Genomic DNA, 144,179 nt, shown 5'->3' with positions numbered 1-144,179 from the left:
GAATTTTCCCCCTCTCTGCTGAGCGCCCCTTCAGCGAAGCAGCAGGAGAAATGGAGCTCCTTCCATTTCTCCTCCCGCTTCGCTGAACGGGCGCTGCGCAGCTCTCCCTCTCTGCTGAAGCCGGGAGAGTCTTCGGAGCCCAGCGCGAGGTCCCACTGCGCTCCAAAGGCTTCAGGCAGCTATCCCTGAAGCCTGGAGAGCGAGAGGGGTCAGTGTGCACTGACCCCTCTCGCTCTTCAGGCTTCAGCGGAAGCAACGCATAGCCTCCGGAGCGCGGAGGGAGCGCTCCCTCTGCGCTTTGGAGGCTTCGCGTTGCTATCGCTGAAACCAAGGAGCCTGCATTCGCACCATAGGACGCACACACATTTCCCATTAATTTTTGGAGGGGGGAAGTGCGTCCTATAGAGCGAAAAATACGGTAAGAACTTAAGAAGAGCTTCCTGGATCAGGCCAGTGCCCCATCTAGGGCAGATGTCTGTTCTTATCAGTGGATAAACAGGTGCCTTTGGCAAGGTTGCAAGTGGGATTGAAACTTCACTCTGTGGGAAGCCGTAAAATTAATAATTACAATTCAGAAGATAATTCAACCTTTTTTATTTTAGTTTTTTATTTTTATTGGATTATGATTATTATCTTATGATTTGGTATGTTAATTGGATGTCTTTTATTGGAAAATTAATAAAAACTGCACTCTGTCTACCTGCAATTCCCAGCAGCTGGCATTCAGAGGCAGAACATAGCCATCGAGGCAAGTAGCCACCCATTGCTTACATCCAGTTCATGAGTGGAAAGTACTGCTTTCAGACAGATATTATTATTATTAATAATAATAATAATACCTCACCCATCTGGCTGGGTTTCCCCAGTCACTCTGGGCAGTTTCCAACAAAACATTAAAAATACATTAAAATATCAGTCATTAAAAACTTCCCTAAACAGGGCTGCCTTCAGGTGTCTTCTAAACGTCTGGTAGTTGTTTATTTCTTTAACATCTGATGGGAGGGTGTTCCACAGTGCAGGCGCCACTACCAAGAAGGCCCTCTGCCTGGTTCCCTGCAACCTCACTTCTCGCAGTGAGGGAACCGCCAGAAAACCCTCGGTGCTGGACCTCAGTATCCAGGCAGAATGATGGGGGTGGAGACGCTCCTTCAGGTATACATTGGTACCTCGGGTTAAGTACTTAATTCGTTCCGGAGGTCCGTTCTTAACCTGAAACTGTTCTTAACCTGAAGCACCACTTTAGCTAATGGGGCCTCCTGCTGCTGCCATACCGCGCCGGCAGAGCACAATTTCTGTTCTCATCCTGAAGCAAAGTTCTTAACCTGAAGCACTATTTCTGGGTTAGCCGAGTCTGTAACCTGAAGCGTATGTAACCCGAGGTACCACTGTATTGGGCTGAGGCCATTTAGGGCTTTAAAAGTCAGCACCAACACTTTAAATTGTGCTCGGAAACGTACTGGGAGCCAATGTAGGTTTTTAAGGACCGGTTTTATAGGGACTTGGCAGCCGCTCCCAGTCACCAGTCTAGCTGCTACATTCTGGATTAGTTGTAGTTTCTGGGTCACCTTCAAAGGTAGCCCCACATAGAGCGCATTGCAGTAGTCCAAGCGGGAGATAACCAGAGCATGCACCACTCTGGCGAGACAGTCCGCAGGCAGGTAGGGTCTCAGCCTGCATACCAGATGGGGCACACATTCCAGTGATTTATAAGTAATCACCAACCACCAAATTCCATGCTAGCCACAGGACCTGGAAGCTGTATGCCAGCTCCCTCGGCCAATAAACCCAGATGAGCGCCGCAACCCCAGAGTTGGTCACAACTGGACCTAATGGTCAGGGGTCCCTTTACCTTTTTATGACTTCCCTTGATCTCGCTGACAATGCCGGGCTGTGGAGTAATGCTGGCCTATAGAATAGTCTAGAGGCATGGTCTCATTTTGCATAACAAAAGAGCACAAAAAATTACAATGCTTGTTTGGGCTGCATGCCGAGTGGGAAAATTCATGCCAAGGGCCGGTCACATGACCCATCTCATGCGATGAAACATATGCTGCGTGAGTCCCAGCTGCAGCTGACAAGGGTGGCCAAATGGCACCCACTTGCTCAGCTCACCCAAACCATGTGCTGCAATTTGCAAACTTTTTCGCGTACCTTTAGAAAAGAATCAAACAACATCTTTGCGCCACGTGACAGCTTCCATATGGATTTCTGCAACCCATGTGGCAAGCGTAGTGCGGGATCACAGAGTGAATAAGGGTCAGGAATGATATTGCTATCCATGGCTACTAACCCTGATAATAACAACAACAACAACAACAACAACAACAACAACAACAACAACAACAACAACATTTCATTTATATCCCGCCCTCCCCAACTGAAGCCAGGCTCAGAGCGGCTAACAACAGTAAAAATAACACAATTTACATAAAATCACAATCAATTAATTGAAATACATTCTAAAATCAATTCATTCTAAAATCAATTCAGAGTCAAATTAACGGCAACCATTGGGCTAGAGTTCTATCCAAAGGCCTGGTGGAACAGCTCTGTCTTGCAGGCCCTGTGGAAAGATGTCAAGTTCCGCAGGGCCCTAGTCTCTTGTGACAGAGCGTTCCTCCAGATCAGGGCCATGGCCGCAAAAGCCCTGGCTCTGGTTGAGGCCAGCCTAACCTTCCTGTGGCCCGGGACCTCCAAGATGTTTTTATTTGAAGACCATAAGGTCCTCCGTGGGACATACCAGGAGAGGCGGTCCTGTAGGTATGAGGGTCCTAAGCCGTATAGGGCTTTAAAGGTTAAAACCAGCACCTTAAACCTGATCCTGTACTCCACCGGGAGCCAGTGCAGCTGGTATAGCACCGGGTGAATGTGATCCCGCAGTGAGGACCCCGTAAGGAGTCTCGCCGCGGCATTCTGCACCCGCTGGAGTTTCTGGGTCAGTCTCAAGGGCAGCCCCCTCCACAGTCAGAGGTAGTGGCTGGAGACAAGACAGTCAGGCTGTGCATCCACAGCAGTGGCCAGAGAAGGAATGACTTCTGGAAGGAGCGCAGAGAGAAAAAATGCCATGTTGCATCTGCAGCAGCCCAACCGGATGCCTTCATTTGCCCCAGCTGCAACAAAACATCTCTCTCCCAGATCAGTCTCTACTGCCACAGTCCCGCCTAACTCACAGGATTGTTGTGAGGATAAAATGGAAAGGAAATACCCATGTACACCAACTCCTGGGAGAAAAGGTGAGAAATAAATGCTGTGATAATAATTATAATTATAATAATACTCTCTCCTCATTAGGGGATAGGTAAAGGTAAAGGTACCCCTGCCCGTACGGGCCAGTCTTGACAGACTCTAGGGTTGTGCGCTCATCTCACTCTATAGGCCGGGAGCCAGCGCTGTCTGCAGACACTTCTGGGTCACGTGGCCAGCATGACAAGCTGCATCTGGTGAGCCAGCGCAGCAGACAGAACGCCGTTTACCTTCCCGCTAGTAAGCGGTCCCTATTTATCTACTTGCACCCAGGGGTGCTTTCGAACTGCTCGGTTGGCAGGCGCTGGGACCAAGCGACAGGAGCGCACCCGCTGCGGGGATTCGAACCGCCGACCTTTCGATCGGCAAGTCCTAGGCGCTGAGGCTTTAACCCACTGCGCCACCCGCATCCCCATTAGGGGATGAGTACTATTAAAAACTGCTTTGGACATTGCTACCATTTGCAGGAAGTGTCAAATGGAATAACAACACACTTGGAAGACCTACGGTAATTAAATTTAGAATTCTGTTTTTATGATTCACCAAATATTGATACTTTTGCTGAAATAAGCTAATAAGATCTTTGTTTGTTTGTTTGTTTGGCCTGCTCATTTGCTAGAATACAAAGCAGTCATTGTAGCACATGACAGAGGGAAGGGATTGCCAACTCAGGGCTGATTTCATTCTGCCAGTGCCCGGCAGTAACAAAAGACTCTTTTTAACATTTGATTCCTCCCAATATCCGCCTAAAAGACAAACCACTTTATGTTTAAGCCTGATTAAAACAAAAGCAAAAAAAAAAAAAAAAAAAGGATAGCAAATACCAGAACTATAAACATCATATGATTCCTCATCCTGTGAGCAATGATATCCAACAAACTTGTTCCCCATCAGTACAAGGATTTCTGGTGGAAAGAATCCCTGGAACCGATATAAGGCCAAGTTTAGGGGGTGGAGAGAGAGGAAGTTCCATTGTACAAGCAGAAATGCTTGCGCTGATGGAACAAATTATTCAGATTCTGCCTTGTATTTTTAAAATGTGGTTCCTCTTTTGAGCTACACAATTACAAATCATGCACAGTGTAGTTTATGGTAATACAGTGGTACCTCTGGTTACTAACTTAATTCGTTCCGGAGGTCCGTTCTTAACCTGAAACCGTTCTTATCCTGAGGTACCACTTTAGCTAATGGGGCCTCCCGCTGCCGCTGCACCGCCAGCACGTGATTTCTGTTTCATCCTGAGGTAAAGTTCTTAACCCGAGGTACTACTTCTGGGTTAGCGGAGTCTGTAACCCTAAGTGTTTGTAACCCGAGGTATCACTGTAATACGCAGCCCTGGTCTCCTGAAGATCTGGCTCTGCTTCTCGGAAGGAATATTTTGGCGAAAAATGGCAAAAAAATAAATAAATGACAGATTAGGGATAGAAATTTGATTCAGCTTGCATTTAAAGACGGACCTGCCGAATTCACCCTTTCCAAACCATTGTTTGAACTGAAACACAAATCGTCCTTTGACATTTCCACTCCTCTGAATTTTGCAATGCACTTCTCCAGGCAAGTAATGTGTAAAAAATATATATACATGAGGGTAAAGTGTGCCTTAAATATGCACATGATTTTTTTAAAAAAAAACAGCATCCCAAAATGCATTATATGTGGGGAAATTGCTATGCAAAAATGTGTATGTCAGGCAAGGCTGGCCCTACCATTACAACAATACAAACACAACACGTAGGCTAATAGTTAGTAGAAAATATATAATGGAATAATGATATCATTCAAATTATAGGAGTAAACCAATCATCTCAAAAGTTTCAAAAGTAAAGTCTCTCAATAATCTTCTATTGAAACTTTTGAAAGACTGTTGAGAGACTGTCCTTAGACATCTGTTTTGAACACATGGCTTGACGGTCCTGGCTACCACTCTTTTATTGTACATATAAACTTTGATTGGCTTACTCCTATAATCTGAATGATATCATTATTCTATTACAGTCGTACCTTGTTTTGTGTCTGGGATCCATTCCGGAGCCCTGGCCGCTAGCCGAAAAGGATGCAGGGCAAAGTGCTGCCTCTGCGCACACGCGCGAAGTGGTTTGTGCTTCTGCGCATGTGCAAAGTGCGATTTAGAGCTTCTGCGCATGCATGAGCGGTAAACCCGGAAGTAACCTGTTCTGGTACTTCCGGGTTTGCCGCAGACGTTCACCGGAATGGATACTAGACAAGGTGGATGTTCACGGAGGTATTACTGTATATATTTTCTACTAACTATTAGTAGTTGTGATTGGTTCTTACTGAAACACAGGGGTTTGTTTTTGGCCCTACCATTAGACAAAGTGAGGCTGCTGCCTCAGGCGGCAGGTGCTGGGGGGTGGCAACAGCCTCCTCACCATTTCCCCCCAGCAGAGGCAGCTCCATTTGAAGAAATGAGGCAGTGCCCTTCCAACCCCAGCCTGCCCTGAAGCAGCTCCACCTGCCTACCTTCTTACACACAACCAGTCAGGGGACAGCTCTGCCTGTCATGGGCTCTGGCTTCATCTCCTACTGTCAGGCTTCCTGTCTTCTGCCATACCAATCACAATAGGCACCAGTTACCACCATTCTCCCTCAGTCCCCTAAGCCAGACTGCTCTGCCATACCTAGCCTGCTGTCCTTAGGCCCGCCGAAAGACATAGCCCCTTCAACAGTGTTGAAGTAAGGTTCAGCTGCCTGTCAGAATTGGGGGGGGGGGCACCATTTTGTCCTTTGCCACAGGCAGCAAAGCAACTCGAGCCGGCCCTGATATTGGGCAAATGGCATACAAAAAGGTGTCTATCAGGAGAAATTCTCACAAAAATGTGGGCGATTTTTTATGAGGGCTTTGAAAAACAACAACCCACCAGCTGATATGGAAATGTGGGGAACTGACCTTAACAGCTGAGGAATAGGAAGCTGAGAGGAAGGGAATTCCACAATTTAGGGGCTGCCACCAAGAAAGCCCTGTCGCTGACCACCATTTCCAGCACTTCTAAGTCTGGTGGAACTACTAGGAGAGACCCCACCCCTTCCACAAATCTTTCCCCAAAATGAAAACATCCAAACAAAACTTATTTTCCATTATTGTGCCTCATTTTAGTCCCACACATGGAGCAAAGTACATACACATTGACAATCTGAATTGAGGCTTCGTGTAGTGTGAATGAATTAAATATTTTTGGCTGTGGCTGCATTTTTTCCATTCTTCCTGGAAATGAATGAACTGTTTTTTCTGCTCATTTGGAAAAACCCAATTAACCTTAATAACAACTCTTTAAAAAAAAAAAAGGCTTCCACTGACATCCATTGAGTTGGTAGCTCCTTCAACAGTCCCATTCACAGGAAAAGTTGCGCGCAATGAATTGGGTGTCAAATTTGTGAGCTGATAATATCCAAAACCTTTTTAAAAAGAAAGGGAAAGGAGGGGAGGGAAATAACCTCTCTGGGCTGCTGGAGGCTTGTACCTTTTGTTCAATGAACACTTGAGTTATTTTTATGAACAGCTGACCTAGATTCTCCGCCTGAATTAAAACGTCCCCCTGCAGCTCAGTAAAGACAGAAATCCGCAAGTTGCCCAAAAGCTTTCAAGCATGGAGTTAAAAATGAGCCTCAGCTTTGCAAGGGGAAAAGCAGTGCCCATTAGTCATAGAAGAGATTTTGAAATTATGCCCATGGAGCAAAAAACAAGTTACTTCAGTGTCTAAGGCTGGCACTGATATTAGGGAATGTGAGGTTGGTCACCTCAGGAATCTGGTGTTGAGGGCAAGTGCCCCATGGCTGTTCCTCCTGGGCTTCCTGCTGTCCACCTGAGCTATTGCACCAGAAGAAAACTTGCTTGCTTGCTACTACATAGGCCAGCTGGTTCATCTAACCATATAACACCAGTCCTGAAAAACCTACATTGGCTCCCAGTATGTTTCCGAGCACAATTCAAAGTGTTGGTGCTGACCTTTAAAGCCCTAAACAGCCTCTGCCCAGTATACCTAAAGGAGCGCATCCATCCCCATCGTTCAGTCCGGACACTAAAGTCCAGTTCCGAGGGCCTTCTGGTGGTTCCCTCGCTACGAGAAGTGAGGTTACAGAGAACCAGGTAGAGGGCCTTCTCAGTTGTGCCGCCTGCCCTGTGGAACGCCCTCCCATCAGATGTCAAGGAAATAAACAACTATCTGACTTTTGGAAGACATCTGAAGGCAGCCCTGTTTAGGGAAGTTTTTAATGTTTGATGTTTTATTGTGTTTTCAATATTTTGTTGGAAGCCGCCCAGAGTCGCTGGGGAAACCCAGCCAGATGGGCGGGGTATAAATATTATTAATATTATTATTATTATTATTATTATTATTATTATTACTATTATTAATCTAGTGGTCTTCTCCCAATACATCTCAGTGTCCATGGGGAGGGCCCTGACTGAGTGAGCTGGCAGAGAGGCAGCCAGCCCAGGTCACACCCTCCAGCAGATATAATGCATATCCATATGTTTCTCTGGTCCAGGCACCCCCAAACTCAGCCTTCCAGCTGTTTTGGGACTACAACTCCCATCATCCCTAGGTAATAGGACCAGTGGTCAGGGATGATGGGAATTGTAGTCGCAAAACAACTGGAGGGCCGAGTTTGGGGGTGCCTGGTCCATAGGAGCCAAATCCTAGGGACCAAGGGGGTCTTCGCCCCCCCATAAAATATTTGAGAGCGCTGCCCCCCCCAAGTTTATAGGTGTGTGTGCAACGTGTCATGTGATTGATTATGTGGGGCAGGGCTCTGGTCACATAACTCACGGTGGTGCTAGCACAGCTGCATTGCAGCACATGTTTGAATGACCAGGCCTAGATCTTATTAGTTTTATTTTTTATTTATTAAATTTGTTTGCCGCCCTTCACCCGCAGGTCTCTGTGTGGCTGTTCACAATTTAAAATTGCAATACAAAACCCACAAAATACATAGTAAAAATAAGAACAACAACAAACCAATAACCCCCAGTCTCACAACACATTTAAAAGGGCATCGAATGTCAGTCAGCCAAAGGCTTGGTTGAAGAGGGATGTTTTCACCGGGCACCTAAAGGTGTATAATGAAGGTCCCATCCAAACCTAACTGGGGGGAACTTTCCACAAATGGGGAGCCAATGCAGAAAAGGCCCTTTCAGATTCAGCAAGCTGGTAGCCTGACTGGATAACCCAATTGGTTCTAGAGGGAGGAAAATTTACATTTCTATCTGCTTTCTTTACAACATGCAAACTTTTATGAACCTTGATTCTCTCTTCCTTTACTCTCCTTCTTTCTACATTAAAATTCCCAGTTGCATATGGGCTTGCCCCAAGGAAGGTGGTATTAAGGTAAAGGTGAAGGGACCCCTGACCATATAGGTCCAGTCGTGACCGACTCTGGGGTTGCGACGCTCATCTCACTTTATTGGCCGAGGGAGCCAGCGAACAGCTTCTGGGTCATGTGGCCAGCATGACTAAGCCGCTTCTGGCAAACAAGAGCAGCGCATGGAAATGCCGTTTACCTTCCTGCCGGAGTGGTACCTATTTATCTACTTGCACTTTGACGTGCTTTCGAACTGCTAGGTTGGCAGGAGCACGGACCGAGCAACGGGAGCTCAGCCTGTCGCGGGGATTCGAACCGCCGACCTTCCGATTGGCAAGTCCTAGGCTCTGTGGTTTAACCCACAGCGCCACCCGCGTCCCTGAAGGTGGTATTAGGCTCTTCTAATAAATAAGTACATTTGCTATGCTATATGCTTCTGGTGGGTTGTTTTGTTTGCAGCTGAATTCTGCATTTTGTTCTATGCTGTTCAATTTTATTGAATAATTCTGTTTTGGACCATGTGTATTTCCACCCTGGGATGGTGGAATGCTGTTCATAAACAGATAAATGAAACTAATTGGGAGTAATTTTTAAAACGGTCTTTTCTCAAAAGCCTTTCATTCTATAAACATCTGGGCAACAAACTGCAAAGTAGGGCACGCTCCTTTCTCTGGGAGAATTTGCCAGAGAGCTGTTTATTTTTAGAGACCTGTTTAATGCTATGGTTTATTTATACGAGTAAAAAAGAAATGCGGCAATTGCTTTATTCTCTTTGCGCCCCCTCCCCCTTCCCTTAAATTTCACACTGAGATCAGGTGTTTGCCTCTTCGGAAATAAAATTAGACTTGAATCTAGAAGCTCAGAAACCCCAAAGACCTGATCTTTTGTAATGCACTCCTGCAAAAGAAACAGTACCCGGCGAATTCTTGGCAGCCAGGAATCCAAAGACAGGAAGGAGAGGGAAGGAGGTGAAAGACCAAGAATCAGCTTATCAGAGAAGGACAAATACACACACCTACGCAAATTGCCTAGGGACACAACATGGGCAGGAGAATCTGCCCACTCATCATCTGGAGAGAGAGACATGGTGTTGAAAGGTAATTTTGAAAGATTGCAGAGAACACACAGCAGAGATGAAGGATCTTTTTCAGACCAGGGGCCGCATTCCCTTCCGAATTTCCCTTCCAGCGGCTTCGTGCCGGTGGGCGGGGCCAGAGGCAAAATGGGCGTCGTAAGAAATGTAAATTTCTTTCTCGTAATATTCAATAAAACCGAAAGTTCAGATAAAACCGAAAGTTCAGAGATTGCACCCCTTTGCCACTTAAGACTGAGCTAGGTAAAGGTAAAGGGTAAAGGGACCCCTGACCATTAGGTCCAGTCGTGGCCGACTCTGGGGTTGCGGCGCTCATCTCGCTTTATTGGCTGAGGGAGCCAGCATACAGCTTCCGGGTCATATGGCCAGCATGACTAAGCCGCTTCTGGAGAACCAGAGCAGCGCACGGAAATGCCGTTTACCTTCCCGCCGGAGTGGTACCTATTTATCTACTTGCACTTTGACGTGCTTTCGAACTGCTAGGTTGGCAGGAGCAGGGACTGAGCAACGGGAGCTCACCCCATTGCGGGGATTCGAACCGCCGACCTTCTGATTGGCAAGTCCTAGGCTCTGTAGTTTAACCCACAGCGCCACCCACGTCCCATGACTGAGCTATATAGCTGCAAATAAGATGTTTTAAATGTGTTGTAAAGTGCAATATACAAATGGGACACTAGATGGCAACTGTGAGCTAGGGCAATTTCAATGCATTTTTCAAAACTTTTTTTTAAAAAAAAGAATTTTCACAGCCTTTTTTAATATGTCCACCTGAGCTCCTCTAAGTAATCATATTTCAGAGACTGTTTTTAAGAGTTCATTTTTTAACTTTTTATATTAAAAACAACAACAACAACAACAACAACAACAACAACAACAGTGTTGTTCGCCATAAGCGAACTGAAACTGAAAGGTTTTTTGGGGGGGTTGCAAAGGAAGGATTTTTTCAAAGGACTGCCAGTTCCATGTTCTACATAGAGTGGCCACCAATATAGACAGGTTTACAATGAGGGATTAAACAAATTCATATGGGGGGGGGGGGGTTTGAGGTTTAACCACAAAGGCTACTGGCTCAGATTGAGGATCAAAAGGGAGTATGCACCTGAATTAGAGGTGGGCAGAAGGTACATCTGAATTCTGCTGCTAGATCTCTGGCTATTATGTAGTACATTGTCAGTAGGACTTGCAACAGATTCTGACTCCCAGCTGAGCCTGGTAAAGAGAGATCCTTACCAGTATCAGCCTCACGGGTCAAAGTTGGCAAGTGGGCAGGGCCGACGAAGCTGCCAGAGGCTGACATCATTATGATGTCACATAGATTGACAAGCAGGTTGTCCCGCCCACCCGTCAAAATCCCTGGCACACAGTTCCCATGCGTCTTGCTGCTACTACGGGCGGCAAAGGGGGAGGAGAGATTTTTCTCTCCTTCCCACAGCAGTAGAAGGGTGGTTATTGTTTTTAAATGACTTTTGTCCAATTTTGTGGCTTTCACTAGTAAATTGGTATGTGTTACACCACATTGAGTGGCTTATGGGTAGGTAATCTATGAAATGCAATAACTAAATTAAAAATACGCACACGACAGCGAGTGTGAATACACAACTGATTACGATGCTGAGGCAACCCCTCCACCCTAGCACATTCTTAAATAAATCCTATTTTTAGATCTCCTTGTTCTGCAGGTTTGTCCACGCTCCATCTAATTGTACTCCAAGACAAAGTCCAGCATCTATTATGTATTTTCCAGTGACTTCTTGATAGCAGTGGATTGGTTACCATGGCAAATACAACCCTGTTTGCATATATAGAGGAACAGAGCAGCGGAAATGGATAGATAATGCCATGCCTGAAACTACATAGAAAGCTTTTAAAGCATTTATTTATATATATATATTTTTAATGTTCTGTAGAGCAGAAATCAGCGCTTCAGAACATCATACATAATTCACTGCATTTGGAAACCTACAAAAGAGGGTCAGAGCAACGTAGTGAATTTGGTTGGTAAGGATGGGTCTAAATCCTGGGTAGGCAATCTAAGGCCCGGGGGCTGGATCCCCGGTCTGGGATCGGTCTGGGAATCACTGTGTTTTTACATGAGTAGAATGTGTCCTTTTATTTAAAATGCATCTCTGGGTTATTTGTGGGGCCTGCCTGGTGTTTTTACATGAGTAGAATGTGTGCTTTTATTTAAAATGCATCTCTGGGTTATTTGTGGGGCATAGGAATTCGTTCATTTCCCCCCCCCCCAAAAAAAAAAAAAAAGTCCAGCCCCCCACAAGGTCTGAAGGACAGTGGACCGGCCCTCCTGAAAATGTTTGCTGGCCCCTGGTCTAAATCCTTCCAGAGCCATGAAATTCACTGACCGACTTTCAGCTGGTCACTTCTCTCAGCCTAACCCACCTCACAGGGTTTTTGTGAAGTTTTTAAAAAGAGCCTCAGGCCAAAATGGAGTTCCTTGGATGAAGATCGAGCCACAAAGATGACAACAGGAACTTGGTGTGTGATAGCACAGCCTGTAAAGTAAAATTCTTAGCCGAGCAAAGGGGGGGGGGATTTTACAGACATCAGTGGAATGGTGCTTCCAGGCGGACCTTTCAAAGTGCTTTCCCTACAGGGAAACCTTACAGGGGTTTTATGGGGCATGCAGTTATCCCAGGATTTCTCTTCCTTTTGTCTGTTCTTTTTCCAAAACAGAAGATCCGACTGGAATGTGTGCAGAGGAGGGCGGACAAGATGATCGAAGGTCTGGAAAGCCAAGCCTTATGAGGAACGGTTGAAGGAGCTGGGTATGTTTGGCCTAGAAAAGAGAAGGCTGAGAGGAGATATGACGGCCATCTTGGAGGGTGGTAGTTTCTCCTCCCTTGGAGGGTTTCAAGCAGAGGTTGGATGACCAGCTGTGACAGATGATTTAGTTGAGTTTCCTGCATTGGAGGGGGGTTGGACTAGATGACCATTGGTGTCCCTTCCCACTCTATAACTTTTGGGAAAGATCTGAAATGGCAGCACACACAAACACACACACACACACACACACACACAAGTGTGGGTGCTTCTTTGTGCTTCCTTGCACTTTTACTATTGAGCTTCTGTTTGGTATAGTTTAGCCATACGCAGTGATGTTTTCCAACACCACACAACCACTCTTCCAATTGCTCCTCACCTGATCATACCTGGGCTACTTTGTCCACCATTCCTGCCACGGCAACACCATGTTTGCTATAGCACAAGATTGGGGAAACTTTATCAGCCCAGCGGGTGCATCTGGGCAAACATCCAGAGGTCACATACCAGTCCTGGGCAGGGCCAGAAGCAAAGGTCGAGGGAGAAATTAATATAAATGTTATCTTTGTTCAGCTGGCTACTTTCTCAACACGCTCCTCTGTCCTCTGTCAAGATAAACAAGAGGCATTACAGTCGTACCTTGGAAGTCAAACAGAATCCGTTCCGGAGGTACATTCATCTTCCAAAACGTTCAAAAACTAGTTACAGATAGGTAGCCGTGTTGGTCTGCCATAGTCAAAACAAAATAAAAAAATTCCTTCCAGTAGCACCTTAAAGACCACCTAAGTTAGTTCTTGGTATGAGCTTTCGTGTGCATGCACACTTCTTCAGATACACTTCAGATACACTTCAGATGTGTATCTGAAGAAGTGTGCATGCACACGAAAGCTCATACCAAGAACTAACTTAGTTGGTCTTTAAGGTGCTACTGGAAGGAATTTTTTTATTTTGTTCAAAAACTAAATTGTGGCTTCTGATTGGATGCAGAAAGCTCAAGAACTTCAACCCTAAAAAAAGTTCAACAACACTTTGGTTGGCCCTTCACTTCATCAAATCTGGCCCTCTTTGAAAAAAGTTTGGACACCACTGCTCTAGAGGCATCTGTACTGCAGCTGTTAGAAACCATGCTAGACAAGTTGGAACTTAAATCTACTGGGTGCTTGTTTATTTACATTTCTGTATTGCCCATAAGCTAAACCCCCTGGAAGGTTTGCAAATACAAGATGCAATTGAAAAACCAAAGAACAGTAAAAAAAAAAAAAAGTGTACAATACAAATCAGTGACCATGTGTACCCACGAACCTAAAAGCCAACATAAACAGAGGCATCATGATGTTTATTAAAACCAGCAAAAAACAAAACAAAACAGCACGGGGAAAAAGAAACCGGTGCAAAAAATTAAATATCAAGAAAAATATATGTGCATAGAAAGATAAAAGGCTTGGGAGAAGAAAAGGGTATTTTCTCAAGATCGATAACATAGCTTGACAGGTCAGCCTCTCTGGGGATGCTGTTCCATGAATGGAGTGCCACCACCGATAAGGCCCTTTTCCTAGAAGACATCTGCCCACCCAAGTTCTTTAGGCAAATGAACCTGATGAAGGGCCCTATGGCATCTGCCTGCATACAGATGATAGCTTATCAGAGACTTGAGACTGGTAAAGTGGAGCTGTCATTCGAGAGACACGTTCACTTTGGCCTGCATGTTAATGAAAAAGCTACCTGGTTCACACTTCCTGAAAAATACAGGAACTGAAACCCATCCAACCTTTGAAATTCACGCCTCTCCAAATTTTGCAATGCTGTTCTGCAACCTCCAAATGTCATTACAGCAAAAAAAAAAAAGGCATATATTCTTGAAATAACAAGGACAGAAATGCATTATATATGGAGAAATTGCTTGGAAAAAATTGTATATTAGGCAAGATTGCACTAAAAATTGTGTGTATTAGGAGGAAGCAAAAATGGTGATGAATGTTCACGAGGACTTATAACATTAATTAAAAACTGTGTAGGAATGCGGCAAACTGAACTTCGGATGGGAAATATAAGAGCGAGAGAAACCTAAATTGATAGATTCACCCATCCCTGGCTGTCCTTGCTCAGGATAGACACATTTTTGTTAAACAAAGAAATTGCATTCCACAGGGGTCTCTAGTCAAACCTGTTTTGCAGGATTTAAAGGCTGAAACAGGGGACACTAAAGGCTGCATTTCGTATTGTGGTCGTATGAGTCTTGCCAGCTCACAGCTAATGATGCTCCTGCAGATGATCTCAGTGATCAATATTGACTCACTGTCAGGGGCGCAATTTTGAGGCAGGGGGCTGAGCCCCCCAATATTGAGTTGGACGCCATACCCTGACCCCCCCCCAGGCGAGCGCTGGCATGTCAGGCAGGAGAGGAGGCTTGGAGGGTGATTTTCACCCCCTGTGCCCTCTGCTGTGATCGCCAGAGCATCCCAGTAGCAGCGGCATAGGAAGTGGGGGTGAGGGTGGTCCGCCCCAGGTTCCATCATGGAGGGGGTGATAAATTATCAATTGCTGCCCTACTAGGGCAGTTCATTAAAAACATTTTTTTTGAAAATGCGGCTCCAAGGGTCTTATCTTACTACACTAGGGATTATATAGCTATATATGAAATTTCATGCATATCAGTTAATATCTTGACCCTTCTCCACAAAAATAGCTGTTTACTTGGCCGTTTCCCTGTGTTGTGAAGGCTGAAATTTCAAGTCAGTGGAGCACTTACTGCTCCCAACCCTAACCCTGCAGAAAGCCATCTAATTAGACTTTAATTTGATTTTGACATGTTTTTAGGAGGTAATTTAATTATTGTTTGATTTTATACCAGTGTTATATATCTGATGTTAGCCCCCCTGAGCTCTACTTCGGCCGGGGAGGGTGAGATGTAAATAAAAGTTTGTTATTATTATTACTTATTATTATTCCTTTGTAAGAAAATATGAAATAACGTAAAACCATTTTTGCAGGCAAAAATAAAATAAAAATCAATGTGTGGGGGGGGGGGAGAGACAAGAAATTTAAGCACCGGGTCTCACCTGACCTTCCTACACCTCTGCCCATCAAGGGCCTGCACGTCCCAGCAGATGTGGCCAGATGGGCTGGGGCATCGCATGTGTGACGACATGCATGTGCGACAGCCCCCCAAAAAAATGTTGGGCCCAACTCAGCACGCCTGCTTGCAGTACAACCCTACACATGACCCCCATTCTCTTCCAAACCTTCCAGAAAGCACACGAGTCCTTTCGATGCTATGTGGGCCTGGTTTGGTCTAGCTTCAAAGCTGGTTCGGCCGTCTGTATGGCAGGAGTTAGGAACTTCGGACATACAGTGGTGCCTCGCAAGACGAAAAGAATCTGTTCTGCAAGTCTCTTCGTCCTGCGGTTTTTTCATCTTGCGAAGCATCCCTATTAGTGGCTTAGCGGATTAGCGCTATTAGCGGCTTAGCGGCTGTTAGCGGCAAAGCGGCTAAGCGGCTAAGCGGCTATTAGCGGCTTAGAAAAAGGGGGGAAAGCGAAAAAAATCACAAGACTCATAGGGAAAATCGCAAGCCCATAGGGAAATTCGTCTTGCGAAGCGCCTCGAAAAACGGAAAACCCTTTCGTCTAGCGGGTTTTTCGTCTTGCGAGGCATTCGTCTTGCGGGGCACCACTGTACCTGCTCTGAAGGTTCACCAGCAGGGCATGAGAGCAATATGTAATATTTGTCTCTAGCAATGGATCACTAAGATATACTGTTCCTGAACATGGAAGCTCTGTATATAATAATCAATCTCGCTTAGCACCCATTTTCCAACTATGGTCAGATGGCTGCTCCAAAGATGCTCCGGAACAGGATACCATGGAGAGAGACATTTCCTGTTGTTTTTCCAGCATCTGCTAATTAGATATATAAGCAACCTCTGTACACGAAGGATTCATTTTAAGTGTTTGTGGTTAACTGTCAGCAGTTATTAGCTATGATCACAACACAATGGCATGGGGCACACCAGGAGTGTCCCTGGAAAACAGAGACACTTGGAGGGTATGGCAAGGCAGGGCCTGGTTTGTCTACTAGCAGATTGCAATTGCTTTAGCTCCAGGTTGTTGAGCACTTTTTAAAATCTTGGCAGGCCAGATTAGGCTTGTGGGTCAATGGTTCCCACACTTGCTCTTTCATTTCTCCAATCCTTTTAAATATTAAAATACACAGTTTTTAAAATACAGTGGTACCTCGGGTTAAGTACCGTATTTTTTGCTCGATAAGACACACTTCTTTCCTCCTAAAAAGTAAGGGGAAATGTGTGTGTGTGTGTTATGGAGCGAATGCAGGCTGCACAGCTATCCCAGAAGCCAGAACAGCAAGAGGGGTCGCTACTTTTGCTATGCAGCGATCCCTCTTGCTGTTCTGGCTTCTGAGATTCAGAATTTTTCTTGTTTTCCTCCTCCCAAAACTAGGTGCGTCTTATGGAGCGAAAAGTACGGTACTTGATTCATTCCGGAGGTCTGTTGTTAACCTGAAACTGTTCTTAACCTGAAGCACCACTTTACCTAATGGGGCCTCCCGCTGCCACCGTGCCGCCGCCGCTGTTCTGTTCTCATCCTGAAGCAAAGTTCTTAACCCGAGGTACTATTTCTGGGTTAGCAGAGTCTGTAACCTGAAGAGTCTGTAACCTGAGGTACCACTGTATTACACATTGGTAGTTATTTTACAGCATGTGTTTTCACGGAAAGCAAAGACCAATAGCCAAACCTTATTCTTTCATTTGGAAGAACCATTCAGATGGGGAATTTTCTCTTCTCGTTTTGGAACATGATTTCCTGTGGCCGGGGGGGGGGGAGCTACATGGGAGCTACAAACCGCTAAAGCATTCAAAAAATGTGACCGGCTGTTCCAATCACATGACCTTGGGCTCATTATGAAATAGTCCTGCGTTTCCACTCTGCCCCTGCAGCAGCTAAGCTCACACAGGGCAAACCTCCTCTGCCGCCTCCTCCATCTGCTTTTCAGAATTCATGGGGAAAAGAAGGGTGTGAGGCAGCAAGGAAAACATCGAGCATTTTTCAAATAATTGCGCTGACTGCATCAGGAGAAATAATACAAAAACAGGAAGAAGAAAAGGGTGTCAAATGCAGTGGCGTAGCGTGGGGGGTGCAGGGGGGGCCGGCCGCACCGGGCGCAACATCTGGGGGTTAGGGTTAGGGGGCGCAAATCCACGGGTTAGGGGGCGCAAATCCACGGGTTAGGGGGCGCAAATCCACGGGTTAGGGGGCGCAAATCCATGGGTTAGGGGGTGCAAATTACTTGCCTTGCCCCGGGTGCTGACAACCCACGCTACGCCACTGGTCAAATGGTATTTTAATCAGGGGGGAAAGCAACACTCGTTAACACTCTTCTCATTAAGAGAAGAGAAATGCTGTGGGGCAGGGAAGGGGAAATCTCATGCCTAGGGGTCGTCTCTCCCCAAGCTTTGCACCCTCCTTAAGTGTTTTTGCCTGACTGAAACTCTTGAGAAAGTTTCTGTCTTGTCTGGTTGGACAATAAAAAGGGATGTGCAAGAGGGAAGGAACTAACCTACCGGTCAAAGGTAAAATTCGCATTGTCAACTTTTGCCTGTGGCCCTCAGAAAGTTGCTCCAAAGGCAATGTGGCTCTCAGGCTGGAAAAAGTTTCCCACCCCTATGGTAGGGAACCCATACCAGGCAAACCAGAGGCCCAAACAGCACCATACATGGAACATTAGCATCCTGTTTTATTTCTTAAGGCATTTCTTTTCACCGTCATCCAGTTCAGTATGGCACCCTTTCCCTTCTTTGCTTTGACGCTTGGGGAAAAAGTGTGTGGATGTTTATTTGCTGCACTCACGTTTAACCTTCTAATCGGGTAGTATTCCAGTACAGTGGTACCTCAGGTTACATACGCTTCAGGTTACATACGCTTCAGGTTACAGACTCTGCTAACCCAAAAATAGTGCTTCAGGTTAAGAACTTTGCTTCAGGATGAGAACAGAAATCGTGCTCTGGCGGAGCAGCGGCAGCAGGAAACCCCATTAGCTAAAGTGGTGCTTCAGGTTAAGAACAGTTTCAGGTTAGGAACAGACCTCCAGAACGAATTAAGTACTTAACCCGAGGTACCACTGTATTATGATCTGTGGAGTGTGTGGGCAGAGATGACTTATACAGTGGACCCTCTAGTTACTTACCACTCTGGATACGTAACTTTCAGGTTATATTCAGTGTATATTTCTGGGTTTTGCTCTGTGCACATGCGCAGAAGCACTCAATCGCATCACGCTTGCACAGAAGCAGCACCTCTGCCTACGGACTTTTCGGGTTGTGGACGGACCCCCGGAATGAATTTAATTCGTATCCACTGTACACCGCAAAGATCCATGGCAGAGGAATCCACTGGACACACTGCAACCTACTGTGGGATCTCTCTCAGAAAAAAAAGGCTGTGATGGTGGAGGTGAGTTTTTTATTGTTAGCACAACACCGTACACTCAGACATGTCACATATGAAAATACGGACATTCTTGAAAGACAGAGGTGATGAACATTTTTGGCACGGCAGGCCAGATTGCTATCTGTCCCCACCCTTGAGGGCCAGCTTTGACAGGTGGATGGGACAACTCACCTGTCAATCACTTGGAATCATTATGACATCAGACAACAGACAGGTCCGTTGTCCCACCCACCTAAGTTCTTTGCGCTGTAATTCCCAAGCGCCTGACAGACAGGTGGTGGTTGTGTTCGTTATATTGTAATTTTATGTTGTGAACCGCCCTGAGATCCACGGATTAAGGGTGGTATACAAATTTAATTAATCATAATAATAAAAATAATACAACCATGCATACCACCTTGAGCTCCTTAGGGGGAAAGGTGTGGTATAAATGTAATAACTAAATACTCTATCTGTATTGGATCTGTGTCTATATCAGTGTTGGATTTGACATTGTTTTTAGAGATGTTTTTACTTTCAAACGGCTTCAGGGTATTCCATAGGAAATGATTCATCAATGAAATCAAATGAAATAGTGAAGAAAGAGTGCAACAATTTGCAATGTGCTTTGGGACATAAGCTGTATCAGTTTTTTGTGTTTTCAGTGTGGTTTTGATCAAGCTGGGGCTGGCATCAAGAGTTGGCATAATAATAACTATTATTATTATTATTATTACCCCGTCCATCTGGCTGGATTTCACTAGCCACTCTGGGTGGCTCCCAGTCGAATATTAAAAACACAATACAGCATTAAACATTAAAAACTTCCCTAAACAGGGCTGCCTTCAACTGTCTTTTAAAAGTAGGATAGTTGCTTATTTCCTTGACATCTGATGGGAGGGTGTTCCACAGAGCGGGCGCCACTACTGAGAAGGCCCTCTGCCTGGTTCCCTGCAACCTCACTTCTCACAGTGAGGGAACCACCAGAAGGCCCTCGGTGCTGGACCTCAGTGAATGATGGGGCTGAATGATGGGGGTGGAGATGCTCCTTCAGGTATACTGGGCCGAGGCTGTTTGGGCTCCCGCCAAGGGTCCAGGTGACTCCCCTCCCAGCAAGGTCGCTGACAAGAGCCATCAGGACCTGCTCGCTCTCTTCACTGCTGCAGCCTGATCGCTCATCTGCCTCTCACTCTGGCCCAGAGGAGATGGGGAACTGAACAACTGCCACGGTGAGAAGGAAGAAGTCACGGCCATTGCCTGCTTGCTCACTGGCTCTGCCTGGCAAGCAAACGGGTGGTAGTAATGATAGAGGCAGAGGAGTAGCAACAGCTGGGAATTAGTGGGTGGAAGGATCTGTCAATCTCAGCTCTCTCTGGCTGCCCTTTCCCCAATTTTAAATCGAGTTCTCCGCATTTGGCAACAATAGGCAATTTTTTATTTTAAAAAATCCTCATGAAAAGTTCTCCTAACAAACACATTTTTACTAATTTTTGCAATATGGTGCATTTTTGTATATTATTTTCACCAATTTCTTCGTTTTCATGCACACTTTCCCTAACGTGCATTTTTCGTAAACATAGCAGGGTTGCAAAACCGCATTGCAAATCTCGCGTGAATTCCGAAAAATAGCAATATTTTGGTTTGCCTACTGCCTGAGAAAGCACACATACAATAGATTTGGCTTTAAACGCGTTACTGTATTTCTCCTCCACTCTTTGAGGCAATATCAGCTGGGAGGGGTGCCCCCCCCAAAAAAAAAGGAAAACCTGGAGCCAGCACTGCTAGTATCCTACAACCAGAATTACTTGTGTAATTGTCTGCTTTGCATGCATGTCCCGGGGTCAGGGGTGAGGTTTTGCAAAGTTCACTGACTCAGCGCCTGCAGTATTCGGCAGGGGCAAGCTTTCCAAAGGCCTCTTTTAAGTTAATACCCATTTATTATGCTGTGGAAGAATGAAGCCTGACTGTATGTTCCAGCACAGCTAAATCCTGTTTTGAAATGCTTGCTCATTGTGTCAAGCAGAGGCAAATGTAGGGTAGCTTCCCCCGCCCCCCGCCCCGCCCCCCAGCGTTGCATACAATGAAGCGGACACTGGCAGGACTGCATTTTTTCGCGGCTGTAATTGATTAACCAGAAATGTTGCCTTACGAAACCGAGGGAGACATTCGGCAAATGGCACGCTGCCTGTATAGCAACTTCCCTTAGCAGAGAGGTTCCTTGATGCACTTTTCTGGACGAATGGGTGTTTTGGCTTGCGATATCGCCCAGGTCTTTGCTTATTTTTAGGCGGAATTGTTCAGGAGCTTGATATAAGTGATCGCATATCAGTCTCTACCTATGTCGTGTAGGATCTCATGCATTTCAAGGGTGCGTTTCGGAGCTCCCTTAGGATAATTCATTCTCTCTCTCACATACACACATGCACATGCACACTTTATTCCTTTTTGATCCTGATTGAAACAGCATCACGTGCATATTTGATAGGTTGGTGATCTGCTGCCTCAAGCACTGGGCTGAAAAGAGATGTGTATCTAGGGCAGCAGCCATGGCGAAGGAGGGTCTCTTGCCTGTAAGCTGCACTGAGAGAGAAAACACATATGCATTCTTTAGCCGCGGCAAAGGCTTCTTCAAGTTGTTTTTTCCCCATCAGGGAGTCCTATTTCATAGTCAGTGCATTGCCACAGACAGCAATGTTCATAACCTGGTTTTCTACTTGCCTTCAAGAACACAGCAGAAAAGCCTTTCAATCTTCTTAAACCTATGCCTCATGGGTTGTTGTTATTCTTTCAAACTAAAAAGAGGCAGACCAGCAAAAACCTACAGGTGAGAATTTCCCCCTCAATAGGAACTTTAATGGCCTGATTTTAAGAGGCAACAAGAGCCTCCCTTAGACCAAGAAGGCCCAAATTTTGGTTTATGGACCATTTTACAGTTAAGGCTGACCCGTGGCATTTTGGGGTCTGGAGCAGAAAACCCAAATGCACATGTGCAGGCATGCACACACTTCTCCCCAGTTCACAAGTGGGAACAGTCCACAGGGAATTTCCTTAGCCCAAGTAAACAACCGGGGCCTTCAGAAGCACCCTATTCCGGATCTCCCAGAGGCATTTGCCCAGGACCTTGCCTTACTGTAGGACCACCTCCATTTACACCTCCTGAACCACCAACTCAATCTAAAATACAGACCAGAAAGTCATAGGGTCACAGGAAGTTGCCTTATTGGTCCATCTAGCTCCATCTTGTCTCCACCAGCTGGTAGCAGCTCTCCAGGGACCTTCTGCCGTATTTATTTAGGGTGACCATGCAAAAGGAACAGGTAAAATGCCTGTGTAGTAATTTATGCATTTTGCATAATATACCTAAACAGTTCAACTCATACTCTGGACAAATTTCAGGTAGCTGATGTTTGGGCCCACCTCAGCCAGCGAAAAAGGCTGGATTCCTGTTTTACCACAAAAACATGTTTTTGATTGGGCAGGGAGCAAATAAGAACCATTAAGACTTGTGTTATCCAAAGACTTCTCGTCACATTATCAGTCTGCCATTTTATAAGCAGGAAGGGCTCAAGGCCATGGGGAACCCAGGAAAGTAACTATGGGCTTCACGTTGGCAGGCGAAGTAGCAGGCAAAGAACACCGTGCCAAAGGTCTCTCTGATTCAATAAGTTACTGGTGAGGAAGTTGAGTGAGAAAACAATGGGATGGTGAACAGAGAAGGACAAGCAAAAGACGATTTAGAGCAGATATATGGGGAACCCTGTATCGTTCGAGAGCTGAATTCCCTCATAGCCAACCTCCCAGAGGTCAATGGCAGCAGTGGCCAGGGGCAGGGGCAACCAGTATTCAGAGGCCTCTAATACATGAGGCAGTTGCCACTGATAACTTCATCCTCCACGATAACATCTGCTGTGACATCTGATGCCACCCTGATTAAACTCAAGAGCGGAGATGCAGCAAAAGGGGCAAAGAGGAGTTGCAGCAATCTAAAGACAGGATTACGGGGGTGTTTGCTCAGCAATCTCCCGTCCTCTAGCCATTCCAGTTTCGGTTCCTTTGAAAGGGAGCAAGGCGCAGCAGAGATCACTTCTCCGGGAGAGCAGAGTACTCTGCAGTTGCAGCTAGGAAAGTTTGCTGATTAGTGGGTGGCCTTGAACAACATGGTGTAATCTATTCACAGCACATGGGTGAGAGTATGGCCTTATAGTATGTCTAAAGCAGAACCAGGCAATATGAGTTTGGTCTGATAATAAGTGTGATTCCTGTGCAAAGGGCACAGAAACCACACAGAAATTAGTCCCTTGCATTAGTACATCTTGAAGGTATTTACAGCTGAAAAAACCTTCTCATCTCAGTGCATTTCACCTGTATGTATAGTACATTTCCACTCACAGCTCTCTAGACCTTCAGTAGGTACCAACATGGTGTGTAATAGAACTCCTGAGATGTTGGTATGTGCAAGAAGCTGATCGAGTTTGGTCCCACGAGCCAAGAGGACTGGCAAATGTGCCATGAAAACACAACAGATGCAGGTCCTCCTATCCAAGCATAATGTGTTCTCATAAAACAGTTTGTTAAGCAAGTGTTTGCATAATAGGTTGGTGATTTCCATCGATTCCTATGAGAAAATTTCTAATGTGCTCCCAACCACAGAATTTTTACCCCAAAATGATGTTAAAAACCAGGGGAACCTTCTGAAACCTTGCAGAAGGCAAACATGGAAGGAAAAATGCTCTAATTTGTCTAATCTCTCCCCCCTTTCTCCATGGTTTTCAGTGGAACGGCTGCTGAGGACCAGCAAAATACAAAAAGCAAGGCTTGTTAAAGGCGGCTTATTTGTTTACAGTACTACAGGCAGGTCCAGCTCTTCGGAAATCTGAATCTGTGGTGTGTATAGCAAGGTTTGTGTACTAGTTCCTCGTGTTTGGATAATTGAATTTACGTACAAGAAGTGTTTGTATAGGAGGATCTACATCTATGTTCCTGTCATGTGTATATATATACCACAGTCCTCAGGCTTTCCTCAGCAGAAGCGTCAATCTGAGCAGTGCTCACTGATATACATGGGATAAATGCTGTGAGGCCCTTTATCATAATCTCTGGTTGTATTTATGATGGCCATCTTCAAATATCTGAAGGGCTGTCACATGGAAGATGGAGCAAGCTTGTTTTCTCCTGCTCTGGAGGGTAGGACTTGAACCAATGGCTTCAAGTTACAAGAAAGGAGATTCCGACTAAACTTTAGGGAAGCTTTTAATGTTTAATAGGTTATTATCAGGCCTGGAAGAAGCGGACCATTTGGATCCCTTCCAGTCGGGATTCAGGCCTCATCATGGGACTGAAACTGCCTTGGTCGCACTGGTTGATGATCTCCGGCGGGCTAGGGACAAAGGTGAGAGCTGTTTCCTAGTTCTGCTGGATCTCTCAGCGGCGTTTGATACCATCGACCATAACATCCTTCTGGACCGTCTTGAGGGGCTGGGAGCTGGGGGCACTGTCCTACAGTGGTTCCGCTCCTTCCTCCTGGGCCGTGTTCAGAAAGTGGTGGTGGGGGATGAGTGTTCAGACCCCTGGGCTCTCATTTGTGGGGTGCCTCAGGGTTCTGTCCTCTCCCCCATGCTTTTCAACATCTACATGCAGCCGCTGGGAGAGATCATCAGGAGGTTTGGGCTGGGTGCTCATCAGTATGCAGATGATACCCAGCTCTACCTCTCTTTTAAATCAGAACCAGTGAGGGCAGTGAAGGTCCTGTGTGAGTGTCTGGAGGCGGTTGGAGGATGGATGGCGGCTAACAGATTGAGGTTGAATCCTGACAAGACAGAAGTACTGTTTCTGGGGGACAGGAGGCGGGCAGGTGTGGAGGATTCCCTGGTCCTGAATGGGGTAACTGTGCCCCTGAAGGACCAGGTGCGCAGCCTGGGAGTCATTTTGGACTCACAGCTGTCCATGGAGGCACAGGTCAAATCTGTGACCAGGGCAGCTGTTTACCAGCTCCATCTGGTACGTAGGCTGAGACCCTATCTGCCTGCGGACTGTCTCGCCAGAGTGGTGCATGCTCTGGTTATCTCCCGCAAGGACTACTGCAATGCGCTCTACGTGGGGCTACCTTTGAAGGTGACTCGGAAACTACAACTAATCCAGAATGCGGCAGCTAGACTGGTGACTGGGAGCGGCCGCCGAGACCATATAACACCGGTCTTGAAAGACCTACATTGGCTCCCAGTATGTTTCCGAGCACAATTCAAAGTGTTGGTGCTGACCTTTAAAGCCCTAAACGGCCTCGGTCCAGTATACCTGAAGCAGCGTCTCCACCCCCATCATTCTGCCCGGACGCTGAGGTCCAGCGCCGAGGGCCTTCTAGCGGTTCCCTCATTGCGAGAAGCAAAGCTACAGGGAACCAGGCAGAGGGCCTTCTCGGTAGTGGCCCCTGCCCTGTGGAATGCCCTTCCAGCAGATGTCAAAGCGATAAACAACTACCTGACATTCAGAAGACATCTGAAGGCAGCCCTGTTCAGGGAAGTTTTTAACGTGTGATTTTACTGTATTTTTGGTTTTTATGGAAGCCGCCCAGAGTGGCTGGGAAGGCCCAGCCAGATGGGCAGGATATAAATAATAAATTATTATTATTATTATTATTATTGTATCTTAAGTGTTTTCTTGGAAGCTCCCCAGAGTGGCTGGGGAAACCAAGACAGATGGGCGGGGTATAAATAATAAATTATTATTATTATTATTACTTCAGGAATAACTTTCTGACGACAAAAGCTCTTCAGCGTGGAATGGTCTCCCTTGGGAGGTGGTGAACTCTCCTTCCTTGTAGGTTTTTAAGCAGAGGTTGGATGGCCATCATGGATGCTTTAGTTGAGATTCCTCAAAATTCAAGAGAACAGAATCGGCGCGACCTTTAAAAGGATTTAGAGAGGTGCATTTTACGTTCTTGCTCCTTAACATAACTCCCGACCCTCTTATCGCGTCTTCACGTTACGAAGCGAGGCGACCAAGAACCGCACTCCCTCCCCTCCCCCATGTGCCAGGCACTGACTCATTCTTCCCCCTCAGCTTGAACTCTCGCGAGACTCTGGCCCCGTCTTGTAAACGCGATGTCCTTTCGGGCGCTGGTAGTTCTTCGATCGTAGCGGCCGGCCGGGGAGGTGGCGCGTGGGGGGGGGGCGGAATGTTGAGAGAGAGGGAAGAGACGTGGGGAGGGGGAGGTCACCAAGCGCCATGACAGACAGGAGCCCGGAACCAATGAGACCGGCCGAAGTCAAAGCGCGCAGCCAATACCGCGGCGGGGTGGGCGCGTCCTCGCCGGCGGCTGATTGATCTCAGCCTTGGCGACGGCGTTGTTCAGTCGGAGCGAGAACATTCTAGAGGTAAGTGCTCGGCGGCCATTATGGCCTTCCCCTACCCCTCCTTTCCCCCCCCCCCACCGCCCTACGATCGCGCGCGAGCTCCCAGTTTAAAAAAAAGAAAGAAAGAAAAAAGCGCCTCGGTTGCCTCTACGGCAGGTTTTGCCGAGCCTTGAGGTGCGCGCGCGCGCCGTTCCTCCGCCCCCCCCTCCGCGGCTTCGCGCGCCACCCGCACGCGCGCGCGCCCCCGCCGCCGCCGCCAACCCCCTCTAACAATGCTGCCTCAGCTGACTGTATTTCCCTCCCGGCAGAGCAACCGGCACGGCCGCTCCCGCTGATCCCGCCCGCCTCAGGACGCTCGGACCCCCCCTCCCCTCTTCCTGGCGGTTGCGGCGCCGGCCTCCTCCGCCCTCGACCACCGGACACAGAAGAGAGCGGAGATCAATATCTATATATATATATCTATATTTAAGTAATATACGTCTACTTTGAAAGGACTGCAGGAGGAAGGGGAGCAGGAGGAAGACGAAGAAGAAGAAACACCACACCGCCCCCTTCCAGCGTCCGGGTGCTCGGTGGCTACACCTCTCTCTTCCCCCCCTTCAACCCCCCGACGTCGCTCATCGTTTCTCCTCAACACCGATTCGGCCTTCGTCACAGCCCCGGGCGAGCAGCGTTGGGTTTATGTCTGTATTGGACGAAAACGGTGAGTCGCGAGGGAGGCGGCGGCCGTTTGAACAGGCGTGGGGGGGGCGCTTGAAGGGGCTCCCTCTCCTGAGGGGACGCGGCGGTGGGAAATCCGGGTCGGGGGTGGTTTTGTGGAAAGGCGAAGCGGGGCCTCAAGAGGGAAAGAAACGGAGGTGGGGTGGGGGATAGCGAGGGCGGTGGGGGCGGCCATGGGGCAGAGGCCTCTGGGGCCCCTTTTCGTAAGGTTTTTTTCACTTAAATGCGTCGCTGTGATAACAATAAGCCCCTCTTCTAGTTCTCTCGTGGGGGGGGGACGTCTGAGAGCTATGCCGCGGCCCCCGTCCCTCATTCCGCGGTAGGAAAGTGGGGCGGTAAGATGGGGCGAAAGTGTGTATAATAATAAAGACGGTGGTCGCCGCTGCGCTTTTTATCCAGGCTTCTTCTCTTCTCTCCCCCCCCCCCTCTCCGCGGTCGCGGGTTTCTCCACAAGATGGCGGCTGCCAGGTCTTCCGCGCCTCCCTCCCTCGTGATGCTGGGCGGAGGGAGGGGCGGCGAGGGAGACGCGGGGGTTGGGGAGAGTGCGCGCTCTGTGGCGCAGTTCCTAAACCCGCAGCGCCGGGAGGGTGGAGGAGGGCGAGGGCTCCTTTCTTTCTTTCTCTCGGTCGGTCGGTCGGTCTCTTTCTCTCGCCATGCCTCTCTTTTTCCCGGGTTCAGAGAGCGACGCGGGGCGGGGGAGAGGAGATCGGAGGGAGGGGAAGAGAGGAGAAGCGCCTGCGCGGCACGCTGCCGCCCCTCGTATATAAGGCTGACTCAGTGCTTAATTGCTGCATTTCTGAGTCATTCCGACGCCTGGGTGAAGGGGAGGTGGGGTTTTGGGGGCTTTTGCTTTTTTATTAAACCGAAGGGAGGGAGGGAGCGGAAGTGCTCTTTATACGCGGAGGCCTCGTGGCGTGTGAATGGCTTTTCTCCCCTGCAGGTAAAAGCATCACGTTTTCTTTTTCCTCCAGGTTCCAAAGTATTTAGTGTAAAGGTTTTGCGCCCCCCCCCCGTATTTTTGTTTCTTTTTTTACTTCGGATCTTTTTTGGGGGGGGGTTCATGCTGCTGCAGGCACGTGTTTAGGTCATGTGGTGGAAAGGGTGGGAGAGCAAAGTTCCATGCTTGAAACCTTATCTGCTGTGTTACTGGTTGTTTTGGCGTAAACAGCTTTGATTCGCTTAAATAAGTACAGGCAATTGTTCTTTATGGCAAGGGACTTGTGTAATGAGGTGGTTCAGATAAATTTTAGTGGTGCTGATTAAGTAGGTATGGCCCCACTCCAACATTCGCTTACTAGCACAGTATACCCTTGAGGATACAAGAGACTTAAAATATGTAGGAGGTGCCTTTCATATGAACTCCCACTGAAAGCAAGTGCTGGTTCAACATTAACTGGTAAAGGTTTAATGAAAATATCCACCTGCTAAATAGGTGCAGAGTGACTGTGCAGTGGAATGTGACAAGTTATTACTGAGTCAACATGCAACATAAAAGGCTTATAATTGTACCAAGTTCACTGTTCTTGGCACAAGCAGGCATAATTCACTCGTGTTACTTTTACAGTTGTTTGGTTTTAATATTCTATCTGCCCATTTTTGTCAAGCAGCTTAACAACCAAGTAGACTATTTATATATATAACTTATATAGTGTTTAATATTATAAAAAGTTGTTCTTCGCATATGATTGTTTAAAGATACAAAAGGTTCAGTGGGCTATTTAGACTTGGCAATGCTGTGTTTTAAGAAAATAAAAAAACAATGTAGCCTTTGCTCACACATACTTTAATTCTGTCTTGGGTGGTAAATGGAAAAAGTTAACAAATGAAATTTTGCTAAAGTTGACCTAGCCCCTAAAATGGTTTCCAAGCGCTATCTCTTGACATTGGCTGAGTCTTGCATGAATGTTATCCTCAGTGCTACAGAAACTAAATCTTGCTTTCTTAATTTGCAGAGCTGTTGCGCAGCCATTGGTACCTGTATTGGGGAAATATAGCATACAAGCAAGAACCTCACAGCCTCGGTGGCGAAAAATTTTTCATGTCAGAGACCGAGAACTCTTGCAGTCGTTTATGTCATCACGTCTTCTCCAGACAGAAGATACCAAAAAGTTGCAATCAAAGATCTCTCCATCTTATTGATAAAGCTACTAATAAGCCAAAATGTCTGTCAATGTCAACCGCAGTGTTTCAGATCAGTTCTATCGCTACAAAATGCCCCGTCTGATTGCCAAGGTAGTAGCTGCAATATTTAAATTTCTTAAGGCCTAGCTTGAATTTCACCTGTTTAAAACTCCTGAAACAAAAGAATTATTTCTTGAATTGAGCTGGGTTGAATAAGCATGTTTAACAAATCTTCTCTTCCTAGGTTGAGGGCAAAGGAAATGGGATAAAGACAGTTATAGTCAACATGGTTGACGTTGCAAAGGCGCTTAATCGGCCTCCTACGTGTAAGTTGGTGCATAGACATTTTACTCTGCCATCCCTTCTTTTTGTACAAGACACTAAAAACTTGCATATGTCATTTGTTCTAACACTGCACAAATTTAACTTGCACAGAAAAATCAGGCCCTGCTCAGATTGCTCCTGTATCAAATTTGAACATTCCAAGTGTACTAGCAATCGCCATGCAGCTGCTTCTGCATCAGTCAACATACACAACCTTGTCATTTTGTCTCATGAAGTCAGTAGAAAGCCCCTAAGGCGAGAAGGAAACTGTAAGGAAACAGTGTAGCCTGACATGACTAACAGTACTTTTAAGATGACACAATGTTTAGTTTTGTACTGCCTTATATTTAACAAATAGCAGTACTGAGCTGGTTATAACCAGCGCTCCTAAATGATGCTGTTGTGGGCAGGGAATTTTGACACTGGTCTTCAGATTTATAGTGAAACATGCTGTGGTTAAAAAAAGAGTTCCAACTTCTTTTTTACTGTTATTAATGTAGCAAGAGCCTGCTAATGTTTTGAACATAAATTGGGGTGGGAGAAAAGCCATTGCAGAGTCGTAATAATTTTTTTTCTTTTATTAGATCCCACCAAATTTTTTGGTTGTGAGCTGGGAGCGCAGACCCAGTTTGATGTTAAGAATGACCGTTACATTGTCAATGGATCTCATGAGGCGAATAAGCTACAAGACATGTTGGATGGGTTCATTAAAAAATTTGTTCTCTGTCCTGAGTGTGAGAATCCCGAAACTGATCTGGTAGGTACTACTTTCAGAATATTCGCAGGTGTCTTTTAAAGACTGACAATATAATTTGCAATGCATTGTCTGAAAGTGGCTAATGCTGGAGTGCCACACATTTGTCTAGTAAGTGCCAGGAGAGGAGGCTGCCTGTAAATCCTATCTGCAGTGCCATAAGTTATTTAATTAAAAATAAGAAATGAAGTAAATATACAGCTGAGCTTTCACTTTAACTGGAGGTTTCCTTTCCTTGCATAGCTTATGCTTCAGCATTTGTATCAGGGGAAACAGTAATGTGAAGTCATTGAATGTATGACATTGCAATCCTATAGTTGCATATATAGAAGTCTTGCTGAACTCATTGGGCCTTTTGAATAGACATGTATTAGGATTGTACTGTCCTGAATTTTGAGTATGCTAGTTAAATTTTGTCAGATTTCTCCTCCTTAAGAATAGAAATCAGGCAAACATAGCAAATTACAGTGGTGCCCCGCAAGACTGAAAACCCGCTAGACGAAAGGGTTTTCCGTTTTGGAGGCGCTTCGCAAAACGAATTTCCCTATGGGCTTGCTTCGCAAGACGAAAATGTCTTGCGAGTTCCTGCGGGGTTTTCCCCCTTTTTCTCCCCTTTTCCTAAGCCCTAAGCCGCTTATCAGCTGATCCGCTAGAAGCCGCTAAACTGCTAATAGCGCTAATCCGCTAAGCTGTCAATGGGCTTGCTTCACAAGACGAAAAAACCGCTATACAAAGAGCCTCACGGAACGGATTAATTTCGTCTTGCGAGGCACCACTGTATAAGTTAACTGGATTCCTTTGCATAGAACAGTTGGTTTTAGATTGCTGTGCAAGGAGCCAGTCCACTTGGAGTAGGGGTATGGGGGCTTGTTTGCGTGCCTCATTCATTTCTTGTCCTGGACCATTGGGTGCTTGAAAAGTGAAATGCAGCACCTTGAACTGAATCTAAAACTGCATTGCCTTCCCCAACTTGAAGTTCTGCTGAGATGCCTCCTTCTTGGGGGGCAGGGGAGTACCAGCACTCCCAAAACTGTATCTCCATTGACTACTGTGCAAAGGAGGTTTTTTTGGTGTGTCACCATTTCAAGAAGGTCTCGGAAACTTCCTGTTTCCTGAACCTCAAGACCTTGCTGTGGTTACCACACAAGAGGGAGAAGGGGATCTTTTGCAAGGTAATAAGACCTTTGAACGTTGAGTTTTCCTTCCCCTCCAGGCTTTTAGAGTAGCAATGAAAAATTATTACTTTGCATTTAGTGCCAAGGTAATTGGGAAGATGGCAGGCATTAAAACTACTACTTTTTTTTGACAGCATGTCAATCCTAAGAAACAAACCATTGGTAACTCTTGCAAAGCCTGTGGCTATCGAGGCATGCTTGACACAAACCATAAACTCTGCACATTCATCCTCAAAAACCCACCTGGTAAGTGAATAAATTCCTCTGGTTTTGGTGCACCAAAGGACAGATCATAAATTAGGCTGGCAGGGTACCATTCTTTGAAACTATTTTATGCAAGCAACACTCTGTGGCAGATAACTACTTGTCTGCTTCAATTTAAGCTTGCTATAGTAAGCATAGTCTGACCTATTCCAGTGGCCTCTGTAGGTGAGGCCATCTGTTATATAGACTCTTAACATCCTAGCCATTGCTGTTATTCTCCATGAGCAAATTCTGTACATCCTGGTCTACATGAGGTGAGAGTACTGCCTTCTAGTTTTCTATATTGTCACACAGAGTACTTTTTCTGTAACTGCAAGTAGCTGGTCAACTATTGTCAACACTTTGGGTTATGCTGGATCTAGAAAAGTTTAGTTCTGTAACACACGCAATTAGTAGCACTCTGAATGTTCACTTAGAGGTGATTGGTTTTGGTATTTCTTTTGGTGTCTGACTCAGAGTCAGGTGTTTTCCATGTGTCTTTTCTAAAAGGCAACCGCACAGTGTTGGCTTGAGAAAAAGCTATCACCCCAAAAGACATATTAAGCAGTCTTGCCAGCCCCTGGTTCAGGTGAAACTAAGATTATGCTCATCTGAAAACAGTAAAGTAAAATTTCATAAGCTATATTTAGAGGTGTTGGGACAGCTGTGACTGAAACTGAAACATCAGATGAAACTGTTTGAAAGCAGCTATTGAATAAAGACTTGTTAATGTTTGCAGAGAGCAGTGAGACTGGTACAGGCAAGAAAGAGAAAGAAAAGAAGAATAGAAAAGGCAAGGATAAAGAGAATGGTTCTGTGTCTAATACTGAGACACCATCCCCACAGTCAGCAGCACCAGAAGAGCTTAGTCCTCCACATGTGGTAAGTACACATGGTCAAATTGAATGAGAGAGAAATGTCTTGATCAGAATGTATTCCAGGTCATTGCTTACCTATATATGAGAGGTGTGTGTCAAAGTGGTTCTTTGTGTTACATTTATGTTCTCACTTGTTACATTAACCACTTTTACTTTTCAGGATGATGATGACGACGACTGGGGTGAAGACACAACCGAAGAAGCCCAGAGACGCAGAATGGATGAAATCAGCGATCATGCAAAAGTTCTCACCCTGACTGATGACCTAGAAAGGACTATTGAAGAAAGAGTTAATATACTATTTGACTTTGTTAAGGTAAAAAAGGATATTAGTGTGCTCCTGTTGTGCTGAAATGACATAACCTTTTAACTAGAGTAGCTGGCTCATCCATTAAGTGAACTAACTATTAAGGAATTTAGGTATAGCCAGCATGGTTGCAAGTATAGTAGCATGTTTTTTATATTTTCAGAAAAAGAAGGAAGAAGGTGTCATAGAAACATCTGATAAAGATATAGTGGCAGAAGCAGAAAGACTGGATGTCAAAGCTATGGGACCCCTGGTATTGACTGAAGTCCTCTTTGATGAAAAGGTCAGAGAGCAGATAAAGAAGTACAGGCGACATTTCTTGCGTGTAAGTTCTACCAGTGATTTATCATACACCTAAAACATGGTGAAGCGACAGCATTTAGAACTCAAAATTAGAGTGACATACAATCAAGCTGCAAGTTGTATTCTGTTTCAACAATTGATTTATTTGCAATGCTTTTCCTGCATTTGTTTACACTGCTCTGGTAAATTAACTCCAGAAAGTTAGTTACACACTCCTTCCCTCATTAGCCGTCTCTTGGTTTCTGTGCTGGGTGATAGGGCGATGGCCTGTGTCTGGTATGGAAATACTGTGAGTGGTTCAAATTGGATGGAGTATTCCATGCCTCTGCAGGCAGCCCACTGAGTTTCATCACTGGATGCGGAGAAGGCAAAGCATCCTGCAGCCCCAAAGTAAAATTCAAGTGTTCTCTTGCGACAGCTTGCTCATTGGTTTGGGTAAACCCCGAGTTGCCTATTGCAGTCTGGGAAGTGGCTAATAAGGCTCGTGTATGCAAATGGATTTCTGTTCCCTGATCATCCCAATTCATTTCACAGTTCTGCCACAACAACAAGAAGGCTCAAAGATACCTTCTTCATGGCCTGGAGTGTGTGGTAGCCATGCATCAGTCTCAGCTGATTTCTAAAATTCCACATATCCTGAAGGAAATGTATGATGCAGATCTTCTGGAAGAGGAGGTCATTCTGAGCTGGGCGGAAAAGGTCTGTATTAATTACATAGCAAGATAAATCTCACAAATAATCAAACTTGTAAATGTACACCTGTTTGAATGGCAGTGATGGCATTTATGAATTGTGTGATTGTGCTGCAGGATTTTGCTCTTTGATAGAACTTAATATCCAAGAGTACAGAGGGAGGGAAGGAGATGGTAGCCTGGGAAGGGGGATGAGACAACTTGTACATCGGTACATAGGATCCTCCCCCAAAAGTTTGGGGTTAAAAATTCAAACATTGATTTCTCATGCCTGTGGAATTGTATGCACTGACTGACCCACTCCTCTGTCACATTTCCAGCCCAACTGCCCTCCATAATGTGGGAAGAGGCAAACCTCAGCAACATGTACTCATAGATATTAAGTTCCAAGTTGTTCATTAAATGTTGAGGTAAGGAAACAATGCAGTGCATAGAATTGACATCAGTCTTCTTTTGTAGGCCTCGAAGAAATATGTCTCTAAAGAGCTTGCCAAAGAAATTCGTGTCAAAGCAGAACCCTTCATTAAATGGCTGAAAGAAGCTGAAGAGGAGTCATCTGGCAATGAAGAGGAAGAGGATGAAGATGAAAATATTGAAGTATGTGTTAAGCTCAGCTTTGAAAAGTTGGTTAAATCTATCTTTAAAAATATCTGTAGCAATAACCTAACGGCAACTAAGTCTTTGATTTGAAACAGGATTTTGTACTCCCATGCAGGCATATTTACTGTAGTAGCCATCTACATTTAGAAAACCTCAAGCTTGTTGACTTCATTGCACTAATGAAACCTACCTCTTTGTGCAGGTGGTGTACTCCAAGACGGCCAGTGTACCTAAGGTTGAAACTGTGAAGCCTGCAAACAACAAGGAAGAGGACATTGATATTGATGCTATTTAAAGTGAATCAATCTAGTTTCCAGTGTTACAGTGCATATCTCTCTGCATCTCTTACCAGAAGTGCAACATGTGTGCACAAGCTGTAATAGCTAAACATCGTGCTACACTTCTTGAACTCAAAATGTATCTTACCATGACTGGTATTGTAACTAAGTTTAACAGATGAGAGGAGTTAATACACCAGCAAACTGATCAAAGTTTGCTGTACAGCATGTTTCTTTTAAACTTTGTCTTGGACATAAATACTTGGAGCACATTTATACAGTTGTGAAAAATAAAGGATTTGGTTTTGGAATCTTCAGTTATGACACATTCCTGTTAGTTATTCATGGACAACATTCAGTTAATGTGGCAAAGAAACACATCTAGAATGGGACTCAGTGGGGTGGGCTTGATCTTGCTTGTTGTATCATTGGATGAGGTGTCTGGTCTGCCTATACAACTCTTTACTTACATTTGCTGCCAAACATGCTGTGGAAGAGGAGAACTACTGTTGTGGGTGGAACAAAATTTTCACCACCATCCTGACACTTGAGCAACCTTCCTCTCATGTCATCCTAATTTCAGTTATTGGGTCCATTCAAAATGAATACTTCCAAACTCTTGGAACATTATGTGAAAACTGATTGAAGATAAAAAGGATCAGTGGAAAGGATCACAATTTACATGTAGAAAATAAATAGTCTTAAGTTTTGGTCCAAGAGATGTCACTTGAAATGTCTGTCATGTAGCCTATAAGTAGCTATTGATTTCTCAGACAGATTAAGCAAACTCTAAATCAGGCCTACTACTGTTCCCTTTTTATTTAAGAATTGGAACAGGTCCCTTTTTGAAATTATTTTCCCCCAAAACATTGAAATGTTCACTAAATAGGGACTCATTCTATGTTACCAAAACAATGTAATCAAGGGTACTTTTTTAAATGAGAAGAACATGAGTTTCTTGAAAAAAACGAATGGAAAGCATAAACTACTTTGCAGCTGCTACACTCCTAAGGATAGTATTTTGCCCTCTCGGGGAGTGCAAACTTGAGTGCCAGACCTCTTCCAAACATGCAGGATTAAAACTGGCTTCTGGGGAAATTCCTTGTTCTTGAAACAAGTCTGCACATGTCCATAAAACAACACTTCATCTTGAAGTTTTGGTTGTCTCCATTTGTGGGATGGATGATAGTATTCAGTCAGAAAGAAGTTTGTCTTTACTTCCTCCTGTTCACTTCATACACAACTATTTGTTGTACAGGTGCTACTTTAAACCCAAATAGGTAACTACACTATGTCCACTAAGGAACACATTTTATGTACTAAAAGTATCAGGTACTAAAAGTATCAGATACTTAAACTAATGTCAATAGATTTATTTAGCATTGCACTGTTAAAAAACATTTGGAGATCCAGCAACTCCTTTACTAAATGTTCTTGCAATTTTATATATTTGCTCACAAGTTTTGAGGAAACACTTCATTTAACAAATTGGCCAAAGAGCAATCGTAGAATTGTCCAGTTGGAAGGTACCTGAGGGTCATCTAGTCCAACCTTCTGCAACGTAGGAATCTCAACTAAAGCATCCATGACAAATGGCCAGCCAACCTGCTTAAAAATCTCCAAGGAAGGAGAGTCCACCATCTCTTAAGGGAGCTTTTACAAGCCTGAGCTCATTCTGACCTCCGAAACTTGGCTACTCGTGTATACCCTTTGTGATCTCTCAATTCTTCCATTTCTTATAATGCCTTTAAATCTCGGCTTGTTTGTAAGCTGCTGATGGAACCACACCAGTTTCTTTAGATGCCTCCCACTTTTCTTACTGGAATTGTCTGCATTTGTGCATTCAGTATTTCACCTTTAAGAAACTAACTCCCTTCTCCTGAGTATTACCATGGAATCTTGCCCAGTAGTTTCTTAAGCTTTTTGAAAGCAGCCTAAAAGTCCTGAGTGCATGTTTGACTATACTCTGCCTTCCCTTGCCTGTGTATGATGAAAACGCATGACATGATCACTTCCTCCCAAGGTTCCCACTACTTTGTTGATCACTTCCTCCCCTTGGTGTTTTTTCCAGTTTTTTGGGATATTGACTAGCTCAGCCATACAAAATTTCATCAACATCAATAAAACAGACAACTAAAAATGCCTCAAATGAAAATTTTGCTGTTCAGGGACTGTAGAACAGCGGCAGGATTCAGCATACTGTTTATTTCTATTTTTTGCTAAAAAGGGGAAAAAAGATCTTCATGAAATGTGCATGTGCCTATTAATATGGATACATGCAGATTATTGGGGGGGGGGGGTTTAAAATAGCACCATAGCACAGGAGTGCCCAAACTTCAAAGAGGGTCAGATTTGATGAAGTGAACGTGCATGAGGGCCAACCAAAATTGTTGACCTTTTTTTAGGATTGAAGTTGTTGAGCTTTCGGGGAATTTTACCCCAGGAAATAAACTGCCACAGGGGCCGGATTAAACCGATCAGCTGGCCGGATTAGGCCCCCAAAACGGACTTTGGACATGCCTGCCATAGCAAGAAAAGCTGTGGCCGGGTGAGCTGTGTACCTGCTCAATTTGCTCTCCATATGCTCACTGTTGACGGGGAACTTTTTAATTTCTTTTTTTTACCAACACCCAAAACAAACAGTGAAACCGCCCAGGCGGCTGATACATTGGGTATACATAATCAATGATAACATATTCAAATCAACTATATGTACAGTTCTATATACCTTAACACTCCCACCTCCACAAGGTTTATTTAACTTTTAACATTTTAATTGCCCCAAATTGTTCAAACCTGCCCAAATAATTCAATATCTTCTCAAACCAATCCTCCTCCTCCTCACTGACCTTAAACCCTTCCATTTTATGCATCTTCACAGTTATAGTCTAAGATTATAATATTTTTTGATTTTTCCCTCCATTGGTTCACACCTAGCTCTTCTGCATTTTCCCAATTACTCGCTATAACCTGTCAGACAGGTTGATGGGGAACTTAAAGACCCATTTTCTCTCCCTTTTCAGGGTCCTTCAAACAGAGGACTGTCTCCCATAAAGCTGGATACATGGCTACTCCAGAGAAACTGTCAAACTAAGCTGCTATTTTTGCATCCTGAAAGAAGACAGGAAACTTCTACTTGACACAGATACACATTTCAAGACCCTCTTACAGCTTTTTGAAGTTCACTTCGGCTGCAAGATAGAATCTTCAGGCAGCAGAACAGCTTCAGATCCTATAAGTGACTGAAGCTTCAAAGAGACCTGGAAGGGGGGAAATCCAGCTGAGCAGATCTCTCTCCTGATTTTTTTTCCCCAGCTAAGCAGGTAACACATCTATATTTAAATATGCTGCACAGAATTATTTAGACAGGTCTGCCTGAAGCACTAATTAGAACTGGATTTATAAAGAACTGAGCTCCAGAGAGGCTGGAATAAGGATCTTACTGACCACAGTGAACAGTGGTATGGAGAGAGACTGTGTTGTCCAGTGGATAAAGCAGCCACCCTCAAACTGATGCTCTCCCATGTTTTGGATTACAACTCTCACTCCAAAACACCAGGAGAGATTGAAGTAGGAGAAGATGAAGCAGAGTATCAGTCAAACTAGTCTAAGAAGACCAGGAGGATTCATGTTCAGTTCCTAAGACATGAAGTTAACTGCTGGCTTTTGGCTAATCACTCTATTTCAGTCTAATCTACTTCACAGGGTTGTTGTGATGATGAAATCCACAGGGTGTGGGTAGAGAGAGACACAAGATGTGCCAGCTTGAGCTTCTTAGAGGCAAGGTGGGACGTAGAAATAATAAAAATCATGCTGCCTGCTATCCAGCAAAGATGGAAATGCAATGCAAATAGAGTTTGTGATCAATCAAAGTGCATAATATTGTTTTGAGTGTCGATGGAATACATGTCTACTCAGAAGTAAGTGTCCAGTCAAGGGATATCATAGTACTGCTCTATTCTGCATTGGTTAGACCAAACCTGGGGTACTGTGTCCAGTTCTGGGCGCCACAATTTAAGAAGGATATTGACAAGCTAGAACAGGGGTCAGCAACCTTTTTCATGCCCCACAAATAACTCAGAGATGCATTTTAAATAAAAGCACACATTCTACTCATGTAAAAACACCAGGCAGGCCCCACAAATAACCCAGAGATGCATTTTAAATAAAATGACACATTCTACTCATGTAAAAACATGCTGATTCCAGGACCATCTGTGGGCCAGATTTAGAAGGCGATTGGGCCGGATCCTGCCCCAGGGCTTTAGGTTGCCTACCCCTGAGCTGGAACGTGTGCAAAGGAGGGCAACCAAGTTGGCCAAGGCTCTGGAAACCAAGCCTTATGAGGGAGCTTGTTTATAGCCTGGAGAAGAGGAGATTGAGAAGAGAGATGAATATGATAAAGGTAAAGGGACCCCTGACCATTAGGTCCAGTAGTGGCCGACTCTGGGGTTGCAGCACTCATCTCGCTTTATTGGCCGAGGGAGCCAGCGTACAGCTTCCGGGTCAAGTGGCCAGCATGGCCACTTGGCGAACCAGAGCAGCGCACGGAAATGCCATTTACCTTCCCACTGGAGCGGTACCCATTTATCTACTTGCACTTTGACGTGCTTTCGAATTGCTAGGTGGGCAGGAGCTGGGACTGAACAACAGGAGCTCACCCCATCGCGGGGATTTGAACTGCCGACCTTCTGATCGGCAAGTCCTAGGCTCTGTGGTTTAGACCACAGCGCCACCCGCATCCCTATGAATATGATAGCTATCTTCAAATATCTAAAAGGTTGTCACATGAGAGATGCAGCAAGATTTTTTCTGCTGCTCTGAATTCAAGGCAGTGGCTTCAAGTTACAAGAAAGGAGACTCCCACTAAACGTTCAGAAAAGCTTTCTGACAGTAGGAGCTGTTCAGTAGTGGAACAGACTCCCACGAGAGGTGGTGGACTCTCCTTCGTTGGAGGTTTTTAAACAGAAGTTGGGTGGCTATCTGTCATGGATGCTTTAGCTGACATTTGGGTTAGACTAGATGACCCTCGGGGTCCCTTTCCACTCTTACAATTCAATGCTTCTATGAGTCCAAAAGTGCTTACTCCTAGGGAAATGGATTTAGGATTATTGAACGGTGATCATGTCTTTTGCCTGTCAGGATGGTGAGATACGTGTGTGGTGCATTTATGTTTGCGCAAAAATCTCTTGGTTTTGCTTTGCTCCATTATAGAGCACTGTCAAAAGGTCACAGCCATTGCTCTTCCCCCTTTCGGCCTTTGGCCCTCCCCGCTTTGCTGCTGCCCCTTCCAACTCTGGCCTGCAGCTCCCAGAAGTTGCCCCCACTAGCGAGAACCTTCAGGCTGAAAATGATTTCCGTATCCTGCTTTGACCACCAGCTGCCAGAATTTAAAAACCTGGAGAAAATGCCAGCCCAGATTTCCTTCCCACAGATGAATCACACCAAAGCTGTTAGAAATATAAGCTGACAGGATGGAGAATTTTCATTTTGTACATCACTGCTTGTAAGCTCCACTATGAGGATGCTGGAAAGACTGAGAATAATCGCGCCTGAGCTACAGGGGAAAATAGTTGCACCTGGTGACTATCTCTTAAAGGCAGTGCTATTTTTATAGAAAAAGAGGTACTGGAACTCACCATGAACACCTCCCCTGTTCTCTTATAATGACAATGGCACCCACCTGAGAGATGCCGGAACTGAGTTGTGGTGAATTATGGCTAAAAAAAGAGGACTTCTTAAATGTATACAAGGAGGAGGATGAGAAATTAGCAATACAAAAGCCAGAAGACAGAGAAGGAAGAGTTGGTAAACATGTCAGTAAGAAGAAAAGTCCTAATTAATATTCTTGATAAATAATAATAATAATTGGTTTGTTTCCTTTGACTACTTTCCATAATAAACTGCTATAAGCCAAGAAGGCACTAGGGGGCGTGCGTATGGCAAGAGACTTTTATTTGAGTTCGGAAGATGCATTGGAAGCAAATTTGGGCTAGGGAGATGGGTTTTAAGGCTTCACGCTCTAGTCTGCTGTTTGTTTTTAAACAATTGTTTAATTCATTGTTTGAACTGCACTTTCAAACTGCACTTTTCTCTGTACTCACCCTGCTTTCCCTCTCTTTCTTACACATACATAAAAATAATTCCAAGCCACCTTTCATCCAAAAGAATGGATTCCAGGGCAATGTGCTAAAAAATTTAAAATGAAAGAATTGCAATAAGATTAAGAGGGATAAAAAGTATCCAGCCAGCTAAAAATACAGCAATATGAAACGCACAAGGGATGGGAAGGCATTTTATCCCGGTGTTGAAAAGAATGCAGGGTCAGAACCAAGCAAACCTCCCTTGAGAAGGCATTCCAGAGATGGGGTGCCACCACAAACAAGGCCCTCCATTTTATATATGCACATTGTCCTTCTGCTAGAGAAGAGACATGGAGAAAGGCCTCCTGGCAATCTTAGTATGCAGGCAGATTAGTGCACAAGGTGTTGTGTTCTAGTCCAATGCTGGATGCCATAGAAACAGGGTTCTTAGTTTCTTTTCCTTTTGTTTGCTTTTCTTTAATACAGTCATACCTCATGTTACGTCTGCTTCATGTTACGTTCTTTCAGGTTCCATCCCGTGGCAACCTGGAAGTACCGGAAAGGGTTACTTCCGGGTTTTGCCGCTTGCGCATGCACAGAAGCGCAAAAATGACGTCACGCACATGCGCAGAAGCAGCGAATTGCAACCCGTGCGTGCGCAGACGTGTCGCTGCGGGTTGTGTTCTTTTCATGTTGCGAACAGGCCTCCAGAACAGATTCTGTTCGCAACCGGAGGTACCACTTTAAAATAGCCTGCAGATTTATCCATCTTCATCTTTTGTAACAACTTTGTATTCTGTGGGACAACCGGCCTCATATAACCAACATGCTTAAGCCTCATTAATGCATTAAGGGGTTAATGCCATAGAGTAAGCTGTCCTGTCAGGCTTATCTCACCTTGGGAGGAACTAGGTAACCAAGCCTTTGTTCACAGTCTATCTGTGTAACTCAACGTGGCTCTCATCGGCCATTCTTGAGTTCATATACCAATAATTTAGGAACTTTCACCACATTGGAACTAGACTAAATTTTATTCCCTGTGCAACCTTTCTGACTGATGTGTGGGAAAGCACATGTCTCTGAGCTTTAGAGAGTTTGTAAGGAAACTATTTTTAACTTACTAAATGTGTGGTCTTTTCCTATCCTGGGGGAAGAAAGGAATATTTTGGAATGATATAATTTAAAGGTTTAACAGCCTAGATTTCCATACTTTGCTTTGCTGCATATTTTGTGATGATAAATCTCTGGTAAGGTTCTCTTGCCCCTTGGATCTTTGCATCCAGGGAATTTGCCTTTCTATATTTTTTCTATGAACCAACACATTATCTGATTCTTTAAAAAACAGCTTCCCTGTGACAGCCTATGACGTTTGCCCTCCTATGTGTGTGACATCGTACTGGGTTCATAGCGAAAGGGTTAACTAATTGTAAAATGACTAACCAATGGGAACCCCCAGGGGGCAGAGTTAACTGTGTATAAGGTTTAAGCACAGAGGGGTTTTTTTAGAGAGTTAGAGTTGTTAAGAAGACAGTCTGGAGTTAGAAGAGACAGATAAGAAATGTCTGTGGGTTGGGCTAGTCTGGTGGGAGAGAGTGAGAGAATTTGTTAAGAGGAGTCAGTCAAACAGTTGAAATAATCAGTCAGAAGGTATTAGGAAGGTATAGGCCGGTAAAGAAACTAAAGTTAAGATACTGACAGGAATATTATCTGAGAAACCATAAACTTGTTAATGTTTGTAAAATAAACTTTTTTTTTGGTTCACTCTTAACAACTGACTGGACTCAGTGTTTTACCAGAGAGTAACTAAAAGCAGAGACATCACCTTGCCAACAAAGGTCCATATAGTTAAAGCTATGGTTTTCCCAGTAGTGATGTATGGAAGTGAGAGCTAGACCATAAAGAATGCTGATTGCCGAAGAATTGATGCTTTTGAATTCTGGTGCTGGAGGAGACTCTTGAGAGTCCCATGGACTGCAAGAAGATCAAACCTCTCCATTCTGAAGGAAATCAGCCCTGAGTGGTCACTGGAAGGACAGATCCTGAAGCTGAGGCTCCAATACTTTGGCCACCTCATGACAAGAGAAGACTCCCTGATGTTGGGAAAGATGGAGGGCACAAGGAGAAGGGGACAACAGAGGACGAGATGGTTGGACAGTGTTCTCGAAGCTACAAACATGAGTCTGACCAAACTGCGATAGGCAGTGGAAGACAGGAGTGCCTGGTGTGCTCTGGTCCATGGGGTCATGGAGAGTCGGACACGATGAAACAATTAAACAACAATAACAACAACTGGTTGGTGGCAGCAGGGAAGCGAGCACAGTGGTGGCACAGGGATCAATAGACCATTAAATGTCCGGGGACCCTGTATGATTGCCACACAGCCCTTCAGATATTTGAAGATGGCCTATCTCCTCTCATCTCCTCTATTCCAGGTTAAACATACCCAGTTCCCTCAACCACTCTTCATAAGGCTTGGTTTCCAGATCCTTGATCATCTTGGTTGCCCTCCTCTGCACACGTTCCAGCTTGTCAACATCCTTATTAAATTGTGGTGCCCAGAATTGGAAACAGTATTCCAAGTGTGGTCTGGTGGGTGTGAATAGCTTCTGGGATCTTCAAAGTCTTTGTTCGGCAGCTAAAGCAGGCATTACCACCAAAATGTGTACACCTTTGTAAAACTGTGAATCCCAGTCTATACTAGACTTGGCGCCGAAGCTCGATTTCCCTGCATCTTGTCTCATTTAACATCTAGATTATAGTATGGCTCATCACAGGCAACTAAAACAGATTGCTTCTCTGCACTATAAAACTGGAAATGAAAGACGATGCCTCCGTTGTTTTGAAGTTCAGCTCTTGGCCTTCCGAATGGCGCCAAGTGTTAGTCATGTTTGAAGCGATTGCTTTTATGTGTCGATAATTCTGGAAGAACGGTGAATCGTCTGCTTCTTGGAAAGCAAGTCTGATATCTGCCAGAGGCTTTGATGATTTACGGCACACTAGGAAAGGGGTGAATCTCTCTGAGACGCTTTCTCCAGACCCCAGTGCCCTGGTTTTTCTGCTCCTGCTATGCAGTTTGCAAACCAGCAGTTTCCTTGCTGCCAGAGGTGGGGGCCCAGCAGAAAACCTTTTGCTCAGAGCCCCCTCAGACCTCAAACTTCCCCTGTAGACTTAAATGTCTGGTTGAATTTTTTTAATTTTTATTTTAAACATGGTCAGTGTCTGTATGAAAGGCAACAGGGAATCTCCACAAGGGGAACACCCAAAAGCCTACGCGCCCTGCCTACTCTGGACCTCCCTTCTTCTTCCAACAGGGTTTTGGGAATTGACTGTTTTTCATGAAAGAGCTGGTGCCATGCTGATTTTATTGTAATCAGTTGTATGTTTTAAACAGGCTTTATAGATGTACAGTCGTACCTTAGAAGTCGAACACTTAGTTGCTGAATGTTACAAACCCAGAAGTGACTGCAAGGAAGTGACTTCCAAGGTGCGACTGTATATAGTTTTAATTCTATTAATTTTTGGTTGTTTTTCTAATGATTGCGGTTTTTTTCTATGTTTTTAGAGATTTGTGTTTTTATCCATAGGCTGTCTTGAGTCCCATAAAGGAAAAAGGTGCGGCATAAATTATTATTATTATTATTATTATTATTATTATTATTATTATTATTATTATTTTAATAAGAATTAATAATTAATAATAATAATAATAATAATACCCATATAACCATCCCTATCTACATTTTAGGTTATGAACCGCACTGAGATCTGCAGATGAAAGGAAGTATACTACTACTACTACTACTACTAATAATAATAATAATAATAATACATGACATATGGGCTCCATGATCACTGCAGATGGTGACAGCAATCACGACAGCCTGCTTCTTGGGAGAAAAGCAATGACAAACCTAGACAGCATCTTAAAAAGCAGAGACATCGCCTTGCTAACAAAGGCCCGTATGGTTAAAGCTATGGTTTTCCCAGTAGTGATGTATGGAAGTGAGAGCTGGACCAGAAAGAAGGCTGATCGCCGAAGAATTGATGCTTTTGAATTATGGTGCTGGAGGAGACTCCCAAGAGTTCCATGGACTGCAAGAAGATCAAACCTATCCATTCTTAAGGAAATCAGCCCTGAGTGGTCACTGGAAGGACAGATCCTGAAGCTGAGGCTCCAATACTTTGGCCACCTCATGAGAAGAGAAGACTCCCTGGAAAAGACCCTGATGCTGGGAAAGATGGAGGGCACAAGGAGAAGGGGACGACAGAGGACGAGATGGTTGGACAGTGTTCTTGAAGCTACCAGCATGAGTTTGACCAAACTGTGGGAGGCAGTAGAAGACAGGAGTGCCTGGTGTGCTCTGGTCCAGGGGGTCACGAAGAGTCGGACACGACTAAACGACTAAACAACAACAACATCAGGGGTAGGAAACCTGTGGGCCTTCGAGAAGTTGCTGGACTCCAGCTCCAATCAGCCCTAGCCACAGCTTCCCCAGGAAGTGAATATAAAAGGAGGGATTGAAGAAACAGGTATGTTTTTTGTGGTGGTGGCAGACAAAAGTTGGAAGTTAAGTGTGAAGGGGAGAAGAAATTACAGAAGATGAGTAAAATCTCCAGGTAGGGCTAGCAGCCTTACAACCTTGGGATCTGTTGCTTAGCTTACCCATTCCCTGTGGGATAAGATGTCATCAAATATTTTGAGAAGTTGGAAGTTTCCATTTTGGAGGATCCAATGCATGGAGAGCTGAGGTAAACGCAAACCCACGTTTTACATGTTCCCCAGTGGTGCAGTGGGTCTGGCTGTTAACCAGATGGTTGCTGGTTCAAGCCCACCCAGGAACAGCTGTGGGCAGGATTCTGGCATCGCAGGGGGGTGGACTAGATGATTCTCAGGGTCCCTTTCAATTCTATGATCCTACGATCAAGCTTTTCCATCAAGACTCCTCCATGACCGGCCCTGTCATTAGGCAAACTGAAGCAGGCACCTCCAGCTACTGGCTTTGGGTGCCTTGAAAGGGCAGAAAAGTATGAGTTCTTTAATTTGTTATTGTTTAGTTATACTGTTAGTTCATTAGTTCTTTAGATTATTATGATTATTTTTATTGCCAGGGAGGAAGAGATGTATTTTCTGCATTTGGTGAAAATAAATTGGGCAGCTTTATGCAGTACAGCGCGTCTTGGCTTTATGCAAGGGGTGTGTTTGTGGGGGCGGGTGCACTGCCCTTTGCTCTTCCGCCTCAGGCAGCAACATGTCTTGGACCAGTTCTGCAGCCTTAGTGAGCTAGCAGATGAAAGAAGAAGAAGAAATCAAGTTATTCAGGTTCATGCTGAGCTCCATCGTCTCTCCAATATGAGGGCAGCAGAGGGGGATCACTGACTGAAGTTTCAGCAAATTAACTCCCTAAAGAAATTACCACAAAATATATAATCATCTTTTGATCGGGGCTGATTTTTTTATATATACTGTATAAAGAAAACAAACTTGCACTCTGCAGGGATAAGTGCCATGTTGGTCCAGGTGCAATGCAAGTTTCTTCCATTCAAAAGTAGTAATAATGATTTATATGGCCTGGAAGCTGGTCTTAAATCACAAGCAATTTCCAATTTCATTGCGGAAAATGGGTTTCGTAGGTGGGAGGGGAGGGAACAGAGGACTGATGGCAACACTGCAAAATCGCGAAGCTACTGAACTCTAACTTGTTCATTTTTATTTCTTTAAGAAAATCACCCTTCTCTCTCTCTCTCTCTCTCTTTTTCTCCCCACCCAAGGGAATAATGACTGTGATTCGCTTCTGCTTTTAGAAAGAATCTTAACAGTCCAGAATAATTGCAGCAAACCTGCTTATTATCATCCTTAACTGTGTTTAGCAGCCTTGCAATTAGATTGGACAAGTGGGACCTGCTGCAGCAAAATGTTGCAGTGTATCATCGCTTCCTAGCTGGAGTGTGCCTACTTGGGTTCCAGCCAGTCAGCTCTGCCCTCCTTCAGGATATTATAAATTATACGGAGCTCAAACCCTCTACAGTATTCCCCTCCTTGCACATTTTCCGCTCCCTGCTTCCAAAGTTACATTCAGCATTCCCGGGCCACAAAGTATACTCAGGGTGGATCCACACACAGGAAAAAATGCTATAAATAAGTCGTAAATTAAATCATTAGAAGGAAAGGGGGGGGAATTGCTATGTAAAATTGCATATAAAAGTTCTGTGCTCTACAGCGCCATCTAGTAAATAAATAAAAATACTGAACTAAAAGTAGAAATAACCAGAATAATTGACAGGGGAGCTATGAATGTGTACAGAAAAACTGCATTTGGAAAAAGGAGGAACTTGAGAAGAAAGCGCTGAAAAGGTTTCCAGCAAATTCAAGAAAATTTGTTTGAGTTTAGATTTTTTTAAAATAAGATGAAAAAAGGCATGTTCTTTGTAATTTTGCAAAATAGACTCATTGACTGCTTGAAAGGTACTCCCTGATGTTAATTTTTTATATATATTTAACTTCCTAGTTTTCAAATGACTGGAGATTTGGACAGATTTTTCCGAGGACTTGGGGTCAAAAGAAAGGTCTGTATTTAATTTGAATCTAATGCTCACCTGTTTCGGCTAAATAACATTCCAAAAATTGTGGCGTGCATTAGCTTTGATGGTACATTTACATTTGCCAGTAAATACTTCTTTTGGTTTCAAGGTCCTGAAAATTGAGGTGCGCGTGAGATTTGATGGCACGTTAGACTCGAGTAAATACGGTAAGTTAAAACAACTGTTGTTGAGACATTTCATTCCAAACCTGCTAGGGAGAGCCAAACAGAGGAATATCAAGGATGAATATCCCTGAGTATCCTGGACCCCTCAGTGTGCTAGAGACCTCTGAATATGTGAGCGCAGCTTGGAGACCCCACCCCTAGGGGGTGCTGGAGCCTTGCTTCATCTATTCAGAGGCCTCCAGCATGGCAAAGAGCATGGTGAAGATGATGATGATGATGATGATGATAATAATAATACCCCGCCCATCTGGCTGAGTTTCCAGCCACTCTGGGCGGCTTCCAACAAAGATTAAAAATACATTAAAATGTCACACATTAAAAGCTTCCCTAAACAGGGCTGCCTTCAGATGTCTTCTAAATGTCAGGTAGTTGTTTTTCTCTTTGACATCTGGTGGGAGGGCGTTCCACAGGGTGGGCGCCACCACCGAGAAGGCCCTCTGCCTGGTTCCCTGTAACTTGGCTTCTCGCAGCGAGGGAACCACCAGAAGGCCCTCGGTGCTGGACCTCAGTCTCCGGGCAAACGATGGGGGTGGAGACGCTCCTTCAGGTATACTGGGCTGAGGCCGTTTAGGGCTTTAAAGGTCAGCACCAACACTTTGAATTGTGCTCGGAAACGTACTGGGAGCCAATGTAGGTCTTTCAAGACCGGTGTTATGTGGTCTCAGCGGCCGCCCCCAGTCACCAGTCTAGCTGCCGCATTCTGGATTAGTTGTAGTTTCTGGGTCACCTTCAAAGGTAGCCCCACGTAGAGCGCATTGCAGTTGTCCAAGCGGGAGATAACTAGAGCATGCACCACTCTGGCAAGACAGTCCGCGGGCAGGTAGGGTCTCAGCCTGCCTACCAGATGGTGCTGGTAAACAGCTGCCCTGGACACAGAATTAACCTGTGCCTCCATGGACAGCTGTGAGTCCAAAATAACTCCCAGGCTGTGCACCTGGTCCTTCAGGGGCACAGTTACCCCATTCAGGACCAGGAAGCCCTACACACCTGCCCTCCTCCTGTCCCCCAGAAACAGTACTTCTGTCTTGGCAGGATTCAAACTCGATGCCAAACCTTTGCTATATTGGGGACGGAACCAATGATTCCTATCTTTTGAACAAAATGCTTGTTTAACCTGGAGGTAGGCTGTATGAATTGTACATTGCTTTGTAATGATTTGTTGGGTCTCTGGACCATAATAAAGATTGATTGATTGATTGATTGATTGATTGATTGATTGATTGATTGATTGATATTGTGGACCCGCAAGGAAGCCAGGCATGCTTCATCTACCTAGGCTGTCCCCAGCCTGCACTCATCGCATACTGGGAGCTGCCAGAATGCTTTAGGTCTGAAAAGCATTCCAGAAAGGCTTTCACCCCAACTGAACTTGGCCCCAGGAGCAGAGCTTTGCCACTTTTTAAAGAAATTGCAAGACAGGCATCAAGAGCTGGCATTCCTGGGCACCTGCTGAGGCCCGCAGCCCTATTTTTCTGGAAAGGACTAAGAAAGGAAAGTGAATCGAACTCTACATGAAGGAGCGAGCCTCCTGCATGCACTGCGCAGGTTTTGTTAAGGCACAGAACTGTGGAACTGTAGAGTTGGAGGGGACGCTGAGGACCATCTGGCCCAACCCTCTGCAACACAGGAATCTCAGCTAAAGCATCCTTGACAGATGGCCATCCAACCTCTGCTTAAGAACCTCCAAGGAAGGAGAGTCTCAAAACATGTACAGTGGTGCCTCGCAAGACGAAAAGAATCCGTTCCGCGAGTCTCTTCGTCTAGCGGTTTTTTCGTCTTGTGAAGCAAGCCCATTGACGGCTTAGCGGATTAGCACTATTAGCGGTTTAGCTGCTTTTAGCGGCTTAGCGGATAAGCGGCTTAGTGGCTTAGAAAAAGGGGGGGGAGGGGAAAAAACCCGCAGGAACTCGCAAGACATTTTCGTCTTGCAAAGCAAGCCCATAGGAAATTCGTTTTGCGAAGCACCTCCAAAACGGAAAACCCTTTCGTCTAGCAAGTTTTCCGTCTTGCGAGGCATTCGTCTTGCGAGGCACCACTGTATTATCTAAAAACCGGTCTGTAAGGGGAAACTATCAGTGCTCAAACGTCTTTTAAAGGGGGTGGGTGGGAAACAGCTTGTTTTGGTCATAGTTGCATCTTGAATTGTGGGTAAATTTGAAGTGAAATTGACAGATTCATTTATCCCTAGGGCTGGCATTGGATAGAATACAGAATAGAAGCCACCCAGAGTGGTGGGGGCAATCCCATCTGGCTGGGTACAAATAATAATAATAATAATAATAATAATAATAATAATAATAATAACAACAACAACAACAGCAGGAAGTAAAGGCTATCGCAAGAGGTTTATAGAAGCCAGAAAACATGTTTCACCAAGAACAAAGCCCCCCATTGCTCAAGCTGCATTGAACTAAGTAGCACCCCAGTATTGCAATTAAACTTCGCAACTGTGAGGACCAGATATTTGTTGTTTTTGCTTAAAACTTTTTTTCAGAAGCCAAGTTCTGTTCTGGTACCCATGTCCCAGAGAGTAGCTGAAATATAAGGCATTTTCACTGCCTTGCATTTCGGTTATCCGCATGGAGCAGTCCCATACCCTCCAATAGTTATCCAATGAAAATAGGGACATCCTATTCCATCAGGCGGACACAAGCAGTGCTGTGGTCTAAACCACTGAGCCTTGGGCTTGCCAATCAGAAGGTCGGCAGTTCGAATCCCCGCAACGGGGTGAGTTCCCATTACTCGGTCCCTGCTCCTGCCAACCTAACCCGAGGTACCAGTAGAATTAGAACAAAAAACCGGAATTATGGCAGCAAAGAAGGTGAAATATCTCGGAGTGTGGATTACAGCTAAAAACATAAACTTATATAAAGATAATTATGAAGCTACTTGGAAGAGTATTAAGAAAGATCTAGAAATCTGGGAGAGACTGAAACTTTCTTTTTTGGGGAGGATATCAGTTATCAAAATGAATGTCTTGCCCAGTAATTAAGGGGCTGAAACAGTGCAAAGAGTGGCAAAGGGCTTTGGCGAGATATATTTGGCAGGGTAGAAGACTGCGAATAAAAATGAAAATATTGGTAGATAAAAAAGAGAGAGGAGGTTTCTCACTACCAGATTTGAGTTTATACTATGAAGCGGCCTGTTTAATGTGGGTGAAAGATTTGATAAAACTGGAAAATACTGATATTTTGGATTTAGAGGGCTTCGATAACAGGTACGGGTGGCACTCGTACCTGTGGTACGAGAAGGTGAAAGTTCATAGAGGCTTTCTAAATCATATAATTAGAGGACCAATATTCCAAGTTTGGGAAAGAAATAAAGATTTGCTGGAAAAGAAAACACCCTGGTGGATTTCACCAATAGAAGTGCTGACTGTCAAAAAAACTAATATGGGGGGGGGGGGAGCCACTTATGAAGAACTTACCAGGAAATCCGATCAGGGCATAAAACTTAAACCCTATGAAGAGGTAAAGAACTTATTTACAGGGTGGTTGCAATACCACCAGGTAAACGACTTGCTAAAAGAAGACAAAAAGAAATTAGGATTTGAAGATAAAAAATCTAAATTTAATGTGGAAGTTATAGAAGGTAAAAATAAAACTTTGTCTAGGATGTATGATCTCTTACTGGATTGGTACACAAAAGACAAAGAGGTGAAGGAGGCTATGACCAAATGGGCCATGGATATTGGTCACAATATTGATTTTGTAATGTGGCATGAATTGTGGAATGTTAATATGAAGTTCACGGCGTGTACGGCATTGAGGGAGAACCTTTGGAAAATGATTTATAGGTGGTATCTCACGCCAGTGAAGTTAGCTAAGATTTATAGATTGAAGAATAAGAAATGCTGGAAATGGAGAGAGGTAGAAGGTGACTTCTACCACATGTGGTGGACATGCAGTAAGGTGAAAGGCTTTTGGGAACTGATTTACAATGAGCTTAAAATTTTTTTGAAATATACTTTCCCAAAAAAGCCTGAAGCCTTCCTGCTAGGAATAACTGGCAAAGAAATTAAAAAAGAAGATAAAAATCTATTTTTATATGCCACAATGGCCGCAAGAACCATGTTAGCACAAAACTGGAAAATGGAGGTAATACCTACTATAAGTGACTAGCAAATCAAGATGATAAACTATGCTGAGCTAGCTAAAATAACAGGAAGATTAAGGGATCAGGACGAACAGAAATTTCATGACGATTGGAACAAATATTTGACGTATATAAAAACTAATTGTAGAACTTTGATGACACTGGCGGGACTGGAATAACTCTAACAGCGAACGACTAATAAGTAAAGGAGATAAAATACGTGATTCCAGAATTTATCTGATACTTACCAAAAGAGTGGAGGGAAGTCTAAGGCTTGGTGGAGCTTAAAACAACTATGTAATATATGTATGATTCATGGACTGGATATGACACATGTAATTTATGTATTATACTTTGTATTTGTTTATATGTATATATAATGATAAACCAATAAAAACTCATTTGGAAAAAAAAAAAACCTAACCCGAGGTACCACTGTAGTCAAAAGGAAGTACTTCAACATAGCATAATAGCTTATAGCTACTAAATGGTATAATTTGCTGCCATGGGATGTGAGTGAAGACAACCAACACTAATAGCTGGTTGTGTACTACTTCCAGGATGGAAGGCTTCTGAATAGCCATTGCTAGGCAGAGACATCACCTTGCCAACAAAGGTCCATATAGTTAAAGCTATGGTTTTCCCAGTAGTGATGTATGGAAGTGAGAGCTGGACCAGAAAGAAGGCTGATCGCCAAAGAATTGATGCTTTTGAATTATGGTGCTGGAGGAGACTCTCGAGAGTCCCATGGACTGCAAGAAGATCAAACCGATCCATTCTGAAGGAAATCAGCCCCGAGTACTCACTGGAAGGACAGATCCTGAAGCTGAGGCTCCAATACTTTGGCCACCTCATGAGAAGAAAAGACTCCCTGGGAAAGACCCTGATGTTGGGAAAGATGGAGGGCACAAGGAGAAGGGGACGACAGAGGACGAGATGGTTGGATAGTGTTCTCGAAGCTACCAGCATGAGTTTGACCAAGCTGCGGACTGAATGGGTGCTGGACTGAATGGGACTTTTGCTAGGGTTGCCATATTTCAAAAAGTGAAAATCCGGACACAAAAGTTATTTTTAGTGAAATTTGCCCAAATCTACTCTACTGGCATGGGCTGCCATATGTCCAGATTTTCCCAGACATTTCAGTGATTTCCTCCCGGACGCTGCTTACAAGGGCTGAATACCTGCTATGTCTGGGAAATATGGCAACTCTATTTTTGCCTAATCCAGGGGTCAGCAAACTTTTTCAGCAGGGGGCCGGTCCACTGCCCCTCAGACCATGTGGGGGGCCGGACTACATTTAAAAAAATAATGAATTCCTATGCCCCACAAATAACCCAGAGATGCATTTTAAATAAAAGCACACGTTCTACTCATGTAAAAACACCAGGCAGGCCCCACAAATAACCCAGAGACACATTTTAAATAAAAGGACACATTCTACTCATGTAAAAACATGCTGATTCCCGGACCATCCATGGGCCAGATTTAGAAGGTGAATGGGCCAGATCCGGCCCCTGGGATTTAGTTTGCCTACCCATTACCTAATCCGACAGGGCTCTTCTTATGCGACTCCCCCCCCCCCAAAAAAATAGAGGTGATTCCTGTGAAAGGCTTAAATGCTTGGGGACGTGGCTTCTATGCACTTCCTCTCTTTGTAGAGCTGGAAGGGACCCTGAGGATCATCTAGTCCAACCCCCGACAATGCAGGAAAATGCAGCTGTCCCATACGGGGATTGAACTTGTGACCTCGGTGTGATCAGCACCATGCTCTAACCAACTGAGGCAATCCAGACAAAAAGCCACACAAAAATCCCGCCAGAGTTCTACTATTCAACCCTTCAAGGGATGTGCAATTGCAAAATAAAATAAAATAAAATAAAATAAAATAAAATAAAATAAAATAAAATAAAATAAAATAAAATAAAATAAAATAAAATAAAATAAAATAAAATAAAATAAAATAAAATAAAATAAAATAAAATCCAGAACAATTCTGCATGGATATTATTGCTACTGCAGTTTGTTTAAGAGTCACCCCCTTCATTCTCCTGTCAGCTGCGGGTTGTTGAACTTGGGTTTTCTTCTTCTCATTCTTCAAATAGTGACATTTGCAGCATCCTAGGATAATTGCACGGTTTTAACTATAAGGTTCAGCTCCTGCCTGCCAGAAATAGCATTTTTCTCCTTTCTGAGGGACACTGTTTACAGTGCTGGAGTTGCCCTCATGTGGTTCTAATTAACAGCCTTCCCCGTTAGCAGCTGCTGCTGCTGCACAGCTAATAGCAAACCTCACCCCCCCCCCCCTTATTGCAAGAGGTAGCAGCCTTGTGTTGACTTGCAGTATGGGGGCCAACAGCCTCCCCAAGAAATCCCTTGGCTCAGCAAGCACGTTGGTTTCAAATACATTTATTGCATTTATAAGTCGCACCTTGCCATTCAAGGGCCTCAAAGCGACTTGCACGGTCCAATAAAATACCAAAGGCATTAAGGTTAAATTTTAAAAAATGCTCTTCTGGCAATTTATTTAAAAGGAGCAAGCCCTGCCCACAGCAAAGTTTGTTAGCATATCTAGTTACCTGCCCAATTAAATAAGAATGGATGAAGAAGAATGTTTTAGCCTAAAACCAACCAGCAATGGCACCAGGTGTACTTCCCTGGGGAGAACGTTGAACAAATGAGGAGCCACCACTGAAAAGGCCCTTTATCATGTTTTTATCCTTTGCACCTCTCTTGGAGAGGGCATGCTTAGAAGGACGTCAGATAATGCCTACAGAGTCCAGTTTGGTTCATGTGGGCAGATAATAATAAATAATAAAATAATAATAAAATAATAATAAAATAATAATAAAATAATAATAAAATAATAAAAATAAAAAGTTCGTTTTCAATATTTAAAAAACCTTTCAGGGATACCAGGTGTGCCCTGTTCAAACTCTAAATTAAAATAAATAAATATGAAAGACACACAAATGCAGCTGGAAAGAATAATACCTTAAAGAATTAGAGGCGCAGCAACTGAAACAATATCAGCAGGGTAGAACAATACGCATGCAAAACATGCAACAGAAAACAATTTAATAACCAGCAGCAGTAAAATCCCAGCTTTGCCTAGGGAATACCTAGTGATGCAACAAAAATTAAGAAGTGAAATCAAATCCCGTTATCATATTTCACATATCCTGATATTCCTTATGGAATGTACCTATTTCATTGTATATGGTATTGTATTGTACAGTTTATTGTATTATAAAGGTAAAAGGTAAAGGACCTCTGGAGGTTAAGTCCGGTCAGATTCGACTTCGGAGGGCGGTACTCCTCTTCGCTTTCAGGCTGAGCGAGCCAGGGTTTGTCCACAGACAGTTTTCCGGGTCATGTGACCAGCATGACTAAACCGCTTGTGGTGCAACAGGACACTGTGACGAGTAGCAGAGCGTGGCATTTACCTTCCCACTGCAGTTGTACTTCTTTATCTACCTGCACTGGTATGCTTTCGAACTGCTAGGTTGGCAGAAGCTCATACCCGCCATCATTTCCGATGAAAATAGGGACATCCCATTCCATAAAGATAATTTGACTGTTTATACCCCACACACCTTACTGGGTTGCCCCAGCCACTCTGGGCAGCTTCCAACATATATAAAATCAATAAAACATTAAAACATTAAAAAAAAACCCCATTCCCTATACAGGATTGCTTTCAGACAGCTTGGGGGGTCAGATAGCTCCATACACTTCAACATTTATCCAATGAAAATAGGGACATCCTAAGGAAAATTGGGGACGCGGGTGGCGCTGTGGGTTAAACCACAGAGCCTAGGACTTGCCAATCAGAAGGTCGGCGGTTCGAATCCCCACGACGGGGTGAGCTCCCGTTGCTCCTGCTCCTGCCAACCTAGCAGTTCGAAAGCATGTCAAAGTGCAAGTTGATAAATAGGTACCACTCCGGAGGGAAGGTAAACGGTGTTTCTGTGCGCTGCTCTGGTTCGACAGAAGCGGCTTAGTCATGCTGGCCACATGACTGTACGCCGGCTCCCTCGGCCAATAAAGCGAGATGAGTGCCGCAACTCCAAAGTCGGCCATGACTGGACCTAATGGTCAGAGGTCCCTTTACCTTTAAGGAAAATTTGGACATTCCGGGATCAAATCAGAAACCAGGACATCTTCTCTAAACCAGGGATGTCCTTGGAAAATAGAGACACTGGGAGCAATCGGCAAGACCATGAGGCTCAGTGGTTCAAACTACAGTGCTTTATGGTATGGGATTGTATTGTATATGTATTGTTCCACAAGATGTGTATGTCTTTAATGGCCAGAGCAAATAACGAGACCCAGTTTTACAGCTGTGAAACAGTATAGCAGGTGCTGCTAAATTGTGTTAATTAAGCTGTGTCAGCAATTGGGTATAGTATATAAAGAGCAGCACCTAGCTCTCTCTACCATGGGGGATGGGTTGGTGGTTGGGTTGGTGTTGATATATTTAGTGTAAAAGGAGTTTTTGTTTTTGGTATTAAAACCTTGTTAAAGTTATTTTTGAGTTCTTTGTAATGCATGGTCTCCCCAGCAAGCTTTCTGCAGCGCAACTAAACTGCAAATAGCCAACAGTTTACGGTATTTTTGTTACAATGATTGCTTGAACACTGCCCTGAAATTCAAGAAAAAGGATGGAGGGTGGTATAAACAGGGTTTGGGGAGTGAATTAATTAGGGAAAAGCACAGGACACTTTGCCGAAGGCCTTTTCTAACCTGGAGTTGGCCCTGTTTCTACGTTGCCGTCTTTCATGCGAAACAACAGCTCTTTAAACTCAGTGCACCCTGAGTACAGGCAGCTGGGAGGCCTGATCTTAAAGCATAACCTACAGGGCATCCAGACCGAGTCCTTGATGGGACCCCAAGACACCTGCCCACCAACCCATAAGCCTATTCTGGTGCTGCGAACAGCTGTGTGTGGATGCCAAACAATCCCCAGGGACTCGTACAATAGCCAAAGCCAAGTGTAATTAGATGTTGCTTGTTGCTTAAGATTAAACGGTAAGACTAAGCTGTTTTGGTACAGAGCAGATTCCGACCCAAAACATTCGCGCAGACCTGCAGGTTTAAATGGAAAATGGACAGGCCTGCTAATCCCCATGAGAAAAGCCAAGGGCAGCTCCACGCTAGGAGTCATTGTTGCGAGTGTGCAAGTGTCGCCTGAGCATTTTGCAGAAAGATCTTCGCATATTTCGCCGCACACTGAAAGGAAAACGTTTATTTTTAGCGCACTTTTGTGGTCACAGGAAGATTCCAGGGGAAATCCTCCATCGATATAGAATCGAGAAAAGTGAAGGGGGAGTTTCATGATTGTGTTACATATACAGTGGTACCTCAGGTTAAGTACTTAATTCGTTTCGGAGGTCCGTTCTTAACCTGAAACTGTTCTTAACCTGAAGCACCACTTTAGCTAATGGGGCCTCCTGCTGCTGCTGCGCCGCTGGGGGACAATTTCTGTTCTCATCCTGAAGCAAAGTTCTTAACCTGAAGCACTATTTCTGGGTTAGCGGAGTCTGTAACCTGAAGCGTATGTAACCTGAAGCGTATGTAACCTGAGGTACCACTGTTTTAACAGAGATATGATCTATAAGCTGTTGTTTTTTTAAAAAAATAAAAATACAGCGACTATAAATACTTGCTCCAGCTGTACCAATATCCCCTCATCCCTCTTTCCTTGAAGGCACCTGTTGACGCTAATGCCCTAAGTTAAGATTAGCTCCACAGCAGCGAAGGGGAGGCTCTGAATCTGCAGGCACTTTGCCAGCAAGACAATCTGTGCTGAGACAGACACTTGGCTGCCTCATTTCAGAAGATCATGTAAAAGCTACACATATCAGCTGCTTGGTACTGCGGCGCTCCAGCAAACGCAAGCTTCTGGCATTGCAACTCCCAAGTTGAAGCAAAGTCCTAAACTACTCCTTATGATCTACTCAAACCTGTGCCATTTCAGTCTGTGGAGGGAAGGTCATATATTTGACATTTTTCCTCGTGGGGTTGAGGGTGGGGGGACAAGGCTTTTATATAAGAAACAGCTTGTCACAGACCCTCCCTGTGGAATGCCCTCCTTTCAGATGTCAAGGAGATAAAGGACTACATGACTTTTAGAAGACATCTGAAGGCAGCCCTGTATCAGGAACTTTGAAACGTTTGATGTTTTATAAATGTTGTAAGCCACCCAGAGTAGCTGGGGAAACCCAGCCAGATGGGTGGGGGTTTTAATTAATAATTTTAATAAATAATAATACAATAATATAATTTTATTATTATTCAAGTGTCCCTATTTTCTAGAGATAGTTCTGGATGGACAGAAGCTTTCCCGGTTTCTACTCCCATGTATCATATGTGGTAGACATGTAGAAAGATCAAAGTGTTCTGGGGCTTAATTTACGAGGAGTTGAAAAAAATGTTTGGAATAACTTTTTTAAAAAGACCAGAGGCATTTCTATTAAGCATTGTTGGCAGTGACATCCCGAAGGCCTTTAGGGAGGTATTCTTATGTGCAACGGCCGCAGCTCGGACTTGGGTGGTAAAGGGATGGAAGGAACAAGAAGCCCCGACAATAATGGACTGGCATTACAAGCTACAAGCATTTGCTGAAATGGCTCAGTTAACAAATACCCTGAGAGGCAATTCAAAACAAAAAATTATGGAAAAGTGGGATAGATATAAAACATGTGTTCAAAAATACAGTTAAGATTTGCTATCTATGCTAGCATTTCATTGACGTTGGAGTGAGACTGAGTTGAGAAATAAGACTAAGAACACATATTGATATAGGAATGTATTAGATAATATGTAAAGAAATATACAATAATAAGAGTACATTCATTTGTAAAAAAGGAATATACAACGGGAGAAACAGGAAGTCTAGTGTGTTGGTATGTATAAGATTTTGGGGGGGAATTGTTTTTTTTCTCTCTTTGCTCTTTCTTTCTTTCTTTCTTTCTTTCTTTCTTTCTTTCTTTCTTTCATTTTCTTTCTAGGTACAATGGTACCTCGGGTTAAGTACATAATTTGTTCCAGAGGTCCATTCTTAACCTGAAACTGTTCTTAACCTGAAGCACCACTTTAGCTAATGGGGTCTCCTGCTGCCGCTGCACCGCTGGAGCACGGTTTCTGTTCTCATCCTGAAGCAAAGTTCTTAACCTGAGGTACTATTTCTGGGTTAGTGGAGTCTGTAACCTGAAGCGTGTGTAACCTGAAGCATATGTAACCTGAGGTACCACTGTATATAAAATTTGTATATAATCTTTGTATACATGTTGGAAATTACAGTAAGTCCGGTAATGTAATATGACAACGTTTATCGATGTAATATAAGCATGTTAACAAATAAATAAAATGCAATTTCAAAAAAAAAAGAAAAAGAAAAAAAGAAGCCATCCCGGTTTCTGATTTGATCCCGGAACGTCTCGCTTTTCCCAAGGACGTCCCTATTTTCATCAGACAAATGTTGGAGGGTATGGAATTCTGAGACTCCTGAGCCAAGGAAATAAGTAACTATACAACCTTTAGAAGACATCTGAAAGCAGGCCTTTATAGCGAAGTTTTTAAAAGATTATTATTATTATTATTAAATGGGACATTCCTATTTTCATCAAGTGTACACCTATCTCCTTTCGCGTCCACACGGCACATTTAAAGCACACCAGCACATATTTAAAGCCATGGCTCCCCCCCCCCCCGTAACCCTGAGAATTGTAGTTTGTTAAGGGTGCTGAAAATAGCTCTATGGGGGTATACTACAGTTCCCATAGTTCTTTGGGGGAAGTCGTGCCTTTTAAATGTGCAAGGTGGGTGTGACTGGATGCAAATGCCTCGTGTCTGAGGTCACCGGACACATATGTATGTTTGAAATCGTGTACGTATCTCAAGTCCAAAGGCCCAAATCGCATACTCCATTCCCAGGATATTGACTGCACAGTGTGGACCCACGCCCCATGGATTTTACATATATGCATCCCTTTGAAGATTATTCCAAATATGGGTGGCATCAGAAACAGGACAGGCATACCAGGGGGCCATGGAATGGGACTCGCTTTTCCCACACACCCAAAAGGTTCAGAAGGTTCTACCAACCCTCTGGGGCAGATTTTGAGGGTGTGAAAGAGGCGGCAGAGGTGAGAAAAGGGAAGTTCTGTTGTGCAAGCACAGGGGTAGGAAACCTAAGGCCTGGGGGCCAGATGCGGCCCAATCGCCTTCTAAATCCGGCCCACAGACCGTCCAGGAATCAGCGTGTTTTTACATGAGTAGAATGTGTCCTTTTATTTAAAATGCATCTCTGGGTTATTTGTGGGACCTGATGTTTCTACATGAGTAGAATGTCTGCTTCTATTTAAAATGCATCTCTGGGTTATTTGTGGGGCATAGGAATTCATTCATAATTTTTTTTCAAAATTTAGTCCGGCCCCCCCACATGGTCTGAGGGACTGTGGACCAGCCCACAGCTGAAAAAGGTTGCTGACCCCTGTGCAAGCAGAAGTGTGTTGCGGCAGTGGAACAGCCACACTGAATCCCACCCCCCGCCCCACCCCTGAGTATGGAACCATGAGACTTCTTTGTTCTGGCTGCCACATACATGGTTTGTTAAGTTGTGGGCGAACATATCAGATGACACAGTGATTCTTCCAAAGCAGCTCTTTATTTGTAAGCTGGAACAGAACTAATTGAGGAGCTCAGTCAGCCTGCTTATATAGAGCTCCAGAACAATGTAACTGTTGCCATTTTCTAAAACTATCCAATCACTGAACGTCACTTTCGATCCTTCATTTGCATAACTATCTACAGTATCCCCCTGCTGGCCCAGGGTGAGAACTTCAGTACATAACATGGTTCCCCCTCCACCCCACCCTCCATTGCAATTATGATGATTTGCAATTATTATGATGATTTGCAATACAGTGGTACCTCGGGTTAAGTACTTAGTTCGTTCTGGAGGTCCGTTCTTAACCTGAAACTGTTCTTAACCTGAAGCACCACTTTAGCTAATGGGGCCTCCTGCTGCTGCCGTGCTGCCGGAGCACAATTTCTGTTCTCATCCTGAAACAAAGTTCTTAACTTGAAGTACTATTTCTGGGTTAGCAGAGTCTGTAACCTGAAGCATATGTAACCTGAAGCGTATGTAACCCGAGGTACCACTGAACTGATCTTACTGTTGCTTATTTTAATGGTTTGGGTTGTTTTGAGTTTGCGTCACAAGCACAGGATTTATTTTATAATTCGTAAACTGCCTTACGAACGCCCAGTTGAAGTGCAAATAAAATAAACTGAAAAAAATTCCAAGTTAAGGAGGGGTTAGATGGACCTCTGTCCTGGATGCTTTCGCTGAGATTCCTGCATTGCAAGAGGTTGGACTAGATGACTCTCGAGGTCTCTTCCAACTCTATGATTATATGATTCTTATCACTGGAATTGTGATTGTTTATTTCTTTATTTTGCAGATGGATGACGATAACAGTAACCTCAGGGTTGTTTTAGGACCTCAGGACAAGGAGAGCAGAAAGAACGTTTTATTGTTATTAAATAAAGGCGGCATATTGGAGGGGTGGGAAAGCATTTCCCTACATGTTTTTCCTGTTTGTTCTACAACACCACTTTTATGCATTGACATTCAGCAGATCTGAAACCATAAGAACAATCTCTCCTTTAACCTTTCCTGTCTCAAGATGCTTCGTCTTTCTCTCAAATTCTCTTTTAATGGTACCTATGCAGAACCGACTCTGTTGTTGTTGTTTAGTCGTTTAGTCGTGTCCGACTCTTCGTGACCCATGGACCAGAGCACACCAGGCACTCCGGTCTTCCACTGCCTCCCACAGTTTGGTCAAACCCATGCTGGTAGCTTCGAGAACACTGTCCAACCATCTCGTCCTCTGTCGTCCCCTTCTCCTTGTGCCCTCCATCTTTCCCAACATCAGAGTCTTTTCCAGGGAGTCTTCTCTTCTCATGAGGTGGCCAAAGTATTGGAGCCTCAGCTTCACAATCTGTCCTTCCAGTGAGCATTCACTGCTGATTTCCTTCAGAATGGAGAGGTTTGATCTTCTTGCAGTCCATGGGACTCTCAAGAGTCTCCTCCAGCACCGTAATTCAAAAGCATTAATTCTTCGGCGATCAGCCTTCTTTCTGGTCCAGCTCTCACTTCCATACATCACTACTGGGAAAACCATAGCTTTAACTATACGGACCTTTGTTGGCAAGGTGATGTCTCTGCTTTTTAAGATGCTGTCTAGGTTTGTCATTGCTGCACAATTTGTCAACCGACTCTGTTACATGAACCAAATTAGGGCATCTCTCGCTCTGCTGTTGAGCTTGTTATTTTTTTTCTCCTAAGGTTGCCTTTTCTTGTTAGGACTCCTGTTATCTGTCAGCCAAAATATATGCTAAATAATTATGTTAATTCTATAAGTACACTTTACCTGTGTGAGTCACACACCTTGTTACTGCAAGCCATTCCTTGCCGCAGTTGTGCAACCAAGTTGAGGAAAAGACAGGCAGAATTGATACAGAGGCATCTATTTTCAAGCCAAAGAGAAAATGATTTTATTTTAGAACCTCGGATCATGGAACAGAAGAGGTAGCATGAGAAGTGTGAGGAGGGCCACATACAACTCAGGGTTTTATGTAACCGTAAAGAGATGTGGGCAGACAATTGCCAGAGTTTTTTTGAAAGAGCCAGGCAGAGAGGTGTGAACAGCAAAGAAACTCCTCAGAGCTCTGCAAAGCCTTTCTGTTTTAAAGATTTTGCCAGGGAAGCTAAAATTGCTCACCCATGTGGTGTTCCCCATGGCTGCCTTCACGTTTAAATTGGGTCCTCAGCTGCTATGCCTTCACTAAGGTCATGTAAGAGCTGTGGCCCTGGCAGGTGACACTCTGACAGTGGTATATTTTGGATTTGGCAAAGGGAAACCTAAATGACCAGATGGGTGGAGCACCACTCTTACAACATTTGCAGCTTTTTAATATAGAGAAAGGAAAGGGGACTGAGGAAGGACACAATCAAGGTTTATAAAATTATGCTTTTAATGTTCGAGGTTTTATTGTGTTTTTAATATTTTATTGGGGCAACCAAGGCAGATGGGCAGCATAGAATCATCCACATCATCATTACACAGGACGTCCCTATTTTCATCAGAGTAATATTGAAGGGAATATTGTTATTCAGATTTTTCTCAATTTTTCATAGCACAGCTGTCCAGGGACAGATTCAAACACATACAGTACTGGAAATTTGGGTTTGTGCTGTAGATTAAAGTGCTCAGTTGCCCTAGTGAAACAAACATCCTTTTAAAAAAAATTTAAAAAATGAAGATTGGCTTTTGCAGTTAGGAAAGTTACAGGGGAATTCACTGAAAAGTATGATGCACAGAAAAACATATAAATGCTATGCAAACAAATAAAAGTCAACTTTTAATTGCATTCTGACAATAGAATATTATGGTAGAGCAGGAAAGCTGTCTTCTACATGCTTAAGCAATTAGAAAATCAATACCATAATGATCCAAAGCTGCATGAATATTCCCTCATTTTAACCACACATACCTTCAAGCATGTGGGCACATTATGTCTTCCATCGGTCTGTCTGGTATAAATAGTACTTAATATTCTATTCCTTTTTTGTGTCTTTGAAAAACACAGCTATTCTTCCCTGCATTATTTTCCATTTTCCTTGTTTTGACAGATGCACCAGTCTTTCTTCTCATTTTTCCTTTGCTGCTATAACTTGCTGCCATAAAATATTTAAAGACCAAATATGTCAGACGACAGTCGATGAAGCATAATAAACTATAACATTTCCAGAAAACATTACCTGTTCCTTTTTAGGGAACACAGCGACCTGACCATTCGGTTTCTGGAGGCTCGTTTGATTTAACAATACTTTCATGTTTTCACTCTTCTTTTTCTTTGTCCATCCATAACAGGTAGGGCTGCCAAAAAAAAACAAAAAAAAAACACCTCAACAACTTTCAGGGTGTCCTGGTTTTTACTTTTAGAAATATGGCAACTCTAACAGGGCTTCTCGGTCTTGGGAGGCCTGGGGAGACATTTTGAAATCTAAAACATGGCTAAAAATACTGTTGCGCACCAATCTCTGAGCAGTGAGAGGTTCCAGGGGTTCCATGAGCTTATGCAGGCTCCATGTTTCCTTTTGGAAATGAGGCACAGCAGGGACTGTGGTGCCTTTATATGGTTTATTTACACATATAGAATCATAGGATTATTTACACATATAGAATCATAGGATTGTAGTTGGAATGGTCATCTGGTCCAGCCCCCCTGCAATGCAGTAATCTCAACTAAAGCATCCATGAGAGGATGCTTTTAACCTCTGCTTAAAAACCTCCAAGGAAGGAGAGTCCACTTTAAATAGTCACGGCTTCTTGGGAACTCTAGTTTATTAAGGGTGCTGAGAGTTGTTAGGAGATCCCTGTTCCCCTCACAGAGCTACAATTCCCTGATTGGTTTTTCAATCAATTCTTCTTCCCAGGAAAATCTGGAAAATGTAGCTCTGCGTGGGGAAAAGGCATCTCTCAACAACTCTCAGCGACCGGAGCAAGCTAGTTATTATTTATTTTATGGCAGTGGTAGGAAATTTTAGCCTGTGAGACAGAGGCCAACTGCGACTGCAGCATAGAAGCTTTATTGATTGCTGGAGGTTATCCTTCTCCAACCTTGTGCACTCCAGATCACAGAATTGTAGAGCTGGAAGGAATCACTGGGGGTCATCTAGTCCAACTCCCTGAAATGCAGGAATCTCAGCTAAAGCATCCACAACAGATGGCCATCCAACCTCTGCTTAAAAAACTCCAAGGAAGGAGAATCCAGCACCTCCTGAGAGAGACCATTCCACTGTTGAACAACCTTTACTGTCAGAAAGTTCTTCCTGATGTTTAGTCGGAATCTCCTTTCTTGAACTTGAAGCCATTGGTTCGAGTCCTACCCTTCAGGAGCAGGAGAAAACAAGCTTGCTCCATCTTCCATGTGACAGCCCTTCCAATATTTGAAGATGGCTATCATAAATACAGGGGACGCGGGTGGCGCTGTGGGTAAAAGCCTCAGCGCCTAGGGCTTGCCGATCGAAAGGTCGGCGGTTCGAATCCCCGCGGCGGGGTGCGCTCCCGCTGCTCGGTCCCAGCGCCTGCCAACCTAGCAGTTCGAAAGCACCCCCGGGTGCAAGTAGATAAATAGGGACCGCTTACCAGCGGGAAGGTAAACGGCGTTTCCGTGTGCGGCTCTGGCTCGCCAGAGCAGCGATGTCACGCTGGCCACGTGACCCGGAAGTGTCTCCGGACAGCGCTGGCCCCTGGCCTCTTAAGTGAGATGGGCACACAACCCCAGAGTCTGTCAAGACTGGCCCGTATGGGCAGGGGTACCTTTACCTTTACCTTTATCATAAATACAACCAGAGCCTATGATAAAGGGCTTCACATCATTTAACCCCAAGAGATCTTGATTCTCCCACAGTCACAGCCATAGTCCCATAATCAAATCCCATAGTCCCATAATCAAGGAGAAATCAGGTACGGTTTTCCCACACTGTCTTCTGCCTGCTTCTAGCCCAGCTCTCACATACTCAACTGCCTTGGCATTTGCCTACCTCACTAAAGACAAAGGATCCAAGATCTATAAGTGAACTTCAGAGCTGTCATCTAATTAAAGTAATCTCAGCTAATAGATAAATGAGTTATAATCTGTGCTCACATTATTTGGGAGTAAACTCAGTTGAGCTCAATGGGATTCATTTCATTCAGAAGAGCATGCAAATGGTTGATTTTGATGGTCTAGTTTATTACTTGTGTTATGCACTGGGTTCCGAGTATATTTCAACTTGTATGGGGTCTCTAAGAGATATTTTATAGTTTGTTTGTTTTTAATGTTTTAATGTTTTTTTTTAATGTTAATACTATGGTGATAGCCAATGATAGGCTTAGTTACTCAACTCCTTTAAGTGAATCTACCCCAATGACGACTAACACTGGAGATTATCCTCTAAGTATTAGACCACTGTTCTGTTACTACACCCAGAGCTTCAGACAAAGATGTGCTTTTCCAAGCCGACATGTCTGCACTCCTGGCTCAGCGACATCTATGTTGGCTTGGTCATGTCCACAGAACAGAAGATGGAAGGATCCCAAGGATGTGCTCTATGGGGAGCTGGCTTCAGGCACCAGGCCAGTTAGCAGACCAACTAAGTGCTACAAATAAGTCTGCAAGCATGACATGAAGGCTGGCAATATCAGTCCTGCTGTGTGGGAATCCCTTGCAAACGACTGCAGTGCCTGGAGACAGACAGTCAGGTTGTGCATCCGCAGCAGTGACCAGAGGAGGAATGACCACTGGGAGGAGCCCAGAGAGAAGAAACGCCATGGTGCATCTGAAGCAGCCCAACAGGATGCCTTCATCTGCCCCAGCTGCAACAAAACATGTCTCTCCCGCATCTGTCTCTACAGCCCCAGCAGGTGCTGTAACTCTCCAACGCTTTGACTTCACCTCTAAAGGCGCATTCCTCCATTGTCTCCCAAGACAGATGGGTGCCAACACCTGCTACTACTATAGCAACATGCAGAACAGCTCAGGTCGTCTCTCTTGCTGCCGCAGAATTGGTTCCTTCCTGCTAATGTTCAGGTCCATCCATTATTAATTTGCACTTGAAAACATCACACGGACTGGAGTCATCTATTTTCCTTTCCCATCCCTGTGAATGGAGTCTTTGATTCAATATTAACCGCACAGGAAATACAGTGTAGGTGGAACAGTTACATGCCTGACTCAGAAGGCAAAGCATCCTAAAGGAGATGAATCTCCACGGGGGACGTGCTGAGATATGAATAGAAGGCTTCTATAAAACAAGCTTGTTGGTTTTAAAACATGTTGGGCAAAATTTAATTATTAGCATCACTGCACCGGCTTCAAAGAAAGAATACTGGGGGAAGTTTGATCTTCTGCCCTTAGCAGCTTTTGCTTCACAAATTACAAGTGTTTGCAGATTTATAGTACACTAAACGTAAAGCATGTTAAACTTATAGCCCAGCACATTCAGCTGGAAATATGACCCCTTCCTTTCCTACCATAAATGTGCTTACGGCTGTCAGCTGAGACTGCTAGCAACAAAAAAACACAGCACAGTCCTCTATGCATGTTTGCTCTAAAGCAGATCCGTTCAAATAATTCCAATGCAGATGTACACTGGGGAAGTTCTTAAAAGGTTTTGAAAGGCTTGTTGGAGGCTAGATGATGTCATTTATCCCATTTGTTTTCATACAAGTTAGACAATGTTGCCTCAATCAAATGTTATCCCAGCTTTCCAGTGAATCTGCCCATCACCTTCCTTATCACAAGAAGTCCTATTTGGGGAAAAGTCAATTCAAGCAGAATCAGAATGGTAGAGTTGGAAGGTACCACTAGGGGTCATCTAGTCCAACCCCCTGATTTGTTGTGCAAAAGTTCCAAGTCAACTTTAACTGGACATCATGAATTTGCCAGGATGTGATGGTAAAAGGTAAAGGTAAAGGACCCCTGACTGTTAAGTCCAGTCGCAAACGACTCTGGGGTTGTGGCGCTCATCTCACTTTACTGGCCAAGGGAGCCGACGTTTGTCCGCAGACAGTTTTTTCGGCTCATGTGGCCAGCATGACTAAGCCGCTTCTGGCGAAACCAGAGCAGCGCATGGAAACGCCGTTTACCTTCCCGCTGGAGCGGTACCTATTTATCACTTGCACTTTGACGGGCTTTCGAACTAATAGCCATAATCTGGAGACACCCTCAGTGTTATATCTGTGAAGCTTTTAGAGGTTCTAGGTTACTTCTTTCCACTTTTCTATCTCACCCTCATTCCAGACATGCTTGTCTCATTTTATCTTTGCAATAATGCTTTAAACCAGGTATGGCTGAGAGATCATTGGAAATTTAACTTAAGCAACTGGAAACAAGTGTACAAACCCAGCATAATATTCGGCTAAAAATACAAGAAAAAAACACAAAATGCACAATAAAAGCAAGAACAAAAGAAACCAATAACACCGCTTCCCCTACCCACTCACAAAAACTCAAAAGCCTAGTTCAAGAGGAATGTTTTTGCCTGTAAAGGTAAAGGTAAAGGTACCCCTGCCCGTACGGGCCAGTCTTGACAGACTCTGGGGTTGTGCGCCCATCTCACTTAAGAGGCCAGGGGCCAGCGCTGTCCGGAGACACTTCCGGGTCACGTGGCCAGCGTGACATCGCTGCTCTGGCGAGCCAGAGCCGCACACGGAAACGCCGTTTACCTTCCCGCTGGTAAGCGGTCCCTATTTATCTACTTGCACCTGGAGGTGCTTTCGAACTGCTAGGTTGGCAGGCGCTGGGACCGAGCAGCGGGAGCGCACCCCGCCGCAGGGATTCGAACCGCCGACCTTTCGATCGGCAAGCCCTAGGCGCTGAGGCTTTAACCCACAGCACCACCTGCGTCCCTGTTTTTGCCTGTAGCTGTTGCTAAAGCTTCTTTTTTAAGAACAGAAGAAGAGAGAAATGGAGAAAAGAGAAGGAGAAACACAAAGGATGATAGTCAACTAAGTTTTACTCATAGCAGACCCACTGAAATTAACATTGCAAAGGGTTCAACGTTCAGTAGGTGTATTATGAGTAAAACTGAGTTGAATACCACCCAAAAACTCCATCCTAAAGAATTTTACTTCTCCTAGATGGGCTACCTTCCCAGTTTGATGAGCTCCATCTGTCTTTCACTTCCCTCTACGGTAGGAGCAGAAACTATCTTCTTGACCTTTGGACCCATGATTGGTCTCATCAGCTCAAGCGACTGGAGCCCATCTTTATATGCAGGGGAAGTCCCTCACTCACCAATGGTTTGAGACCCATCGGCTATCCTCACCTGGTTTAGCCAGCCAGTTGAAGCCATTTCTTGGGGTAGGGCCGCTGTTGCATGTTGGCAACTTCTAGGAGCTTCAAGTAAGAACTGAGTGCAGGGTGGAGACCAAAGGTGGACAACCTACCACAGAAGGAGCATGACATGTCCCCCAGCTGAAGTGTCAAAGAGATAAACAACTACCTGACATTCAGAAGACATCTTAAGGCAGCCCTGTTGAGGGAAGTTTTTAATATGTAATGCTGTACTGTTTTTAACACTTGATTGGGAGCCGCCCAGAGTGGCTGGGGAAACTCAGCCAGATGGGAGGGGTATAAATAAATTATTATTATTATTATTATTATTATTATTATTATTACCTGTCCCAAAACACCCCATAGACCCCCCAAATAAGTAAATAAATGGTGGGATAAAAGTATTCAAGATAAGCAAGCAAGTAATATATTCTTCCTGATATAAGATGAAGGAGATGAAACCTCCCAGTAACACATATTGCTCTGGTTGTTGAATAGGGCCCAATGTCCTTCCCTTTGCATCTACAGGCACAAGGCAACTCGGCAGATATCAAAAGCAATTAACAAAGGGTGCCATACTGCTGGTGGAGGTTAAAAGTGAACACTAGCTTTGAAAAAGCTGAAGACAAATTAATTAGATTGTGTATTCCATTTTCAAATGCCTGTTTTGCACCCTTTAACAATATTCATGTGTTCATACAAACAACAGGTTCAAAGAAAAGGTGTTTTCAGTTTCCCAAGAAAGCACCAGATACAGTGAGGATAAAGATAGAGTAGAATTGCAAAATTATTTGCATAATAAAGGGCTGTTTTGTGGAGTTGAAGAACAATATATCTAGACAGGGCAGTGCTCATATGCTATATGTTAGAGTCTCATGGTGAGGAAAGAAAGTCAAATGGAAATTATTCCCTACAGATCATTTTCATTTGTCTTTCTTTCCCTCACCATGTGAGCCTAGAAGCCAAAGAACACTGCCAGATTTTGAACATGCAGCAAAACTAGATGACAAATGCATAGCGTGCAGGTTTTTCCAGATTTTTTTCTGGGAACAAAATCACTTGCCCTGCCTGTTTGTTATCTACACTTGCCAGGTTTTCCCAGGTCCCAAACTTTCAAGTAGTCTGCCACATGAAAAACCGGTATGACATTTGGGTTGTATCCAATGTAAGTCATACTTAGTGTAGACCCGTTGAAATTAATGGGTGTAACTAAAATAGGTCCATTAATTTCAAGAGGTCTGCTATGACTTGAACTTTCCTTCATATGGGTAAAATCATAACTGGCATCAGAAGCCTTATACCAAGTCAAACCATTGGTTCATTTTTCCCAATATGGGCCACACTGGCTGGGAATGGCTTTCCAGGGTTTCAGGTGGGTATCTCTCCCAGTTCTAGCCTTATCTGAGACCGAACCTGTGACCTTCTGTAGCTAAAACAGATGCTCTACCACTGACCTACCTCCAGGAAGCCCAGTCGCTGCAGCTAAAGGCAACTGACCACTCCCACTGCTGACCTCCAGCAGCTCATACCTGTGGCTGAACCCACCATGGTCAAACAGCCTTATTGTGCGTTAATTTGTTTAATCCTCTCTTAAAGCCACCTAGGCTAGTATACATCACCATAGCTTGTGGCAGTGAATTCTATAAAGTAATTGTGCATGATGTGAAATCCTTACTTTTTTGTTCTAAATCTACTGCCAACAAATTTTTTGAGATGACCCCTGAGATCTAGTATTATGACAGAGGAAGGAATATTCTATTCACTTCATCCACACCATGCAGAAATTTAAAAATCTCTGTCATGCCCACCTCCACTATTGATTTGTTAATCATATAGTATGACTTTTGTTTTAGTTGTGATGTTTAGCTTATTTTTTAGCTGTTGCTTTGTCAACAGTGTTCTATGGATTGTAGTTGTTTTTACTGATGATCTGTTAATTATGATTTACGCTGTATTTGTGATGCTCTATCATGTTATTGTTATTTATTGTTTTCAAGCTGCTTTAGGATTCATTTGAATGAAAAGCAGCACAGAAGTATAATGAAGCAAATCAAATCAAATCCTGCAAATCGTGCTATGGTGGGGCAACCTAACAGCACAGTAAGCTGCTTTAATGATTATTAAAGGTAAAGGTAAAGGTACCCCTGCCCATACGGGCCAGTCTTGACAGACTCTGGGGTTGTGCGCCCATCTCACTCAAGAGGCCAGGGGCCAGCGCTGTCCGGAGACACTTCCGGGTCACGTGGCCAGCGTGACATCGCTGCTCTGGCGAGCCAGAGCTGCACACGGAAACGCCGTTTACCTTCCCGCTGGTAAGCGGTCCCTATTTATCTACTTGCACCCGGAGGTGCTTTCGAACTGCTAGGTTGGCAGGCGCTGGGACCGAGCAGCGGGAGCGCACCCCGCCGCAGGGATTCGAACCGCCGACCTTTCGATCGGCAAGTCCTAGGCGCTGAGGCTTTAACCCACAGCGCCACCTGCGTCCCTTTATTAGATCATTGATTATGATTATGATTATTAGACCATCTAAATCAGTACTGCCTTCACCAGTCTTCCCAAACCTTCAGATGTTTTCGACTACACATCCCATCAGGCTCCACAGGTATGGCTGGCTGAGGCTAATGGGACAAGTAGTCCACAGCCAGTGGAGGGCACCAGGTTGGGGAAGAGTAGTGCACACCGATTTGCAGTGACTCTCCAGAATTTCAGACAAAAGGCTCTCTCAGACCTTAAATCCTAACCTTCATGTTCCCCGCTTCCCCAAGCAGTAGGAACTTCCAAGGACAGCCTTTCCCTGTGTAAATTTCATTATGATAAAAAAAATAGTGGAGGAGCACTCGCCCATCTGATAGACACATAGTGCTAGTGTTTACCAAAAAGAACATATTACTGAAGCCCAGTTCTCCCAGTTGTTGCTTTCTTGCCAGGTAGCTGAAAAATGCAGTATTATTTCTCATTCACTGGCTACCTTCCAGCTGATAAATTGCTCCTTTAAAGCCCACCTCAAGCAGGTGGGGTGGCTCAATAGCTCATAGCCCTGAAAGGCTTTCTTCATTAAGGAAGATGCTCATATAGCAAACTGTACAAAAACCATGACATAGTGATTTGGAAAATTCAGACAGGATGCTTTCAAAAAATACTTCCATGGTGTGTTAAGACAAATGCCAATATCAGCTTTGCAACTGTCACGGTTAAATGAAAGGGGGAAGTGAAAGTACACTCAAGTTCCCTAAGGGCTAATTTAGACACCACTTTTAGCAGGTACTTCAGTTCCTAGAATCACTCACATATTTGCATAGTGGCATGTGTGTGTGTGTGTGTGTGTGTGTGTGTGTGTGTGTATGCGTGTCTTTGTGTCTTTATATACCACATTTTTATATACATGCAGGACCTTCTTGCCCATGGACATATCTGTAGACTTAAAGGTAAAGGTAAAGGTACCCCTGCCCGTACGGGCCAGTCTTGACAGACTCTGGGGTTGTGCGCCCATCTCACTTAAGAGGCCAGGGGCCAGCGCTGTCCGGAGACCCTTCCGGGTCACGTGGCCAGCGTGACATCGCTGCTCTGGCAAGCCAGAGCCGCACACGGAAACGCCGTTTACCTTCCCGCTGGTAAGCGGTCCCTATTTATCTACTTGCACCCGGAGGTGCTTTCGAACTGCTAGGTTGGCAGGCGCTGGGACCGAGCAGCGGGAGCGCACCCCGCTGCAGGGATTCGAACCGCCGACCTTTCGATCGGCAAGTCCTAGGCGCTGAGGCTTTAACCCACAGCGCCACCTGCGTCCCATCTGTAGACTTAGATTCATAGAATTGTAGAGCAGAAAGAGACCCCAAGGGTCATCTAGCCCAACCCCCTACAATTCAGGAACCATAGCTAAAAAATCACTAGAAGGTGGTCATCCAACCTCTGTTTAAAAACTTCCAGTGAAGGAGAGTTCACCAGCTTCTGAGGTAGTCAGAAACTTCTTCCTTATGTTTGGTTGGAATCTCCTGTCTTGTAATTTGAACCCATTGGTTCAGGTACTACTCTCTGGAGCAGCAGAAAAACAATCTTGCTCTGTATTTCATGTGACATCCAAGTCATTTATATAAATATTGAACACCACTGGTTCGGGAGGTGCCACAGCTTCTTAAACATCAGCCAACTTCTTACCACAGCCGTCAACTTTCAGATTTGAAAATAAGGGATCAGCAGCCTAAAAAGTAAGGGATCAGCAACCTCACCTGTCCCGGGGACAGTCTATGGGATATCTAACAATCCGGGAATTTCCCGCAAAAAAGGGGAAGGTTGGCAGCTATGCTTCTTACACACATTGGAACATAAGAGAATCTGCCTTGCACCAGGTCAGACCATTTGTCTATCTAGCTCAGTATTGCCTACACTGACTGGCAGCAGCTCTCCAGGATTTCACACAGGGGTTTCTCCCAGCCTCTACCTGGAGATACCAGGGGGGAATAAACATTTTGCATGCCAGGCAGAGGCTCTGCTCCAGACCACAAAAGCTTTTGCCAGAATAAATCTGATATAGGGAATTTGGTTTTGAGGTGCCACAAGCAAGCCTTTCTTTTTCTTGACTGCGACAACCCCATACTTTAAGCATGCCCTACTCTGAGAGGACATTGATTTCTTTTATTATTATCATCAATATGTATGACTACTGCTGGGAGGTAGAATACTGTATATTATTAGCAGTGTGTGAAAGGAGGGCAGACTCTTTAATATTAGTGTCATCTATTACATTTCCATACTGAGGATCACAGGGCGGTTCAAATATGAAAATACAAAAATAGATGCTCTTCTTCAGCAGCCTATCAGAAACATTTCCCTATAACCAGGCCTTTGGCTGATTATCATTCTGTGGCCTTTTAAACGTGTTTGTTGGAGGAGGATTATGGGTTTGTTTTTGTTTTCTTATGTATTTTGTGTTCTCATTTTGTATTTTTATGTTGTCAACCGCCCTGTGGTCTTTGGATGGAAGGTGGTATACAAATTTAATAAATAATAATAATAATCTTCTGAGGTGCTTACCCAGCTTCCAGCCCTTTGATCTTCGGATGAAGGGTGGTATGTGTGTTTAATAAATAAGATTATTAATAATCTTGTGAGGCGATAACCCAGCTTCCAGCCCTATGATCTTTGGATGAAGGGCGGTATACAAATTTAATAAATATTATTATTATTATTAATAATAATAATAATAATAATAATGACAATCTTCTAAGGCGAGAACAGATCCTCCAAGTGTCCCTATTTTCCAGGGACATCCCTGATTTACAGAAGACGTCCTAGTTTCTGATTTGACCCCAGAATATCCTGTTTTTCCTTAGGATGTCCCTGTTTTCTCCCTATTGGAGAAATGTTGGAGGGTATGGAGTTATCTGACCTACAAGCGATCTGAAGGAAACTCTGTATAGGGAAGTTTTTGTTTTTTTAATGCTTAATGTTTTAGTATGTTTTTATATATGTTGGAAGCTGCTCAGATGTGTGTGGTATGAATAGTCAAATTATCCTTATGGAATGGGATGTCCCTATTTTCATCAGAGAAATGTTGGAGTGTGTGTAATAATAATATAATAGCAATCTTCTGAGGCACTAACCCAGCTTCCAGCCCTGTGGTCTTTGAATAAAGCGTGGTATACAAATTTAATAAACAATAATATTAATAATCCTCTGAGGCGCTAACCCAGCTTCCACCCCTGTGATGTTCGGATAAAAAGTGGTATACAATTTTAATAAATAATAATATTAATAATCTTCTGAGGCGATAACCCAGCTTCCAGGATAAAAAGTGATATACAATTTTAATTAAATAATAATAATAATAATAATAATAATAATAATAATAATAATAATAATAATCTTCTGAGGCGAGAATACCCCTCCCCCCACCTCACGACGTCCGCCCCCCCTCCCCGAGAGAAACCCAGAGCGCGCGCCCAAATCAAAGCTCCTCCCCCTCCCTTCCTTCCAGGGGACCTTAGCAACAAGGGAGGAGGGGAGGGCTGGGAAACGCAGCACGCGCGCCTGCGCCTGCGCCCTCTTCCACAGCCTCCCTGCCTCTCTCCCCGCAGCCCCAGCATTAGGAGCCGCGGCCTCTCTCCGTGCAGGGGGTGGTCTCTTCCGGTTCACGCCGGAGCAGAGGAAGCCGGTCGGCCATCTTGGATCATCCGGGAGCGGCGGCGCTGCTGCTGCTGCTGCTGTTGCTTGTGGCTGAAGCGGGCTGGGTGGTGGGGAGGAAGGAGGAAGCCCGCTCGGTGGCGGCGGCGGCGGCGGCGGGTCTCCTCCGCGCTCGGTGTTGTCGGAGAAGGGAAGGCTCGGCGCCAGACCCCTCAGGCTGAGGAAGGAGGGCCCGCTCTTGTTAGCATAGCGGCGGCAGGAGGAACCGGGACTTTCTCTGGAGGAGGAGTCGGGGCGGGGGGCGAAAGGCATGAGCGCCGAGGGCCGGTGAAGCGGGGCTTGGGGTCCTTTGAGGCGGACAGAAGCCTCCCCTGGGCAGCTCTGAGAGGGGGTTCATCCTCCCCGACTCCGGTTTATCCCCCCCCCCTCACTTGGACTCCGTCTCTGCAGCGCCCCGAAACACCCCCCGCCCTTGCTCGCCCGCAGCCCCGTCCCCTCCCTCCTCAGAAGCGGCTCTGGTCTCTCCTCGTCTCCCTCCCTGTCCCCCTTCTCTAACCCAGGCACACACTTCTCTTTCTCCCCCACCCCTCTTTTTTTGTGCTCCGTGAGAATCCCCGTCTTCTTTAATCCGCCGCCGCCGCCGCCTTCGAAGGATCCTAATCTGGTCTGTAGGATGATCCCTGAAGACTCCCGGGAGGATACAATGCTCCATTATCAGACTGGAATATAGATGAGAAACGGGGGTCGTGGTGGAGAAGGGGGAAGCAAGCCGGATTTCCCTCCCCACACTCCCCTTCTTTTCCCACCCACCCCCACCCTTGATGGTGGTACTTCGTAACCACTATCATGCAGTAAAAATGCGATTTTTTTGGTAAATATATATATATATACATACATATATATATATATATATATAAAACTATTCGGAGGGGGGAGAGTGTTAGTATTTTCTATATCTGTATACACCATAGTTAGCTGGATTTTGCCATTGCAAACGGTGCTTCAGCGCAAGTGGATGAAAATGTCCACTAGAACTCCGCTGCCCACAGTGAATGAACTGCCCACCGTGAATGAAAACGTGAGTGTACTTCAGGATTGTCCATTGTTGTAATGAGAATTTTATAGTAAGCTGAATGCCTTTTTTTTTTAAACGCCTGGTGTTAAATTTCACAGAATGCAGCACAGTATATTTTGCCTCCATCTTAAAAGATGTATCATGACATGGGTTATTAAATAGTGGGTGGAAATGTGCTGTTTTCTATGAAAATATGGATGAAATTGAGAATAGGTGGTCAAATTGTGATAATTGAAATCCTTTCAGAGGATATCTTGACACCACCTAGGGCATCCATTGCTCTACTGTTATGACATTCATTGTCTGGCAGCTGGACATCTGGTGGCAGATGTTGTACAGGTTGTTGTGAAGAATGTTATCAGTAGGGAAGCTCTTATCAAGGCCTGCCTGCAATAACCTTCTCTTTAAACTTGGGATCCCTGTCACTTCTACTTCTCTTTCTAAGTCCCTCACATTTTAGTCTTATGTCTTTCGAATGTAACATAATCAGAACAGATGTTCTTGGGCATAAAATATGGTAATCATTACAAGTGGATCATGTATAAAGTTAGAATGGTAAAGAATGGTTCTTTTCCTCTGAAAAAGATTGGATTGAGTGACCTAGATAACATATATTTCAAATCTGATTTGTATATCTCATAAGTGACCGAGTAAGCCCTTGCGTTGGCAGTCACTTAGGTGATTTTAAAGGACCCCCATCTTTTTGATCTAGATGTTATATTTATCTTCATATATAGCATTTGAGTTTGGTTGCATAAATGCTAAAGAAAATTGAATTATATTCAAATGAAATATGTGAATTGAGAGGTATTTATGCAGTATTACAATAAAGGTTTGGACTTTTGGTGTCTAAGGAATTTGGAGAGAAAAAGTTGAATATTTTCTTTAACTTTCGGAATACCAGGTTTGCTATCAATATGATTTCAAATGCAAATTCCTTCTGTCAAAGAAATTGGCAGCATGTCCATTGATACAGGACTGAAGACACAAGTGACAAATCTTTGTGTGCTGCTTATCTGATAGCCAGTTTTACTGTAAAGTTAAGAATCTCTGATAGGCTCCAAGAAAGAAGGCGTTTTATTTATCTCATTTATGAATTGCCTCCCATAAAAGATCCCAAAGCAGTTAAACAATGAAAAATATATAAAAACAATTTCAAGTTCAGTACACCTATCTAGATGGGAATAAAAATCTCCATTTAAAAGGCTTGTTGGAAAAGAAGATCTTCAATAGGCTCCATCCACTGTTGAGAAAAATATACTTAGATGCATATTTTTTGTTGTATGTGTTAGCTGGCCTATTCATTGTGATTGACTGAGGATACTTGCAACAAGCTTAGATACAGAGGTGGAAAATATGCTTAGCGGAACAATTGTTGCATTGTCAAGTCTCTGGATTTATTGACATAGTAGATAAAACTTCTCTATTCTTTGTTTACTTTAGTTTACAGATTATAAAAAGAACTAAAGACTATATTCAGCCAGAGTTAATTAAGTAATTCAATTATAGAATCCTTGTGGACTTCATTCCAGGCCTCCAGAGTTGTCTTTTAGGGAAAATTGTCCTGTGTTTGACACTTCTGTAGTTCATTGTCAGTCTTGAGGTTTATTCAGTAGGTTTGATCACTTAACTCTTTTACTAACTAGATAACTCTAGTATCAGCAAGTACATCAGGCTTAGAAGTATTTGGTGGGAAACTGTCTTAATACCATTCTCCAGGGTGCATATTCAAGTTCTAGATTAGATAAATTCTTAAACTTATTGTGGATAGCCCATTTGTTAAAAATATAAAATTAAAACCGTATGCTGTTAGATTTTTTGCTTAGTTGCATTGCCTCTTTGATCATGTCCCAGCTTGCAGACTAAGCTGAATTGGGTTGGTTGGTTTCAGAGGATACACGTGGGTAGTAGTGAGTTTTAAAGTATCATTTATATTGAGGCCTGCATTTGACCATGCAAGTACTAGATTGCAGGAGGATCCTTAGCATTAGATTACACAGCTCCGTGCTTCCTGATTGCATTTTAAATTTGATAATTTAAATTTTACACCTGTAATTTCTTCAGGTTGAAAGAGTCTTCCATTACAAGTGTGGTGACAGTGCTTAGTGGGGGAACAGGTAGGTCATTGGTTCTCAAAGGATGTGGTGCACCACACTGGTGTGGCAGGAGAGGATAGCAAGTGTGGCAGGAAGATTCAGTGACAATCATGAGTGATTCATGTTCTAATGTAGCTGCATTGTTTTATACATTCTGGATGTTCCATGGTCATATTATAACAGTGTTTATCAAACTTGGGTCCTTAGCTGTTGTTGGACTACCACTCCCATCATCCCTGATCACTGGTCCTGCTAGTAAGGGATGATGGTAGCTGCAGTCCAACAACAGATGAGGACCCAGGTTTGAGAAACACTGCATTACAAAGTAGTTGTGCACTTTGTTGTGAATCAATCACTGCTAGGAGTTGTGTCTTCTTTTATTTCCAATGTATTTTTTACCAATAAAAAATTAGGTGTGGCGTGAGCAAATTTTCATTCAGAAAGTGTGTCATAAAGAAAGAAAGAATGAAAACTGGGGCTTAGGACCCAAGTATTGGTTAGACTGCCTGCTCCCCTATATGTTTACTCCCACCAATCTTTGAGGTCAGGTAGGACAACAGAGCTGTACTTGCTGATGGTGTGTTATGTAGCAACTTGTGAGAAGGTGTCTTTTATAGTAGCACTCTGATGGTGGAAAGCCCTCGTCTTGCAGATTTGGGTCGTAAGTATTAGACACCATGTAAATACATTTTTCATTACTCAGGCATTTGTTTTGTTGACTGCAAGAGATTTTTGTTGCTCCCAAAGTGCTATAATAGAATTTGATCTATTTTTGTGCTTTACTTTTTTCTATTGCTTTGTTTTTGTATCTAGGATTGATTTTAATGAAGGACAGATTATAAATCACCTAAATAAGTCACCTAAATAAATTACGAAATTGCTCTTTGGTTTAGTCATGCGACTGCCATCTTAATTTCTTTATACTAAATTTTTAAAGCTTATTTCTGTTACCTGGGAGGGATGTAATTGAGCCAATGCTGAACTTTCCAAGGTAGCAATCTACAACATTTATTGGCAAAGACAGATAATGTTTACTACAGTTTCGTATTAGTTTCTAGAAAAATGCTGAATGAGCATTGTTCTTGCCTGTGCTTGAAGTTGAACTATATTTAATTTTGAAGACATATCCTACAAGTCAGTGCAGAAGCCCATTTTTCTTTTGTAAAACCATTAGGCACAATGACATGCTCCAAAATCAATTTAAGCTTTACAGATACATATGAATGTCCAAAGACAGCCTTTGTGTTCTGAACTCAGATAGCTGATTCTGAATCTCGTCTTGATTCTTGAATTCTGACATTTATGGCTACTTCATGTGAACTTAAGCCCTCAGTTTCTGCTTAGAGTTTATCTAGCTCAGATGTTGGGAACATTTGGCCCTCCAGATGTTGCTGAATGATAACTCCCATAAGCCCCAGCAAATATGAGTAGTAGCCAGAGATCATGGGACTTATGGTTCAGTAACAACTGGAGGCCCAAAGGTTCCCCACATCTGATAAAGTTGCAGCTCTGAGATGTTGTATGCTCCACTGTTACGCTTCTTCACATACCAGCAACAGCCTGTCCCACATGTCCCTTCCTGTCAGAGATGTGGCCTCTTGGGAATGTTCACACTTGGAGCTGGTTCACACATCACATTATCCCATAGTTGCATGCTGGTGCATGCTGCTCAGAATCCCTGAGTTGCTCTTCCCCTGCTTCTTTATTTTTTTTTTTAATTATTATTTATACCCCACCCATCTGGCTGGGCCTCCCCAGCCACTCTGGGCGGCTTCCATAGAAACCAAAAATACAGTAAAATATCACACGTTAAAAACTTCCCTGAACAGGGCTGCCTTAAGATGTCTTCTGAATGTCAGGTAGTTGTTTATCGCTTTGACATCTGCTGGAAGAAGGCCCTCTGCCTGGTTCCCTGTAGCTTTGCTTCTCGCAATGAGGGAACCGCCAGAAAACCCTCGGCGCTGGACCTCAGCGTCCGGGCAGAATGATGGGGGTGGAGACGCTCCTTCAGGTATACTGGACCGAGGCCATTTAGGGCTTTAAAGGTCAGCACCAACACTTTGAATTGTGCTCGGAAACGTACTGGGAGCCAATGTAGGTCTTTCAAGACCGGTGTTATATGGTCTCGGTGGCCGCCCGCAGTCACCAGTCTAGCCGCCGCATTCTGGATTAGTTGTAGTTTCCGAGTCACCTTCAAAGGTAGCCCCACGTAGAGTGCATTGCAGTAGTCCAAGCGGGAGATAACCAGAGCATGCACCACTCTGGTGAGACAGTCCGTAGGCAGATAGGGTCTCAGCCTACATACCAGATGGAGCTGGTAAACAGCTGCCCTGGACACAGATTTGACCTGTGCCTCCATGGACAACTGTGAGTCCAAAATGACTCCCAGGCTGCGCACCTGGTCCTTCAGGGGCACAGTTACCCCATTCAGGACCAGGGAATCCTCCACACCTGCCCGCCTCCTGTCCCCCAAAAACAGTACTTCTGTCTTGTCAGGATTCAACCTCAATCTGTTAGCCGCCATCCATCCTCCAACCGCCTCCAGACACTCACACAGGACCTTCACCGCTTCTTCTTCCATGTTAGGCAGGCAACACCCCAGAGGCTACCTTTGTTATGTGTGAACTAGCACTTGTAGTTTGCTTCTGTTGAAGGATTGAGAGGCCAACATTTATTCTTGGTTTAATGTAATCTTTGAGCCAGGCCTTCCTACAAGCAGTAACTTTGAGACAAGGAAATGGGCATCTTCATGGTTTTTACACGTGATGTAGTGCATGGGTGTATGTAACTTGTGTGAAGTGATTATTGAGTTTTGTAGGTTAGATAATGTTCAGTTTGCGAGCAGTGTTAGAAACTCAGATATATAATCTAATCACCAAATGGCACCTTAAGCCTAGTTTATAATCATCGCCACAATGGAATCTCTAGGTACACCCCTCCCTGTGAAGTTTGTTGTTGTTGTTCCTCATTTCATTTTTATATCACTCTATATGTGTTTATCACTCTAAATGTGTTTACAACACATTCAAACATAAAATAAAACAATCCAGAATAAAATAAGTTCAAGCTTCAAGGAAAATATTTCAGATCCTTTCTAAGTGCTTTCCTCAGTCACCAACCTGGCATCCAGAGATCTCTGTGTGGTCGCTATTGGACCTGCACCAGTCGCAAAATGTGCATGGCACCTAGCTGATTTCTGACACTTTTTGCAAGGCTGGCTGTATTTAATGCTGAAAATTAACACTCAAAGGCATGTGAAGCAGTCTTTACACTGCTTCTCCAGCCAAAAATTGGATTACTTTAATTTTTTTAAAAAATATATTGAGGTAGTTCAGGAGTGGCTCAGTAAGCTGACTTGGAAAGCATTGTTCTAAGGGGGAGGAATTCCTAATGCTTTCTGTTTGAATTGCATTTTTCTGGGTGCTATTTATTTAGGAACACAGGAAACAGCCGTAGCAAGTCAGAGCACTGGTCCATGTAGCTCAGACTAATCTCTGCTTCCTGGTAGTGTCTCTCTAGGATTTCAAGTGGGGTCCTCTCTCAGCATTACTCAGAGATGCCAGGGATTGATCTTGGGAACTTCTTCACACAAAGCAGATTCTTTAGCCAGAGCTACAGTCCATCCTTTGTTTGTATTTCTAGACTACCCTTCATCCCATAGGAAGTACTATCAAGGTTCCTGGAAGCTATTACACATTTTGTTCAGTCATTTTGAAGGCATATTTATGACGTGAAAAGAAACCCATTTCTGTACAGTCTGCCTGTACAGTGGCCTTGTGGATGTCATAGTGAATTCTGCTAAAATAGCTGATCAGTGAAAAGATACTGCATTGCCTTTGCTAATAGGTCTTTAATATAGCCTGTTCCGTTCTGTAGTAACACTTTTGACATCAGCAGTGGGCATTGCTATGAAGTCTGGTCCACATTATATCTGCTGCTGGGCTGTGCATCGCTGCTCTTTTCACAGTATGGTCTTATGCATTTTTAAGTAGAGGTAAATTCCACTGGTTGATTATTCCCTGGTTAGTTTGCATAGGATTGTGCTATCAGTCAGAGACATATACCTGGGACTGCACTGTGGAATCAGAGATATCTACTGCATCAAAAAAGGCCTTTTGTGGCCCTTCTTATCTTACAAAATATGCATGCTTTGATAATCTGAATATGGATCTGCACATTTTAGATCACTTGGTATGTATATCATTGGTTATTTCAAGGCAATGGAATAATTGAGGTGCTATCATGTATCCCTCTTAGATTTGGAGTTTGACCTTTACGATACTGAACTCCCAAAGCTCCTATTATAGCTAGCCTTGGGGATCAAATCTGTAAGTGAACTTTTTGGCCAAAAATTGACTATTTAAAAATAGCACGACACTGAATCACAGGATAAAAATCTGAACAGGGACTTTCCAACATCAATCTCAGATCTTTGACCATTGGGTGTCCTTCTGGCTTCATACATAATTACTAACAATGGCTATATGGGAATTGGACTTAGTATGCAGTTTTATTGATGATTCAGGCTTGACTACATCTTGCTCTTCAGCTGCTATATTTACACTTCAGTGCTGAGGTCAGTAAAAACTTCTTTTGATCAGTGAACAAAGTCAGTGTGACTTGGATGATATAGTAAATCTCAGATGCATGCTACAGATTCTCCCTTTTCTTAAAAACAAAGTCCACTCTGAATATTCCTGCACTACAATAAAGCTGTTGTGCTATTGCTGGATAATTCCTTATTCTGGATGTGTCACTTCTTTCTAGTCCCCCCCCCCCACTTTATTCACCTTTATCTTTTTATTTTGTGATTAAATCTAATTCCACCTTCATATAGGCACCCAGATATTTGGGGTTATGCTGTTGCATGGCTCTAGCATTAAATTTGTGTTTTCCATGATTAATAGCAGCTAGGTTGTACTCGTTATTTATAACATCACATTAATACAGCATTCTTGTGGCCCAAACTAATGATTACTTCTGCTTACGTAACTAAGCAGGAGTTGAGAAAATAATAGTGCAAGTGAGAGGCTGAATTTTGGCATTTTAATAGTCCTTGGCCTTAAAGGCCTTAAACTCTTTTGGCTGCCAGGCTGTTCCCATTTCTAGCTGCTTGGCATGATGATGCCCGGCTTTGTCAGTCTTCCCCAGTCTGCAGGTTGGCTGCAGATGGGAGTCTATATTTAGAGTATGTGTGCTTGCCTTTGACCTACACGGTTAAACTGTATGTGAAATGCAGTTACACTGACACATGAAAATGTTACAGTAAGAAGAACTCTGTTGATCACATATGCTGGTGATCCAGTGAGTCATGTAGGCCTTGGCAGGTCAATATTGTTAGCTTTCTATTGGCTACTTAATGCACTACTGTCCTTGAATTATGCCCTTTTTGTAGGTTTAATAATTTCACACTAGTTGCCTTTGAAGGCTTGATTTGTTAGGGTGTACTTTTTAATGTGGAGGAAAAATTAGGATGTGTTTTAAGGTGATCAAGCTATTTGTTATAAAGATTATACTTTGTCTGCTGTCAACTTTTTAAACTGATTATTGTTTGGCAGGTATACCTGGCCAATCAGTTTAACATTCTTAGGAGCTGTATGATTGGGAAGGAGAAGAAGCTAGTAGCCAAGAGAGCATAACGGATTGCCTTTCCACAATGAAATATTTTATCATTTAAATTGGAATGTGACTTTTGGTTACAATCTTCTGGCTGTCCTGTTGTCTAGTTCTTACACAAAATCGACCTTGCATTCAGTTCACATTGAAGAACAGTACAATTGCTCAAGGTATATAACTGCAAAATATGTTCCCTTGAATCTATTTTTAGGGACTGGTTTGTTTACAAAAGAACACTTGCCCCATCCCCAGGATTTAACACCATATGAAAGAGAGTTTGTATAAAATAATGGAAATTATAAAAGAACTTAATGTGTGTAAAAGAGCAAAGGCTGCACAGATTCTCTATTTTTAAAAGTTCTCACTGTGATTATGGTAGACATGTTGCACTTGAAGTCCAAAATATTCATAACAAGCCAAGTGCTTTGTGGATTCTGTGTTAATTCACTTGCAGAAGCCCCACATGGTTAAAACAATCTTGCAGAAAATGATCATGTGAAAATGAGTATAGGAACAGAAATATAAATCACATAGACTGAAATCAGTGTTCGAAATTAGCCAGGCACCAGGCACCAGGCACGTTTTGCGACTGGCACAGGTCCAATTGCAACCATATGAAGATGCATGCTGGGTTGGCGACTGGGGAAAGCATGATGTCACTTAGAGACGGAATATTTTCCTTGAAGCTTGAATTTGTTTTGTTCTGCATTGTTGTATTTGATGTTTTAATGTGTTGTCATCCACTTTGAGATTTGCTCTTTAAAATATAAAGCGGTATAGAAATAATAATAATAATAATAATAATAATAATAATAATAATAAATAATAAATAATTAATAATAATAATTAATAAATTAATAATAATAATAGTAATGTAGTCCATTGCAAAAAACAAAAACAAATGAAAACAGCGCCTAGACATTCCATTGTGGAGACTGTAACCCAGGTTTAAGGCACCATTTGGCAATTAGATTATATATCTAATATATATATAGAGAGAGAGAGAGTGCCCCCTTGAATTCAGTACATCTTGCTTCTGTCTGCACTAGCCATAGGCTGAGCTGCTCTAAATTCATAGAAGCCAAGAGGATGAGTTAGGGACTTCAAGGGTAAGTGGATGAAATAAGATAGAAGGTGAGGGCTGAGTGTCAAGGCCTTAGGGACAAAAGGCAGCCTGAAAGAATATCAAAGCTGGAACAATACTACTGGGATTGAATTTTTCTATACATTATAGCAAAGACCCTGTCCAAGGACAGTTTGTATCATTTTATGAACTTGTTCTACTATCCCAGCATCACTGTGTATTCATGATATGAAGTGAAAATAGGTTTCCTTTAGCTCAGGGGTGTCAAACTCAAATTCATCGGGGGCCGCATGAGCAGTATGGTCACCCTCAAAGGGCCGGTTGTATCTGTAGGACTATGTGTCCACTCTTTATTATCATAAATTATTGTCACTACATTCAGTTATTACTGTTTTTTGTAATAATGTAGACGGTCCACTTTACATTTATTTTAAGGGTGTTTGGAGTGTGTGCGCGCGCCTCTCTCTCTCTCTCTCTCTCTCTCTCTCTCTCTCTCCCCCCCCCCCACTCCCCCCCCCACCAGCCACCCCATATTCCCAAAGAACAACTTGATCACGGGCATCGTTGGTCCTGGAAAGGCTGGCTGTGCAAAGATGGAGAGGGAGGCGAAATGAAGAGGAAGGGAAGCCCCGGGCTGGTGAAATCCAGCGCGGAGGAGAAGAAGACGCCTCCCTCAGGGCAAGTTTGCACGCCGGGAAGGATCGGGAAGCAATAGCAGGACTTGCGAGGAGAGAGGGGCTTTCGAAGCCACCCACCCTGGGAGCGGACTCTCCTTTAAAAAAAAAAAAATGATGATGATGGATTAGAATCATAGAATTGGAAGAGACCACAAGGGCCATCGAGTCCAACCCCCTGCCAAGCAGGAAACACCATCAGAGCACTCCTGACATATGGTTGTCAAGCCTCTGCTTAAAGACCTCCAAAGAAGGAGACTCCACCACACTCCTTGGCAGCAAATTCCACTGTCGAACAGCTCTTACTGTCAGGAAGTTCTTCCTAATGTTTAGGTGGAATCTTTTTTCTTGTAGTTTGGAGCCATTGCTCCGTGTCCGCTTCTCTGGAGCAGCAGAAAACAACCTTTCTCCCTCCTCTATGTGACATCCTTTTATATATTTGAACATGGCTATCATATCACCCCTTAACCTCCTCTTCTCCAGGCTAAACATGCCCAGCTCCCTTAGCCGTTCCTCATAAGGCATCGTTTCCAGGCCTTTGACCATTTTGGTTGCCCTCCTCTGGACACATTAACATCTGGTGGGAATTTTATTTTCTCTCTCTTCCTGCTTTCTCCTCCTCCCGCCACCAAGCTCGCCGCCGCCGCCATCAGCATCTCTTTGCATTTGATGTGTGATTCTGGGAGGGGGGAATGCAGAGGAGTTGGAGGCAAGGCGAACGGATATAGTAACGCGGAGAGTTTGGCGAGGAGAAGACGCAGATGCTCCGGATTGCTGGCTTGCTCCTGGCTGAAATCAGAAATCCGATTGCGCACTGGGTTGTGATTGGAAATCTAATCAGATCCTGGGATCGGCAAGGGGGGAGAGCGTGAGAGCAGCGGGGGGGGGGGGGCGGAGAGGGAGAGAAGAAAAGAAGAGCCCCAAAGTTGGCGTTTCTGAGAAAATAATTTCAGATGTTGCAAGGGGACACGCCTCGGTGGAGGGCAGAGGGGGAGACACGGGAAGCGCGGCCATGGGAACCCCCGATGTAACGTGGACGCACATGGATCCGCTCGCAGAGAAGGAGCCGCTTGGCCGGAGTTGAGCAGACATAACAAAATTGTGTTATTAAACCAAACAGCGGCCGTTTCAGACAGACGGGGCTGCCGCTGCTGCTGCTGCTGCTGGTGGTGGTGGTCGTGGCGGCGGCAAGGGAAACACAGAAGCCAAAAACGCTTCTCTCCCACCAAGAGGGATTCCAAGGTGGCTGAGGATTGGAAGAAAAGGGGAGTTTGGGGGGTGGGCGGGGAGGATCCAGCGTCCCCGGAGAAGATCCAAGGCTGTAATAAAAAAGTTTCTCCGAGGAGAAAGACTCCCCCTCCGCGGCGCGGAGAGACCTGACCTTCCGCTTGCTCTTTTTGAGCAGTGAGCGGGAGAGAGAAGCCAGCTGCCCGCCTCGCTTCGGCCCCCGATGATGAAGGCGCAAGTTGAAAGACGCGGGGACATTTGAAACAGCAGCCACGTCCTTAAGAGCGACGGGGGGAGGCGAGTAGGGAGCCGCACCATGTAAACTTTCTTGTGTCAAAAAACAACAACAAAAACCAAGAATAAAAGGTGAAGGCTGGCGGCGGCTACACGGGCCACATGACGAGGTCTGGCGGGCCGGATTCGGCCCGCGGGCCTTGTGTTTGACACCCGTGCTTTAGCTGTTCTATAACTTGCTACATTAGGAAACGGAATTCTAAAAAAGGTTGGGATTTCAAATACATTTGTAATTTTGCAAGTTTTAAAAAAAAAGTTTTGGCAAGAATGTAACAGATTACACCTAATTGTATTTGGTGCAGCTGAGAGTGATTATTTGCATTCTTTGTTGCCCAGCAAATTCTAAATAGCAACTGTTGAAACTAGGAAGAGTTGAACAATTTGCACTCTGAAGTAGGTTTTCTTTTCTTTAAGTGAAGAAAATGCATTTAAAACATTAGGGCTTGTTGAACATAAGAAAGTAGTTCTGTAACTATTGTTGAATATAGTTGACAGTTCTCAGTTATGTGTACACTTCCATTCACACTCCAAACACTATGGAGCACTGGGTTGTGAATAATACATAGACTGAAATGCAGCTCACAGTGTTAGAAGTTGAGCTCAGGCTGGTTTAGGACAGGGTTCCCAAGTTTGAGTCTCCAACTGTTTTTGGACTACAACTTCCATTATCCCTAGCTAGTAGGACCAAGTAGTCAGGGGCGATGGGAACTGTAGTCCAAAAACAGCTGGAGACCCAATTTTGGGAGACCGTGGTCCAGAGCTTAACAGTAGTGTTTATTTTATTCTCCTAATGACCTGCCATGCCATATCATTTTTTGAAAGTTAAAATTATAAATTTGAAAATGCCATTAGGCGGACCTAGAAAAATCTCGTACAGATCTGAGTCACCTCCAAAACCCATGAGCCACGGGCAGCAGTTGAAGGGAGCTATACAACCTTCAAGATAGCATGTTCTCTCAGGATCAGTTAAACAATCACAATCTTTCTCTTCCCACCCCCAAAGTATTTACCCAGACTCTTATTCCACCAGTTAGTGCACTTAATCCTTACCAATGCTTGGTCTGGCATGAAACTTGTATGGTAGCTGTGCATTATTTCCAAGTTATGGAATTATTCTGGGAAGAGGGGAAACTACAAACAAGCTGTTACCTGCATACATTTTGTTATTATTAATAATAATTATTTAAAATGTGTGCAGATGAACAGATATGGGCCTCTTTTGTTCAGAGAGGCTTATTCTTTAACTTCCGTATCCTCCTTGATCAATGATAACCTTCTGGCAGGCAGACTCCCTTAAGCCTCAAAAATTACTCTTGCTTCAGATGTTACTTTGTTCCTATCTCCCCCTCAACATGAGATTGACAACAATAAATATATGGTGGGGAAAAACGGGTTCCCATTTGGCTTAATGGAGCAGATGGGGGGGGGCATGGGGAGAAAATAGGAGATGGAAGAGAAATTCCATTGCATAAGTGGAAATCTTTTTGCTAACGGAACTGCTTTGTTGGATATCACTCAGGGTGTTCATGTGTTAAATTATGTGGGTTTGAGGGGTGTGTGTGGAGGTTTCAGTGTGGAGCAGGAGTCAGTATGGGCAGCGTATTTGCGGGTCTTGCTGCATAGGATGGGGCTCTGTAGTGCACGTAGCAGTGTTCAAAATTAACCAGGCGTATTTTGCACCTATTGGCCACTTGCAACCAAGTGAAGATGCCTGGGTGCCAAGATGGCACATGACATAACCCATCTGGAGGTGCGTTTCTGGAGATCATTGGATCTTGACTATCTTGTAGAGTTCTATCAGTTATATTTTATCTGCACAATCAGAATGAATTTCAGGAACCAAAATGCTTTTTTTGTGCAGTCGTTATAGTTATGAACAATTTTATAATTAATTGTTGTAGCTTGACTTCACTTACCCACCCCACTGCCCAGGAATATTCCTATGTTATGAATGTTCTGTGTCACCATTAAGAAAGAGAGGTAGGAATAGGCCAATATATATGTGGACTGTCCCTGGATAAAGTGACTTTCCTTATTTAAATTCTCAAAGTTCTTAACCTAACTCAGGATTGCCATATGAACTAACCAGATGCTTAACCAATCACAGGCAGGCAGTCCTTTGAAAAAGAGGACTTTAGAGCAGTCTTGCCCCAAAATGGCACCTAGACATTCTTCTTTGGCGATAAATGTGAAAAATCACATCGTGTAGATAATGTATGCAAAGTTTCAAGTTAAGTAGCCCAACAAATGTCATTTCTGTATGCGATGGAATGATGACAGAATGACAGAACCTTGTTTTTGATGCTCTTGTAATAGAGATGCTTGACTACTCAAATGCTGTTGAGCACAAATACTTGGGTGTTTCTGATCTGAAATTTAACATATTCCCTTTATTGTGTTCTATTTCCAAATCAAACACATTTAAAGAATTCCCAAGAAATAGTGATGATGTTGGTTGGATTGGGGGGAGGGCACAATTCCCTTTCCTAGAGAGATCACTTCCCACTAATTGACTCACGACAGCATCTCTCTGGATGGAGCAAGTTGCTGCCTACACAACTCCCTGTCTAGACTACAGAACATGGGTGTAGCCAGGCTTTTTGTTGTGGGGGCAGGCTTTGGGGGGGGCAGAACCTCAGATTTGTATTGATTTAGGGGAGGAGCAGCTGCCCCTACCCTCCCCCCCCCCGGCTATGCCCATGGTAGAGAAGTGTGTTAATGCAGTTAGGGAAGGGAATTGTGTAGAGTGCAAATACAGATTATGTGGTAGGGTAAAACTGAAGGCATGTAAGATGTATCCTCAATTACTCCTGCACACTTGCTCTTAAAGGTTTATTGCTTTATAATTTAATCATGTACTGCTATCCGCTTGAGTTTATCTGGGATCCAGAGATATATCTTAATGATTATTCTTTTTACTATAGCTGAAATATTTCATAGATAGGTTTAGGCTGCTGTGCATTATTCAACTTGAACATACGAATTATTTCTGTTGCCTTTCGTGCTTAGGTAAGCATTTGCACTTACAACTTCCCTGCAGAATACAATAAATATAGGTTTCCTTAAATAAACTAATTTTTCTAAGCATGCACACGGTTTATATTATAAGATTTTTTCCCCTTCAGTGGGTGTAAAATTTCATATGACAGGTTTTTCATTTTCAGGTTACTTTTTTAGAATAGTCAGTCATGAAATTTTTAACCTTGGTAAATGGTTGTTCTTTGAGTTGCTGCTAATGTTTGCAATGTGTTAACTTTTTTGCAATATGTACAAATTGAAAGTTGGCACAAGTATCTCCTTAAAATTCCAACACCACACTTCCCAGGTTTTATTTTTGTTCATTTTTCTTTTCTTTTCTTGCTTTCCTTCATGCTTATTTCTTAATGGGAAAGGATGCCGGAACATCAGTAGGGGAAAGCTTTTCTGAAAAGGTGGGTTATAAATTTTGTTCAAAAAGCTGGCTTGTTTCTGCCTTTTTTTCTATGTATGCATGTTACGCAATTTATTTCTCTCTCCTTAGTTTGCTGCTTTATTCCTGTCCTTCCAGAAGATAAGATCTTGCTCAGTCGCTGACAAGGAAGTAGCTTGTGAAATCACAAACCCTGTCCATAAGCATTTTGTAGACTTTAAAAAGTTTTTTAAACTGGAGAAGGCAATGACTCCTATCACAAGGACAAAATCTACGCCCCTTCTTGCTTTGTCAGGATAGTTTCGTTCAAGCAGGGCTTGTCAGCTTTTATCTGTGCTACTTTCTTCCTGTGTATTGCTGACTTCTCAGTGGCTGCCAGCTCTTAAATCAGATTCTGGATCAATTTTCCACAATGAAGGATTTGAATACACATAAATGAAGGCTTGACTATTTCTATTAAAAAATAAAAAGGTTTCCTCTTCTTGTTTTCTGACCTGTACTGTGCCCTGTTCCGTATTTTGACTTTGAGCACTGCAGAAGTTTTGGTGGGATATCCAAATGGCACCCCCATTATCTTAAATAATGGGCAGCTTTTGCCTATTTAATGGTACCCCAAAATCTGTTACTTGAGAAGTAAATCCTAAACTGCCTCATTGTGTCTATTGGTAGGGAGCCCTGAAGTGGGCTGCCCAGGAACACAACATAGTCTTCATGCAATGATGTTTCTAGGGTTTACTTTTCCACTAGCTTTTGATCCATTGGCTTCTTCACCTGGCACTGAAATACAGAGAACTCAACACAAAGTTTCAGCCTCTGAACAAAGACTGCTGATTATATTGCACACATTATGTAACACTCTGTTGTTGCTTTTTTATTAGTTCTTGATGCCCTCCCACTGCTTCCATCAGTAATTAAAAACCAAAGCTCTGCATCTGATGGAAGGATAAGCTGGTTGGGTCAGGGCCCATCAGGTTGGAAGTGATGGATAAAATGATGTAAGGATAATGGGGAGAAAAGATAAATGAGATGGGGTGGCATTTGGATATAAATTGTGAAGTATGTTGGAAAAGATAGAAGAAAAATGAAAATAGGAGAATGGCTGAAGACTGAAGCGAGGAAATGAGAAAATGTGGTTTCTAAAGGGAAGTGAACTCTTCGCATGGTTTTACATTTTATCACCTTTATGTGCTAGTTTACCATATTTTTCTGCAGAGCCTTTCACCTTGTTGAGGCATTCTCAAGCACAGGACTAAACAAAAAATGCTGTAAAAGTCTCAAAACAACACAATATTTTCCCTTTATGAACAGTGTAGGAGAACCTGTTGTGTGTGCACAACCTAAAGCTGCTTGTCTAGGTTATTTAGAATCTTGTAAAATAATTATTTCGAATTCAGAAGGAATGCCATTGTCCATGCACAACATACTTGATGTTTAGAATGAGAGGGATTAAATTTAACTTACATTGTCTGCAAGTTCTTTTTCACTTTGTTTTGCCAGCTGATAGTCTTTGAGGTGTTTTTGGCAAGATGCCACAACTACTAAACTAAAATGAAGTCTCTACAGTTGTCTTGGTGGCCAATATTTACTGCCAATGAGATAATCCTTAACATAGTAGAAACTAGAAGTGCATCAGATTTGAATGAATCCCAAATCAGTAACTGAAATAGGGCACCCCAGACAGATTTGTGGCTTGGGCAGGACAAATCAAGAGCTTTCAGAAGCATCTTGAGCTAAAATATGGATCTTGAAGTGATCTGGGGCAATTCAGAGATACGGATGTGTAAAAAAGCCGTGCATTGTATCAGCAAAGTTTTAAACATTTCGACCCAAGCTTGCCCTATAAGAAAAGCAGGTGGGTGGTAGGAGGGAGAGCTCTTTTGTCAATGACAGGACTAATTTAAGGGGGTTAGGTTTTATTCAATGAAAACATCCCATTGGCACAAGGACTTACACACAAAAACTTCCTCTCTGCTCTCCCTGTGCCTCATGGCCCTCCAGATCTGCTTTGAGTGGCGGAACCTCCAGAACAGATAGGTGTGGGGAGGTTGAGAGGGAGGCAAGCAGTGCTGTGCAAGATAAGTACTTGTGTGAATGTGCTGGCTTCTCTACTCTAGATACAATAGCCAATGATTTTACCAAAGCTTTTTAATCACAGCTCTTTAGCAAAGGGCTTTTGGTCAGTGCACACCCTTAGTAGAAAGTGCTGTGCACTTTGAGTGTAGAGAAACAATTTAGGTGCATGTTTGTAAGGTAACCATATCACAGTTTGCTTATTTTGTCTAGCTACTTGGACCAGGGGACGCAGGTGGCACTAAAGGTTAAAGCCTCAGCGCCTAGGACTTGCCGATCGAAAGGTCGGCGGTTCGAATCCCTGCGGCGGGGTGCGCTCCCGCTGCTCGGTCCCAGCGCCTGCCAACCTAGCAGTTCGAAAGCACCTCCGGGTGCAAGTAGATAAATAGGGACCGCTTACCAGCGGGAAGGTAAACGGCGTTTCCGTGTGCGACTCTGGCTCGCCAGAGCAGCGATGTCACGCTGGCCACGTGACCCGGAAGTGTCTCCGGACAGCGCTGGCCCCTGGCCTCTTAAGTGAGATGGGCGCACAACCCCAGAGTCTGTCAAGACTGGCCCGTACGGGCAGGGGTACCTTTACCTTTACCTACTTGGACCAGAATGTCTTCTCAATGACCCGGTCATTTTTCTCATCTTCTTTTTCCCTCCCCCCCCCTCTCTCTGTGTGTGTGTACAGATGCACATCCCATAAATGTCAGAGCAAATAGGCCAATTTAGGTTTTGCCAAGCACTGCATCATCCTGTACATATACCACTTCCCCTTTAAAAACAAATAGAACAGGGCACACCATTTCAGTTGTCTTGCCATTCACAACCTTCTGCAACTTTGTTTGTGCGTCAGTCACTTCATACATTTTCACATCACTTCTTCAGTACTTAATTTCCCTTTCTTTAGGACTTAATAGTGAAAAAGCCAGAATGAAGAAGCTTTTGTTATCACTGTAGGTGTGGCTATTCTATGCATTTCTACTTGTTACTCAGTTGGCTTTCGATAGCAGTTGGCTTACGTTATTATATTTCTTTATCATTTCTTATACGTTAGCACTTCTGCTACTTCAGGTAAAGCAATTTTAGTGGCAAGACCTTTAAAAATTGTGATAGAATTAGATAATTCAGCTATGGTCCTCTGGATGAAGACTATAGTGGCATCATTGATGTTACTGTTTGTCTAAAACTATTGCCTGCTGTTCATCATGTCCTTGTCTTGCAGTTAACAATGTAGAAAATTCTAGGGAACTCTTTTTATACCCTAAGCAATGTTTCTGTAGATATTATTAGTAACATATTTTAAAGAAGTTTAGAAAAGAGATTTGGTGAAAAATGTAGGAAGTTGCTTAATACTGCATCAGGTCCTTGGTTCACCTAGCAATAGTCTTCTCCAGGTTTAGCCAACATGTCAATGTCCTCCAGCAGTTGTTTGACTCCTAACACCCTGCCAGTGGTCAGGGATGATGGGTGTTGTAGTCCAACAGCATCTGGAGAGCATCATGTTGGCTACCTCTGGTCTACACAGGCTCTCTAGGTTGTCAAATAGATATTTTGCAGCCCTGTCAGGAGATACCAGGAATTGAACCTGGAGCTTCCTGCATCTGAGAGATGTGTTCTGCTACTGAGCTACAGCCCTTGTTGAAAGAGGAACAATGATTCACTTCCATTTTGTTATGTTCTACAGCTTCATCAGTGTGCACTGTGAAATACAAGGGAAATATAAGAAAAGCAGGTCTCTGCCTCAATGAGGTTACCATCTGCATTTGGACAGTGTGGAGAGTGGGGTGGATGGAGAGGCCAGAATAGCTTAACAAATGGAAACAGGAAAAATGTATTAGAAGAGCTGAGGAAGTGAAGGAGGTGTGAGCAAATAGATTTACACATGCTTGGGCTCTGTTTCTATTTGAGTTTGTGGACCAAAACAAAGCCTAACAATGCAGTTATATACACATCTACTCAGAAGACAGTTTGGTTGAGTTCATTGAGGTTTACTCCTAAGTAAGTGGGTAAGACTGTAGCCTATATGTTCCTGGCTGCATCTGCCCACATTTGTTCTATGTTAATGCCAACTTTCCTGTTTGATGATTCCTTAAGACACATTTGCCAAATCCTGGAATGCACTTTTTAGAGGGTGAAGCTAATAATCTGTTCCTTGGATGCCACAAGAGCACTACAGATCTTATACAGCGGTACCTCGGGTTACAAACACTTCGGGTTACAAGCTCCACTAACCTGGAAGTAGTACCTCAGGTTGAGAACTTTGCCCCAGGATGAGAATGGAAATTGCGCGTCAGCTGCAGCGGGAGGCCCCATTAGCAAAAGCACGCCTCAGGTTAAGAACGGTTTTGGGTTAAGAACGGACCTCCGGAACAAATTAAGTTCATAACCCGACGTACCACTGTACTTGGATAATACTGAGGAACTGTTGATGGGGATACAGCATATTATTATGTATCATGGCTTGTATCTCTCCATGAATTTGTTCATTTCCCTTTTATGATGACAAAAGTCACTGTGTGAAACACTGTTCGTCTGCCCTTATCTACTGCCCCTTTAATTTAATTGTGATACCAAGTTCTAGTTCATTGGAGTCTGTTCTCTCTTTGATTTGGAACAATGTTTTGCAAAGTACATTGTCTTAAATATGTGTGTTTCTTTGTTACAGCATACCTCTCATGGCGAAGGACGGCAGGAAGCTCCCCCTCGACCTAGTCGGTCTGGTGCCCGCTGTAGGAATTCTATAGCTTCCTGTGCAGATGAACAACCCCATATTGGGAATTACCGGCTTCTTAAAACGATTGGAAAGGGGAATTTTGCAAAAGTCAAACTGGCCAGACACATTCTTACTGGCAGAGAGGTACATTGTTGTTTATGTTTCGAAAACAAAAACTATTTTAAATATGCTTAAGCATAAAAGAGCAGCCAATATATTGTAAACCTCCCTGTGATCTTCGGATGAAGAGCAATATACAAATTTAATTACCATAATTAATGCTACTATTACTAATATTTTGGCTTTATCAAGAAGTCCCTAACACAGCAATTTCCAGCAAATGCAGTAATAGTGTGAACTTTGCACATAATCATGTTACCTCAAAACTGTGCATGAATACTCCATCTTTATATTGAATAAAAAAACCCAAAGTTTTGATCCAAAGAAGATACTTTTCCAGACTGAAATGTGTGTAAACCAGAATAGAGAGAATAACATTTATTGTGGAATAAAATAAATAAATAAATATCAGCCCATGGGTTTCCCACCTCCTGACTCAAATGAATTTCTGTGCTTCATAGGTATTCCTAGCAATATTTTGCCAATACTCTTTTAAAAATCTTTTTTTTAGGAATAGAATTGAATCATCAGTTTTGTAGATTAGTGTCACCTGGAAAAACCAGCTAGCTAAATATAGTAGTGGTTCAACTGGCTCTGTTCTGTGGAATAGTATTTCTGCTGAGATGTAACAGGTGCTCATTATCTGTACTTTCCAGTTCTAATCGAAGACATTTTTGTTTTGACAGGCTTTCCCAGCTGAGTAAATGGGTCTTTGCCCTGAGTGTCTATTTTGTATTGTTTTAGTTTTGTTTTAAATGTATTGACTGTTGTTTTGCCTTTTTAAAAGGTCTAGGACCAATTGTAGCCCAGCTTAATTTTCAGTTTTGATAATTAATCTAAAATTGAGGTTATGTTCCTTTGGTTAACCTGGATCTGCCATGCTTGAGTAGGTTTGTGTCATACATTCTTTCATCGTAAACAAAAAATGCATCACTTTACATTTTGTATAAACTCATGATCTGGGTTTCATTTATGCAGTATGCTAATGTTACTGTAATCCTACTTGGGTGTAAGTTGCATTAAATTCAGAGGAACTTGCTTTTAAATTCATTCAGGATCATGTTCCAAAAATAAGAAATAGCCGGCATGTGTGGAATGTAGTTTTATTTTTGAACTGAAGTGTGAGGCAGACCTTAATAATGGGGGAGCACAGAAACCATTCAAAGCGAGTATGTAATTTTGGACAATTGGGAGAAATGAAGGCTCTGTTTCCCTTGCAAATGGACTGGACTGAAGTCTGGACTGAACACTGACATTTTTTTTGGAGCAGGGAGCAGGCTTAGCAAAAAAATTACTCAGGTTGTTGCTTTGTGCTAGTCACCAGCACCCTGGGAATTGGTGATTATGTGTCTCTAAGCCACCTTGAACTTGTACCTGATTAAAAGATGCAGACTGTTTAAAAGATGGCCATTCCTTAATCTCTCTTGCATTTGCAAATCTGGATGGCATGGTGGCTCACTTTTTGATAACTTCTGGAGTTCTTGCTGCTTATGGTGCTGCCGCTTTGACTTGGCATCATTGTGAAATGCATTTATTTTTATTTTATTTATGTACTGAATAAAGTACTAATTCCTATAGACAAAAATAAAGGAACTCAAATATGCGGACATCCTCTTGATCCAGCTGTGTCCCACAATTTTACATTCTCCACATGCACTTAACAGTGAATATGCTATTCGGTCACATATTTGCTTTCATATTCATGGAAAGATGCTGCCTTCGTCTCCAGATACTTTTCAGAAAGCTACTTCAGAAGTAGATGGATGACTTCTTCTGATAAATTCAAGGAGTGTCTGTCCAGAGGGTACTCAAGATAATATAATATAAAATATGTTTGCAAATCCGGGCGAATGTATTGTTTTAAAGAAAAGATAGGGCTGGGTAATAGGCATGACCTATTGTTGCTGCTCAACTGCTGTCTTCGCTTTTGAGGATTCCTAGCATTTAAAAAGTTACCTTTTGAAATGAGCACTTAGAAGTGCAATGGAATTCAATGTGGATCGCAGGCAAGTGTGGTAACACTAGTTACAAAAGGAAGGCCAATCTGCCAACAGACAGCTGTCTTATACTAGCTGATGTTTGTGAGTAGCTTTGCAGTATCCCCCTAGTATACGGTGCTACAGTTAATCTGGTCTGGAGGTGATAAAGCTATGGATCAATGTGCATCTGGTGAGTCGCAGAAGGGGCTTGCAGCATTGTGTCGTCTTTACCAGGATTGGCTGGCGCTGCTGTGTATAGGGATGATCTGTGTTGAACACATTGTTGAAAGTTGAATCAAGGCAAAGAGGCTTATAGCTCAGTGTAACGCTTGTGTAGAAACTTCTGTTAAAGTTGATTGTCTGAGATGCAGCAGCCGCTTAGAAAGGAAGGAAGGAAATTGAAATTTCATCATCTGCAGATAGAAAGTTCAGTGTACACTGTGAGAAGCTTTTAAATCCTCCTTGGTATTAAAACTTTCATATTTGGTGTATGCCAAGGGGTTTAACAACTCTTCTTGATGAAGAGCACTGTAAAAATGCTTTAAATGATTGAGATGTGTGGATAAAGAGAATTTTTCTTCCTCTCTCATATGCTGAGCTGATCCACAGATTTCTTCTTACGTGTGGGACAACAGGCTGAATTTCTATTAGGAGTAGCAGTCACTAAACATGGTTAACTGAACACCTCATAAATTTGCTGAGGTGACATGCCCTTGGGACAAAACTGAATTGCCTTAAATTGCCTTAAGGGTACCTTTGAGACTTTGGCATTCTTTCAAAGGCTGGATTCATAATTCTTTTTTCTGTTTGAGAATTACACCTGCTCTTCCAGTGCTGTTGCCTCTAGTATATAGAACAGTCATATGATTTGTCACCTCCCTAGTTGCTGCCGCTGTACCCATTGCTCTTTCTCTTTTGCTGCTACTGAGGCTGAAATATTGAACAGAGCTTCTGAAAGTGGCATGAACTGGCACCAGGAATTAAATTTAACTCAAAACATCTTTTGAAAAAATTGATCTTCTATTAGTTTTGCAAACATGGCTTTTCTCATTTGCCCCTCTTTTCCTAATGTAACTATGTCTGTCTAAGTATTTGTAGCAATTTCATTTGATTGGATCCAGTGTTCCATTCATGGCTCAGTCCTTGAAGGACAGGGATTTGTTCTTCCTGTTATTTGCAAATCACCATATTGCACTCTATCATCATTCTGTCTATATCAGATGTCAGGTGTAAGTGCTATTGCTTATGATGCCAGAATTGACCTATGCACACAGAGGAGGAGGAGGAGGAGGATGATGATGATGATGATAATAATAATAATAATATTTACTTATACCCTGCCCTTCAGACTGGGTTGCCCCAGGCATTCTGGCTTAGGTATGAGCAGGCTTAGGGAAACCCCTGTTTTGCAAAAATACAAGAAATCTTTAGGGTTTAGAGAGGAATTGATGGACAGATGCAAGCAGTGAACAGGAACACGACACTGCAACATTTTTTTGTGCAGATCCCAAGCAAAAATATTTAGAACCTCTTTCAGATCTCATTAATGATAAACTATTGTGAGCCCTGAATTATTTTCTATCCAGTTTATATTTGTGTTTTGTTTTGGTGGCCAAGTCGCATGTTTGCTTTTTGAGCACCAACTCCATTTTCTAGGATGCTGATGACTGCCTTCAGTTTAGGTTCTCACAAATACAGGTGCCACATAAGTTGCATGTGATGGAATGCAGCTTGTGATTGATTTTGGACAAAGATTGTCTGATACTCCTATGAAAGTTCATGATAGATTCACAGCATCCCTGATCCACAGGTTTTAAGTACTAATGCTTGAATCTTCAGATCATGTCAGATGTGTTTGTCATTTTGTTTTGTGCAGTCTGTGCTCATAGGGTGGTGCACTTAGCATCACCAATATCTCTGAACTGTAATATGAAATCATTTGTTAACAAATATTAACTGTAAACCATTTTCTCTCTAGGTTGCAATAAAAATAATCGACAAAACACAGTTGAACCCAACTAGTCTACAGAAGGTAGGGTCACTTAGGTGTTTAGCTATTCAGGTATTTTAGTTCCTATCCCTTTGTAGTATTTTTCATGTTAGCCCTGACTTAGTTTTAACTTTGTGTTGGCATTTTTCGGTGAAGTCCACAGTCCATGGTGGTTTCAACTTAATGCTGACTTTTTCCTGCATTTTGCAGGGGGTGGGAGAAAGTGCACAGTCTTATCTGATGAATTTGATCCCATTTGAACTAGGAATTTACATATGAAGAAAGTCTGAAATAACCACTATCCATCTTATTTCCTTATTCCAGTACTCCAAACTGCTGCATAAACTGAACAAGAGCCTCTGTTTCTTCTGCTGTTTTGTCTCATGGGCAAAATGTATTAAACATTAAGCATTTACTGGGATGCACTTTCTTGGACTGGAGCTGCACATTTGTTTATTTATTTTACTAGGCGTCTTTCCTGCCCTGCACCATGTTTCAGGGCAGTTTACAACTGTGGAATATGCAATTATAAAACAGTTGTTACCATAAAACATGTCTAAAAACAATTTAAAACATTTCCATATAAAAACAATACAAACATTTTGAAAACAGTTCCACATATAAAACCAGTTAAAAATAGTACCAGTACAGATAGAAAGTGAATGACAGATTCAAGTCTGGGAACCCAACTCCTGTGGAAAAACTGAAAAGCAGCAGGATGGAGTTGGGGCTTAACCTCTTCCCTTCCCTCACTGCAGCCCATCTCAAACCAGTTGGATTTTTCTTGAAATGCTGCAAGCCCAAGCCAGGAATCTTTACTGGGGAAAGCAACCTGGGTGTGGCTTTCAGGTGAAAAGTGGGGAGGACTTGGCACTCCACCCTCCCCATGGTTTCTCTCTTAGAGATTGTGCACTTTTCCCTGCTTCCTTTCAGCTGTTCGTGGTAACCTGGATTGTTGCTAGACTTTCAGACTATAAAATTATGCTGCTTTCCATACAGCTTTTTATAGTTTTGTAGTTTGTATGCTGACTCACCATATTTTTCCACCATACTATTCTAGCAATGCCCTAATATATCTCTAAGGAGAGTCGTTGGTTTAATACAAAACCACTTGATTGCTCTCCCTCCTTTAGCATTAAGGGCAGCTTTTAGAAAATAATCAAGAAAATGCTTGAGAGTACCAGCCATCTGGAATCCTGGGTTTCTTGAAAGGATGTGAGAGCAGAACACTCCTTTGCAGAGAATTGTAAGATAACTGCACTTCCTAGGAACCAGACTTTTCATTCTTGGGGAGTCTTCAAAAGCTGGACACCCACACCCTCCAAATTATACGTGCTGTCTATCATGTACTTTATTTGTCAGTGCTTCAATGGAAGTTGCATTGTTTATGAGGCAAGAAGTAAAAATATTTAAACATGGATTCAGATTTGCTGATTAATGAATGCGCATTTAGTATAAGGCAAATGGCCTAGCAACATAATGCAGTAATAGACTTTTTACACGGAAAGGAAAGGAAAGGAATGACAGATGGATAAACTTTTGTATGTCCCACTTTTTCTTCTATGTAGGCATCTCTGGAAACTTAAGAGGACCAGAGTTTTCTCCTCCTCCTTGATATAATTTTAAACCCCAAAGGAATCCTTTTGTGATGTTGCCCTCTGAGTGATTGGCTACCATCAGTCTCAGGAATAGAAGGAGCAATTTGCTAAATATATACATGAGGAGTTTGGGAATTTTTATACAATGTTATCTCAGACTTCGAAAAAGAGAAGTTTTAATATAGTATATATATTTTAAATCCCTTACATCTGCCAGGTATCCCAGGAAGTGCCCCATACAGCTGACATTTGACTTAATCCGCTGCCAACTCTTATGATTGCTTTTTGTTTATTTTGCAATATGAAAAAGCAGATTACTGTTAGAGGTCTTGAGCTGCACTGTTAAATCTGTGGTGTTCTGGGAGGTTTTATTACAACCTTTTTTTAAAAAAGCAGTATTTGTGGGAAGGAATTGCACAGCCCTTGTTTAGAGCACAAGCAACTAAATTTTGGGGAGTTGCCTTAATTAATTAGCAAGACCTGTGGGTTTTATTCAGACATACAGTCTCATTTGAACACTGCAAACTGGGCCATTCTTCTATACTTTGGATGTCACCACTAGGAAAGCATACAGCAGTGAAATTTCTCCTTCGCGTCTGCCCACTATTCTTATTAGATACTTGTGCTAGCTTGTTGGCACAGTCACAAAAATCATTGTGAAACCTTTTGAGGTAAACATTTTATTTTGACCCAGAACTGGACAGATTCCAGATACATATCAAACTATAATTATTCCTGGAATGTTCATCCTTTGGCACTTGGAGCACTAAAGTATTTCTAGAGTTCAGATTAAGAAGACATGCAAAGAAGCTTGAATGTCCTTCTGAAATCTCTAGCATCAGCTTGTTACAGCCTTGTGTCCCAATATGTGCGGCTTGCTTTTTGCTGGGGTGTTTCTTAAACCATTTTCAGATATAAGAACCCTTTTCCAAGTTCCTAAAATGTTATTATACACCCTTTAAAATAAAAAGAAACGGCTGATGATATTTTTTTTATCATAAACAGTTGTATTTTTCTCTCTCCGTTCCAGCTGTTCAGGGAAGTGAGGATAATGAAGATTTTAAACCATCCCAATATAGGTAAGGCATGTGTTAAAGCCGTTTACTTTTGAGGGCTGAGAAGTGGGAATAACTATATTTATAAATATATATTCATTAGTTAATTGACTAAAAGTATGTGTGTGTTTATAAAATATGAGCGGCATCCAATGCTCCCATTCCACTAGTATAAGGCGTTGTGTGCTAGTGGAACAGAAATCTCTCCTCTCTCATGCGGTGCCCTGCTCACCCTCAAAATTTAGCTCTGAAGGATGGGGGACCGACTGAAGAAGATTTGGGGGGTAGGCAGGGGATGGAAGAAGTAGGTGTGTCCCTGTCTCAGTACAACTCTGCTAGTGCTACTTTTGATGCATCCCTCAGAGATAGAGAGAATATGAAGGTTCTCCATTATCCCAGTAATTTTTGACGGGGTTCATGTTTTTGCTTTAGGTGAACTTAACTAGCTTTGTGTATTACTTACACGTTACCCCATGTGATAAAATGTGTGAAGGCTTCTGTTTCTATTATTCCATACACAATCACAGAGGTGTTGCTCTAAATTTATATTTGAGTGTCCTCCAACTGAAATTAATGGCTTTAAAAAAAATTATTAAAAAAAAATGTTATGTCTCTTCAGCCTATGAGGCTTTTGTTCACAATACAAGATTTCAGTGGCTGTCCCCTGTGCCGCATTCAAACTGCTTTTGCAAATCCCACCTTTCCACAAAGTTGTGCAAGAAACTCCTCATGTCCAATTAAAAAGAGCGGGGAAATCAAAAACCCTGCTGGCAAGATGGACTTCATCACAACAACATCTGTGTAGTATTCATTTAGTTTATTTGCTTGCTGCTTTCTACAGAAGTTGTAAATTGATGTACAACAGTAAAGCCCATCACTTGTTGCTTAAACTTGCCTTCATTGAATGCTTCTCCCTTGCTGCTAGGCAAAATAATGTATTCATCATATGAACCCTCAGGATATAGTGTACCACAAGCAGAGAGCCTGAATAACAAGTTGGTTCTTGATAACTCAAGCAAGAGAGACAGTTGTTTGCATGGTTACTAGCCAGCCTGTCCTATATGAATGCCTATCCATTGCCTATCCATTGCTACATATTTGGGTACAATAAGTCTAGCAGCTTCCTCTCAGAGGACATTTTTGGGCAGCAAACCCAGTCCAGTTGATGTTCTAGATGTCTTGTTCTGGAGAATGTTAAAGAGGAACATTAAATTTCAATATTTTACTTAATTTTGTAGTATTAAGGGGTATATTGGTTTAAAGATACATTCCAGTTTTGAAGTTCCCTTTTGCTTTTCCTGAAGAGAATGGTGATAGTCAGAGCTTAAAGAGATGCATGCTGTTGCTCAAACATGTTTCTAAGCTTATAAAATAAATCCCATGTCTCCTAAATAAGAGATTCAGCTATTTCCTGACTCAGCACTTTAAATCTCCAGTCGACTCAGGTTTCTCTGACAGCTTCTACATAATCCCCAATACCTCTATCACATTTACTATGAAAATTCAAGTCAACCTAAAATTAAGCTCAGTGTAAAAATAAGTGGTAATTGATACTGTCATTTATAAGTGTGGTTTCTGAGGGAATTCCATTCCTATGCAGTTCAATATTCTTGATACAAAGTTCAGACTTAATATACAGTATAGAAAACTAGTATCAGAACTTGGTAGCATTTATAATTCATGCAGAACCCAGTGACACATTCACATGCTGTATCTAAAATTGAAGCAAACATATCTTTTGCAATAGTGATTTAATTGTGCTACCTGCATCTAGCATTCAGAAGTAGCCAAGATCTCTTCCAATTAACATTGCTTAGATTCTGCTGTGTACATTGGGTAGGCTTTGTAGCTTTGACACCTATTCATCAGGGAGAAGAAAAGAAAGAGAAAGCTAGTCTTCAACTGCCAGGAAATAACTGTTCTTAGATTAAATCTGAAGTCCAGTCAATACTGATCACATTAAACTTCTGGAATCCTCTAGGACTATACTGTAATAGTTTGAAAGAGTTCTGTTTTTTTAAATGCTTTTGACTGTCTTCACATAACGCTAGCCTATTTCTCCAAGATGCCTGTTATTACTTTACGTGTATGTATGTGAGGGGACAACTAATTAAAAATCTAATTAAAAACAAAAATAGACAGCCGCCTTCAGATCATCTTGGTTTGCAATAATTTGCCACTTTCAGACACAATTGGCTGCATTCAGATGTTGCATTGAAACGGTAGTTTAGCGCAAAGTGAATGAGCTTGGCCTTCTTGCAAGCTTTCTCTATCTAGTTGCTCCCCTTGCATAGCAAGTAAGAGGAGCTTGAATGCTTTTACATTTGGTTTCCCTTGAACAGGATTTCTTTGTGTCATGGTTTATGAGTAATTCTGCTCAGTTTCAAAATATTCCTTCTTCAGAACAAGGGATATGGACCTTTCTTATTAAACTTCTTATCGTTAGTGACAAACCATTATCCAGATAGCATATCAAACGGCATTTAAGGGAAATGAAAAGGAAAGGCTTCTGTCATCCTCTTCCCAGTGGATGATGATGATGATGATGAATTCAATTTCTATACTGCCTTTCATTGGAGGATCACAGAGCGGTTTACAATATAAAAACACAAAAATACATACCATAATAACAAATGAACAATACCACCCCCCACAGTTGAAAAGACCATAGATTAATTTGCCAAAGGTCTAGGACAGGGATGTCCAACGGATCAACCGCGATCAACAGGTCAATCCCCATACGATCGCGGTTGATCGCGGGATCCCTGTCGATCGGAGAAAGAGAAAAACAATGGGGTGAAAGTCCCAGTCCCCCACCACCCTTGCTCTGTTCCTCCGTCATGTCAAATGGGTGGTCTTTAATTAGTTTTTGCTGATAAGTTTGGATACGGAAGTAGTTGTTTCCGCTGCGTTGTTGTTTTAGGTGAGTGAGTCCCACCCCTAAAAAAAGCTAAACATCTGTGGCTCTCCCCCCCCCTAAAAAAACTCAACAACTTTGCTCCCCCCCAAAAACAGTAAACAACTTAGACTCCCCCCTCCAAGAAAAGCACAACAACTTTGGGTCGTCCCCCCCCCCATGGGTAGATCACTTCCAGTATTTTTATACTGGGAGTAGATCACAGTCTCCTGGGAGTTGGACATGCCTGATCTAGGGGAAGAGGAATATTTTCACCTGGCATCTAAAGATATTTAATGAAGGTGCCAACTGAGCCTCCCTGAGCAGAGCAATAAACAAGTGGGGAGCCACAACAGAAAGGCCCTCTGAACCTCATGGAGGAAGCACACAAAGAAGAGCCTCAGATTATGATTGCATGGTCTGGGTTGGTTCATATGGGGAGTTGCAGTTCTTGAGGTATTATAGGGAACACACGAGACTGGGGAAGAAGGCTAGTCTTGTTCATGTCATGCTAAACTATGTTCTAGTGTTACGTCTGAATGTTGCCAGTGACAAACTATGGTTGATCAAAGCAGGAAGTAATTAAGCTGCGCATATTGCGGCCGTGGCTACGCAGAAGATTGAAGCTAATTCTTGAGTCTCCACACAGTGGTTTGACATTTACAAGATGAAGTGTAATTTACTATCAGTTTCTGCATTATCAGGTTTGTAGAGGGAATTTCAGATTGATAAGCATGGGAATTTTTTATATATATAAAAGTGATCCAGAGATAACAGTGCTAACTTAAAAAGGGAGATGTCAAGATAGGACTTGGAAGTAAGTGATTAGTGGCTCTACTGTAACACTGAAAGTCAATGTAGCTTATTCCCATAAATCTCTTCCAACAGCTAGATGAGCACTTTTCATCCAACTCAATCTATAAATACCTACCACTTAGGATTTAAGCACAAATCATACCCGAGCATGAATAATTGAATAATGATGTATGCATGTATTATGAAGCTGAGAGCTTCTTCATAGTTCTTCGTGTTCTGTAAGAAAATGATTGGCAATTGGAAATAATTTTTAAAATATTAGCGACAACGAGCTCTTGTCTTATATTACGTTATTACATAATTGAGTGCTGGATTATCACAACCACAGGAACATGAGAATCTGCTTTATACTGAGTCAAACCATTGGTCCATCTAGCCCAGTATTTATGTACATAGACTGATAGTGGCTCTCCAGACTGGAATCTCTCTCCCAGCACTGACTTTATGAATGGAAAACAGATGTGTGATTGCCAGGCTGCAGCCCTTTCCCTAAACGTTATGCCCATTGAAACAAGGGGCACTTTCTGGTAAACTTTTCAGAAGCAATGTCCTGGGAACAACCAAGCTATGCTTATCACACACAAAGCAAACTATCTCCTAATGAAGAAATACATTACATGCCTTATAAATATGATACTTTGGGAGCAGGTCTGGTAGTTTCATAGATGATGTAAATGGCTTATTTCAGATTCTATTATTAAATAATTATTTATCGGATATGGTTATTTTACCCCTTTATCCAGTTACAGAGCTGTATTTTTTTTATTCTTCAGGTCTTAAATACTATTACTTTAATGTCTAGTGTAGATAGTCATATGAAAAAGCAGACTGTTTCTGCATTAGTCTTTGATGTGTGTGCCTAGGAAAAATGTGATTTGTCGGTTTTCTAAAACACAATCAATTGATGCTTCCTGAAAGCACTTAGAGGACCTGCTTCATTGATTTTGTAAGTGGTCTCAATACTGCAAAATTAGTCCTGCATCAACAAATACATAGCAGATACTTACAGCAGCAGTCCAGGGAGCTCCCCTTAGGTTGATGTTCATTGCTGCTTCTGGTATTTCTATTTTAATACTCCTTACTATATACTGCTTTAAAATCCCCCTATGTTTCTGTTGCGGCTTATCATGCGGTTTGTGGTCTGAGTTGCTCAAGGGGGAATTCAAAAGCTTTGTTGTATATTGCAGCGCTAGGCAAACAGTTCTCTGGGTTGTGACTCAGGGCTTCAGCTTGGGGAGAGATTGTGGCAGAGAACATGTTTTGCAGATTCAGCCTTTAGCTGTTCCAGTAAAAGGATTTTTGGTAGACACTTGACCTGAGTGTCTATAAGGCACCAGTGTGTAATGTTCATGTGCCTGGCAGGGAAAAATAGATTAAAAATATGTATTGACCCTGCCTCCCCATGGTGTTTAAGGTCACTATTTGAAATGATAAATAAAACTGAAGTCCAGTAACAAATATTGTATATGTAGATGAGACTGATGTTAATCTCTAAATCAGTTCTTGTCTCTTCCAGTTAAATTATTCGAGGTAATTGAAACCGAAAAAACGCTCTACTTAATCATGGAGTATGCAAGTGGAGGTAAGTACAAAACTATTTCAAACCAAATAGGATTTTAAAAAATCAAGTGATAAACTTTATATAATGTATATGTTTGGAAAAAATAACAATAACATTTCAAAACCACCACTTATACTCTCCGCATAATAAATGTAAGAGCATGTAAATATTTGCAGACTTCAGTAAGAGCTTACTGCCCTTGCTGTTATCTTGAAGCAGTTAAGTTAGTCATACGGTCAGGCTCCAAAAATTCCAGTTAGTTGCCTTGTACCTTCAGTGGACACTTGTACTATTGATTTGCTTTTCTCAGTCTGAGAGAGAGAGAGTGTGTGTGTCTGTATTCATGTTTTATAATCTGGAAGGCCCTCAGAGTGGTGTACAAAATAAAGCAATACAAAGTGTTCCACATTGAAGCCAGATGTATCAGTTTTCTTTTAACATAAGGTATACATTTTCCAAAAATATAATATACATATGCAAAACTACATGGACCATAGTGCTAACTTTACCAACTGCAGACATGCTGATGTCAATATATATTTTTTCAGCATTTCTTTCACCGTTGCATAATTAAACAATATGAAAGGGAAAACAAATCCAGAGCCCTTTATATTCCCTGGATGCATGTATCAGTGTAAAGTAGAGGCTAGCACTTTAAAACAACCAGGTGAAAAATACAAAGGTTTTAAGGGAACAGAAAATGCAGAGCACTGGTGCACAACATGTGATCTCCCGAGCCAAACACAGCCCTCTAGCCATATGTTGTGACCTTCCAAGTGCTTAACAATTGTACTATTTTTGCCACAGCAAAATGGGAGGTGGGCTATGGCTGATGGGCTGTATTTAGCTCAATGGGTTGTGAGTTAAATAAACTTGACATAGAGTTTCTCTCTTTCCCCTCCCGCCAAAAGAGAGGAAAAAACAAGTGAAGCTTCTGTGCAGCATTTCACTGTTGATTCAAAGCAGGCCTTTTGGCCTCTAGGGAAACCTTGAACTGTTAGCCTTTCCCAGGCCAGATTCATGCCATCTCTGTAATTTTTAAAGCCATTTTTTACCGTATTTTTCGCCCTATAGGACGCACTTTTCCCCCTCCAAAAATGAAGGGGAAATGTGTGTGCGTCCTATGGGGCGAATGCAGGCTTTCGCTGAAGCCTGGAGAGCGAGGGGGTCGGTGCGCACCAACCCCTCTCGCTCTCCAGGCTTCAGGAAGCTATCCACTAGCCGTGGGAGACCCCGCTCTCCCAGGTGTATGAGACATCCATATCTTTCTGGTATAATTCCTCTGTGTATTCTTGCCACCTCTTCGTGATGTCTTATGCTTCCGTTAGGTCCTTACCACTTTTGTCCTTTATTATGGTATAATAAAGGTTTGAGCATATCACACTGATACTGGCCTGGCTGCCAATTAGTTTCTGGGCTCAATTCGAAGTGCTGGTTTTGACCTATAAAGCCTTAAATGGTTCAGGACCACAATACCTCAATGTCCGCCTCTCCCCAAATGAACTGACCCAGATCTTGTGATCATCATTGGAGGGTCCCTCTTTGTGTGGCTACCCCATGAGAGATTGGAGGGTGGCAAAATGAGAACGGGCCTTTTCTGCAGTGGCTATATATTTGTGGGAAACTCTCCTGGTGCCTTCTCTCTCTCTCTCTCTCTCTCTCTCTCTCTCTCTCTCACACACACACACACACACACACACACACACACACAGAGAGAGAGAGAGAGAGGGGGGGGGAGAGAGGGAGAGATACCAGGTGAAACATGCCTATTCAACTAGGCTTTGGGCTGATTAACATTCTGTATCCTTTTAAATGTGTGTGGGAGTCAGAGTTATTAGCTTGTTTTTGTTTTATTATGTATTCCTGTGTTCTCATTTTGGATTTTTGTTTGTGAACTGCTTGTGATTTTTGGATAAATGGCAGCATATAATTATTTATTTAGTAAGTAAGTAAGTAAACAGTAGAGCATAGAATCTGTGTAAGGGCTCATATTCACAAATGGTCTTATAAGTTATTTGTATGCCAAAGTACACCAAATTCCCATTTCTACCACCACCCCAGTTTACGCTATTTTGATTATACCCATTTAAATCACATGAAGAGATCGAAATGCTGGCACAGAGTTATATATTCCATGAGCATTATAGGTGTGTGGATGGAACCAGTGTAGTGTTATATCTAATTCCCATGCCACGTCACTATTGCAAAAGAGCTAAAATCATTCTCTAGAGATGCTGAAAGACAAGCCTGCAGGGTGAGTTGTCAGGGGCTACATCTAATATCACTGTCTGAGAATTTCCTGCCTTGATTTTCTGATTCGGAATGAATCACTTACTGTGTACTGTGACTGTAGTCTTTTAGCATGTATTTTTAATTGGTTCCTCTGACTGGTTTCATTAATTAAAAGCCTTAGAAATAGAATGTGTGATGGTTGTGTCTCACTGATAAAAGCTTTTTAAAAATTCTTTCTGAAAGTAATAATATTTATCATGTTTGTTCCTACAAATCAAGCAGTAAGGAAGCCCTCCCTGCCAAACAAGATTTTAATAAGATAATATTTTTCTTCCCTGTAAAAACACATGCTACTCTGTTGACTACTTGATTAAAATTTCAAAACTTGGCAGCTATGTTAATCTTATAATTTGCATATATCATGTGTTCATGCACACATCAAATTCTTTTTTCCAAATTCTTGTATGTTTTGTTTCCTCTCATAAACTGCTGCTGCTATTAAGGTTCTGTTGTTCACAGTTGGGTAATATTGTCATTAGGGCCAGCCTAAAAGTCACAGAAATATGGCAGGCTTTTGAATTCTCCAGAACGTGAAAATCCAATTGTCATAGTCAGAAATAAATTAGTTATTACTTAAATGCTCAAAAGATTTCACCATTCATATATCTCAATTACAGGGGAGGTGTTTGACTATCTAGTTGCACATGGAAGAATGAAGGAAAAAGAAGCAAGAGCTAAATTTAGACAGGTATGTATGGACTATTCTGTAGTAGACTTTTAAATGTTTTAAGTTAATTGGCATTTTCCCCAGTCAGTGATTGCTCTCCCTCCTGAAGGGAGTGTTGAAGTTGGGAAATACTAGCAAAATTGGCCCAATCAGCAAATACTTTCACATTCATGCTGAATCCACATTGGATTATCTATCACTACAGGGAAGTAGCTCCTACATTTTTCAGTGTGTGCATGAAAATGAAGCCCTTGACTATTTTATTGTGACACACACACACTTCGTGGGAAGTAAGTTGCATTGAAATCAATAAGGATAAACTCCAAGTAAAGGTGTTAAGATAGAGGTGCTAAGCTTTAGTCTCAATCTTGGTTTTGAGGGCAAGCACAAACCATAGTTTGCTAGCTAGTATGTAACAACAGACTATGGTTTGCACAAAAGGAAGGAATTTAATCAGACTGTGTGAGGGTAGGTACATGAAAATAAGGGTAATTCACGTAGTGCCAAGCCAGGGTTTGGTGTTTGGTCTGAAGCCATTATTTTTATAACAAATTTGTATGGAATAAAGGGTCATGAATTGGAAACTGCTGAAAGAAAGCAAGTATTGGCTGCAGAACAGCTTGTCCTTGATTTGAGTTCCTCCTGTTTCAAACTGCAAGTCTGCTGTTCCTCTTTTCATCCGCCCCCTGCTCCTATTCTCTGTTGTGATTCTCACTGTTCATCTTGCAAACCAATCTGCTGTGAAACCGCAGAGGAAAGGTAGCTTAACTTTTGATCTATTACTCAGACAGTTGGAAGTAAAAGAGATACCTGTTACAGTTAGAAATGAACCTTTTCTTAAAGAAATTTGAGATTCTTGTGAGATTGCCTGTCAGGATGTTAACTTGCCTGTCTGTGTCATTATGTATGTTCTGAACCCTGATGTTGAGAACAGGCTTCTGATTTAGTGAAATTTCTTGGTGAAATTTACCTTTCATTCTGTTTGTTTCTGGCGGCACTCTTATGATATCTTCAAGTTGCATAGCGGAGTTTTGGCATATGCATAGAAATGGGCAGTAATTGAGTGCTGCTGGTAAGCAATAGGGCATGCCATGTTTTGAGTCAACAGTAAGAGCTGGAAAAATCTTAGGGATTTTCATAAGCATCACTTATACGATGTCTATATCTTGTCGCATACTGTCTGACTGACTGTTAATCTTGTTTACCATACAGAGAAACCATAACAATCTGCTTGAAGGGTAACAGTAGCCTAAGTAAGTAATAGGCTTGCCTTCAATTGTCACTTTGACTCTTATCCTAAATGCACTTTTTTGAATAATTCTTATTGATTTCAGTAAGAGTTACCCACAATTAAGTGTGCTTAGGCTTGGAGCTTTTGGTAATTTTGTTACTCATAATGGGCATTATATTGACTTTATAATTGCTTCCCAATTTTAGAAACTCCTACTAAAACCTATTATTGCAATACTGTTTGTTTGATATATGTCACTTTATATAATTGAGCCTGTTTTCTATCCAGATAGTATCTGCAGTGCAGTATTGCCACCAAAAGCATATTGTTCACAGAGATCTCAAGGTAAGAAGAGAAACACAAGATTTTGTATTTGAACATTATTAAATATTTTTATACTCTGTTTTGTTCCCAGATTAATACCAATTTTCCTTGTTCTTTACTGGAAAAGTAAAGGATGAATTTCTGTGATGAATTTTGACTACTAGTTGGCATGTGAAGAGTAAAATACCTACCATGTTAAGTCCCTGCAGGCTAGTATATTATTAAGGCTGAGGGAAATAGTTTGAGAAGTAGAAATGATTTCTGGTAGTAAATAGACTCTGCTGTAAGGACAGATTTCGCTAGCTCAATTCTCACTTTCAGGTTTGCATGGGTCATGGTGAAAGAGAGGATTATTATTGTTGTTGTTGTTGTTGTTGTTATTATTATTATTATTTATTAAATTTGTACACTGCCCTTCTGAAGATCACAGGGCAGTTCACGACATAAAAATGCAAAATGAGAACACAAAATACATAATAAAAACAAAAAACCAAGTCAATAACTCTCCTGCCAGAAACACATTTAAAATGACATAGAATGATCAGGACTGCAAGGACCGCCTCTCTCCATGTGAACCTACCCAGACCCTGAGATCATCCTCTGAGTCCCTTCTTTGTGTGCCTCCTCCATGAGAGGTCCAGAGAGTGGCAGCACGAGAACAGGCCTTCTCTGCAGTAGCTCCCTGCTTATGGAATTCTCTCCCCAGGGAGGCTTGACTGGCGCCTTCGTTAAGTATCTTTAGGTGTCAGGCCAGAACATTCCTCTTCTCCTTGGCCTTTGGCTGATTGGCTTCTAATGCCCTTTTAAAACGGGTTGTGGAAGGGGGGGATTATTGGGTTGTCTTTTTACTTTTTATTTTGATTTTATATTGTGATTTTATGTTGTGAACCGCCCTGAGATGAAGCCCCATTTCATGGGATTATGTTAGTTGCTTACTTCCCTTGGTTCACAGCTCCACCTTCTTTGGAGCTTGCACCCATTCTTGGTGTATCACAGAATCTGTTTATTTGTATATTTGAACCAGTTTGAACCCACTTTTCATTAAAATCAGTCCCAAGAACAGGTTGCAAGGAAAACTCATAAAACATACCCAATGATACAAATCTACAAACTAATCAAAATTATCACAGATTGATCAAAATGAGAGAGGACAGGCACCACTTCCAACCAATTTAACCAAATTCCTGATTGAATAGAATAGAATTGTTTAAAGGCACCCCAAATCCACCAGAACCTGCACTGATTAAATATGTGGCTCCCCTTCCCTTTCTCAAAGGTTGCTTTTCAAAAGTTGCCTTGGCTGTTTCACTTAATCTCTCACTGCCGAATGCCTCCATCACTTCTGTCTGCCCTACACGTTTAGTTTCCTCCCTACTGCCGAACACCTTTGCCATCATGAACAGTAAACCCAGTTTCCACAACTGGAGCAGTTTGAACTGTCTGTAACAATTTTGTATAACTCACTGTGAATTTTCTACTTTAAAAAGGAAAAAGAGCTCTGCTTACTATATTAGAATAAACCGGGTACCTTACTAAAGAGAAGGATCTGTTATAAACAAAACAAACTTTTTTAGTCTCTTCTGAAAAGCTGGCTGTAGTTAATGTAAGTGAGCAAATCAGCAAACTCTTTAAGACACATGCTAATATGCCCGACTATATGAATTGGATCTTGAAGGACTTAGATTAGAAGAAACTGTTCATTTCCAGGGAGGGAAATCTCACGTCTTACTCTCTTGTTCCCCTCCAGGCTGAAAATCTGTTGCTTGATGCAGACATGAACATTAAAATAGCCGATTTTGGTTTTAGCAATGAGTTTACAGTTGGAAATAAACTGGACACATTTTGTGGCAGTCCTCCATATGCTGCTCCGGAACTCTTCCAAGGCAAGAAGTATGATGGACCTGAAGTAGATGTTTGGAGCTTAGGTGTCATTCTTTACACTCTTGTGAGCGGTTCTCTGCCTTTTGATGGGCAGAATCTAAAGGTATGCACCTAATTTAGGCTTAAAGGGTGGGAGGAGGATGGGGAGTTCCTGTACTGTCATTTTTTTTATGGCAATACTTAATAGCACACCTGTAATTTCCTATTTGGTGCGTATTTTGATTAAAGGAACTGAGAGAAAGAGTGCTGAGAGGGAAATACAGGATTCCATTCTACATGTCAACGGACTGTGAAAACCTACTGAAACGTTTCCTGGTGCTAAACCCAACTAAAAGAGGCACTCTTGAGGTAGTATTATCTTCCTCACCATTATAGTATCGTTTCTCCCCTTCTGCTTCATTGAAAGGAATTTACACATTTTGAATTTTAAAATTGCTTGTGCATCCAGGTAATTTTGGCCTTGTTGTTGTTGTTTTAAATAAATTCTACGCCACTTTATACAGTAATTTCTAAGCAGTGTACAATTAGGGGTTTGCGAGGGACATAATAGGGATAGTTATGCCTTTTACAGATGACTTGTTTACTCTTGGTCCTCTCTAATGGTTTCCCCCGGATGAAAGAACAGTACATTTTGGAATTGCAAGGAAATGGTGCCATTACCTTGTGGAATACTTCATTCCAAGTGCATTAAGCCTCATCTGCGGTGGTCATACAGTGACTTGCTCAAACCCACACACAAAAGCTACCTTGACATTGCCATTGGTCTAAATGGAAGTGTTCGTAGCATCATCCCATTGTATTGTACTGAAGAAGCATGTCATGCTACTCTTCAGTTGGAGAGAAGTCAGGATATTGTAATGACTCATAATCTCTCCTCTTGGGGCAGCTGGAGGCTGCTGTGATTGTTATGGAGGTGCGGTGCTCCACCTAGAGGGCGTTCTTCACGTTAAGCAGAACTTGGAAGTCCCACTAGCTCTCTTTCATTAGACCTACCTAACGTTGGCAGATCATGAAATGTACGTTGGTGTCAGTACACACTTTATGAACTGACGTTTTGGCTACCAACCACATTCTGGGATTTCTGATGCTGCCTTTTATTACCGAAATTATATATAAAGGTAAAGGGACTCCTGACCATTATGTCCATTCATGACCGACTCTGGGGTTGTGGCGCTCATCTCGCTTTATTGGCCAAGGGAGCCGGCATACAGCTTCCGGGTCATGTGGCCAGCATTACTAAATTGCTTCTGGCGAACCAGAGCAGCGCACAGAAATGCCGTTTACCTTCCCTCCGGAGCGGTACCAATTTATCTACTTGCCCTTTGACTTGCTTTTGAACTGCTAGGTTGGCAGGAGCAGGGACCGGGCAATGGGAGCTCACCCTGTCGCGGGGATTCGAACCGCCGACCTTCTGATCGGCAAGCCCTAGGCTCTGTGGTTTAACCCACATACATATATTTATATTTGAGAAAATAAATTTTATTACCGTATTTTTCGCTCTATAAGACGCACCGGACCACAAGACGCACCTAGTTTTTGGAGGAGGAAAACAAGGAAAAAAATACTCTGAATCCCAGAAGCCAGACAAGCAAGAGGGATCGCTGCACAGTGAAAGCAGCAATCCCTCTTGCTGTTCTGGCTTCTGTGATAGCTGTGCATCCTGCATTCCCTCCATAAGACACACACACATTTCCCCTTACTTTTTAGGAGGGAAAAAGTGAGTCTTATAGAGCAAAAAATACGGTAATTAAAAGTATTTATATGCCACCTTTGGGGGCCTAGTCCACCCATGGCGACTCACATACAAAGCATCATATCAAGTGGTTGACTAAAAGCCAAATCCTTTAAAGCCAGGTTATTAAGATGAAGAACAGTTTAGTACGGGCTGTTGACTGAATAATAGTTAATATTAAGTTAGTAATATTCAGTATTAGGTATAGAAAGGCTTTAAGCATGTTACTCCTTTTAGTGTGTGTGTTTTCTCATCTACGGCTTCTTTTGTTAAACATTTTAATTTTTTTGAGCACTCTTCTTAGTCCTGGTCCCAGTGGAGCACTCCCCTCCATCCTCGGATGTCCCTTAGAGTTGTTTTTGCCCAGGCTGACAGCAAATAGGATGGCTTACACAGCACTTGTTATTCGCTTAGTTATCCTTTAAAAAAAAAAATCATGTTTTTGCATACTGCTCTTCATCAGAAAACAAATCGGTTTTCAAATGAATTTTTAAAAAAGGGAAAAAAGAAATGTGAAATGTTGGCCAGTATTAAACTAAATTCTTGCTCTAATGCAAGAGCACTCCTGTGGCCTCTCCTGCCACCGTACACATGCGTCCTGTGTTGTTCCCAACTCTTCTCCGGGGGGGGGGGGGTGGAGCAAGCCCCAGAACAGATTTAGGTACCGTATTTTTCGCTCTATAAGACGCACCAGACCATAAGACGCACCTAGTTTTGGGAGGAGGAAAACAAGAAAAAAAAATATTCTGAATCTCAGAAGCCAGATCAGCAAGAGGGATCGCTGTGCGGCGAAAGCAGCGATCCCTCTTGCTGTTCTGGTTTCTGGGATAGCTGCGCAGCCTGCATTCGCTCCATAAGACACACACACATTTCCCCTTACTTTTTAGGAGGGAAAAAGTGAGTCTTATAGAGCAAAAAATACGGTATGTGCCAAGGGAGCAGAGAACCTTCCGTTGCACAAGGCGAAATCGTATTGATTACCTTGAGTAAAGGTAAAGGTACCCCTGCCCGTACGGGCCAGTCTTGACAGACTCTGGGGTTGTGCGCCCATCTCACTTAAGAGGCCAGGGGCCAGCGCTGTCCGGAGACACTTCCGGGTCACGTGGCCAGCGTGACATCGCTGCTCTGGCGAGCCAGAGCCGCACACGGAAACGCCGTTTACCTTCCCGCTGGTAAGCGGTCCCTATTTATCTACTTGCACCCGGAGGTGCTTTCGAACTGCTAGGTTGGCAGGCGCTGGGACCGAGCAGTGGGAGCGCACCCCGCCGCAGGGATTCGAACCGCCGACCTTTCGATCGGCAAGTCCTAGGCGCTGAGGCTTTAACCCACAGCGCCACCTGCGTCCCTGACACTTGAGTACAAACCCAATAAAAACAAAATGCAGTATATGAAACATCAAAGTCTGTAACACGGGATTCCACTCAATATCCACATGGATTCCACATCTGCTAGCACACCGGTTCGTCAGCCAACCTGCACACACACATCCACTTACACTGTCAGCCAGGCACAGCACACAGACTTCACGGGTACCAGTCCTAACAATCTTTCAGGTACATATACAAGAAACCACACTAGGCCACTGACAGCCTAACACTGTGAGGCTAAAACCAAACTTAATCCAGGACTCCACCAGCCCCAATAAAACCTCACACTTTTCACCCAAACACTCATCCACAATCAAGCTCTCTCCAGCCACCAGCTCCTACCCGTAAAGTAGTCAGATTTAACCTCTCTACCAGCTGTTCAACACAGTTATCCTGAACAGCATCGAGCATCACCATACTCAGTGAACACAACCGTAAAGTGGGCTTGTTGTCCCCATAGTGTCTCAATATGAGAGGAATTATATTAGAGGGGTTTTAACAAACAAAACTTCCCAGCCCCCTTTGGTAGAGGCAGAGTAAATAAGAGGTGGAAAAGGCAGGTTTCTTTCTCATACAAGGTAGTTTATTTGCCTTCACTTAAGCAGCTCAAAAATCTTAAGCTTTGGCCTTGACTACAGATCTTTGTTACTGGTAATGCTCATTCAAAACCTATCTTTGCAGCAAATTATGAAGGACAGATGGATCAATGCAGGGCACGAGGATGATGAACTTAAGCCTTTTGTTGAACCAGAGCTAGACATCTCGGACCAGAAGAGAATAGGTAAGCAGAGGATGAATATCACCAGCATACATGCTTAATAATGACAAATGGTGTGGATTGTGGCTCAGCACCTTATTGCTTGCTTAAATGCTCAGATTTAGATCTTGGCTAACGACGTCTCCCATCGCAAGGTGTTAAATTTGTTCCATTATTAAGTAGTAATTTTGTATGACTGCTCAAGCTAGTAAAACATTGTATATTTAAGAAAACTTTCAATTTATTCTAGACATTATGGTTGGAATGGGATATTCTCAAGAAGAAATACAAGAATCTCTTAGTAAAATGAAATACGATGAAATCACTGCTACATACTTGCTACTGGGGAGAAAATCATCAGAGGTGAGTAAAATGCTCAAACCATGGCTGAGAACTGGCTTGTACTCATGATAACCAATGCTCTATTATGTTGGGAATGAGTTAATAGCAAGCATTGAGCCTCACCTTCCCCTTCATTCATCACAGATGCAAGGAGGAAGTTAGAAGTAGAAGCTTCTAATCTCCTTGCAGCTGCACTGGAGGATGAGAGGAGCAAGTATCTGAGGCTTATTGTGGCCCACTCCCATCATGGTAAACCATGGTTTATTATGATGTCCACATTTGGCCCACAGACCTAGATGTAAAGAAGATACCTGGTTTGGCTCTTCAAGCATCTTGATATACATGAGGTAGCTTATTATTGACTCTTGCAGTCATCTTAGCTCTCTCGTCAAGTTGCCAGGTGCTTAATATTTTCCCATTCTTCTATTTAAAGAATTAATAATATTAATTTGACCCAGGACCACTCTTAATGCTTCCATTCTATTTTAAGACTGACCTAGAACCTAGTTGAACAAGAGCTTCTCGCCTCTAGGTTTGGCAAGGTTAGGACAACTCTTAGACTTGCACCGTAAGTGTGGGTCCTCCGAATTTATGGAACTCCCATCAAGCATGTTGCTGGCAAACTGAAGATAATTGCAGTGTCTGTGGAAGGAAATGTTCAGACTTCCAATAATACGTACAGTCTTGGGCCTGGAGTGACTGGGTCCAGATTCAACTTAGATTGTCAATTTAGATTAGAGACAGTGAATATATTTAAAATATTTCTGCTCCATGTTTTAGCATAACTCCAGTGAGGTGCTTTACAGGCTTTCTCAAATTGTATTTACTTCAACTTACTGCTCTTGCATTCTTAGGTTTGAAGAGAGTTGTTGCCACAGGGTAACCACTATAGTAATATTTTAGTTAACGTGACTTGTAGACTTGTGTAAGTGAAGGCAATAAATGACACATGCTCCTTATTGGCGTTCATGCTGTTATGGCCAGTTGAAAGTTACACATCATTTAAGTGAGTAGTTTGCATGACTTGCAATATTTTGTTTAGTGGTGACTGGGCTGCAAGACAAAGCACTCTGACAGATGGTTCTTTAGAAGCATCCTTTTATTGATTAAGTTTCAGCCAGTTAGAGAAAAATGCAGTACATCACACTTGATCTTAGCCAAAAGGCTTTCAGGCTAAAGCACTGCCACATACTTTGCCTTGTTCTTCAGTACAGCGAAAACATGGTGCACAAGTTCTGAAAACCAACCTTATTTTTTAAACCTTTTTATTTTGTTTCTCTTGGTGAGTTAGCAAACTCTGAAGAATGTCAGGTTGACTAGGTATATAGAGAGCTGCTTTCTTCTGAATGAGACCAGTGGTCAACGTGCCCCATTGCTATCAACCCCTAAGTGCAGCATCTCTCCAGGGCGTCAAGGAAAGGAATTTCCTATCCATGCTCTTGAAATTCTTTAATGGGAGGTGCTAGGAGGTTAGCCTGAGACACCTGAGATGCACACAGTTCTGATAGGTGTTGCTAAGATGCTGCCCCCTATGTTTCATGGGCAGGGAATGGTCAGTTGCCTCCTGTTACAAGAAGTTCTGAAAGAATCTGTTTGCTCATGCTCCCTTTATAAATCCCTTTGTTATGTTTGGGGCCACAGAACTAATAATTCAAACTTTCCCCCTGTCTGCTTCTGTTCAGTTGGATGCCAGCGACTCAAGTTCCAGCAGCAACCTTTCGCTTGCAAAAGTCAGGCCAAGTAGTGATCTCAACAACAGTACTGGACAATCTCCCCATCACAAAGTGCAGAGAAGTATATCTTCCAGCCAGAAGCAGCGACGGTACAGTGACCATGGTGAGCGGCCTTCTCATTATTTGGAAACTCTTGCTGCAGAAAGACGATTGCAGAAAGACCTTTTGAGAGAGTCTCTCTAAAACAGCCTTTCCCAAGCTTGGATGACCCATGATTGGGTGGGGAAGGCTTCTCGAAAAGCTAAAGAAAAGATTGTGTTGAGGATGAAAAGTTCAGCGTATGCTGAACCATGGGAAGTTTTAATTTGGTATTGAGAGACCAATTCTATGCCCCAGCTGCTGTTATTGCAGATCTTGGTAATGCTTTGAGATAACCAGTATCAAACATTCTTGCTGTGTAAATTCTAAAGTGAGACAAAAGGTAGCCAGTTAGATACTTGGTGTGGTCCTGTTCTACTGTATTTTGGCTAGTGCATGTTAGTTATGCCACCGCCACTTGATCAAATACGCATGGCAAATTGAAAGGACAGTTGTTACAGAGCGTGATGGTTCTTTCAGAAGTTAAGCCATCAGTCCTCTCCCAATTGCCCATGTCATCTCTAGTTTCACTTCAGAGAGCTTTCCTTCCAATAATGGCTATCAATGAAAACATCTACATTGTATTTACAGAGATATTTCATATAACTGTGAAGAGATGCTAGACATATATTTCAAATATCTAGGAGCTATCTTCAGATACTTCAGCAACTTCATATGTGGGACTTATCCAGATGTATTTGTATGGGATTTGACCCACCCAGAAATACTTAAACCGTTTCTTCCCTCACCATTCCGCAAATTGAAGAGCCCTAAAGACTGCCTAGCATCTCCAATTCTCACTAACTTTTTGAGTGTCCTGGTAAAAGGGAGACCCTATTACTTCTCATAGGTTTGGTTTCTGTTGGCGATACGGACCAAGAAACTTCTTTGGCAGGCAATAATTTCTTCCAGAAGAGACAAGTTCATTGTTTTGTTCTGCCATGTGGATCAGTTTCATTGAGACCTTTAACTAGGTGGTTTCAGTATGGGTTTTTTGTTTTGTTTTTTTACATAGAAGGCTCCCTCACCTTGATAGCAGCCTATCATTAATAAGTTACTTTTAGCCAGCTGCAGGAGGTTTTTCTGGAATGCTTCGCTTTATATTGTACATTGGTGGCAAAGATAACACCCAAAATTTGTGGTAATCTACAAACCTACTTAGGGGATATTTTGTAAATCTTCCAAACAAAAAATCAGAATGTGGAGTGTCACAAATAAACTTGTTAAATTACTCCTAAGTTTGTAGTGTTAAAATGTTCACTTTAGACTTTTCATTTCCCCCACATTGCTCAGTGCTTTCTGGCAAAAATATTTATATCACACAACTACAGGTTTGGTTGGCTAATGGGTTGCTTTTCCTTATCAGTTTAATCACGTGTGCTTGCTTTGCCAGTACACCCCCTGGCATTCATAGTTGTTCTAGAGAAGACTTAATTAAGTATCTTGTGAAATTTCTAAGAAAAAGCACAAAAGCCCCTTCTTTTTATCCTACTGTGTTTGTGTGTGTTTGCCTTTGTTTTCTTTTTGACACTATTAGGTCAGCCTGTATTTAAAAGAACTTGGGGGACTGGGTGTTCAACAGTATTTCTTTGAATTTCCTCTCTCCTGAGCGGCTGTCATCTCTTCAACAAAGCCTACTAGTTATGCAGAGCAGCAACACACAGGCGTTTGCCTTGTATGACCTAGTAAAAGCAACCTTCTACTGAGCTGAATGCACTGCAAAGTTTAACTGCAACCTGAAAAGGGCAGCTTTTTCTCATGGAATCTGGCTTGAAGTAGGCAAGCAAAAGTTTAAAGTTTCAGCTTTTTATGTTAGTGGAAAGATAAAAGCTAGCAACGTGGACCCGGGTGCCGCTGTGGTCTAAACCACTGAGCCTAGGGCTTGCCGATTGGAAGGTCGGCGGTTCAAATCCCCGTGACGGGGTGAGCTCCGATTGCTCGGTCCTAGCTCCTGCCAACCTAGCAGTTCCCAGCGGGAAGGTAAACAGCGTTTCTGTGCGCTGCTCTGGTTTCGCCAGAAGCGGCTTAGTCATGCTGGCCACATGACCCAAAAAAACTGTCTGCGGACAAACTTTGACTCCCTTGGCCAGTAAAGAGAGATGAGTTCCGCAACCCCAGAGTTGTTCACGACTGGACTTAAGTCCCTTACCTTTTTTAAAGGCTAGCAAAGAGAACCAGAACTAAAACAGCCATCAAATATACTAAAACATCATACACAGAGACTCAAAATCAAATATTAAAAAGCCTGGGAGAACAAAAAAATCTTAACTTGGCCCCAGAAGGACAACAATGTTGGTGACACATGAACTTCTCTAGGAAGAGCATTACATACCTACAGGGATTTCTCTCTTGTAGACACCCTCTGAACTTCAGGTGGAGGGGACCACATGATGAAGAGCCTCCATAGATCACCTTTGGGTATGGATAGGTACATCCAAGAGGAGGTGTTCCATTTGATATAAGCCATATAGAACTTTATACTCAATACCAGCATTTTGAATTGGACATGGGAGCTAACTTGAAGCCAGTGCAGGCCAGAACAGACCAATGAGTTGTGTTCATAACAACTGCTTTCCATTTAAAACTTGCTGCCTTACTTTGCACCAGCTGAAATTTCTGGACTTCCAGCCCTGTGTTCAGCTCACTACAGCAATCCGAACGCCAATCATGGATCATTGCAGCTAGGTTATCCAACTCCAGATAAGTTGGTAAAAGACACTCTGAGCCCTCAAGGCCACTTGAGCCTCTAATGAAAAATGATGGATTCAAGGGCACCTAAAGCTACATTCCAGATCACTCAGAGGGACTATGACCTTTACTATAGCTTGAATCTCATGCATCTGGACTGCAGAACCACCTACTAATAGTGTCTCCGGCCGTATTCAGGCATTCTTCTGAAAACATGAGAATTCCTCCTCGCAGGAGGGTTTCTATGTGTAATCAGTCAAACATACTTTAAAACCCTCTTCAGACTTTGCACTGCTTGTGCAAAGGCCTGAAGAGCAGCCCACATTCTCTTTACTCTTTATACTGTCAACGTCGTATAAAACCGTATCTGTTAAACGCTTTTGATCATCACCACTGAGCTTCTTCACTGTTCTTTTTCATGGGTGGATCAAGGACACATACTATTACTACTTTGCCTTAAGATGTCTTGGAATCAAAATGTCTAATCCATTCTCTGTGTTTTTTTTCAGCTGGTCCATCTGTTCCTCCAGTAGTGGCGTATCCAAAAAGAAGTCAAACTAGCACTACAGACAGTGACCTCAAAGAAGAAGGTATCCAGTCTCGAAAATCCAGCAGCAGCACTGCTGGAGGAAGAGGAGTTGCTCCTGCTAGCCCTATGCTTGGGAATGCCAGCAATCCAAATAAGGCTGATATTCCTGAGCGTAAGAGAAGCTCTGCTGCACCCAATGTAAGTCATGGGATTAAAAAAAACACAAAAAACCATAAAGAGCTTGTTTGCATGCACATCTTTCTCTTAGCTATCTCTTAGGCTTAATGTATCATAAGTAGTTTATGGCATAGCTAATTTACAAGGCGTCCAACCATCAACTGTTCCTTGAGCATTTTGGAAGCGCTGCACAGTGGGCTTTGCAAAGTGCCTTTTGGCCTAGCCCCACCCTTACCTGCCTCACACCTGATATCAGGTGTGGGACGAGTGGATGCACCTTGCCTGAAATGGCCTTGTGCGTGAAATGGAGAGGTCTGGCAGCTGAGATACTTAGCCCTCAGAATTTTATCTTGGGAGAGACTGGAATCCAGCTTCTAGCTTGCACACTCCCTTGCCTTCCGACCTCACCGTGGAGGGAAGTGAGCAATGTAATGGGAGGTCTCTCATTCCGATAGTTGTGGTCCCCCATTTCCCCCTGCAGCGGCGAGAGTTTGTGAACCATTCTGATTCCTGGTCTTTGTATGTCCCTCAGAAAGGTCCAGGAGGGGAAGTAACACCCTGAGAAGCACAGTATGTTCCCCCAAAGCCTCCTGAGGACAGCCTTACATGTGGGATGAGTCTTCCCTCTTACTGGATAGGCAGGGTCACATGCTCAGAGATCCTTGCGTGGGGGAGGAGCCATCCTCCGATCTCCAGTTTAGCCATGCCTTCCTTTGGGAAAGGAGAGTCCTGGATACTCAGCGCACACACATGTTCCTTTGTTTTCTTTTTCTGTGTTTTTTCTGTGTTTTTTACCTTATTTTCCTTGCTTGGATTTATCGTTGAGATCTCAGCAGAAGCATCTGGAAAGTCACACCCAGAGAAGCACAGTATGTTTCTCTGAGTCTTTTCTGACTCAACCAGTCCAGTCCAGTCAACGCTATAAAGATATATGACAGCAAAAGTATTTTTCTTCCCTTTGAATCTGGCATAGTTTTGCGGATTGTAAATTCTGCAAGATGCCTGGGATCTTGGTAAATTTAGTCAGGGGAAGTTGTTTAACAAGCCTTTGCTTGTGCCATATTGCAGGCAGTGGAAGACCCTATCCTTCCTGAATTCCACACCCACCCCCCTGGTCTAAAACAAATAAATTACTTTCTGCCACCATATGCCGCATACCAGTTTTTACTTGTGTCCACTATTTGTGTCCACATACTTGTGTCCACTACTATAGTTAATGGTGTATATCTGTTATATTTTCCTTTTCTGTTGTAGTACTAAATCTTCAAAGAACATGCACAGGATAATTGTCCCATCTGTTTTTCTTTATACTTTTAATTAGCCGGCTTTTTATCAAGGTGTTTTGCTTAGCCCTAGGACTTGAGACAGAGACAACAGCTTTTGCAAGATTTCCCTTGCCAGTGAACGCTAGACTCGGTGACCTCCTTTCTTCTTGCATCATTCCTTGAAACTTAGAGTGGGGGGGAGGGGGGATGGTAATGGAATTGTCTGTTGCGTTACTAGTCCTTATTGGGATTTACCCCACTCTTGATTCACTGCACTATTCAGGAGGGAGAGAGATCAACCCTTTTAAGCTCTCCCTGTTGCCTCTAAAGCCTTTCTCCTGATCATATGCTTTGTCTGTTTTCAGTGCTTCTTAACACTTTTTAAAAACCATTCTGTTATCCACTAGCTCTTCTGTCATTCCTGGAAAACTGACCACCGGCTTGGGCATATCTCCACACTCTTTCTCTGTAAAGACAGAGGCAAAGTAATTATTTAACTTTCTTTGTGCTCCTGCCCCCAAACAAAATGTCATTTTTGAGTGGGCTTGTGGTTCTCTTCCTCTGTGTGTATGTGTACATATTTGAAAACGTTTTGTCCAACTCTTCTGCTGTATATCCTTTCTATTCTTTGTTTTAACTGTGTTTTCCTTCCAGCCTTGCTTTTTTGTGTTAAGTTTTTGTTTTTGTTCCCAGTGAACCTAATAATAATATTTAAGAGTTGTGCCTCGGCGTCTGTTAGCCTCTGAATTGTTTTCTTATTTGGCACATAGTTTAGTTGAAAAATCTTTTATTTCATAAGAACCATAAGATGTATATAAATAATTTGCATTTCCTTGAGTTCCAGTTTCCACATGAGTCGAGAGCTTATTCTAGTAAAAAGCTGAATTTGAACTGACCCTGTTCAAATTCGTAATAATACGTAGCAGCTGAAATATGAACACTGGAATATCTTACTTTCACAAGTAGCTGTAAGATACCTTGGAGCCTAAGCATAATCAAATAAACCTGCTTTTTTCTAATAAGATCCTGGGTGACCCTTTCTTTTCCTTTTGGAAATGGACAAATGTGTTCTTTTTTTTTTTTTTTTTAGAACAACACTGCGCCTGGGGCCATGACGCGGCGAAATACATATGTTTGTAGCGAAAGAACAACCGCAGACAGACATTCAGTCATTCAAAATGGCAAAGAGAGCAGGTAAGGGTATTTTAGGGGGAAAGCTTTCCATACTACAAAAGTCAATTTTTCTCTTTATGGTACTTTTCAACAGACCTTCATCCTGCAGGATATCAAAGAGGTGCAAAGATAATAAAAGCAAGGCAGCTGCATAAATGTTAACCTGCGTTGAATTTTTTTCGGGTACCATTTAACACTGGGAGCATGTATGCAACTGTTTTTCTTCTGCAAATAGTAAGCATGAACAAAAGCTAAAACAGATGTGGTGAACCTTTGGCCCCTGAGATGTTTCTGAACTACAGTGCCCATCAGCTAGAGCATGCACGAGATAAGCTCACTGCTTGACCTTAGAATTACCTTGATAAATCCTAACTTGACATCCCTGAAAATAAAATGCAAAATGCATGATCCAGCCAATGCGAAGCACTTTAAATTCAGCAGATGTCAATAGAGATTTACACTGCAACCCTATGCATATCTATTCAGATGTAGGTCCCACTGAGCTGAATGGAACTTATTCCTGGGTAAGATTAAATTTGACTGGATTATGCTGATGATTGTTTGTGAAGTCTACAGAATCTATATGTAATGTTGGTATGCTTGCTTCTGTTCAAAGCTCCCACTCAAGATTTCTTTTAGTGTTGAGGCTTTTCCTGAAGCAGAAGTAAAGGAGGACAGCACCAAATAGATATAATTTTAGTTTTCAGCACTTGTCTGTGCTGAGAGATTTCTCTCCTGGCTTACAAGTCCTAAAGTAGGGTAGAGATCTAGATTCAGTATCTATGAAAGCGAAAATTACTTCTATAGAAGCGAGTCAAAGCATGGAAGATGCTGGAAGAAAATGGCATGTTTTATTTCTGAAAGCACTCAGGTGTGTATTTCAGCTGCATCCACTATTGGGAGAGGCAGTAATTCATTATTTGTCTCCCGAGTAAGAAATGCTTTTGTCATCTAGAAGAGCAACATACAATATGTCATGTGTGTTGTCTGCAACATGTGCTAAGTGCATTGCTGCAATAAAACAGGGGAATTAAGACTAAGGGATGGGGGGGGGGGTTTGCCTCCAAAGGAGAAACACATGGGATATGTTCCACATTGCAGTAATTTTTTAAAGACTAATTTATTTAATAGCTATTTTTTTTTGGGGGGGGGTTGCATTGAACCCAAAGAAACATCTGTGTGTGTGTGTGTGTGTGTGTGAATGCACGCGTACACACACATTCTATCTGCTGCATTCTTAAATCCATGTTTCTTTGGCATCTCACACCCCACAATAAATTCCAGTTTAAACCATATTCACCTGCAAATCTGGTAAATACTCACAGTACTGCTGCCCTGGAAACAAAGGGTTGTATCCAGTGGAGTCATCCCATTCACACAAAGATAATTGGGTGCACTCTTCCCACCTTAGATCAAATCTATGCTGCCAGGTGCCATAAGAAAGCGGCAGAGATAGCACAGGATAGTACGCACCCCGGAAATGATCTCTTTCAGCTTCTGCCTTCTGGAAGAAGGTACAGTGGTGCCTCGCAAGATGAAATTAATCTGTTCCGTGAGGCTCTTCGTATAGCGGTTTTTTCGTCTTGCGAAGCAAGCCCATTGACAGCTTAGCGGATTAGCGCTATTAGCAGTTTAGCGGCTTTTAGCGATCAGCTATTAAGTGGCTTATCAGCGGATCAGCTGATAAGCGGCTTAGTGGCTTAGGAAAAAGGGGGGGGAACCCGCAGGAACTCGCAAGACATTTTCGTCTCGCGAAGCAAGCCCATAGGGAAATTCATTTTGCGAAGCGCCTCCAAAACGGAAAACCCTTTCGTCTAGCGGGTTTTCCATCTTGTGAGGCGTTGTCTTGCGGGGCACCACTGTATAGGGTTATAAAGGCCAGGACTAGCCGCCTGAGAAACAGTTTCTACGCAAATGCAATTCTGGTTCTAAACGCAGCATAAGGGGTTTCTACAGTATAGTGTATTTTAAAATAGGGTTTTAGAGTTTTTAGGGGTTTTTGAATGTTTTATGTAGTTTTGTAGTAGTTTTATGTAGTTTTTATGTAGTTTTATGTAGTTTTGCAATTTCATTGTCCTGCATGGGACAATGACAATAAAGATATATATATCGTATACCCATTTGCACAACAGAAATTCCCCCTCCCTGCATGACCCTTTCAGATCTGATCTAAAGGGTTGGGGGGGAGCCTGAAAACACTTGGGGGGGTTGGTTTCCACTGCACAAACAGATGTCCTTGTGCAAATAGGGCAACTTTGTCAGAAACAGTACAAAATGCATTTCTGATTAGTCTCTGATTGCAGGCAGCCTCTCGGTTTTCTCAGCTTGGGATTCACTGCTTTTCCCCCACCAAGCATTTAAAAAAAAAAAAAAAAGGCTGAGTTGTTGCTCTGCAGTGCAGTAAGACACCAGCGTGACATGAAGAAACATTATAGGAAACAAATTAGCTCATTCTTGTGGATGACTAAATTGCCTGTCGTCTCCCACCAGGGCCTGTAATCCACTGGAGAATATGCAGCTCAGACAAAGGAGGCGGTGGCAGAAAAGAAGCAAGAAGGGCAGTTCACTATGACAGCACAGTGAGAAGTAGATTTTAAGATTCCTGGGAAGGCCTGTAGTTTCACCCACACCCGTGGAGGATTTTATGTGTGCATGTTTAACGGCACAACTGCTTTGAGTGTCAGTTGTGAATGTTCATATAAAATCCAGTGTGCAGAGTAGTTCAAGGTAAACTACTTACATTGTGGCAAAGGTTAACAGAATCCTGCACGGTAATAATTTGTGCGGGACCTGTGTAGTCACATAAGACCCCTGGAATTTGATATTTTACTTTACTAGTTCCGAATCATGCAGCTTCGAACCTCTCAAAAGAATGATATCTGCCCTGTAATTTTTCAAATTGGAAAAAAAGTCAAAGTGGATGAAATACAACTGGTTGTGTTTGAACTGGCTTTGGCAGGTCACTAGGTAGTTCAATAACGGAGGTTATTTGGAGGAGAAAAGCCTAGTATATTTTTGTCTCTGAGGCTGTGCAAAGTAGGTCGTCTTTTCAAATTGGACACACTTGTCATTGATTGTGTATGCCAGAGACAGAATGTTTCCTTCCAGTGAATAAGGATAGGAAGACTGGTCAGTATTTGAAAGATCTGCAACTGGCACGATTGGAAGAGCCTGCCTTTTAGACTCGCTCTTGTCTCTGGCCACCCATAACCTTTTTGTTTCTGTAGTTCTTGGCTACCTAGAACACCTGGTGGCACTTGCTACAGTTTACATGAAGAATGATGCATATTGCTAAGGCATAAAAAACTTAGATGAGTCCTGCTGGATTAGACCAAAGGCCTATCTGGTCCAGCTTTCTTTTTCGGCACCCAGTTGCCTAAGGGAAGCCTATAAGTGGAGTAAAAACGCAATAGCACTGCCCTACTCATGATTCCCAGGAATGGGTATTCAGAAACATAGTACTTTTGATACTGGAGGTAATATAACCATCATGACAGTAAGAGCTGTGTGACAGTGGAACAGACTCCCTCAGGAGGTAGTGGACTCTCCTTCCTTGGAGGTTTTTAAGCAGAGGTTGGACGGCCATCCATCATGGATGCTTTAGCTGAGATTCCTGCACTGCAGCGGATAGGACCAGATGACCCCTAGGAAGCCTTCCAACTGTACAATTCTGTGATTCTCTGACTCTATTACTACTACCCATCAGTAGTCTTTTTCTGCATGAATTTGTCCAATCCCCAAGTTGGTTGCCATCTTTCAGTAGTGAATTCCGTAATTTAACTGCGCCTAAGAAGAGTCTAGTGGGACGCGGGTGGCGCTGTGGGTTAAACCACAGGGCCTAGGACATGCTGAACAGAAGGTTGGCAGTTCAAATCCCTGCGATGGGGTGAGCTCCCGTTGCTTGGTCCCTGCTCCTGCCAACCTAGCAGCTCGAAAGCACGTCAAAGTGCAAGTAGATAAATAGGTACCGCTCCGGCAGGAAGGTAAAGACTCTCCTCCCTGAAAGAGAGGGGAGTGGTTGTGGACGGGAGCCCGAGCACCGCTCCTAGCAGGGGGCGTTGCCCCCTGCCTCCAGCTCACCTGGCTGGCACTCACGCCCCCCCCCCCCGGTGGCCGTCCAACCAGGTGCCATGGGGGGGCGTGTCCAGCAGCCTTTATGCTGCAGTGCCAGCCTCCCCCCCGGCCTCATTTCTCTTTGTCGTCCTGGGCGGTGGCCGTCCAACCAGGTGCCATGGGGAGGCGTGTCCAGCAGCCTTTATGCTGCAGTGCCAGCCTCCCCCCCGGCCTCATTTCTCTTTGTCGTTCTGGGCGAGTCACCCACCCTCCACTCCCTTTGAGTTAGGGCTTAGGTCATTGGCCTTGCTATGGACCTTAGGTTGGTCGCCCCGGTTGCCCGGGGGGCCTGGTAGGAGTTTTTCCATTTGGCATTAGGCTTTTTGGTTTTTTCGCCTACCTCGTAGCAATCGTCACAACTTTTTGGTGGTATTGGTGGGTAGGTTAGGCATTGGAATAATGTGTTGTGGTGTGTCGAAGTGCTAGGTGTGGCCATCGCCTATGCCTTCAATTTCTAGGGGTATTCCGTTAATGGAATCTGGCGGTCGTGTATTCCGTCCGAAGCCTGCTTGGCGGGAGGCCATGGCACGACCCTCGGTGACATCAGGGGTGAGCCTATAGTTGGATTAGCATCAACAGGTGATGAACCCCTGGTGAATAAACCCACTTGTTTCGCGATCCAATGCCTAAGCCAATACCTTTTCATTGCTGTAATCAATAAAGTTGTGGCCTTTTCTAGCCCATTAACCTTATATCACGTGTCCCTGTGTCTTCATTTTACTTCGCAGGGGTCGGGTCCTCGAACCACAAATGGTGTTTCCGTGTGCTGCTCTGGTTCGCCAGAAGCGGCTTAGTCATGCTGGCCACATGACCCGGAAGCTGTACACCGGCTCCCTTGGCCAGTAAAGCGAGATGAGCACCACAACCCCAGAGTCGGCCATGACTGGACCTAATGGTCAGGGGTCCCTTTACCTTTAAGAAGAGTCTATCCTGCTAATTAATCACTGTAACAGGCAGTAGCTAATTTAGAACATTAACTATGAACTGGAAGTTCTTGGGTGGAATCTTAGCCATCCATGAACCTGGCAGGAAGTCCCATGCCATCCGTCCTCCTCCGCAGTTCTACACTTGTAATATGGCCCTGGATTAACATGCCTTAGTCAGGATGTATTTTGTCCTCTGCTGCTAAGGATCATAAACGACTCCTTTCTGTGGCAAGCTAATTAAAGAAGAATTGAGCTTTCATATCTTTTTGAAGACCATGTGCAATTTCGGGTAGCAATGGGGTGCCCCCCCCCACTATCTCAAGCCCTGCCATCTGAATTCCAGCCTTCAGGTGCAGGATAGGAGGAAGGGAGCAAGAGCATTGCAGGATATGGGTCTGAAGTGAGCAGTGCTTGATTGATTGTGAGTAACGCAAGAAGTGAGGGATATGTGTGCAGTTATAAAATACATAACTTGTGGGGTGTGAAGATTTGGCCGAAAACACTTGGTCTAGTACTTTTTCCCCAAGCGGGGGACTCATAAACAGCATTTTCAGTCTTGTTGTAATCTCCTTTGTCTTGCACCGTCAGGAGAAGACGGCGTAGAGACTACAGTTGCATGTAACAGTAAGCCATTGTTTAGCAGTGTGTGTATTAAGGAACAAAGTGAATGCTAACCACAGTTCCAGTTCTGTTACTTGAACATAGCCGGAAAAGCTTCCAATCCACTCCTTGTTCTAAATGGTTTAGTTTCAGCATTGCATGCAAATGTGGTCAATGAGTTCCCTTTTGACTGGAAAAACTATAGCAGATTGCATAATTTTTAATTGGCATAGGATAAGTATTTGCTTAGGTTTCACTACTGCAGTAGTGAAATGGCCTTGTTGTTGCTGTTGTTGTTAATAATTTATACCCCACCTTTTCTCTGTTTACTCAAGGCTGCTGACAGATTAAAAACAAGAACTGCTAAAAACATAGAAAAAGCAATCATGAAAAACAGTTAAACATTGGTAAAACTAGAACTATATACATATATGAAACCTGTTTAAAACATGCAAATAATTACAGTAAGAACAGTACTGGGCCAGCCATTTGTATAGTTAAAAGTAACTTAGAGAAGGAAAGAGGCTAATAGTTCAGAGGTAGAGCACATGTTCGCATGCAAAAGATCCCAGATTGAAGCCCTTCCATCTCTAGTTAAAGGTTTTGGGTCGTAGGGCTAGGCCTGAGTTCCGCTTGAGACCTTAGAGAGATTTTTGACATTCCGAGTAGACAGTACTAAGCTAGATGGACGAACAGCCTGCCTCTCAATAGAAAACAGCTTTATATGTTTGTGACCAGCAAGGAAATGTTTCCCTAACCCGTTGTGAACTTGGTTGTGCATATGAGAGTTCAGTCTAAGTTGGAAGATGTTTGTGGGAGAAAAGGTGTTCGCTTTTGAGTTTGCATCTTTGTCATTGGTCCGTCATGCTATTCTTTCTGCCTCTGCCTGAACCCAACCCCCCCTCGCAGCCTGGCTGAAATGTTCGCTTGTGCAGCTAGCCCTGATACAGTTTATACTACATCCTCCACCAGTGTTCGGCTGCGATACCAGAAGTCGATGTCCATGTCGGCTTCTGTGCATGCGAAGATGATGTTACCTCCAGTAAACAATGGTGCAGATAACTTCAGGTCTATGTAAGAAATGCTAGCATTGTTGTGAAACTAACTGGCATCCATTGTTGCTTAACTCTGCGCTAAGGAAATTCTAGTTCTAGATAGTGCTAGAAATTGATGCTACCTAGAAGGTGTGTTCTCTCCCTGCCCTCCCTTTCTCTTTTGGTGGTCAAGGTTGTTTGTGCTGTGATCCCTTAATGAACATCTTGAGTGTCCTTTACTGCTGTCCAAATTCCTCCAGATAATGTAATATATGTTGTGATTTTGTATAGCTTTGGAAAATATTAAGAATTAATATTTTCAATTAGAGTGATATTCTGGAAATCTATTCTCAGATTATCAACATAGAAAATACTCAGTTCCTTTCTTGCAGTAGGGGTTTTGTTTTTGCCCTGCAAACCCAGGTTTTTAGATCTCCTGTTTGCTTCTAGAGTGTTTGTGGGTTGTTTTTTTTTTTTAATGAATCATTTATGTGCTGCAGTAATGCTCCCTCTAGATTGTAATCTATAAACCTTGCTCTGTACCGTATTGTAGAGGCACCTAATGCTCCTTGTAAACATGTACAGGCAACTCTTCATTTACTTGCGATCTATTTGTGTGCGAGACCCACCCCAGGGTCTCCTCATGAGGTGGAGGGCTTCTCTGTGTGAGCTGGAGGGGCAGTGGGACTGTCTCAGCTGACTCTTGGGAAGCATTGATTGCTGCTGTGCTACCCCGCACATCAGCTGTTAGGCAGTGAAGCTGAGCAGCTCAACAAAGTCCTGCTGCCCCTCTGGCTCATGAGGAGACCTCTTCAGGCTCTGAGGTGGGTCTCCTCACAAGCCATTAGGACTCTCCAGGGTGCTCCCCATTTGATGCGATTTTGCATATGCACCTAGGAGTCTGGCCCAGAACGAAAATGGGGAGTCACCTGTACTCTATTAGCCTTGTAGAGATTTGAGTTTCTGCGGTGGAATTTTTAACTTAACCCGTGATCTTATTCCAGCGCTATTCCTGATCAGAGAACTCCAGTTGCTTCAACTCACAGCATTAGCAGCGCAACAACACCTGACCGTATCCGTTTCCCAAGAGGAACTGCCAGTCGCAGCACTTTCCATGGCCAGCTTAGAGAACGGCGCACTGCCACTTACAATGGGCCCCCTGCATCGCCCAGCCTGTCTCATGAAGCAACCCCACTTTCGCAGACACGAAGCAGGGGCTCCACTAACCTGTTCAGTAAATTGACTTCAAAGCTGACGAGGAGGTATGTATTTTTTATTTTTTAAAAAAAATACATAATTTTAGCAGAAATTTGCTTGGCCCAGTTATTCTCCATATCCAAGAACTTAATCTAACCATGCTGCAGTTCAGCTTTTACAAGTTTAATATTCACCTTCCAAGTGGTGGGAGTTTCAGTTGACATACATAGAACTTAGCTTTTAGTATTTGCCTTTTATCAAACCTATATACACACTTCTTCAAAAAGCAATGTGGTTGCTCTGGTGCTGCAGAGAGGATTGTGGTTTGCATTGTTAATCTACAAGACTGGTTACTTAAATTGTGAGGGGCGGGAAAGCTAGCTTAAATCAGCCCATCTTTAGAAGGCTAGGCATATCAAGAATAGTGGCCTGCAGTAATGATGAACAGTGTAATTGGCTAATAACTGAAGTTTTCCCTTGGGAAGTCTAATCAACAGAAGCCCACTTCAGCCCTTTGCAAGAAGTAAGATTTTCTTTCTCACTCACTTGCTAGTATAAGACCAGCTGAACTTTTCAGGAATTCTGACACTTTGAAAGTTTATCTACTCTGTGGCGTCACGTACTGTTGGTTAACTGCTGAAGTATACCCAGGAGAATGCGTAGTCAGTATTCCATAGAAAAAACCCCTAAAACCCTAGCTTTAGACTCCTCAGGATTTAGTGATGCAAAGCTTCCTAAAGAAAACAGAAGCAGATGGATAGCCTAGGTACTGGTGTGCAGGGTTGCGACTGCTAGTCCCAAAATGGGAAACTGAGAAATGTAAAACATGGTTCCAAACTTAATCACATTTGTATTTTGCAAGTAAGCTTTCACTTGCTTAAGAGTTCCAACTTTGCTCTTTCCAGGACATGCTCCGGAAGCAGGAATGGCCTCATAGACATCTGTCTGTGCTCAGAACAGTGTTCTTAACATGGGTCTCTTAGATGCAGTTTCCTATAATAGATTCATGCATACCACTAATTAACTGAAGGGTGCAGAAAGCCTTGGGGTTGATCCAGAGGCTGCAGCTGGTGCAGAACCTAGCAGCTAGGTTGCTTGTGAGTGCAAACGACGGCCAGCACGCTTGTGGGATTCGCACTGGCTGCCAGTTTGCTACCAGGCCAAGTTCATGGTGTTGGTACCCACATATAACCCCCTGTACAGCTTGGGACCCAGTTATTTGAGTGACAGCGTTATACACCCAGTAGATCACTGCGGTCTGCAAGAGAGTCTTTCCTGCAAGTTCCGAAGATCTCAGAAGCCCACTCAGCAGTCACTTGGAGCAGGGCTTTTTGCGTGCCAGCCCCTCTCCCGTGCAATAACATTCCTGTCGAAATATGACAGGCACCCACTATCCGGAAAGAATGGAAGGCATTTTCATTGCAGTAGACTTTACCAGTAGGATAAATTGATCTTTTACCATGTGTGTCCACTTGTTAAAGAGTTTTGGTCTTGTTTTTAATTATGTATAAATCCCACTGGGATTTAGAAGGCATTAATAAATTAATTATAGTAGTAGTAGTAATAGTTTGGTTTCAGAGGACGTTTTTATGTAGAGAGCCCCAGTCCTCAGCATCTCTAGCTAAAAGGGGTCTCATGTAGCAGGACTGGGAAAGAGATTGACTGGAGAAGTTCTCCAGGCTCTCAGGCCAGATGATGTGACAATGTCAATAACTTTTGTGTGTGCTTCGTTGTGACACAGCGCTCATTCAGGAAAACACTGATCTGTCTTTCTGTAAGCCACTGTGGTTGGACCAATGAGATATATATTTTGCTCAGCCTATTTCGGTTAATGTCCTTTTACCATTTAATACAGCCATATATATTTCATCCTTGTCCACACTTCACAGATCTCACAGCCTTTGCAGGTCTGGTGTCTGTATGTCATCTGTCATGCATTTTTTTTTTTTTTTGTGGGGGGGGGTGTTTCCATGAACTCTTAAGCCTCACTACCCAGCTTCACAGGCTTTCCAAAACATTCAGAGACTTCACTTTAGAAGCAACTTAGCTGTTTCAACTTAAAATGATTTTTGCAAGGGACTTCAAGTGTTACAGTGCCTTGCCTGGTTTGTCATTATTTCCTTTTGCACTTAAGACACGTAAGCGATAATTGGCGCTGTAATTATTTGCTTTTCACACCTTGAATAAGCTGTTTTGTTGCATCAGCAGTTTGCAGTATTTGTGTCCTTTCACAATGTGATTATAGACTGAAGTTTTCAAACTTCCATTCTAGTTACACTGGAAGTTTTGTTGTCACTAATAGTTCTGTTTTAGGGGCTTCTGGCTGCTGTAGAAATTAAGCATTTTCCTTGTCTGTGAGCACAAGGTCTTGCATTCCTGTTCTTCCTGTGTGCATTAATTGGAAAGGGTTATGAAGTCACATTCAGCTTAAGTTCTGAGTCCTGTTCCTAGAAGATACTCTATTTCTGTTCTGTTTTTGTTTTTTTGGTAAACCCAAGGGCTTTAAAAGTCACCCTTTGCACACAATGCTAAACAATGGTTTAGTGTAACTTGCTGGACAGTAGAGATTTGCTGCAAGCCTCAGGCTTGGGTACTCCATTTCCTCCTATGCAGCTGGGAAAAAAGGAACTTAAGTCAGAATTTAATTTAACTTCCCACGAAACCTAGTTTGCTGCACTAGTCAGTTTCTTTTTAAAAACTAAAAGCCAACTTAAAGCCATAGGTTATGAAGTGGGCTTGCTTAACTACAGTTTGCTTTAAACCATTACCCCTGGCTTGTACATAACAATATCAAGTTTTATGGAAAGCAAAACTAAACTTTACTGAAGTTCTCCCCACTGTCCAGGAGGGGAAGAGGAGAGCATGCATGCCCAACACAACTCTTATTTACCGTGAACATACAGTGGAACCTCGTGTTATGGACGGGATCCGTTCTGGAGGCCCATCCGTAACACGAAACTGACGCAAGCCAAAGTGCTGCCTCTGCACATGCGCACGGTGAAACCTGGAAGTAACCTGTTCCTGTACTTCTGGGTTGCCACGGGACACAACAGGAAAACACATAATCTGAAGTGGACGTGACATGAGGTATGACTGTAGTACTAAAGCATGTGTCTACTTTTCATAGACAACTGTAATATAATTTGCCTTTACTTGGCTATCAAATTCAGAAAGCAGAAGTGATGTGAAGGATTTCTCATATGTGCAGGGGAGTGACTGGGGAAGAAAGTGTTGAATTCTCCTTAACACTGAAGATCCATCCATCCATTCCAATAACCATCATGTATTTCCAGAGTGAATTTGAAACTGTTTCCGTATTTCATTGAGTTAGTCTTATGTGTCTCGCTTGTTGAGTGGATTTTCAAATTTCATACCAACACATTTTAATTATTATTTTGGCTTAATTTCTTTTAGAAACATGTCATTCAGGTTTATCAAAAGGTAGGATTTTACTTCTATTTTCAGAACCAGCTCTCGCAATTAACATTGAATTTGGCTTTCTAGCCTTGGTTTTTCTTTAAAACAAATTGAAACAAAACTAAACTTTCCGCTGAGAACTAAATACTCTTCACATACCCAAGATAAGTAAAGAAATTCATTAACCAATGAATAATCCCTATGGATCTCTGGCACCTGAATAATAATGAAATGCAAAGCATGTCTTATGCGCTCTACTTACTTTGATAGTACCAAAAATAATTTTGTTCTTTATACTAATACACTTAGCATGCTTATGGTTGAAAAATGATATGTACAGTAATATTGATTAAAAGTGTAATACAAAGGTAAGTAATTCTCTACTTGCTTTATCAATCTTAATTTCAGCTTAAGAGCCATTTTAATTTATTTGCCACTCACTGGTGATAATATATTTGGAACCTAGTCCTGGGTTTTTACTTTTTAAAAAATACAAATAATACCCTGAAGATCTATTGAGACATAGTCAGAACTATAAACGCCTCTCTTGTTAGCAACATGCTTGGTTGAGTTTGCATTCATGGTTCTGGAATGGAGATACATTTCTCAGCAGTTTGATGAAGAGAGCATTGTCAGGCAGCATTGGGGGTAAGGATCTCCACTGTTTGCTTGGTATTCATAGAAAAAGTAGAAGTAGTTACATTTGGCCTGCCACATTTGAGAACCTGCTGAACAAGAGAGATGTTTGTATGTTAAGATAACAGTAGACCAGGCAGTTTGAAAGAAATTGAAGTGCAAGAAATGGGTAAGTTTCAGGCCATCCTGCAGAGATAGCATTGCGCTTGCTACACATGCGGCATTTGGCATGTGAATTCATAGCTTGTGGCAAGGAGGGAAAAATGGTCCTGTTCCCCCCCCCACATAGTTTTTGGTTTCTAAAAGAAACACCCCACTATGCGTACGAGTGTTGGTCAATTCAGAGTGTCTCTGCTATTCACAGCGCTGCTGGCATTAGAGAAATGGCACAGCTCAGTGGTAGAGAACTGGGCCCAAAGTAACACAAGGAATTTCAGTAGGGGCAAAGCTAAGGTTCTGCACTGTAAGCTTTGGCACCACAATTTAACAAGGATATTGACAAGCTGAAAAGTGTGCAGATGATGAAGGGTCTGTAAAGCGAGCCTTATGAGGAGCGGTTGAAGGAGTTGGGTGTGTTGAGCCTGGAAAAGAGAGACTGAGAGGAGATAGGATAGCCATCTTCAAAGAGCTTAAGGGCTGTCGCATGAAGGATGAAACAAGCTTGTTTTCTCCTGCTTTGGGGAGGTAGGACTCGGAACAGTTACAAGAAAGGAGATTCCAGCTGGACACAAGGAAGAACTTTCTGACAGTAAGAGCTGTTTGACAGTAGAACAGACTCCTTGAAAGGTTGTGGGCTCTCCTTTGGAGGTTTTTAAGCAGAGGTTGGATGCTCTTCTGTCTTGGATGCTTTAGTTGAGATTCCTGTATTGCAGGGGGTTGGACTAGATGATCCTCAGGGTCCCTTCCTACTTCACCAGTCCATGAATCTAAGGAACACAAAAAATGTGTTTGCCCACATCTGGAGTGGAGCCTTTAACCAGGGCGCAGTAGTTTTCCAGTTTAAGCTAGAGTTAAAGTGTACGATCTTTGGGACATATTAATAGGTTACCCAATGGCAAAAAAAAGCTAGAGCCCAGGCAGTTTCCATAAAACCTGTTGCTGTATCATTGATTTTAAGTGTCTGGTTGTGTGTTTCATCAGCTGAGAGGCAGTTAAATGAACCGCAGCAGCTCCTAAAGTGTGTTGATCATTATTCAGAGCTTTGAAAGTACAGAAGTGTCTTGTGATGTCTCTAAATAGATAAAATCCTATTTTGTCCTCTAAGGCTAGGTAAGACATCTCCACAATGTCAATGCATTTTCAGATGTATGGTCACTTACGGAACTTTCATTAAAGTTGGACTGTCTCCAGTGACCACCTGTGGTTGCTCCCATGCTTTTAGGCCTTTCCCCCCTGCGATATCTGCTTTTTCTGTAATGGATACATAACATTTGTGGTACCCTGGTTTGTGATATGGCTGCATTGAATGTTTTATCACTTCACTTATTTATGTGCATTTAACCTGTTCTGTTCATATTTTGAATCCCCTGAAAGCCCAACCTTAGCTGGACTGCTCGACATCCTTAATTTAATTTTGCAGTGCAAATCTGATATTAGTGCACTTTATCAAATTTCCTCAAGGAAGCACATGTCCCCATCCCAATAGTTAGCAGATTATGAAACCAGTGGTTTGTTTACAGTGCAATAGACCTGCAACATATGTGGGGGTTATGTTCTGAGGATAGTGCGTAAAGCCAAAATAGTGTGTCGTCAAAACACATTGGGTGCTAATGGCAGGTAGGGTGCCAAAGTCCGTCCCCCCCAGATGACCACCCCCTTTCCACTCCCTTTTTAATTAAAAAAAAAATAGTTTTGCCAAGTGCATAATGCTGAATGCACACAAGTTTAATGCTCATCAGTTGTGAGCCTACTGCTTCCTTCCCTTCCACCACCATCCTAAGGATGTCCATCTACTTGTGCAATGGAAACCCACTTGCATGGATTTCGATTTTTCTTCACTGCTCAGCAGGATCCCTAACCTTCCAGAGGACATCGGGGGGGGGGGGGCTGCAGGGACAAGAGAAAAGGAAGCACAAATAGATGCTCACTCTCACTAGGTTGGCTTTCACCCTGTATGGCCCAAATGTGACATTCACTTTTTGAATTCTTCAAGAATCCTTTTTATTTCAGAACGTTACCATGCATATGACACTCACACACTTTCATGCATGCAAGGGAATAATTGTACTGTATAGGTGAATCACAACTGAATTATCAGATGAATTTCATTCTGTAGCCCTCTCTTTCTTGAAGCCATCCTGTTTGTGCAACTAGGAAGTGTCTCATGAAAGCCATATGTTCTTCTGGGGACTCATTGCAAATATTTATGTGCCATGAATTCTGCCATTTTAAGAACGTCTCGGTCACTCTTAATCAAGTGGACAGGAAAGGGCCTTAGCTCAGTGACGGATAATCTGCTTTGCATGTGGAAGGGCTCAGGTTCAATCGCTGGTGTCAGGGAACTGCCATCGGAAGAACAGGTGGTGGGAAGGCTCCAGGAGAATAGGAGAGACACTTCAGCAGAAGAGGGAACCAGTAGGGGGAGAGCAGGAGCTTCAAGGGAAAGGGAGTCGGAGGGGAGGCTCTGGGATACTTCCAGTGAGAACAGTGAGGAGGTATCAGGAACTCCTTTAAGGACCCCCACCCCTCGCCGGAAACTGTCACGCAGAGAATCCAGGAGACGCATTTCCGTCAAACAGCTTTTATGTTGGAAACGTTTCCGCAGACGCCCACTGTCAGATTCTACCAGCGACTGACGGAGCCATGCCAAAGGGCTCCGCTCAAGGCAGAGCTTCACTACACTGAGTGAGCTCTGAGGGATCAAGCTTTTTACGCACAAGCAGCTCATTATCCCACCACAGCTGGCATCTCCTGACACCCGTCTAAAATCCTGGAGAGGTGCTGCTGCCAGTTGGTATAGATAATACTGAGATGAATGGACCAGCGGTCTGACTCAGTAAAAGGCAGCCACCTGCATTTCTGTGATTGGGTGCTTAATTTTTATCTTGAAGCATGTTCAGTTCTTTCTGTTACGGAAAGATTTTGAACAGCTGGTGCATTTACTGGTACAAATTCCCTTTGTATAACTGGTTTGACAAATCAATGGATTGTGGGATAAGATGGCAATTCAGTTTTTCATTACTGGATTCTGACTATTTCCGGTATACCTCGACTTTCTCCATGCATTCGTATTGCCATTCAGAAAGTTCAGCCTGTGTTCTTACCCTCCATTAGAGTTCAGTAGCTCTATTGCTCCAGCATGAAGTAGTCAGTGAAGCTCATTTGGAGATCGCAGCCAAATTCAACATACCACATAGTCGTTTAAATCCCTTGAATCCGAGTTTGTTCCAGTTGCTTTCTGTGCCGTGGTGGAGAAAAAGGAATAAAATAGAATCCCTTGCTGATTCTTTCCTCCGTTCAGCATGTTCTGCTGAACAAATGAAACTACAAATTGCAGAGATGAGCAGTAAACTTTTTACAGAGGTGTGGATATACTGCAATTTGCTGGATTTATCGACGGCTTATTGTGAATATCCCTGGGCAGAAATTTTTACAGAGCTTCTGCATTCCAAGCTAATCAAAAGTCTGTATCAAATTAACACAAAACTCTGTAGAGGGCAACAAGGGTGGTGCTGAAATTGAGGATTGGGGTAAGGTCTGTGTGAAGCATTTCCATTCCTTCTAAGTGCTTTCAGTTCAGCATTTGTGATCAAAGCTAAGGTGTTAAGTGGAGCAGAACAGTGCACAGGAAGGATTTCCCATTCTTCTGTTGCATACCTACCCAACTGCTGAAAATCATATGTATCAACAGAAGTTGGTTTTAAAGGTCTTCACATTTTCTTCCCACCCTTCTCTGCAGCAGTTCAAAAGTGCCTTGCACTATTTCTGTTTCTTTCTAAAGGTTTATTCTTGACAGGTAAGGCAGAGGAATGCTAAGTGAATGGAATTATGCAGTGGTGAAATTTCTAGCTGGAAACTGTCTTAATATAGGGGAAGCAGTTACCAGCTGATCATGAGATTCGTCCATTTATATATAAACTGAGAGATAACAGGCTGGACAGTCTTGAAAATATACTATGATGGGCCTGGTCTGGTATACCTGAACTGAATTTCTAGTGTTTGTAATTTATTCTTTCTGCCTGCCTAACAGTTATGTGAGCAGCCCAATGCTTAATCGGGCACCATTGTTGCAAGTCCTTTCTGTTGTCACCAGAATCTTCAGCTGTCTTCTTGTAGATCAGTGTACAGCCCTAATAGCAAACGTTTGAGGCTTCCAAATATATTTTATTTGGACAAAGGCATGTTTGATATTCTGAGTCTACTAATCATTTGAATGTTTAAAGCCAAGCATCTAATTGCAAATGTAAACTGTTAAGTGAGATGTTGCTATGCAGTGTTCTGCCAACTTTTATCCATACTAGTGTAAGATTTGTCTTCTCTTTCCTGCTTTCTTTGTGCTTCGGCATTGTTTTCATTGAGGCTCCCAACTGAATATGAGAGGAACGGGAGATATGAGGGATCAAGGTGAGGGTAACTATTTTTTGCTTAAAATGTTAACCTTAGATGTTTTACACTCTTTCCCCCCCCCCCTCCACTCCTTCGAGGGATGTAAGCAGTAGGACACTGTTGGTGGTATCTGTAAAACTTAACGAATATGTAAAACTAAGATTGCCTCCTATACTCAAAGCTGTGATTAAATCACTTATATTACATGATTCTGACTTTTCATGCATACACCCTGACCAAAATCTAGCCTCTCGGAGCTATGCAATGACTATTAGATTGTAGCTGAGAGAGCCAGTTCAAAAAGGAGACTACCCCAATTAGCCTGAAATTGTCATTGAAAACTCTCTGCCTTTGTCAAGTAGAGAATGGGAAAATATAAGAAGAAACGTTTTTTGCCTACAGTAGAAGACTTTTCTTTTTTATTACCTTTTAGCACAAAGGCCAGATTCATGTGACTAAGAATTAATCACAGAAATGTCTATAAGAGAGCCTTGGTTTTGAATGGTGGGCTCGTTTTCCTACAGAAGTTCTGGGATTTCATTAACATATATGAAAACCTGGATTGAATTATGCTGAGATCCTGTTAGAAAGACTCAAATACTGAATTACGGAATAAAGTGCTGCTCCTGTCTTTGGACACCGCTTGAAATTATTACCTCTGGAAGTATCTTTATTGTGTCTGGTTCTGATTCCATACACAAAGCTTAACACTACCAGACGCCTTTTCCCCCTAAAACTTGGTATCTGCCTGCCTTCAAGGAGGCAGGGCTGCTAATTCACAGGTTGAAGTAGATATGAAATTCTAGAAATGCCTGTGACTTCTAATTTTTTTCATAGCCCTTCCAAAGGGGAAATTGGGACGGGAAGGCATCAATATGGTGACTTGTGTTTTTTGTATATTTGATACAAGCGTGTTTTCACCCAGCCCAGGGAACTGCTGGCAGCATTCATTCTATGGCTGCTGGTGGAGCCATGCTTGCTGCTTTCACTAGATCACCAGGTTTGATAGTATGCTTCAATTCTAATCACCGTAGTTGAACATTTCCCCGTCACTTACAGCCCCTTCCAGTTTTGTCTGCAGAGTTTATTCATTTTAAAATAAAAGTAGAGGTTAATTCTATGATCCTCCCTGGAACTAAACTTAAAGGGCAGTTTTTAAACCATAGTTATTACTACTTGAATGTGATAGTTTAAAAAAAAAACTGCTCTCAACTTGTAGGAAAGTGGGAAGTCAGTCTGAAAGTCCTCATCTGCTTCCAGCAAAGTTAGGGGGAAAGGGGTCCTAAGGGATCTTTCACATGTAACTGATAGTGCCCCATGTTGGGAAGACTTAAATCGTGACATGCAGAGTTCTGCATTAAAAGTCCCCAGCACCAAATTCTACATTTAGTGTATTATGCATATTTGGCACTCCATGATGATGGGAAGTGGAAGATGATTTGCAGCAGAGAGAATCAGTGTCCTGGGAAAAGGTTGCATCTTTTTCACATCTCCCCCTCCGAAACTTGTTTTTGTAAGGGGAGGGGAAGGAAACCTTGGAGGTGAGCGCCACGTATTTTCATATAACACCCCGTTGGCTTGAGCTCTATTGGGCTTTCCCCCTAATTCAGATGTTGCTAGGCACTAATTCAGATGTTGCTAGGCACTAACGGGAGCTTTTAATCGCAACGGGGCTTGGTAAGCAGTTGCCGGTGAGCATGCTTAATGCATGCTGCAAAGCCTTTTACTAACATAATGGCTTTCACTGACATAAGAACTCGGAAAGGAAACGGGCTCATCTGGTATGAATACTAAGGCTTCGTTTCCTTTCAGCCGCAACGTGTCCGTTGACCAGAAGGACGACAACAAAGAAGCCAAGCCCCGCTCGCTACGATTCACCTGGAGCATGAAGACCACCAGCTCCATGGACCCTAACGATATGATGAGGGAAATCCGGAAGGTCCTGGACGCCAATAACTGTGACTATGAACAGAGGGAGCGTTTCTTGCTTTTCTGTGTCCATGGAGACGGCCATGCAGAGAACCTCGTGCAATGGGAGATGGAGGTGTGTAAGCTGCCAAGACTGTCGCTGAACGGAGTTCGCTTCAAAAGGATATCGGGAACATCCATAGCTTTTAAAAACATTGCTTCCAAAATTGCCAATGAATTAAAGCTGTAATGGGAAGAGCAATCAAGTTTGTAAATTTAAAAGTAGCAAATTTCAAGTGTTTTTTTTTTGTTTTGTTTTTTTGAGAACACCAATGGAAATGTATAGAATAATATTTAGGGCAATAATTTCTGCATCTTCTGAATCATGATATTAAAACTGTTGAGACAAGCTGCTGAGCTGGGAGGGAGAATTGGACTTTTTATATATATACATATATATATATATATATATGCACTACAGCATTAAAGTTGCCTACTATGTAAAATATTATTCCCTTCTGCTTTATTTCCATTGCTCCGAGTCTTGGCGAAGAATCTGAAACACACAAATATATACCTTTGAATATTCCTCTTGTTTGTGTGGATGTGTGAATGTACCGTATGTGTGTATAATTATAATATAAAAAGTATTATATGTAAACCATTTAAAGCATTAGAGCTGTACTGGTACCTCTTTTTTGGGCTACTTTTGGTGCTAAAATTGAAATGGCCAA

At 43.0% G+C, this 144,179-nt stretch overlaps 2 protein-coding genes and 1 long non-coding RNA gene across 13 annotated transcripts; 2 read left to right on the top strand and 1 right to left on the bottom strand.

Moving 5' to 3' along the window:
* Positions 1–26,095: 26,095 nt before the first annotated feature.
* EIF5 (eukaryotic translation initiation factor 5) lies at positions 26,096–34,937 on the top strand. 4 transcript variants are annotated; one of them, XM_079953739.1, is made up of 12 exons: positions 26,096–26,246; positions 26,718–26,928; positions 28,898–29,177; positions 29,311–29,392; positions 29,975–30,147; positions 31,454–31,565; positions 32,302–32,444; positions 32,601–32,756; positions 32,911–33,072; positions 33,585–33,749; positions 34,202–34,339; positions 34,545–34,937. In XM_079953739.1, exons 3-12 carry the CDS (start codon positions 29,106–29,108, stop codon positions 34,635–34,637), a joined length of 1,296 nt encoding a protein of 431 aa, XP_079809865.1. In that variant the 5' UTR covers positions 26,096–26,246; positions 26,718–26,928; positions 28,898–29,105; the 3' UTR covers positions 34,638–34,937. The 4 variants fall into 4 exon arrangements, with proteins under 4 accessions (XP_079809865.1, XP_079809864.1, XP_079809863.1 ...); XM_079953738.1 differs by having other exon boundaries at positions 26,101–26,246; positions 26,534–26,928; XM_079953737.1 differs by lacking the exon at positions 26,096–26,246 and having other exon boundaries at positions 26,491–26,928.
* On the bottom strand, positions 34,752–35,910 carry LOC307203170. Its single transcript, XR_013833142.1, has 2 exons — positions 35,551–35,910; positions 34,752–35,512 (listed from the first exon to the last, which is right to left on the bottom strand). It is a non-coding gene; the product is annotated as an uncharacterized lncRNA (long non-coding RNA).
* A 38,670-nt stretch (positions 35,911–74,580) lies between these two features.
* On the top strand, positions 74,581–143,951 carry MARK3 (microtubule affinity regulating kinase 3). 8 transcript variants are annotated; one of them, XM_079990557.1, is made up of 19 exons: positions 74,581–75,650; positions 90,031–90,069; positions 94,771–94,962; positions 98,896–98,949; positions 101,536–101,584; positions 106,789–106,854; positions 109,743–109,813; positions 111,312–111,368; positions 113,095–113,331; positions 113,457–113,576; positions 117,009–117,108; positions 117,335–117,447; positions 119,109–119,262; positions 122,435–122,652; positions 124,987–125,090; positions 132,747–133,004; positions 136,354–136,380; positions 141,511–141,555; positions 143,350–143,951. In XM_079990557.1, exons 1-19 carry the CDS (start codon positions 75,588–75,590, stop codon positions 143,693–143,695), a joined length of 2,313 nt encoding a protein of 770 aa, XP_079846683.1. In that variant the 5' UTR covers positions 74,581–75,587; the 3' UTR covers positions 143,696–143,951. The 8 variants fall into 8 exon arrangements, with proteins under 8 accessions (XP_079846683.1, XP_079846684.1, XP_079846686.1 ...); XM_079990558.1 differs by lacking the exon at positions 136,354–136,380; XM_079990560.1 differs by lacking the exon at positions 141,511–141,555.
* Positions 143,952–144,179: the final 228 nt, after the last annotated feature.

This window comes from Podarcis cretensis (genome assembly GCF_951804945.1).
Source record: "Podarcis cretensis genome assembly, chromosome: 1".
NCBI classification, from domain to species: domain Eukaryota; kingdom Metazoa; phylum Chordata; class Lepidosauria; order Squamata; family Lacertidae; genus Podarcis; species Podarcis cretensis.
Note: the sequence above shows the minus strand (reverse complement) of the source record. Positions and strands in the feature narration are given on the sequence as shown.

Excerpts from the sequence above, each read along its gene's own strand:
- MARK3 (XM_079990557.1), top strand. The coding sequence starts at position 75,588 with ATGAAAATGTCCACTAGAACTCCGCTGCCCACAGTGAATGAACTGCCC. Across the intron at positions 113,332-113,456 it reads TTGATGGGCAGAATCTAAAG|GAACTGAGAGAAAGAGTGCT; the intron begins GTATGCACCTAA and ends TTTTGATTAAAG. Across the intron at positions 117,109-117,334 it reads CTCGGACCAGAAGAGAATAG|ACATTATGGTTGGAATGGGA; the intron begins GTAAGCAGAGGA and ends AATTTATTCTAG.
- EIF5 (XM_079953739.1), top strand. The coding sequence starts at position 29,106 with ATGTCTGTCAATGTCAACCGCAGTGTTTCAGATCAGTTCTATCGCTAC. Across the intron at positions 30,148-31,453 it reads AGAATCCCGAAACTGATCTG|CATGTCAATCCTAAGAAACA; the intron begins GTAGGTACTACT and ends TTTTTTTGACAG. Across the intron at positions 31,566-32,301 it reads CATCCTCAAAAACCCACCTG|AGAGCAGTGAGACTGGTACA; the intron begins GTAAGTGAATAA and ends TAATGTTTGCAG.